General features: G+C 40.6%; 2 long non-coding RNA genes across 2 annotated transcripts in view; one reads left to right on the top strand and one right to left on the bottom strand.

Moving 5' to 3' along the window:
• The first annotated feature begins 750 nt into the window (after nucleotides 1-750).
• Nucleotides 751-74265, top strand: LOC309509375. The gene is made up of 3 exons (XR_014209873.1): nucleotides 751-805; nucleotides 73118-73445; nucleotides 73753-74265. It is a non-coding gene; the product is annotated as an uncharacterized lncRNA (long non-coding RNA).
• Nucleotides 74266-121196: 46931 nt separating this feature from the next.
• Nucleotides 121197-121896, bottom strand: part of LOC309508722 — a 1570-nt gene continuing 870 nt past the window's right edge. Inside the window, exon 3 of the long non-coding RNA XR_014209692.1 lies at nucleotides 121197-121852. This is a non-coding gene — a long non-coding RNA (uncharacterized lncRNA). The remainder of the gene's footprint in view (nucleotides 121853-121896) is intronic.

The raw sequence follows: 121896 nt of genomic DNA, 5'->3' as shown, positions 1-121896 counted from the left end.
TTAGCTGACTCAAACTGAATAACAACACTAATGTCTGTTGTAGAGCTACTTATTGCTAAATTGAAATCATTTCATAATTGATGAAATTTAGGCCCTTTTTTCACCTGGTATTAAGATGCATTTTTGTCGATCGGATCACAAGTGGACGACGCTAAATACAGGTGTAAACTAGGTCTAAAATGTTTTGATCTTGTCCACTTTCAACTATTTCAAGAAGTAGTCGAAAACACATTTGACCACACTGCTTTCGTACTGTAAACGCTCATGTGGTCGAATGTGTTTGAATAGTGGACAAAGGAGACGGATTAAAACACCAGGTGTAAATGGGTATGTGTCTCCCTTGTCTACTTGTGATCTGATCGACCAAAACGCATCTTAATACCAAGTGTAAACAGCGCCTTACAGTTATTGAACTGAACTGAATCAACACCGTACTGATTGAGCTAATTACAATGTCTTCTTTTATTATTTTGAAGCTACTTTGAAAAAATCTGTATTGTATAAAGCGTTAAATATATGAAGGTCACTTGACTGGACTTATCTTCAGTGGCGTCATGCCCATTCAAAGTGAGGGGGCACGTGCCCCCTCAGATTTTTCCTCCCTGATAATTTTTTTTGTCACAACTTTATTCCTATTATGCTCCATAATATACCAGAGCCTATAACGACTCAAATGTATTCTTCTAGATGTGTAAAAAATCGGTCAGCTATGCATCAGCCCTCCCCTTTTTCCTAATATGGTGTCTGTGTATATCAAATCTAGAGCGCTACGCGCGTAGCGCTCTAGAATCTTTGCTGCAGGGCCGTGCAGAGACCTCTGGAGGGGCAGGTGCTCAAAGTATAAAAGGGGGCACATGGAACAAGGCTATATGGGGCTGTGCTCAAAATATCAATACAGCAATATATAAATATGGATGATTCTGTATCGATACGGCAGCAAATGCATTGATGCAGTTTTGAAAAAGAAACAGAACAGGAAAGACAAATTTTAAGTTTAAAAGTTAAAAAATTTAAATAATTATGTGTACATATTAATAACTCTGGGATTAGAAACTGAAGTATCTTAAGTTGCCCCAACCTGATGGCTTTTCCTTCTCTGTTATAGCCTACAGAATAATAAAGAACAGCTGTTATAGTAAACTGTGTAGGACAAAATCAACGTGGCCCACGTTTCGTACAGTACAGTATAGTTTTATTTAATGCCATGTCAGCATCTGTGGCTATTTTCATGGCATAAACAGATTTACAAAAATACAAGAGTTACATTTATACAATGAAAATAAAAACAAAGCAAACAGAAAAAAAATACAGCAATTAATACTTTACAATATTTTTAACATTAATGTGATACCTGTTTCTGGTAAATTCTTACTAAAGTTTAGTGACTTTGCTGCCTTTGCTGTTGTTACTGCTGCTGCTGATGATGATGATGATGATGATGATGATGATGATACTGCTGGAGTTGATCTGAGACTGTAGACATTAAAACAAACATATAGGAGATATATTAGCTGATTAAACAATTTTTATGTGACCATGACAAGATGTAAAGATAGCTGACAGTGTTTGGAACTGGCTCACTAGCTCACGGATCTGCTGTAAAGCTGCAGATTCTGCCCAGGCTGCTAGAGGAGATGTTCACAGAGGCTGCTGCACACAAAACATAAGATACTGGTAAGTCTTACCAGTGTTGTGATCATTTTTAAGGCACTCTACGTTTTTAAAATAAATATTGTAATAATAATAATAGTTTAAAGTATAAATAACATAAAAAGACCAGACCCCTCGACACCCGTGAAACTTTTCTCCCTAAACAGCAAGCTAACGTAACTTCTACAGCCTACACACAGACAGCAATGTAAACAACATTTCTGCATGCTCTCTTCACGTCGTTCTTGTAAAATAATAATAATAAGTAAACAAACATCATAAGCACTTCGCTGAGAATGAAACACCACTTACCAGCAGCCACAGAGTTGAAGATATCCTCTGGTAGTGCGCGTAGCCGCGCGAATTTTAAAAATGCGCGTGCAGCGTGAGGAATCGTCCCGGTTGAGTTCGTCAGGTGAAAGGTCATCATGTGGGTCATTTTATTTACGGCTAAATTATTATTCATTCATTTTACTAATAGTTAGATTGGGCAGGCATCCACAAAAGGGCCTTTAATTACAAAAAAGGAGAGGGAATTTTGCCTTGAAAAAAAAGGGCACTTTGGGCACCAAGGGGCAAAAGGGCAGGCGCTCGACTGTTATTCACGGTTATTCACGGTTATTCACGGATCAGGCAGCTCTAAATTACTCTTTACAAGTTCCTTATTTAAAATATAATAATGAGCAGTGTAACTACAGTATTTCAATGATTTTACTAAAGTAATGTTACATATTACATTTGATTTGATTACTTTTTTACATTTCTGTCAAATATTAACCATTTTCAAATAAACGGGGTAGTGTTAACCTTATTCAGCACTGAAATCTGTCAAACTTCTTTCAAAGTCCTTCATCACATATTAATATTAAAATAGCTTAATTTCAGAGCACCACAAAGTCAGACTGTAAGATCGTTCTTAGGTCACATACCAAATTAGCATAACATAAAAACTGCAATGGTACTGTTTTTAAAATCATGTGTAGTAGGCCTAAGTGTACAGTAAGTGTGTGTGTAAACATGCTTTAATGAAGTAGACTTCAAAAGCTTTTGAATTTGAGCTTACAGTTCTTTCATCAACCTGTCTTTTACATAAACATTACAAAATAGATACTTTAACTTAGTCCTCAGATAGAGGAGGGTTGCTGCTAGCTCCATTAAGGTAGGCTATTTCTGTCCCTCCCAAACTGCATTGAAATGGTATGTTTAGCAGCCAGAATTAAAAAAAATTCAGGGGGATAAACCCCCTGACCCCTCCTAACATGATCCATATCACCCGTCAAAACAATTGCAACGTCTCAGATTGTGCCCCCCCAGAATTTTGGCTTGCATGACGCCCCTGCTTATCTTGGTAGTATTACCTTCCCACATAGCAAATTTTTTCTGGCCCAGCTCCGGGCCACACAATCACTTTTCCCTCGGCCCAAGTACCGCAAAGAATGACGGCCCTGAAGTGGCCCAGTCACACAATGGCCATAACTGGCCCGAATCTCAGCCAGTTAGTCACCTTTAACTGGCCCTGAACTGGGCCAAAACAGGTTTTATTATTGGTACCAATTCTCAGCCATAAGTTAACCATATCGACACCACCCTTTAACCAGAAACCCCAAAACTGAGCCATAACCCAGCCTAATCTTACCCAAACCATGTGAACAAATAAGGCACAAGAAAATTCAATTCTCAAAAATTGTTTATTTAACAATTATAGGCACAAGCCAATAATAATAAATTATTATTATTTTCATTTTTTTTAGTACATTCAAAGCTTAACATCTTATTACCACCTCAAACTGCATTTAATTTCAAAATGTTCTGGTCTGTCTTAAACAGTAGTTTACTTATTGTAGTAATGCACAAACCAAACAACAACAACAACAACAACAAAAAACAGCTAGAATTTGTGAACACTAGTTGCCTGACCAGCCAACTATATGTACAACATTTTTCAATTCTAACTAAATGAATCTATCAATGAATCTAGCACTGAAATTTAAACATATTATAATGTAATTTTAATCTCAACAAACATAGAGAAAATTAAAAAAATTACTTAAAACAAATTTGCACATAAGAATGTTTGTATGTGTGAGGGAGAAAGTGATGCTATTTAGGACTGTCCTCAGGAAGTGTATGGCGGGCCGGAAGGTCCAAAAATAGGACTAATGATTTGTCGTGGGAAGTCACTATACTATAGCCCCTAGCTACTCACTTTCCCACTGATATGCCAGCGTTGGATCTGTATACGTACTAGCCTACTCTCCTCACACAGCGAGCGACTCGCTCTCCTCAGCGAGCGACTCACTTTCCTCACACAGCGAGCGACTCACTCTCCTCACACAGCGAGCGACTCACTTTCCTCAGCGAGCGACTCACCCTCCTCAGCGAGCGACTCACTTTCCTCAGCGAGCGACTCACCCTCCTCGGTCCGGGTATCGTTCGTTCATTTGTTTTTGCTCTCACATACGAAAAAGAAAAAACGAGAAAACAGCTCCTTTTTCCGTTTTTTCGTTTTTTTTTGAAAAACGAAAAAACGAAATTATGACTTGATTTTTGGTTTTCCCGTTCTTGCACGGAAATCAGAAAAACAACTTGATATTGGTCCGTGTGCGTTTTGATAGTTTGTTTTCCAATTTGAAATGAAATAAGCAGAAACGAGAAAACGGCCCCTTTATTCGTTTTTTCGTTTTTTTAAAAAAAAACGAAAAAACGAGATTTCGGCTTGAGTTTTCGTTTTTTAGTTCACAGGCAAAAAACGAATAAATGACTTCAAAATTCGTTTTCCACATGTGGGCGGCCTGACACGCCCCCTTCCGCCGATTGGTCAAGCAAATCTGAGCATGTGACGTCATCAGTTGTCGCTCCGGTCAGGTCTGCTCAACAAAATAATAGTCCTCTACTATGGCTACAGATTCTTAAACTGTACAGGGCAGGTCCTACTGGGCTTTCTTCTGTGCAACTTTACACGTTTCACAGAAATATTTACATCAGAAATATTAATTATTAGTCTGCCACCAGCCCGTTTTATGTAGCTGTGCGGAGTTAAATCTGCTGACAGCGCCGAGCGGGAGACGCTCACTGACCAATGTTCTGTCAGCAGTCAGAACTTTTCTTTTAGACGCTCCGTTTTGCCACGGGATGGTGATTGCAAATACTGTAATGCCAATCGGCTGAGGGTGGGTACCAATGATGGTGAAATACAGTTTTACTGAAGCTGTAATCATAGCCGCGACCCGCGAGAATGAGACAGATGATTGACAGGACGATAGCGAAGGCAATTAAAGGCGCAAGATAACTTCTGTTAACAAAAACATAAATAAAAAAAAAGTTTAATATAAGTGACTTTGTCTTTGTTTTATTGTTTTTGTTGGTTTTAATCAAATCATTGTGAACCACAAACTGAGCCTTCGTTTTAAAGGGCAATTTCCAAATATATTTAATTTTTTTGTTATAATATGGGTATTTTATAATACAGCATAAATAAAAACAAACACACGTAATATGTATGCCTATAGGCAAAACACCACAGTTTTTTGGTTTTGTTTGTGTGAACTTTTATCCCCAACCATATTTCTTCATGGGCTCCACGCCAGGGGTCACGCTCAGCACCCCTACTTCCCATGGTACTAACTGTAATTATGCTGACCCAGTTTATATGTAAAATCTTTGGTATATGTAATATCTAAAAACACTTTACAGTGTGATGGAAATAAACTTTTCTTAAAGCGTGTTGTATATCACCACAGATTTATTGACACCCTTCTATCTGTGTTGTATACTGAAATAGACAATTGTCCTGCAGAATGATGAGGTTTTTTGTAATAACACAATTATACCATAAAAAAAATATATATATATATATATATATATATATATATATATATATATATATATATATATATATACAGTGCATAATTTGTAAAGTGGGAGGTCCCGGAGCGCAGAGGGGGTGTGGATCCGGCCACTCAAAACGGGGGTTGGAGGTAACAGAAAAAAAAAAAAAAAAAAAAAAAAATACACTGCCTACGTAGCTTCTCTGCAGGGACAGCGCCAGAGAATTGTTAACGCATGTGCTGAGTGGGTGCTAGATCATTGACGGGGAGCTGCGCAAAACTTGGCCACTAAATATTTAATATTCAGTTATGTTAATGATCACAATTACAGTTTTAATTTGATTAAATTGAACAAGCGCAACATTCAGCATTCAATCAAATAGGCCTATTCTAAAAGATGTAGGCTATTATTAATAATAATGTTATTTCAACACAATATCTCGTTATTTCGAAATAATATGTGTGCGTGCATCCGGTGACGCGTGTATTGATTTTTATTAATAAACAAGTGTTTTCTCTAAAAGTGTCGACTCGGCTGCAAAGATGAAGTTGACGATCGCCATCTCCGTGTGAACGCGCTTATAGAGAGAAATGCACATAAATAAGCCTAATGGATTACATAATCAGAAAGTAGCCTTTTTCTTTTTTCGTTTTGAATTATTTCGTTTAAAGACATTTCAAGCTTTGTGTATTTGATGTATTTGTCATGTCTGTGTGAGGCATACGCTGAGTTTCGTTAAGTTAGGATCGCGCGGGCGCCTCCGTTATATTTGTTTCATAGGCCTATTCATTAAATACAGGCAATTGGTTGATGAAAAATTGATTAAAATTAAGATACAATTTATACAAAACGAAATTCACTTTAAAGAAAGGCTTTCTACAAAACAACTTCAACTTCAACGGTCAAAATCATGTCTGACCCGCTCCATGTCTCATATTGCGCATCCTATCTTACTCGGTCGTGCTGTTCACTTTTCATAAATCAACATAAATGGAAGAAAAAATAAAAATAACATTATAATATTTTAACAAATATGAAACTAAATGCGCTTTTTTAATGGCTACAATAGTACGCCTACATACTCTCTATTTGTACAAATTTCTGCACATTCATTTAATTCTGAATTTTGCAAACACAAGTTGAAAGGCATTTGTTCAAATCAAGTTCACGGATAATTGTGCGTGCATTTATTAATCATTATGATACTAAAATCCTAACAAATAGGCTATGCTATGTACAAAAAATCAGATGAGCCCATAATATGAACGCATTTACACGTTAAGCATTTTCCTCCCATAGAAAAACATTATCGCTTAATGTGGCTTAATGCAGATTAGAATGTCCCCTTATTATGTCGAAATAACAAGATATTATGTCGATACTAGGCTACTGTGTCCACCGTGGTCTCCTTTTTGATCAGCGGGAACGATTTTTGCTTTTTTGGGATCTGACTGTCCAGCGTATTTGAAAAAGTTAAGCAAACTTTCCTGTCTTTTTGACATTTTTCCCCTGAGTGAAACGATCGAGGCTAACAGCAATCTCAACTCGTACAACAAGCGCGCAAGTCATGTGTCACAAACATTGAACACTACACAAACAGGAAAATTATTATTTATTTTTTTCATTTAGGCAATTCATTTTAGTGACACAGGAGGTGCCGGATCCAATAAAAAAGGTTCCGGATCCAATGTCGGAGGTGACGGAACATGTTCCGGCGTGTTCCGGCTCAAATTAAGCCCTATATATATATATATATATATATGTGTGTGTGTGTGTGTGTGTATGTATATATGTGTAAAGGCAGGATCACCTACTGGTGGAACCTAAACGGAAGTCCAGTCCTGGCTGTATAATCAAACAATAAAAACGAGAAACAATGCATGCCATCAAGAACATTTATTGATTCCACAGGAACTTGATCCAGTTTCCCCCATTTTTACTAATAACTACTTTGTGTTAATTAACTACTTTCCGTTTGGGTTTCACCAGTAGGTGATCCTGCCTTTACACATATACATATACATATACATATACATATACACACACACACACACACACACACACACACACACACACACATATATATATATATATTTTCATGGTATAATTATGTAATCTGCTTATTGTGAGCCTAAATGAGTAAATTGGTATTCAATCATTATCAGGCTGACTTGCCACCAACTACTGGTGTTTTTTTATATATTGAAAGTAGTGTTTCATGTTGTCACTTCACATTTAATAGCCTCTTAGAATGAAATTGCTATGCAAATTCACAGTGCCTCCTTTGAGCTGCATTAGACAGTGTGTAATGTACATCTAAATGCAGGGTCAGATTCTGCTTCTGTGCCACCTATACTGCAAAGCTGGGTGTTTGTTCATACAGAGTTCATCAGAGAGCCTAAAGCCTCTTATGTTGTTGATTTATATTTCAAACAACAATTCAACATTTGCTCACAATGTTTTTCTTACAAAAAACCTCATCATTCTGCAGGACAATTGTCTATTTCAGTATACAACACAGATAGAAGGGTGTCAATAAATCTGTGGTGATATACAACACGCTTTAAGAAAAGTTTATTTCCATCACACTGTAAAGTGTTTTTAGATATTACATATACCAAAGATTTTACATATAAACTGGGTCAGCATAATTACAGTTAGTACCATGGGAAGTAGGGGTGCTGAGCGTGACCCCTGGCGTGGAGCCCATGAAGAAATATGGTTGGGGATAAAAGTTCACACAAACAAAACCAAAAAACTGTGGTGTTTTGCCTATAGGCATACATATTACGTGTGTTTGTTTTTATTTATGCTGTATTATAAAATACCCATATTATAACAAAAAAATTAAATATATTTGGAAATTGCCCTTTAAAACGAAGGCTCAGTTTGTGGTTCACAATGATTTGATTAAAACCAACAAAAACAATAAAACAAAGACAAAGTCACTTATATTAAACTTTTATTTTATTTATGTTTTTGTTAACAGAAGTTATCTTGCGCCTTTAATTGCCTTCGCTATCGTCCTGTCAATCATCTGTCTCATTCTCGCGGGTCGCGGCTATGATTACAGCTTCAGTAAAACTGTATTTCACCATCATTGGTACCCACCCTCAGCCGATTGGCATTACAGTATTTGCAATCACCATCCCGTGGCAAAACGGAGCGTCTAAAAGAAAAGTTCTGACTGCTGACTGAACATTGGTCAGTGAGCGTCTCCCGCTCGGCGCTGTCAGCAGATTTAACTCCGCACAGCTACATAAAACGGGCTGGTGGCAGACTAATAATTAATATTTCTGCTGTAAATATTTCTGTGAAACGTGTAAAGTTGCACAGAAGAAAGCCCAGTAGGACCTGCCCTGTACAGTTTAAGAATCTGTAGCCATAGTAGAGGACTATTATTTTGTTGAGCAGACCTGACCGGGGGTGCGTTTCCCGAAAGCATCGTTGGCCAACTATGGTCGCAAGTTCCGTCGTTACCAATAGAGTTCAATGGACATTGCGATGAACTTGCGACCATAGTTGGCCAACGATGCTTTCGGGAAACGCACCCCAGAGCGACAACTGATGACGTCACATGCTCAGATTTGCTTGACCAATCGGCGGAAGGGGGCGTGTCAGGCCGCCCACATGTGGAAAACGAATTTTGAAGTCATTTATTCGTTTTTTGCCTGTGAACTAAAAAACGAAAACTCAAGCCGAAATCTCGTTTTTTCGTTTTTTTTTAAAAAACGAAAAAACGAATAAAGGGGCCGTTTTCTCGTTTCTGCTTATTTCATTTCAAATTGGAAAACAAACTATCAAAACGTACACGGACCATATCAAGTTGTTTTTCTGATTTCCGTGCAAGGACGGGAAAACCAAAAATCAAGTCATAATTTCGTTTTTTCGTTTTTCTAAAAAAACGAAAAAACGGAAAAAGGAGCTGTTTTCTCGTTTTTTCTTTTTCGTATGTGAGAGCAAAAACAAATGAACGAACGATACCCGGACCCTCCTCACACAGCGAGCGACTCACTTAGCGACTCACTTTCCTCAGCGAGCGACTCACTCTCCTCACACAGCGAGCGACTCTCCTCACACAGCGAGCGACTCACTTTCCTCAGCGAGCGACTCACTCTCCTCACACAGCGAGCGACTCACTTTCCTCACGCAGCGAGCTACATGTACATTGGCCTAATATTATAATAAAATCTCTACCCTTTCAAGTACTGTATTGGTGCAATAACTACTACTTCAGTAAAGTGTTCCATTTTTGTGTTGTAAAAGTCATTTATTCTGAACCAATAATCTTAAATTGATTCTCATTGCATTTTTTAAAACATTTATAAAGGCAATTTCCCCCTAACTGTCATCTTTCAAGTCAAATTCTATACATTTTAAGTCACTATATTGCTTTTACCAATCAAATTGACTAGTATCAACAAAAACATTTTTCCCACTGCAGAGAAAACAGAATCTGCATCAGAGGTGGCATTTATAAAAAGTTTAATATGCAAAACAAGCATAAAAAAACAAAACATCATTCAACATGAATGCATGGGGTTTGTTTAAGGACTGCTGCTGGCCAATAAAAAAGCCAATAAAACTTATGGATACAATTGGAGTTCAAAAACAAAAAAATTATCATAAAACATAATGGGGCATTCATGTTGAATATTCTTTTGAATGGTGTCATCAAATAATAATCTGGTATAATCTGATAGAGAAAAACAACATGCAAGTAATTTATAGGCCTACAGTTAGTTAACTAATGTGATCTTTACAAAAACATAATGGTGTATTTAACTTTGAAATGTGTTTTACCTATTTTGATACCAATGTGAATCAGCAAAAATGGAAATGTCACTTTTTCAGAATATTCTATTTTAAAGATAATTTATAAAATCAACAAAAGCTTTACAGGTGTTTATTTTAAAGTGGTTAAACAGTGTTTTTTTATGCTTGTTTTGCATATTAAACTTTTTATAAATATAAGTTTTCTCTGCAGTGGGAAAAAAGGTTTTTGTTGATACTAGTCAATTTGATTGGTAAAAGCAATATAGTGACTTAAAATGTATAGAATTTGACTAAGTTGAAAGATGACAGTTAGGGGGAAATTGCCTTTATAAATGAAAAAAAAAAAAATATGCAATGAGAATCAATTTAAGATTATTGGTTCAGAATAAATGACTTTTACAACACAAAAATTGAACACTTTACTGAAGTAGTTAGTTATTGCACCAATACAGTACTTGAAAGGGTAGAGATTTTATTATAATATTAGGCCAATGTACATGACTGAGTAGCTCGCTGCGTGAGGAAAGTGAGTCGCTCGCTGTGTGAGGAGACTGAGTCGCCAGCTGAGGAAAGTGAGTCGCTCGCTGTGTGAGGAGAGTGAGTCGCAAGCTGAGGAAAGTGAGTCGCTCGCTGTGTGAGGAGGGTGAGTCGCTCGCTGAGGAAAGTGAGTCGCTCGCTGTGTGAGGAGCGTGAGTCGCTCGCTGAGGAAAGTGAGTCGCTCGCTGGGAAAGTGAGTCGCTCGCTGAGGAGAGTGAGTTGCTCGCTGAGGAAAGCGAGTCGCTCGCTGTGTGAGGAGAGTACGTATACAGATCCACCGCTGGCATATCAGTGGGAAAGTGAGTAGCTATAGGGGCTTTAGTATAGTGACTTCCCACGACAAATCATTAGTCCTATTTTTGGACCTTGCGGCCCGCCATAGTGAATCAGCTACCGTATATAGGCAAAAGTTCACTTCAATAAAGAACAAGGTGGCATCCGAGTTTGAATTCAGGTATTTAAAAAAGCTCCAAAAAAGAGATGTTCTTCTATTTTTTAAAGATTGCCATTACATAACCTGCCAAAATAACCTTCGTACCCGCCACGGTCGATTTTTAATCGAGGTTAAGGTTAAATAAAAATACAAAAAAAATAAGAGAGCAGTAAACACATCGCAGGCTTGATCTGTTTCGGCAAGAGTGCAAAAGAGAACCCATGTGGTTGCATATCTGCTGTATGTATTACATCTAATGTTAGGTCGTACACAATATATAGACTGTAAAAAAAAATAGGGTCGTGCACAAAATAGCTTCACTTACCTGAACAGCGGTTCGGTTGTCTGACAGACGTCTTCTTCACCCTTCAGCGGGAGAAATTTCAAACGACGCATCACGCGAACCTCATCCACCAACCAGAAAGCTGCTGTTACCGTGGAGATCGCACCAAAATAAACAATAGTTCACTGCACAGTTAACTGTACATATTTTTAAATAAACAGTTATTTAGAATATATAAGTAAGTTTTAACATGATTGTGTGGTGCTTAAACTAAAGAGTATGGAAAACGTCTCCGGTTACTATCGTAACCTCGGTTCCCTGAGAGGCGGGAACGAGACATTACGTCACTGACGTATATGGGAACTCCCTTCCTCCTCATTTTCACTGAAATCTTATTGGCTAACGCCAGCTGGAGACAGCTGGCCAATTGACGCGAAACATGCAAATGCTGACCGGTCCGCGGGCAGTATAAATAGCATGGGCGCGACAATTACGTCAGAATCAAGACTGAACGCTAGCACAGCTGATCAAACGGCGAGCACGGCGGCTGACGTAATGTCTCGTTCCCGCCTCTCAGGGAACCGAGGTTACGATGGTAACCGGAGACGTTCCCTTTCAAGGCGGTCACTTCGACATTACGTCACTGACGTATATGGGAACTGTATAGAATCCCGCCGTGAGCGCAGTGAAGATAAGCCCTGAACGGGGTCAAGCTACACTCCCACGAGAGACAACAGTTCTAAGCCGGCAGCGCCGCTAGAAGCACTCGAACCGATAGGCGAAACTTGACCAAGAAACGTCTGTTCCAACCTTACCAAGTTGCATATCCAATGCAATGAAGCGAAGGCTGCACTGGAGGGCAGCACAACACCATAAACACTCAAGCACAAGAGTTAACACAGTGTCGACGGCAATAGCGGTGACAGCTGCATAACCTATAGCCATACACAGAGTTAACAGCACATTGAAAACTACTGCGTAATGCGGAAACCGCTATGTAACATTATAGTCATAACACAGAGTTAGCAGCAATGGTAACTCTGCATAATGCAGACTAGGCCTACTGCACAGCTGGTGGTAACAGTTCATGCAGTACATAAATAAAACTCACCGAACCCACGACACTATAGGCAGTGCATAAAACTTGAAACCCTGGCAAACGTGTTCTGAGAAGACAGCCAGCATACCTAATTCCGTAGGCATTAAACCACATTGAAAAGCGTCGAATTCAGTGAGAAGTCTCAGTATAAAACAGCACGTCCCTAGTACCATCCACCAAGCACACAAACAGCTAGTCAGACTGCTGCCTAGTGATCCACGTACATCCGCAAAGCCCTTACAGGGCCAACAGCACTCTGAGCATCGGCATCATGCGAGGCTGACGGCTCAGCAGATAAGGCGGGCAGGGATCAATCTGTGCTCTGAACAGTGTAAGCGACTTCGGAACGCAGCTTGGTATCAGACGGAGAGTGACGCTGCAGTAACTAGGTCCGAGACAATGCAACATCATTCACGTAGAATGAGCGTAGGTCTCCAAGTGCTTGCTGGGGCGAGAGCAGGTGGAAAGGGCATCTCAAAGAGAGCTCTCAGCACTTATTAGTGTGAAGTATCTTGCTCAACTCAGGACCCAGCAGCGGACACACAAGAAGGTTCCACAGCCTGGGGCTGGGGGCCAATCGTCTGTAGAAGCAGGACCTTCCTGAGGGGGATTGTCATGGGGGAGCCCCATAACTCTCTCAGGTCCGTGAACCGGGGATGATAGGCCAGTAAGGGGGTCACGAGGAAACTGACACTCCCTTGTAGAACATAGTCCGATGTTCTATAGCCGATTTACAGAAGTGCAAATTAACACATAGCTGAATGTACATAAACACAGTGCCAGTGGCCGTAGCGACAACAACTGTGAATATACGCAGTTAGATAATAGCCCCATTATAGCATAGCACCTCAGAAGTACACAAACACAGTCGTAGCCGTAGCTAGAACTGTGAGTATACGAGTTAGTACAGAATAGCCAGTTGCACTGAAGGAAACGGGGCAACATAACAGCGTAGCACATGTACGTAACAGCATCGCTCGCTGTAGTGCCAACTATACGCAGTAGCTCAGTATAGGCACTGAAGGATACGGGGCAACACCGCAGCATGAACACATCCATGTGCAAATAAATGCAGCGCAGGTCGCCGTATCGACAGAGACTGTGAATATGCACAGTTCGACTGGGATAGCTAGTTGCACTAGATACAGGGCAACATGACAGCATAACACAAGCGCATAAGAATAGCGAATCCATGTATGTACATAAACGCAGCGTAAGTCACCATAGCTGAGATGCACAGTTAGATCAGGATGGCTAGCTGCACTGAAGGAAACAGGGCAGCATTACAGCATAACTAGGGGTGCGCCGATCCGATATTCGGTATCGGTATTAGTCCGATACTGGCCAAAATCACTGGATCGGATATTGCATGAATCGCGGGAGTATAACCCGATCCGATACGATCACGTCCCTTAGTCCTAAATTGTCATACAAATGCTTAACAACACCTGAGAGACATGCCGTAAAGAGAGATGAGCAACACGCGTCACGCAGCGTTGCCAGATTTTCACATACAAATCCCGTCCAATTGCTTCTTAAAAATAGCCAATCGCGTTTCGGGGTGGGAGAGACCGCGGACTTGGCAACACTGGCATCACGTGAACGGTAGCTAGAGGTGAGTGAGGTAAGCCCTCTCAGCAATTAAGTTATCATGTCAGCTGTGTGGAGTTATTTAAAATAAGACGCGATACGTTCATAATTAATAAACTACAGAACAGCGCGAGCAGGAAGCGGCGCGCCTCACGCGGGCACGGCTTATGCTCCGAGAACGGATTACTGCACTAGTGATATAAAACGCATCTTCCCCATGAACAACACAAAGTAAATACACTCGCACGTAACACACACACACACACACACACACACACACACACAGGTCTGTTAACTTAAGCAATACTTTTAATAAGGTAGTCTAATATTTTTCTGACTAACAAATTACTGACACAGTAAAGGGTAGATTTAAATAAATAAAAACGAAATTTAAATAAAGAAAAACGAAATTTAATTAAAGAAAAAAACGAATTTAAATAAAGAAAAACGAAATTAAGTTAAATTAAAAATGAGATTAATTTAGATTGATAATAAGGGGTAAAAAGCTTAATACATTTTGTTTCTATTGTTCTATTTTCCACAATGTCAAAGCAACGCAGCTTAACCCAAAATACAAGCTCGCAGGCATGCACTTCTGTCCTTACAAACTCCGCTGTTCTGCGCTCTAGCCAGAGAATACTACCGTTGCAGGAACACTTTAGTAGGCCAACTCAAGAAGCATCAAATAACGAGGTTGGGTTCCTTCAACTGTCCATCCTATTAAAAATGGCTAGGCCTTATAAGATAGTTGTAAAAAAGAGTTCTCGGAGCATATAAGCCCTGCCCGCGTGAGGCGCGCCGCTTCCCACTGCTGTTCTGTAGTTTATTCAAAGTTTATTCATTCTGAACGTGTCTCGTCTCGTGTGTCTATCTATATTTCGTCAGATTTTATAGTGTTGAACATATTCAAGCGCGAATGAGAACCATTTCGAGGGGGATGCCAGGTGTAAAAAAAAAAAAAAAAAAAAAACGAATATTCGAATGTCAAATTCTCAAATCGAATACCAACCCACCGAACGAATATTCGAATAGTCGGGTACAGCCCTATGACTACATAAGAGTTTTGTGTTACATCCAGTTTTTGGCACTGGAATTATAATTTTTGTTTTATTTGCACAGTTGCACTTTAAATTTCATTAATTGAATGGTGCTGAATAATTAAAAATGCTGCTACAAGTTCTGTTTAAAAATTGTTTTAATAAAAATTAAGCAGCAGTATTGCACAACTGAGTCATGTTGTGGGCTACTTATATAGAACATTTATTGCACTGTTTGAGCATGATGCTTTTTAGATGGCTAGGTTAAGCAGTGCATCCTCCTGACAAATGTGTTATTAACAGCTTAATTAAGAAAAAAATATATGGTATTGTATCGGTATCGACAGATACTCAATTGTGTGTTATCGGTATCGGTATCGGACATGAAAAAGTGGTATCGAGCCACCCCTAAGCATAACACATCCGTGCACGTACATACATCCAGAAACTGTGAATATGCATGGTTAGATTAGGATAGCTAGTTTTGCACTGAAGGAACAGGGCAACAAAATAGCAAAAACACATCCTTGTACACATAAGTGCAGTGTAGTCGCCGTAGCGACAGAACTGTGAATATGCACCGTTAGATAGGACAGCTGGTTGTTGCACTGAAGGATAGAGGGCAACATAACAGCATAACACATCAGTGTGCACATTTAAAACGTCTGTGTGTACAATGCAGCGCTAGTCGTCGAAGCGACCGAAACTGCATGAATATGCGCAGTTCAAACATAATGGTCAGTTACGTTGAGGGCAACATAACAGCGTAACGCTTCAGTGTGTACACAGATGCAGCGCAAGTCGCCGTAGCGACGACTGTGACTATGCACAGTTAGATATGATAGCTAGTTGCACTGAAGGATACAGGGCAATGTGATAGCATAGTTACATTAATGTGTACAAAAACACAGCGTCAGAGGCATAGCGACATCGACTGTGAATACGTAGTTAATCAGAATAGCCGGTTGCACTGAGGATACAGGGCAATATATAACGGCATAAATCATAGACACATATCAGTGTCGTAACATATCAGTGCGTAGTGTGTACACAGCGTCAGTTGCATCGCACAACAACTGTGAATACGTAGTAATCAGAATAGCCATTTGCACTGAAGGATACAGGGCAATACATAACGGCAAAAATCATAACACATATCAGTGCGTAGTGTGTACGTAAACAGCGTCAGTTGCATCGCGCAACAACTGAATACGCACTGCGTAGTAATCAGAATAGCCATTGCACTGAATGATACAGGGCAATATATAATGGCATAAATCATTACACATAACAGAGTGCGGTGTGTACATAACACAGCGTCAGTTGCATCGCGCAACAACTGAATACGTAGTAGTCAGAATAGCCATTTGCACTGAAGGATACAGGGCAATATACAACGGCAAAATTCATAACACATATCAGTGTGTAGTGTGTACATAAACACAGCGTCAGTTGCATCGCGCAACAACTGTGAATACGCACTGCGTAGTAATCAGAATAGCCATTGCACTGAAGGATACAGGGCAATATACAACGGCAAAATTCATAACACATATCAGTGTGTAGTGTGTACGTAAACACAGCGTCAGTTGCATCGCGCAACAACTGCGAATACGTACTGTGTAGTAATCAGAATAGCCATTGCACTGAAGGATACAGGGCAATATACAACGGCAAAATTATAACACATATCAGTGTGTAGTGTGTACATAAACACAGCGTCAGATGCATCGCGCAACAACTGTGAATACGTACTGTGTAGTAATCAGAATGGCCATTTGCACTGAAAAATACAGGGCAATATATAGTGGCATAAATCCTAACACATAACAGTGTGTAGTGTGTACGTAACACAGAGTCAGTTGCATCACACAACAACTGTGACTACGTAGTAATCAGAATAGCCAGTTGCACTGAAGGATACAGGGCAATATCTTGGCATAAGCATAACACACACATATCGGTGTACATAAACACAGCGTCAGTGGCATCGCAGTGTGTAGTGTGTACGTAAACACAGCGTCAGTTGCATCGCGCAACAACTGCGAATACGTACGGTGTAGTAATCAGAATAGCCATTGCACTGAAGGATACAGGGCAATTTATAGCGGCAAAAATCATGAACACATTTAGAGTGCGGTGTGTACGTAAACACAGCATCATTTGTGTTGCACAACAACTGTGAATATGTTGTAATCAGAATAGCCATATGCACTGAAGGATACAGGGCAATATATAACGGCACAAATCATAGCACATATAGTGTGCAGTGTGTACATAAACACAGCGTCAGTGGCGTAGCGACAACAACTGTGAATACGTAGTTAAAGCAGCCTGGCCAGTTGCACTGAAGGATACAGGGCAATATACAAAGGCACAAATCATAGCACATATTAGAGTGCAGTGTGTACATAAACACAGCGTCAGTGGCGTAGCGACAACAACTGTGAATACGTAGTTAATCAGCATGGCCAGTTGCACTGAAGGATACAGGGCAATATACAACGGGACAAATCATAGCACATATTAGAGTGCAGTGTGTACATAAACACAGCGTCAGTGGCGTAGCGACAACAACTGTGAATATGTAGTTAAATCAGCATGGCCAGTTGCATTGAAGGATACAGGGCAGCCTGACAACATAAGCTGTGCACATCAAATGTAATGTTACGTAGGCCCAGCGTCGACAGCTTAAGCGGTAACAACTGCGCAACCCCGTAGTCAAGACTGACTAGAAAGGGGGGTAAACACCACTCACCGGATTGCGGCACTTTCCATTGTCAGAGCGGGGCGGCTAGAGACCTCTATGCTAGAGACTCATAGCATGGTACTTTTCCTTTTAGACACGGAGCCATGGCCTTTGCCTCGTCTCTCTAGACGCGCGTCTTGCGCACGACTACCAAAGGACGCCGTGGAAGGCGGGAGTCTTTCTTGAAGCAGCCTGGCTGAGATACCGGGCTAAAGTATCCTTATCAACAGAGCCTATCGCGTCGAGTCCTTCTAGCTAGCCCGCGAAGAGGACCGGAGTGGCGACGGGCAGCGTCAACTCGTCTTAGGGCGGGAGAGGGCCCACCAGCGGCCTGCTGGCGGCAGTGGGCCTCATCCCCGCTGATGCCCGGGTTATTCCCCTGAGGGCGCGCACTGTCCGGCACATGCCCGTCGTCGTGAGTGCGGCCTCGGTTGACCCTTGTTAGGGTAGAGCGAGTCGATAGGACCCGCACATATCTGGCATGTAAGTTAGCAGCCATCGGATGCGGGGAGGAAACATGGTGAGTAACCTCTATTGCAACTTCCACGATGACTTCAGATAAGACTTCTAGCGTGAAGAAAGAGATTCTGACGTAATTGTCGCGCCCATGCTATTTATACTGCCCGCGGACCGGTCAGCATTTGCATGTTTCGCGTCAATTGGCCAGCTGTCTCCAGCTGGCGTTAGCCAATAAGATTTCAGTGAAAATGAGGAGGAAGGGAGTTCCCATATACGTCAGTGACGTAATGTCGAAGTGACCGCCTTGAAAGGGAACTTAGACTATTTTGTATGTGAATCAAGTTTTTTTTATTAGAAATTCATAAAAACAAATTAAAATAAAGAATTAAAAAAATGTAACTCAATTGTCATGTTAGGAAAATGTATATTTTGTTCAGGTCAAATGGATTTTAGAATTTTGGAATTTTTAAATGATTATTGAATTTTGTGAACACTGCTGAAAACTAAATGCTATATTTATTAATTATTTATCATTTTTTCTGGACATAGCTTTTTTCACTGACTCATAAGTCAATTCATATTATTATTGTTATTAATTATTAAAATCATTACATCTCTTTCGTAGTGTGAGATTTTATTTTATGATTTATTTTGTATGTAAATTGGGTAATTTGATTTGCTGTTCATGTGTGATGCAATGGTTACGTTATGATTACATATGGGGAATTGGCGCGCTGACATGCGCAGTTATTGTTGTGTAAAAAGAAAGGGACATGCGCAGAATAAGTGTGTGCGCGGAGGAATAGAGAATGACTGTTGTGTGTGTTACACGAGATGAGCTCGGATAATAAAAGAAGTCAGTAAAGTCCCATATTTCCGTGTATGCCTGCATTACTACGTTGAACCCATTTATAATAGACTGGAGCTTATGTTCCACAGCCCCTCTTACATTTCTGGTGGCAGCGGGTTTGGACGACGTGCACGGCGCGTGAGTGAACTTTCTCTTCGGCGGGCATTAAATGCGTTTGGTGTGGTATCACGACGGCGGACATTGATAACGAGCTCAAAATTTTTTTTCTGTTATCCGCAACGGCTACTTTGCTTGGTGTTTCAACCATGGACAAGTTGTGGGTGCGTTTTCACAGTAGCACCCGTCACAGAGGATTATAGGCTAGTGTCAGTCTGACCGCGAACTTCAAAGAAACATGACGAGTGGAGTGGAGTTTTTTATTATTATTATTATTATTATTGGATACCGAGATAGCCCAAGTAACACACTGTTTTGTAATATGAGTGAAGCAGATTCGGCACGCGATTTGCCTGGCACAAGTAACGTTAGCTCACATGGGGTGCATCGCTTCCATGGACATTTTCCGTCCATCTTTTTGGGGGATGGGAAAGAAGATTTTCTTCACTGGTGCAGACGTTTTGAAGTGACTCTGGAGGCTAGCGTGGATTTTGATAATGCCAGATTAGCTCAATTTTTGCCAACCTGTCTCGTGGCACAGCTTTTAGCTACTGGGACAGTTTGCCTGGAGACATCAAGCAGGACTATAAACAAGTGAAAGAAAAAATGAAAGATGTTTTTGGCAAACGAGTTTATCTGTCCACATTTCAAAGTTATGAAAATGCACGCACACGCCTACCTGGCGAGGCTCTCCAGGTGTTTGCAGCAGAAATTAGCCATTTGGTGGAAGAAGCTTTTCCCACTTATAAGGCTAATGCAAGGAACGGAGAAAAATTCAGGCGTTTTGTTGCTGGTATTGAACCCTATCTACAGCTTCGCATACATGAACAAGGTGTAGACACATTGGATCCTGCTCTTACGCTGGCCCTGCAGATTGAGCAGGCACATCAGGCCAGCAAGGTACTGCTTTCGTCTCAACCACAACAGTGGACTTCTTCAACAGCAGGAGCCTTTCCAGTATCTACCTTCAACGTTTTTCCACAGACAGTACCTACCTCTTCCTGTCCTACAATATCGACTGCGGTTCACTCAGCTTCATCAGGGGACTTCAGGAAGCTTCAACAGACTCTAGAAAGTTTGACTGAGAGAGTGGATCAACTACAGCTCGAGGTCAGCAGACAGAGGTATGCCAACAGACACACTAATTCACCAGATGGTCAACGGCGCAGCCTTACCCCGGAAGATTCACGTGGGCGCACACCTGAACGTTGCAGGTATGATAGACCTTCATATACTGACTATGACTCTTTTTCTAAACAACGTAGACCTTCATACAGAGACACTAGTGGTGATAGGGACTATTATGAAGCACGCAGACAGGATGACTATCGTGATCAAAGTCCTAGGATGTCACAGGAACGCGGCCAACGCATTACAGCTCGAGACTCTCTGGATCGTTCAAACCATGGTCGGGGCGACAGGTCATCGGACGGCTACTCACCAAAGCGGCTGAGTCATCGATCTCCAAGTCCTGGACATGTGCGTTTCCAGTCTCCTTCACGTGGCCATCAGCGCCAGGGAAACTACCAGTAGTTGACAATGAGGGCCAATTGCCAACTGTTACTGACACCAGGCCCATTGGCAATGTTGTTGAACATCACGTGACTTCAGACACTGGTCAGGCTGTGACGCAAAATGTGTCACTTGTAGTCGAAGACACAGTAGTTCATGCATTTGTTGACACTGGTGCTGATGTTTCGCTTATAAGTGAAGATTTCAGGATGTCTACTCCCACTTTGCGTCAGAGACCCTTGGTGAAACAGTTCATACCTCTGACATCAATTTCTGGTGACACTTTAGATTCAGTGGGTACTTTGTTCGCTAATGTCACTTTGGGTAAACATACAGTGTCACATTAATTTCAAGTGATCAGAAATTGCTCAAAACCAGTTGTACTTGGTTGGGACTTTTTGTCTTTGCACAAAATTGTGATTAACATGTGTAGCATGTCTTTTGACCTATAGGTGATGACTCCTTATCCTTTATAAGTGTAGACCACCAGAACCATAAACTTGTGGATGTTACAGTGTCGACCACTACGGTTGTTCCTGCCTTGTCAGAAGCCATAATCTCTGCAAAACTTGCGTCACATCAAGCAGGTTTACAACCAAATGGCTACACTGGTGGTCCACACTATCGTGATGACTCAAAGGTAGGAATTGCATGGACTGTGACAAAAGCAGAGAAGGGGTCAATTTATCTGAAAGTGGTCAATCCCTCTGCAGATGACATTTCTTTGCATTGTGGCACTCCAATTGGGACATTTCATTCCATTTCTGAGGGTGATCAGGACGGATTTGTGATAATGGATAAAAGTGTGAATAATGTGAGCGTTCAAAATGTTTTTGGGGCCAGTCAAATGTCAATGCCCAAGTCACCAGTATTGCCTGATCTCTCTAACACTGAGTTATCTGTGACAGGGCACAAGAGTCTAACAGATTTGCTAACCTCTTTCTCTGATGTTTTCAGTCAGCATGCTCAGGACTATGGTAGAACCAGCTTGGTTACCCACAAAATCAGGACCATAGATGACACTCCCATTTCTCAGCGAATATACAGGACTTCTCCTGCTCTCAAGGCAGAAATTCACAGTCAGGTAGAAAAACTCAAAGCACAAGACATAGTAGAGAATAGTGATAGTCCCTGGTCAAGCCCAGTAGTGATGGTGCGGAAAAAAGACAATACTTACCGATTCTGCGTCGACTATCGCAAATTGAACTCTGTAACCATTACTGATGCACACCCGTTGCCTCGGGTGGACGATAGTCTTGATGCGTTGTCAGGGTCTCAGTATTTTTCTACCATGGACATGTCTTCGGGTTACTGGCAGGTAGAATTAGATCCAGAGGACAGGAAGAAGACAGCCTTTACCACTGGAGATGGGCTATATCATTTTAAGGTGATGCCTATGGGCCTTAAAAATAGTCCACCAACATTCCAAAGGCTAATGGAATTAGTCCTTAGAGGTTTGCATTGGACAAAGTGTGTCATTTATTTAGATGACATCATTTGTTTGGGTAAAGATTTTGAGGATCACATGAAAAACCTTAGACATTTTGACCAGGTTTCAAGAGCAGGTCTCAAGCTTAATCCTAAGAAGTGTCATTTTTGTAAGTCGTCTGTAACATACATGGCTCATGTTGTCTCAAAGGATGGTTTGGCTCTTGATCCAACTCATAGCCAGAAAGTAAGAGATTGGCCAACACCTAAATCGGCTACTGAGGTACGAGCATTTTTGGGCTTGTGTAGTTATTACAGGCGCTTTGTGCAAAACTATGCTTTTAAGGCTCTGCCCTTGCACAGACTAACCCACAAAGATGTTCGATTTGAGTGGACAGATGATTGTTCAGCAGCCTTTCTACAACTGAAAGAAGCTCTGACATCATCGCCTATCATGGCATTCCCTAACTTTGATCAGCCATTTACACTGAGTACAGATGCGTCTAATACAGCGGTTGGTTCGGTCCTGTCTCAAATCCAAGAAGGCAAAGAGCGGGTTGTTGCATACGCTAGTCATGTACTTACCTCGACAGAAAGAAAATGGTCTACTTACGACAAAGAGCTGTGGGCTATAATCTGGGCCTTCAGGCATTTTCGTCACTACTTGAGTAACTGCCCTTTTACAATTGTCACTGATCACAAACCTCTCGTTGGCTTGAGGAAACTAAACTTTGACATTGATCCCACAGGACGTAGAGGTCGGTGGGCTATGGAGCTTGATCCATATGAATGGGTGATTGTTCACAAAGACGGCAAGCGGCATACTAATGCAGATGCCATGTCTCGATTTCCTGTAGATTCATCTACGACTCCGAAACCCTTCACACAGTCTGTATCCATTCAAACAGATGACTTACCTCTCACTTCTCGGACTGCTGTTTTTGTGAGTGCCAACAGTATAGAAAGTCAGCCTAATGGGGAGTCACAAGTTTGTCTGACCGAATGTGAAATTGTGGACAGTCCTTCTGAGTCAGTTGAAAATGTGTTGTGTACGTCTTTCGGTGATGAGGGAAAAGACATTGCATACTATCAGAAAACAGATCCTCTGCTTTCACAGGTCTATAATTGGGTTGAAAATCAAAAAAGACCTAATCTTAGGCAGGTAAAAGGGAAATTGAGACAGCTTTGGTGGCAAGTTCCACGTATGGTGTTGAAGGGTGGAGTGCTGTGTCGTACGGCCTATAGTGGTCCAGGTAAACCTCCAAATTATCAGGTGGTCATTCCTGATGTTCTCATTAAGGACATTACAGTGCTGAACGTACACTTAAAAGAGCTCAGAGTATGTGTTTTTGGCCAGGAATGAGAAGTGTCATTGAACATCATTGTGAATCGTGTGAAGCTTGTGAGTCTCGGAAAAAGCCTGTTCCTCAGCGAAGGGCACAGCTGTGAGGCCTTTTCAGTTGGTATGTACTGATATCACAGAACTCCCTGTTACGTCCTGTGGTAATAGGTATGTGTTGGTAGTGCAAGATCATTTCACTAAATATGTCAACGCATTTCCTATGGTGGATCAAAAAGCCAGTACAGTGGCACAGTTGTTGTGTGAACAGTACATACCTGAACACGGTGTTCCAGAGGAATTAGTCTCCGATCAGGGACGTCAGTATGAGTCAGAGATTTTGCAGGATATTTGTAAGAGGTTGAAAATACAAAAGAAGAGAACTACGCCATACCACCCTCGTGGTAATGGCATGGTAGAGCGGTTCAATAGAACTTTGAAGGATCAGTTAGCTAAGGTGCTCTTTGATAGTGATGGCGAGTGGGACCAGTATTTATCTGCAGTTGTACTGTCATTTAATGCTACACCTCATTCTAGCACTGGGTATTCACCGTTCTTCTTGGCTCATGTTCGTGAACCTTGTTTACCAGCACATGTACGGCTTGATTCTCCTTCAGGTGCAGCCGTGGACACGCCACAGACTTATGGTTCAGCTCTAGTCAGTCGTATGGAAACAGTGTTTCAAGAAGTATTTAACACTAGTGATGATCAGAGACTCAAGCGTGAGTACTACTTTAATAGGTATGAGAAATTCAGACCTTATAAAGTTGGTGACCTGGTGTAGATGAATGATCCCACTACACAAAGAAAGAAACTTGAACCAAAATGGATAGGACCATATCGGGTGGTTACGGTGGACATGGAGGTATTATTTACACCGTGTCGGACATGAGAAATGTAAATGCAGCACCTAAGGTTGTTCACTATGAACGTTTAAAGCCTTACAGGTCCAGGTGGAAGCAACCAGCCCTCACTTCCACATGTGCCGGTCAAGAGGTGGACAAAAGGGTTCAGGGGTTGAGACCGCTATATACAGCCTTGTCTGGTTCTCTCCCTTTGTCATCAGGAGGGCCGCTGGTTGGTGAAAATGGGGCGTCTGTAATCTCCTCTGTTCCTCATGTAAGTAGGCCGTCAGGTCGCATGGTGCGAGTTCCTCATTCTGTACGGCAGCCTCTTCAATTGGTTGACCATGCATCCTCAGTAGTTGGGGAGCAGGCAACTGAAGGTGTGGTCACTCGTTCAGGACGTGTTGTTAAAAGGCCTAGGAAGTTTTATAGTTAAAAAAGAAAAGAAAAAAAAAGAAAATGGTCATAGCACTTTTGTTATGGTTTTCAAGTTTTTTTTATGTAAGTAAGCTTCCATTTTCACATTTCGTAATTCTGCACAATATCTGTGACTGTTATTGGCATGATGTGTTTAAGAAAAAAACAAACAAAAAACAAGGTAATAACTTTCATTTTGTACAATTGTTCAGAACCATTTAATAGGATCCGCTATGTGATATCCCTTATATTTCCTATTCAATGGGGGGAAAAAAGTGAGATTTTATTTGTTCTTTGTATATTTGAAATGAGGACATTTATTTTTCTAAGGGGTGAAAAATGTGAGATTTTATTTTATGATTTATTTTGTATGTAAATTGGGTAATTTGATTTGCTGTTCATGTGTGATGCAATGGTTACGTTATGATTACGTATGGGGAATTGGCGCGCTGACATGCGCAGTTATTGTTGTGTAAAAAGAAAGGGACATGGCAGAATAAGTGTGTGCGGAGGAATAGAGAATGACTGTTGTGTGTGTTACACGAGATGAGCTCGGATAATAAAAGAAGTCAGTAAAGTCCCATATTTCTGTGTATGCCTGCATTACTACGTTGAACCCATTTACAAGAGACTGGAGCTTCCTCTTATGTTCCACAGCCCCTCTTCCAGTAGTTTTGATAACTGCACCATCCATGGACAACACTTTAAACTGTTTTATTTCTCCCGTGAAAAATTGTGGTGGTGGGGGGGGACAATCCTTGAATATATAGTAGCGGCCTAAATACTTATAATTGTCCAGTACACAAAGTATGGCCCATAATCGCTACACTGATCTGGGCCACACACCTCCCATGCACAATCGGCCCAAATGTTGTCTGCTGTCATGCATGCAGTGCCATCATTGCCACACATGGCCCACAGTTGGCTGACATGATGCATGCCAGTGCCGGCAACACGCCAGCAGTGCCATGATGAGGCCACATTTGGGCCAAGTCTGTTTGCTATGTGGGTTGGTATTTCAACCATCATACACTACTGCTAGTTGAGCTACAATAATGGTTTACACTTTATGAATGTCTGGAACCACTATGTACTTACGTCAAAAAAATTTGTTAGGAACAATGCACTTATTGTGTTCATGTTCTATTACAAAACAATTTTGCTGCTATCAAGGTGGAATATGGGTAAGTTTATGGCAAGTTTTATGGTAAGGGTATGGCTAACGTTGGGTGGGTTAGGAGTTGGGTCAACAGTGTAATTATAGATGTAATTACAGAAATGAATTACATATGTAATAACATGCAGATATGTTTTAAATATAAGTACTGTAGCGGACCCCGCCCGAATGATGGCCAAAACTTTACTGATGTTAATGAAGTTTATTGAGTCCGTTTTCACTCCATAAATCACCGTAAGACTCCAAAAATCACCGTAAGAGCTAAACAAACAAAGTACAAGAAGCGCGAATTAGCGACTAGTTCAAAGCTCTATCATTAACATTAACATACAGCGAATTACACAAAACAGTCATTACAACAAACAGTTACCAAATATACAAACCTTATGCCTTTTCGGGGGGTGCTTAACAAAGTTGCAAACGTTATAGCTGCGAAACAACTCTGAGCAACTTGAACTGCGTGCTCTCCCTTTCCTTCCCGTAGACTACAATACCCGTCAAAATAAAAGTCCCTCCTTAGTAAGACAGATAATGCATTTCTTAAACCCATTTAAACTCACAGAAATATAAAAAATGTGCTAAAAACTAATTAGAATATTTATCAAAGCAAAGTCTGTTACACTCCCACCAAATTATAAATGTTATTTCAACATGCATAATTTTCAAACATAAGTAATTTTCACTTATAATAACCATTTTGTGTGTATATGTGTAAAGCAAAGTCCTTTTGAAGATTTGTTCACTCCGCTTCCAATAATAAGACCAACTTCTGAGCTGGTCTCTCTACGACTGAGACCTTGTTTAACCGTTCTCCTTTCTTGTTTAGTTTTTTGTCACCAAGTGCTATTGTGACCTTCCTTACTAGTCCATCTTGGCTAGTTACAGTGTCTACGATCCGTCCTAGTCTCCACTCATTTCTTGGAAGGTTCTCATCTGTATCCATGACCACATCACCAATCTGAAAATTCCTTTTTGGAGCATGCCAGCATTGTCTAGCCGTAATGTTGTGGAGATACTCTTTTTTCCATCTACTCCAAAACTGTTCAGTAAGGTACTGCACCCGTCTCCATCTCTTTCTCCCATAAATGTCTTCTCTTATGAACTTTCCTGGTGGTGGTAGGACTGTGGTGGCTTTCATGGTAATCAGATGGTTAGGTGTGAGCGGTTCTAAGCTCTTGGGGTCGTTCAGGTTATCCACTGTAAGTGGGCGACTGTTGACTATTGCCATGGCTTCATAAAATAAAGTGCGCAGTGAAGCATCGTTGAGCCTGCCTGATGAGAGGGAAACTGTAGCATTAAGAACACTCCGTACAGTTTTGATTTGACGCTCCCATACACCACCTGCATGACTGGAATGAGGGGGATTCATTACAAAATCACACTGTTTATCTGCAAGGAAAGCAGTGAGCCTTTCTGGGTCAAGTTGCTGTAATGCCGAGTTCAGTTCTTTTTTTGCACCAACGAAATTGGTACCTTGGTCACATCTGATCTGCCGTACTGTGCCTCGAATTGCAATAAAGCATCGTAAACTGTTGATGAAAGCATCTGTGGACATATCTTCTAACATTTCTATATGAATGGCTCTTGAACAAAAGCAAGTTAGAAGCAGACCATACCTTTTGTGCTGTTTTCTTCCTTCTTTAGTCATGAATGGACCAAAGCAATCCATACCACAATACACAAACGGTGGGGAAGGCTCTACACGTTCTGTGGGAAGATCACTCATCCGCTGGCCCTCCACAGGTACTTGCATCAGAGAAATGATGTATTTCCGTTTTTACAATTTTGCCGAAATCAGCAGGCACATAGCATCGTGGTATGTCCACCTTTTCCAGATTGACAAAGTCATTCTGCCATTTCTCCCACCATGGGCTAAGAGCCAGGGAAAGTGGATCATCCCAGCCTGTACCCTGGCGACACATTTCTTGTAGGATCCTCTTACCATTGAGAACATAGGGAGCTACAAAGCCCAAAGGATCATATATGGAGGCAACCGTTGACAATATGCCACGACGTGTTGTAGGTTGACCTTTTAGTGGGATATGGAATTGGAAGCTATCACTCTGTATGTTCCAATGAATTCCCAGCGCTCTTTCAAGTGGCATGTCATTGAAGGTAAGATCCTTTGTTTCAAAGTTTACAGCACGTTCTGATGCTGGTATGCTCTGCAGAACAGTGTTGTCATTTGACACAAACTTGTGAAGTCGAAGACCTCCCTTTATGCACAACTCCCGTGCTTCCTTTGCCAGCTGAATGGCCTTTTCCACCGTCTCTACACTTGTGACTCCATCATCAACATAGAAGTCTCTTAAGATGAACTGAGCGGCTAATGAGTGTGATTGACTATGCTCACTGGCTAGATATCTTAGTCCATAGTTTGCGCAACCAGGCGAAGAAACCGCACCGAAAAGATGCACTTTCATCCGGTAATCTTGAAGCAATGAATTTGTGTCTCCGTTTTTCCACCATAAGAAGCGCAGGTAATCTCTGTCATTTTCCTGGACATGAAACTGGTGAAACATTTTTTCGATGTCACATATTATAGCTATAGGATGCCTTCTGAACCTAACAAGTACTCCGGTGAGATTGTTTATCATGTCTGGTCCTGGTAACAAATGTTCATTGAGACTTGTGCCTTTGAATTTTGCGGAACAATCAAAAACGACACGTAGCTTGTCTGGCTTTTTTGGATGGTAGATGCCATGATGAGGTATGTACCACTTTTCACCATCAGTTCCATCATCATTCACTGATTCTACATCACCTCTCTCAATGATGTCATTCATGTAAGTAATGTAGTCTGTCTTATATTTCTCGTTTCTACAGAATTTCTTGTTCAAATGATTGAGTCTGACCTTGGCAAGCTCTCTGTTATCAGGTAAGCATGGCCGTTGTTTGAACGGAAGAGGCATTTCATAATGTCCTTGAGCATTTTTCTTTATACCTTCTTTGAGTTTGTCTAGGAACACAATATCATCCTGAGAAATTGTCCTTTCATCTGCTGTGACATCCTTAAAGTCCGACTCGAGTACACGGATGGCATCCATAGGTGTCAAAGCTGGAATCTCCTTTGTGGCTATTCTGTGACAAAGACTGACTGATGTTGATCCGTTGATACCTGGTGTGGAGCAGCCCACAACACTCCATCCTAAGTCAGTTAGAATAGCATAAGGTTCATCATCTTTACCTAATATGACTTGCCTGGGAGCTAGCACTCTGTGGCAGTTGTAGCCAATAAGTAAACCTACTTCACAGCTGAGAAGAGGTGACATTTCGTCTGTGATTACCTTCAAGTGACTCCAGTTCTTTGCCGTTTCCTGCGTTGGTATGTGATCACGATTGACAGGAATACACTCCTTGGTATATACTGGAGGCAGATTGATATGTACTGATGAATTGTACCGTCTCACACGAAGCTCAGACACTCTTTTACTTTTAATTATCATACTGTCTCCCATCATGGTGGTAAGTTTGAGTTTTATTGGCTGAGTATCCACTTGCAGTGCATTACTCACTTCTTCATCAATGAAAGTGGTGTCACTCTGAGTGTCTAACAAAGCATAGACAAGCTGTTCATTGGATGGATTTTTGATGGACGACACCCATACAGGTACAATCATGGATGTAATGACTGAACGACCTTCTCTTGTGATATTAAGCGACATGGCATCTGTAATCTCACTCTCACGTGCACGCTCATTGCTTACAGTTGGTTGCTTTCTGTTTCTGTTATTCTCATAGTTGTAATCATGAAGACATGTGGGATGTCGCAGTTTGCATACATCACATGTGTGGCGACACCGACAATCCTTAGCACAGTGACCTGTTTTCATACACCCAAAACAGAGTTTGTTGTCTTTGACATAGGACCTTCTGTCTTTCAGAGACTTTACCATGAATTCTGGGCACTTACAGAGTTGATGGCTGTCAACTTGACACAACATGCATGGTGTTTTTAACTGTCCTTTAGCCATTGTCTGTTTATCACGGTTTACTGTTGTTTGTGTTTTGAAGACAATTGCCTTGTTTCTTTTGGTTTCATTTGAGATTCTTCTCTCATGAGGTGACTCACGTGAATGAAGAGCATGTAGAGAAGTGATAGGATTACACACTATTTCTGCTTCAGTTGACATGAATTTTACAAAGTCTTGAAAGCTTGGAAATTCTTTGCCGTCCATAAGTGATGTTGTGACTTGGCGGTTCCACCTGGAGGCTGCCCAGTCAGGAAGTTTCTGTACCAGCTTTTGATTCTCTTCACAGTCGTTTAATATTTCTAGGCCTTTAACATGAGGTATGGCTTGCAGGCAGGCATTTAAGAAGTCTGAAAATGTTCTCAGGCCTTCTGCATCTTTGGATGGTATTCTAGGCCACTTTGACAGCTTTTCACGGAATGCTCTTTGAATGACAAATGGCTGCCCGTATCTTTGGTTAAGCTTGTTCCAAGCATCTTTGTACGCTTCTTCATCATTACGATAAAAGGTGCCTTCAAGATATTTGTGTGCTGAGCCACTGACATACTTTTTCAGATAATAGAGTTTATCAGCTGCAGAGATGCCTTTTCTATCTATAAGTGACACAAATGAGGCTTTCCAGTCCACAAACTCAATTGGGTCTCCACTGAACACTGAAGGCTCGGGTATGGGTAACCTGTTGATGGCTATGCTGTCCTGAACTGCCTGAGCAAGATGAGACACTTCACTAAGAGAAGTTGGCTGGACAACATTGTATTGCTGCTGTGTCGATGGGAAGATTTTGTTTTTCCGACTTTCACGTTCATTCTGTATAGACTGACTCTTTGTCTCTTGTTTTATTCCTTCATCATATGATTTTACTCTGGCCCGAGCAACCTCTAAATCCTTTTCTATCTGCAGCTGTTCTAATTCAAACCTTTGTGTTTCTAGCTCTTGTCTGAGCTGCTCTTCTAGAGTTCTTATTTTTTCCTTTTGTTGTCTTTCCTTTTGCATTATCTTGTATTCGGCCTCTTTTGCAGCCAGCTCTGCCGCCGCATCTGCTCGCTTGCTTGATGTACAAGAAGATCTAGAATGGTTGCTGACTGTTTGTGAAGCACTGGAACCATATATGGAACGAGCATAACTATGAGCTAAAAGTTCATGTAGACGGCCCTTTTCCTGTTCTGCATCAAACTCACCATCTACTGTTGTCAACCTTTCCAGCACAATTTTGACGATGTCATTGGTCACGGCTTCACATGCATCAATTTTACGTCTTAAATCAGCAGCAGGTGTGATATGTTCCCTTATTTCACTGAAGATTTTTATGATACAGTTCTTTTTATCATCAAGAGAGTCAGCAATGTCAGCAAGCTGCTTATCAGAGATGTCTGATTTTAATTCATGTCTTGCTTTACGAGCATCTAATTTCCATTGATCATACAAAGCCATTAACCTTCTTTCTTTCTTACAGCACTCATCTTTCTGGTAAGCAAGCATTCTCTCAGTAAGAATATGTGGACGTTCTGAACGTCGAGGGAGTTCTGCACTGTCTTGTACATGACACTGAAGTTCAGATGCATTTTTATCTTTACATTTAACTGCTTCTTTTCCATCCTTTTCCTTTTTACCTTCTGATTCCATCTGCAGCAGGCTTTCAGATTCTGGATCGTCAGTATCAATTTCCATAGTCAACTCACTTTTATGGCGTTCCAGCTCTTTAAGACCATCACGCTGATTCCATCGTGTTGCAATCCGTTAACGATCGTCACGTTGCTCCAGTGAACAAGCACGTGCAGCGGGGATGTGAACCAGCGAAGGTGAAGCTCTTACTGTAGCGGACCCCGCCCGAATGATGGCCAAAACTTTACTGATGTTAATGAAGTTTATTGAGTCCGTTTTCACTCCATAAATCACCGTAAGACTCCAAAAATCACCGTAAGAGCTAAACAAACAAAGTACAAGAAGCGCGAATTAGCGACTAGTTCAAAGCTCTATCATTAACATTAACATACAGCGAATTACACAAAACAGTCATTACAACAAACAGTTACCAAATATACAAACCTTATGCCTTTTCGGGGGGTGCTTAACAAAGTTGCAAACGTTATAGCTGCGAAACAACTCTGAGCAACTTGAACTGCGTGCTCTCCCTTTCCTTCCCGTAGACTACAATACCCGTCAAAATAAAAGTCCCTCCTTAGTAAGACAGATAATGCATTTCTTAAACCCATTTAAACTCACAGAAATATAAAAAATGTGTTCAAAAACTAATTAGAATATTTATCAAAGCAAAGTCTGTTACAAGTACAATGTAAAAACACGTATTTACACAATAATTGCATTGTGTCCAATGATTCCTTTAAATGTTAGTATATAGTAGTTAAAAACACTTAATTATAAAGTGGGTCCCAATGAAGTGGGTCCTCTCATGCTTTCTAAATACACACAAAAATCTCCCAGAAAGGCATTGATTCAAGCTGAAAGAAATCTGCAAAATCACGCAATATTTGCCACACAAGTTAACATTAGTGACTTAGAAAGAGTGGCTTAGCATACATGCTATAAAAATATTATAGAAATCTTTTACATAATCCTTCCTATGCTGCTTTGAAACAAACTGTATTGTAAAAAGTGTGTGCTTTCCTCAGTATATGTTCTGTATATAACTTGACAGCCAGGTAAACTCTTCGATAACATCAAGATTCTGAAGACAGTTGGCTCCTTGTCCATCGGTTTATTGATGTCGCAAGGAAAGGTCAAGTTAAGTCAAGTCACCTTTATTTATATAGCGCTTTTTACAATACAGATTGCATCAAAGCAGCTTCACAGTGAAAACATGAAAATAATACAACAAAGTTTGTTTCTAGAAGAAAATTGCATCATCGTCCACCCTAAGTAAGGCAGATCAATAATATTGTTGAATATTAAATGTCCCCAACTAAGCAAGCCAAAAGCCAAGGCAACAGTGGCAAGGAAACAAAACTCCATCAGGTGACAGAATGGAGAAAAAAACCTTGGGAGAACCCAGGCTCAGTCAGGGGCCAGTTCTCCTCTGGCCAATGAGCGAACAGTGTATGATTATGATCCAGGCAGCATTACAGGTCAGAAGTCAGATTGGTCATGTCGATGAGGCCTTCACAGGGCTGATGAGGCTGGCCCTTTAGGGATGCGTCATGGATGGGTCCAGGTGCAGGTCCACCATCTGATCTGGATATGGCCGGGATCCGGCTGACTTCAGTAAACAGGGAGGGACTGGTTGACACTTCAGGACTGCGTTGTCATCGTGTCCAGGTGTCCTTCATCTGATCTGGATCCGGCGGACTGCTGTAAACCTTGGATAAACAGAGAGACTAATATTAGCGTAGACGCCATTCTTCTTCTAACAAGTACATCAGGATTTATGTGTTCCTGGTTCCGGCTGACCTAAACTATGCAGCCTAATATTGAATTATAAAGTCTATAATGTGTTATGTGTATGCTAGGTCACAGAGATGTGTTTTTAGTCTAGATTTGAACTGACAGAGAGTGTCTGCTTTATTTTTGGAGGTTGGTTGATAATGTTACATATTTTTTCTTTGTGCTATCTTATCAGCATGCTAATGCCCATCAGTTGTGCATGTGCTGGAATAGTACTCTATATGATAATAATAGTTTTCAACTTTTTTTGAAAGGAATGATGTAGGTTGCTCACTCTCACCTCTCACTGCAACTCGCACTAAGAGGGCACGCAGCAACACAGACAGAAATCAGAAAGAGTAAGTACATATTTACCCACTATTTTACAGATGTTAGACCAATTTTGTTTATATATTTAGTGATGCTACAAATGTACATGTGCCTGTGTTGATTGCAAAACACAATTACCAGACACAATTGCAAAAATTGTGGTGTTATGTATGCACAATATTACAATTAGTGATTGGTAATGTTAGTATAAAAGAGCTTATTTTTGTTGTTTTATCAACATGCTGACTGTCCATCAGTTATGCATGTGCTGGCATAGTACTTTGTTCAACCTTTATTAATATTAATATTATTATTTTTATAGGAATGTGGTAGCATCACTCTCACCCTCACCTGCAACTCGCACTGGGAGGTCACGCGACAGGTGTCGTTCAGTTTTGAGAACAACTGAAAAGTAAGTACACTTATTCCCTTTCTTTCAAATATTAGTATAATTCTGTTTACATATTCTGGTTTTACATAGTCCATACAAACATTATGTGTCTGTATGGCTTTGCATCTGGCCAATGTTACTTATAATAATCTTTTTTTTCATATATGTTTATCTGTTCATATGTTATGTGTGTTTGTATTGGTTGTAAAGGACTGCAAAGCAGAATATAAACTTAAGTTAGAAAACTTTTTTAAAAATGATGCTAGGAGAGCTTGGCAGGGACTTCAATCTATTACAGGATACAAGCCCAAGAAGCACCCGATGGTAGTAGAGAATAATTTTAATATGGCAAATGAATTAAATGATTTTTATTGTAGATTTGATACATATGATTTTATAGCTGAGCAAAATGAGACCATCACAGTAGTAAGAGACATGAAGGGTATAGATATTGACATCCCTATGGATGAGGTCAAATCGTATTTTAGACGTGTAAACCCCCGCAAAGCTTGTGGACCTGATGGTATAAGCTGCAGGACGCTAAAGGTGTGTGCTGATCAGCTGGCAAAGCCGTTTCATAGGTTGTTCCAGCTGTCATTGGATACAGGTGTTATTCCCAGTCTATGGAAACAATCACTAATAGTGCCTGTACCTAAAAACAACAGACCTAAAGAACTAAATGATCTGCGCCCTGTTGCCCTTACCTCGGCAGTTATGAAATGTTTTGAAAAAATAATTTTAAAACAACTTCTCCAAGAGGTTTCACCTCTTTTAGACCCAAATCAGTTTGCTTATCGTGCAGAGAGAGGTGTTGAGGATGCTTTGCTATCTCTGATTAATAGCACTTATGAGCATTTGGAGAATGCTCAAAGCCTGGTCAGAATTGTGTTCATTGATTTTAGTAGCGCTTTTAATACAATCCAACCCCACCTGCTGGTTAAAAAATTAGTGCACTTAGGAGTAAATCCCAATCTGATTTTATGGATTTATAATTTCTTGACAGATCGCAGTCAGCGAGTCAGATTTAATTCATGTACATCTTTTTCAAAAAAGACAAATACAGGGGCACCACAAGGGTGTGTCCTGTCGCCTATCTTATACACACTATATACAAATAGCTGTCAAGCTTCCTCTCCAGCTCACACTTATTTTAAATACGCTGACGATACAGCATTGGTTGGTTTTTTAAAGTCAGACAGTACTTCTGTGAGTAGTTTTCAGAGGGAATTACAGGGTTTCACTCAGTGGTGTTCAGAACATTTCCTGGAAATCAATGTTAAGAAAACAAAAGAAATGGTCATAAATTTTAGTAAAAATAGAATAACAGTTCCCCCCTCTAAGATCAATGGAGAACTAGTGGAGAGGGTCTCAATGTATAAATACCTGGGAGTTGAAATTGATTCGAAATTAACTTTTAATGAATGTGCACTGAACAAAACTAAGAAAATGCATCAGCGGATGTACTTCCTTAGGAAGTTATATAACTTTAGATTAGAAAAACATATTCTTGCAATGTTTTATAAAAGCTTTCTTCAGAGTGTTCTGTCCTTTGGCCTTATCTGTGTGTTTGGTAACATGCATGTTAAGTACCAAATGAAACTGCAGCGTATGATCAAGATGGCCAGCAGAATCATCGGAATTGACCAGGTGTTGGCAGCTCAGTTGTACAATGAACTTATTTAAAAAAAGACTGACCAAATCCTCAATGACTCTACTCACCCTCTACACCAAAAATTTAAGAGAAGTAATAGGTCAACTGGTAGAATTTTACAAAATAGAATTAGAACCGAAAGGTACAATAAATCTTTTGTCCCTACGGCAATTAGATTTTATAATGACCAAGCACATCGTGTTTTTAGATAACTGATAGTATTAGACATTTTTTATGTCAAATGTCGGACTGTGTCTGTTACAATTTCCAATTTGTGCTTTTTTATGTGTTGTTCTCTGTTTTGTTTGATGATATATGTTGTGACAAGGGCGCGTATAATGAATGACCACATGAATTTCCCGTTGTGGGATAATAAAGTTTACCTTGACCTTGACCTTGACCTTGTTACTTATAATAATCTTTTTTTTCATATATGTTTATCTGTTCATATGTTATGTGTGTTTGTATTGGTATTATGTACGCACCTATGGTGGAAACAAATTTCCTCTCGAGGACAAATAAAGGAAAAATCTAAATCTATCTGCCTTTATTTTAGTTTATTTTGCTCATTTTGCATTATTTTGCTTTATTTTGCTTAGAGCCCGCATCAACGGGGCATAAGCATTTACTGTGAGATACCTGCAAATTTAAAACATTTTGTTCCTCCTCATAGAGGAATTACAATAAAACAAATTGAAAAACAAAACCTTTCTTTGTCCAGGCTGCCTCTCTTGATGGCACATTAGTCATTGGGGGAGTGTCTATGTCACACCCCTGGTCTGAATCTCATTAATATTGATGGGCGATTACCCCTCCCACGCATAAACCTCTTCTGACAAAAAAAACTGTTTTACAAAGTTTAAATCAATGTATTGTTTTAAGAGAACGATCAGGCAGGATGAATTTCACATCATTTTGAAGCCAGAACTCGAAGCGACAACATACATTAGTCAAGAGTCTTGTGGGCACATATTTAGTATGTGTTTTGTGGTCTTATTTCAGCAACTTTCTTTCTTTTCTTTTTTTTTATAACCACGCATAAACATTATTCTCTTAAAAATACAAAGATTTACAAGCATGTTGATCAGATATTATGCTAGCCCTGTTTGTGTTATATAGAGTGAATTTACACCTTTGCCATTAACATGTTTATAAATAACTGAAAAACAAAACAAATGTCAGAGCATGTCAGAACACCTCCAGGGCCCAGAAAACCCTCAGACCCCAGAGGGTTAACAAGAGGATCTATGACCTCTGGAAGCATCTCTTTCAGTTGCTTAGTAGGTATAGGGTCTAACATACATGTTGTCGATTTAGATGATTTAATGAGTTTAGCCAATTCTTCCTCTTCTATAGCAATGAATGAATCGAATTTATCCTTAAGGAGATTACAATGCACTCCCTGATGCGATACTGTAGTAGACGGTTGCATATGTATAATTAAGTGTGCTTGCTGAAAGCAGCACACTTATTGTTCTTCTTAAGTTTTCTTATTATTATTATTATTAAGTGTGCTTGCTGAAAGCAGCACACTTATTGTTCTTCTTAAGTTTTCTTATTCTTAATCTTATTATTAAGTGTGCTTGCTGAAAGCAGCACACTTATTGTTCTTCTTAAGTTTTCTTATTATTATTATTATTCCCGGGAGAGAAATTTTGGCCAGCTCCTGCGCCTAGGCCCTTTGAGACAGAGACACCGTTCCAACTTTAAAACGTTCGGTCAGTACCGGTGTAAGTTGCTCGCGAAGATGACATCACAAGTCCATGTCGTTCGTCTGCCATATTGGATTGAACAGAAAGCGAAACTAAATTTTCACATGTCACAAATTTGGTCCGAACTTCACGAAACTGGATGTACATGATCCTTGGACCAAGCCTCACAAAAGTTACTAGAAGGATTTTTGATTTTCGGAAGCGTTTGCCCGTCACAGCCAAACGAAATCGGCGGCGTAGTCGCCAAAACAGGAAGTAGTTCATATTTCAGGAACGCTGTCACGTATCGAAACCAAACTTTGTACATTAACTCGAGACTCGTTACTGGCAGGTAGAATTAGATCCAGAGGACAGGAAGAAGACAGCCTTTACCACTGGAGATGGGCTATATCATTTTAAGGTGATGCCTATGGGCCTTAAAAATAGTCCACCAACATTCCAAAGGCTAATGGAATTAGTCCTTAGAGGTTTGCATTGGACAAAGTGTGTCATTTATTTAGATGGCATCATTTGTATGGGTAAAGATTTTGAGGATCACATGAAAAACCTTAGACATTTTGACCAGGTTTCAAGAGCAGGTCTCAAGCTTAATCCTAAGAAGTGTCATTTTTGTAAGTCGTCTGTAACATACATGGCTCATGTTGTCTCAAAGGATGGTTTGGCTCTTGATCCAGCTCATAGCCAGAAAGTAAGAGATTGGCCAACACCTAAATCGGCTACTGAGGTACGAGCATTTTTGGGCTTGTGTAGTTATTACAGGCGCTTTGTGCAAAACTATGCTTTTAAGGCTCTGCCCTTGCACAGACTAACCCACAAAGATGTTCGATTTGAGTGGACAGATGATTGTTCAGCAGCCCTTCTACAACTGAAAGAAGCTCTGACATCATCGCCTATCATGGCATTCTATGGCAAGCCGTTTTAACATTTAATCATTTAAACCGACTAGTCTCTATTTTCATGCTACTAGTACTTATTTTTTAGATACTAGTATCTATTCCATTAAGTACTAGTACTTATTCATTAGCTACTAGTGCTTATTCTTTAGGTACTAGTGCCTATTCTTTAGATACTAGTGCTTATTCTTTAGGTACTAGTACTTATTCAATAGATACTAGTACTTATTCATTAGATACTAGTACTTATTCATTAGATACTAGTACCTATTAAATAGATACTAGTACTTATTCATTAGATACTAGTACTTATTCATTAGATACTAGTACCTATTAAATAGATACTAGTACTTATTCATTAGATACTAGTACCTATTAAATAGATACTGGTACTTATTCATTAGATACTAGTACTTATTCCAACAGTGACTAGTAACTATTATTTTGTTACTAGTAACAAATAAATTTTTTTGCCATTGACTTCTATGGGGATCTGTCATTCAGATATCAACTATTCAGTTCTGACTAGTATGTATTCCAATTGTGACTAGTACATATATATTAGATACTAGTACTTATTTATTAGGTACTAGTACTTATTTTTTAGATACTAGTACCTATTACTAGATACTAGTATGTATTCAATAAATACTAGTACTAAATCATTAGATACTAGTACCTATTAAATAGATACTAGTACTTATTCATTAGATACTAGTACTTATTCAATAGATACTAGTACTTATTCATTAGATACTAGTACTTATTCATTAGATACTAGTACCTATTAATTAGATACTAGTACTTATAAATTAGCTACTAGTACTTATTCAATAGATACTAGTAACTATTTATTAGATACTAGTATTTATTCCAAATGTTACTAGTAAGATTTTTTATTTTACTAGTAAGATTTTTAATTGAACTATCCAGTGGCCGTTCTGACTAGTCATAACATAAGACGAGTAAAAAAGCAGTTGTGACTAGTAAAATAAAAAATCTTACTAGTAACATTCTGAATAAATACTAGTATCTAATAAATAGGTACTAGTATCTATTGAATAAGTACTAGTAGCTAATTTATAAGTACTAGTATCTAATTAATAGGTACTAGTATCTAATGAATAAGTACTAGTATCTAATGAATAAGTACTAGTATCTTTTATGGCAAGCCGTTTTAACATTTAATCATTTAAACCGACTAGTCTCTATTTTCATGCTACTAGTACTTATTTTTTAGATACTAGTATCTATTCCATTAAGTACTAGTACTTATTCATTAGCTACTAGTGCTTATTCTTTAGGTACTAGTGCCTATTCTTTAGATACTAGTGCTTATTCTTTAGGTACTAGTACTTATTCAATAGATACTAGTACTTATTCATTAGATACTAGTACTTATTCATTAGATACTAGTTCCTATTAAATAGATACTAGTACTTATTCATTAGATACTAGTACTTATTCATTAGATACTAGTACTTATTCATTAGATACTAGTTCTTATTTATTAGATACTAGTACTTATTCATTAGTTACTAGTACTTATTATTAGATACTAGTACTTATTCATTAGATACTAGTACCTATTAAATAGATACTAGTACTTATTCATTAGATACTAGTACTTATTCCAATAGTGACTAGTAACTATTCTTTTGTTACTAGTAACAAATATTTTTTTTTGCCATTGACTTCTATGGGGATCTGTCATTCAGATATCAACTATTCAGTTCTGACTAGTATGTATTCCAATTGTGACTAGTACATATATATTAGATACTAGTAGTTATTTATTAGGTACTAGTACTTATTTTTTAGATACTAGTACCTATTACTAGATACTAGTATGTATTCAATAAATACTAGTACTAAGTCATTAGATACTAGTACCTCTTAAATAGATACTAGTACCTATTAAATAGATACTAGTACTTATTCATTAGATACTAGTACTTATTCAATAGATACTAGTACTTATTCATTAGATACTAGTACTTATTCATTAGATACTAGTACTTATTCATTAGATACTAGTACCTATTAATTAGATACTAGTACTTATAAATTAGCTACTAGTACTTATTGAATAGATACTAGTAACTATTTATTAGATACTAGTATTTATTCCAAATGTTACTAGTAAGATTTTGGATTTTACTAGTAAAATTTTTTAATTGAACTATCCAGTGGCCGTTCTGACTAGTCATAACATAAGACGAGTAAAAAAGCAGTTGTGACTAGTAAAATAAAAAATCTTACTAGTAACATTCGGAATAAATACTAGTATCTAATAAATAGGTACTAGTATCTATTGAATAAGTACTAGTAGCTAATTTATAAGTACTAGTATCTAATTAATAGGTACTAGTATCTAATGAATAAGTACTAGTATCTAATGAATAAGTACTAGTATCTATTGAATAAGTACTAGTATCTAATGAATAAGTACTAGTATCTATTTAATAGGTACTAGTATCTATTGAATAAGTACTAGTAGCTAATTTATAAGTACTAGTATCTAATTAATAGGTACTAGTATCTAATGAATATGTACTAGTATCTAAAAAATAAGTACTAGTACCTAATAAATAACTACTAGTATCTAATATATATGTACTAGTCACAATTGGAATACATACTAGTCAGAACTGAATAGTTGATATCTGAATGACAGATCCCCATAGAAGTCAATGGCAAAAAAATGTATTTGTTACTAGTAACAAAAGAATAGTTACTAGTCACTATTGGAATAAGTACTAGTATCTAATGAATAAGTACTAGTATCTATTTAATAGGTACTAGTATCTAATGAATAAGTACTAGTATCTAATAATAAGTACTAGTATCTAATGAATAAGTACTAGTATCTAATAATAAGTACTAGTATCTAATGAATAAGTACTAGTATCTAATGAATAAGTACTAGTATCTATTTAATAGGTACTAGTATCTAATGAATAAGTACTAGTATCTAATGAATAAGTACTAGTATCTATTGAATAAGTACTAGTACCTAACGAATAAGCACTAGTATCTAAAGAATAGGCACTAGTACCTAAAGAATAAGCACTAGTAGCTAATGAATAAGTACTAGTACTTAATGGAATAGATACTAGTATCTAAAAAATAAGTACTAGTAGCATGAAAATAGAGACTAGTCGGTTTAAATGATTAAATGTTAAAACGGCTTGCCATAATCTTTTGAATAAGTACTAGTATCTAATGAATAAGTACTAGTATCTATTTAATAGGTACTAGTATCTATTTAATAGGTACTAGTATCTAATGACTTAGTACTAGTGTTTATTGAATACATACTAGTATCTAGTAATAGTTACTAGTATCTAAAAAATAAGTACTAGTACCTAATAAATAACTACTAGTATCTAATATATATGTACTAGTCACAATTGGAATACATACTAGTCAGAACTGAATAGTTGATATCTGAATGACAGATCCCCATAGAAGTCAATGGCAAAAAAAATTATTTGTTACTAGTAACAAAAGAATAGTTACTAGTCACTATTGGAATAAGTACTAGTATCTAATGAATAAGTACTAGTATCTATTTAATAGGTACTAGTATCTAATTAATAAGTACTAGTATCTAATAATAAGTACTAGTAACTAATGAATAAGTACTAGTATCTAATAAATAAGAACTAGTATCTAATGAATAAGTACTAGTATCTAATGAATAAGTACTAGTATCTATTTAATAGGTACTAGTATCTAATGAATAAGTACTAGTATCTAATGAATAAGTACTAGTATCTATTGAATAAGTACTAGTACCTAAAGAATAAGCACTAGTATCTAAAGAATAGGCACTAGTACCTAAAGAATAAGCACTAGTAGCTAATGAATAAGTACTAGTACTTAATGGAATAGATACTAGTATCTAAAAAATAAGTACTAGTAGCATGAAAATAGAGACTAGTCGGTTTAAATGATTAAATGTTAAAACGGCTTGCCATAGGCATTCCCTAACTTTGATCAGCCATTTACACTGAGTACAGATGCGTCTAATACAGCGGTTGGTTCGGTCCTGTCTCAAATCCAAGATGGCAAAGAGCGGGTTGTTGCATACGCTAGTCATGTAATTACCTCGACAGAAAGAAAATGGTCTACTTACGACAAAGAGCTGTGGGCTATAATCTGGGCCTTCAGGCATTTCCGTCACTACTTAAGTAACTGCCCTTTTACAATTGTCACCGATCACAAACCTCTCGTTGGCTTGAGGAAACTAAACTTTGACATTGATCCCACAGGACGTAGAGGTCGGTGGGCTATGGAGCTTGATCCATATGAATGGGTGATTGTTCACAAAGACGGCAAGCGGCTTACTAATGCAGATGCCATGTCTCGATTTCCTGTAGATTCATCTACGACTCCGAAACCCTTCACACAGTCTGTATCCATTCAAACAGATGACTTACCTCTCACTTCTCGGACTGCTGTATTTGTGAGTGCCAACAGTATAGAAAGTTTTGGTGGCAAGTTCCACGTATGGTGTTGAAGGGTGGAGTGCTGTGTCGTACGGCCTATAGTGGTCCAGGTAAACCTCCAAATTATCAGGCGGTCATTCCTGATGTTCTCATTAAAGGGATACTTCACCTTTGGGAACATGATTGTGTATTTAAAATAGGTCATTTAAGTAGAAGAAATGTGAAGAAATTTTTGAATTTGGAGCTTTCTAGACTGAGAAAAGCCAGAAAATGTATTTTTGGCTTATGTGGATGAAAGACAACAACTCCCAGAATGCACTTGCTTCGCTGCCTTAGGAGGCCACGCCTACCGGTAAGAGTGCGCAGTTGAAAACAACAAGGCTAGTCTCCGTGATGAGTTTGCCAGGGATTTAGAGATGTCCGGGATTCGGCTTTTGCGTTCTACAGTCGCCATTCATTCATTATGTTTACTGTGGCGAGCAGGACGAGGCTGACGGCCGCGGGAGAACGGCGCGAGGCCGGTGGCGTCATTACTGAGACGCGCCGGGTCTCGCCATAGACAATATATAAGGGTCTCGCATCTCTCACGGAGGAGCGGGAATTTTCTTAGCAATGGTAAAACGCACATCAACCGAGCGTTCATGTAAACACTACATTCAGATTCACCAATCGGAATGAATTCAGTTAGATTGAAACAAAAGGTGTGCATTTAATCAATGAATGGTGACTGCAGAAAGCAAAAGCTGAATCCCGTACATTCTGAACGATCTCGCCCGCCGGACAAGTCCGGGAAAAGGAGGATGGTAATCCCTACTTACTCAGCTTTCTCCTACTATTCAGCTTTCTTCACAGAACAAGAGCCTGCTAGCTTAGCTTCCAAAGAAAGACGTCTGACACTGTGTACATTCTGTGAGTGAGATCCCTCTATGGGCGGGTTGAAAACATGCGGAACAGCTCCTCCTACTGGCTGTAGTCTTTAGACTCTGGCCAGAAAATCCTCCGATGACGCAAAATGACGATTTTTGCGTCATCGGAGGATTTTTTCCAGACAAAAAATACATAAATCTCTTGTCTCAGGGGGATATGAGGGTGGAAAGCATGGTAATTCGAAAATACTACAGGTTTTCTACTAATACAAAGCTTAATGCTAAATCCTGAAGTATCCCTTTAAGGACACTTTATATGATTTGCACGGTGACCCCTGTGCTGGACATTACAGTGCTGAACGTACACTTAAAAGAGCTCAGAGTATGTGTTTTTGGCCAGGAATGAGAAGTGTCATTGAACATCATTGTGAATCGTGTGAAGCTTGTGAGTCTCGGAAAAAGCCTGTTCCTCAGCGAAGGGCACAGCTGTGAGGCCTTTTCAGTTGGTATGTACTGATATCACAGAACTCCCTGTTACGTCCAGTGGTAATACAGGTAATACGTCCACAGCCAAACGAAATCGGCGGCGTAGTCGCCAAAACAGGAAGTAGTTCATATTTCAGGAACGCTGTCACGTATCGAAACCAAACTTTGTACATTAACTCGAGACTCCAATGTGAGGATGCACAAGATCGGAATTTTTTTTTTTTTTTTTTTTTTTTTTTTTCAGGCTAATTGACAAACCCATTTACTTATGTCTATGCAAAAGAGTTTCACCTCACACTTTTAATGTTAATGCATTTAGACAGTAGGTGGCACTGTTGTATTACATTTCACAGAGCTGCCAAGTCAGTGTATAGACTGCATTCGTTTTTACTAGTTTGTCTTAATAAATGCAGGGTGTAGCAACAATGACATCTGCTTTTCACATTAAGTGAATCATGTGATGTCGAACACATCGTCTTTGTCCAAACAGCGCTGGTTAATAATTCCCCACGGGGCAATTTACCAGCACCCGGGTGTCTGTTGCCCCCCAGTTCAGCGTGGACTCCCTGTGACTTTTACAGCCTCATGACACACACACACATACACACACACACACACACACACAAACATCCGTTGTGTTTAACTTAACATTCTTTTAAATGTGTGTAACTCAGACTTGTATCTGAACTTCCTGTATGTATGTGTGATTAATGTTGTTTTGATCATATAGTTATGATCTTCGAGTGTTTGGATCTGAAATGTATTTTTGAAGAATGTTCTCCCAGTAGAATCGCATCCCGTAACCCGAGCTCATTGGCAGGTCATAAAATTTGACCACCAAGCTCAGCCAGCCCTATGCATGAGATAACAGGGTCGCAACATTCCAACACACACACACAAACACACTCTGGACTTTGAAACAGAAAGCCCCTACAGAAAAGGACTTTTACCCATAAAGTCACTCTTAAATGTAATAAATATATATATTTGTGTGTTAAGAGGTGTGTGTAAACCATAGGAAAGCATACATGTCCTATTTGTAACATTAATAGAACTGCAAATGCCTATACAAATGCATAATAATGTATCTTTGCATGGCTACAACGCCTATATTCTATTTTTTATATCTCTGTAATCCTCTCCAGCTAACGGAGTTGAATTCCGATAGCAGAATTCAGTGATGCGCATTGTTTTATAAGTTCATATGTCTGGAGAAAATCCTCTCAAGTTAAAGTCAATCATGACTCATTCGAGTGGGCGTGTCTAACCGGACAAAGGAATCTTCCCGCTCGAAAAATCTTGACAGCTGATTCGTCCTACACGAAGGAGGGGACGGCACATGGGACACTGATAAAAGTCCAAACCTTCAGTTTCCTCGCTCTCATCCAACTCTTCTCTCTCATCCAACTCAACTTCTCTTGACCCTCTTCCTCGGCGCAGCGCTTCTCCAAAGGAACATCTGGAGGAGGCCCTGGCCTTCTCCATCGAGCGAGCACATGTTCGAGTCGTAGCTCCGTCCCTTGCAACAAAGACCTTAAACCTCTCCCATCCCGGGAGATGAACCTTATTTTCCGGTAACATTACATTCAGTGAGCCTTTCAAGCTTCCCGCGACACCGGAAGACGCAGCAGAAACAGGACACCATCCTCGCTTCCTGCATCAGCTTCAGCCTGACCAGAAAGAGCACTCGCAAGTATATTGATTCCTATAAAAGCTGTTCCAGGTGTCTCGTGAACTTAGGTTTCTGTATGTAATAATTACTAGCTTTTCCCTTCTCTCTATATCTTTCTTTCTCTCATTTCATTTCATTCTGATCACGCTATGTTTTATGTTTGTTTCGGTTAAATGTTTATTTGTTTGTTTGCATTTTTACGTACGTTTATATTTGTAGTTTATATAATCTCTAGGGTGTGCCATTTTATTAATAAACCCATTTATACTTTTAATTGTCTCTTTGTTTGAAGACCCGCCTTATAAAGTCAATGAAACTTCAAGATCTAAGCTACAAGCTCGATATAAACTACATTTAGTAGTTCTTAATTCAGAAACTCAGTAAGTTTGATATTCGTGGCCAGAAGATAAAACTTTCTCGGAGTTTGTAAATCTTACATTTATTCGCTGGACGAGTTAAATGTTGGTCAAGACAGTTACAGAACAAGGCAATCTCGATAATTGATCAAATAAATGTACATGCGACTTATGAATTATGACCATGAGTCATAATATTAATATTTCCAAAATTCCCTATATTCTTGAGCTAATTCACATTTACCCCGAGTCGTTATTGTTACAAGGGCCTGAATTTCGTTTTTTAACTGTGTTTGTGCGCGCGGGAAATATGCTGCGCATAACAATAGAAAACAAGGAGAAACGCGCAGTCACATGCTCAAACAATCAACAACATCGCTCTAGAGGTGCGTTCCATTTGACCGTAAATGGACTGCGAAGTGGACTTCACAGGGTATTCCGCCATCTTAAGTGAGATTCCAATCCGAAGGGAGCGAACATGTTCAGTTCGAAGGGCACTGCGCACGGCATAGGGAAGAAGGGAACATCGACACATCACTTCACAGGAAGTGTGATGTGGAAAGATAAGACCCAAAAGCGAAGTAGAGGAACAGTCTCTTTAATTGAGAGAGAAAAGTCAGTACAACAGAAATATGCTTCCTCTTCTTAGAAAAATAACAGAAATGTTGCCATCAAGGCTGTCGCTCAAAAACATGAAACAGAAAGTCTCGTTCCGAGTAGGCAACGGCAAACAGTCAGAGAAGGGAATCCAGCGGGCGCTGTCCTCTGATCTCTTATGAGAAATAGCGGCAAGCAGTTGGAGAGGAGAATGCTCTGGGTGTTCGTCAGCAACCGGCAGGCTGGACAGAGTGCAGAACAAAAGGTTACAATCGAACAGATAGAAATAGACCTGTGCCTGGCTGGACGAATGATCGGTCTTGCATTAGAGTAGACTCGGACAGCACTCAGACAGGACACGAACAGGACTCGGACAGGACTCGGACAGCAGGTAAAGTGAAGCCTCTTGCATGAGTTGAATACGAAATAATCTGGCAAAGAAGCAGGGAAAAAGGGAAGCTAGAAGTAGCAAACACAATTAGAGAAAACAGAGAACAGGTGTGAAGGAATTAGCGTGATGACAAGTAGTAACTAGAAACAGCTGAGGATGAGGAAAGGAGAGCTGAGGTTATGTGTGTGTGTGACCAGAAGAGGGAGACAGAGAAAGATACCAGAATGATGACAGGAAGTGGAGAGCGATGATCACCCAACTGTCATTTCGCGCACCACGTCATCACCAGTCAGAACGGTCATAACTAACGTGTGTGTAAGTATTCATACATTTCGCCATTGTTATACAAATGACAGTATTTGTAACGGTTATTGTTGTGAATCTTACATATACTATTTTTGATGATTATAATTTACCTCAGTGAATGCAGCCAGCTTAGCAAGTTTGTGAAGTAAAGTGATTTTATTTTAGGTAGTTGTAAAATAGTGCAATATAATTGTAAATATATAATATAATAATAAATATTTAAATATGAATGTAGTCCTATATATATTTATGTTATATCATATCATATATATCACAGATATATCATATCTGCGCGACCCCGTCGTTGACTTTCTTTGATGACGTTTGCAGGGCGTTTCAAATGAGCGGTTATTGTCAGTGAAGTCCACTTCAACTGATATACCGTGCTCAGGGAGTAGAGGAGCAGTGAACACTGCGTATGGACCCTGTCGAATGGAACGCACCTTAGATGTGTAAAAACAAGTGGAAAGCGCAGGCGCGCCGCTGTCTCCTTTCCACAAGCGCTTGCTCTCCCGTGGCGTCTGTCGTTGCTATGCAACCATGAACTGCGCTCTCCATGATGACAAGGAAGTATCAGCAAAAGATTAATTGATTTCTAGCCCGTGCATTAGCTTTACTACTAGATATATTTATGGAGCTGAAAAATAATAAGGCGCTCAGCTGTTCGGCCGAGCATTCAATGTTGTTACGCTGCAAGCTGATCAGTTGGTTCGTTGCTGCCGCGCTCTATCACTTGCACACCATAAAGAGCAAATTGTTTTTTAATGTTTCAATTTCGTGATTAAAATGACATAATTTGGAAGCAGATCATTTCTTCACAAACAGCTCATTATGACTCAATGTTAGAATGCTGCACCTACACTCGAAAGTGTGAATAAGATCAGCGCAACGCAGACCACTGCATTGACAGCGTGAAAAATATGATCTGTCTACCGCCTGGGCTCAGCGGAAGACAGAAAATGCCGGTCCAGCTCTGATTGAGGAATTAAATTCGAAAATAATAGACAGTTTGACATCTTTTTTCTCGCATCTGTGAATTTATTTTTTAATCATTTGTTCTGAGATGAAGCGAATATATTTGTGCGGGAATTTCTCGCACTATAAAAGGTAACCTTGCGGGAATGGTTTAAATTATGCGCAATCCCCACATTCCCGCACCAAAATTCAAGCCCTGAAATGGCAGCGGGATGTGTAACTCTAGCAATATGGCGCATATGTCATATAAAGTTAGGCAAGGCCAAACAGCGTTATCCATGTTGTTGCGATTGCATCGCTAGAGTAAGCTAATAGTGAAACTGATAGCGTTTTTCATTTAATTACAATATGAGGACTGACGGTAGGCTATAAAAATCAGCGTTTCTGTGTAGGTGATGACAACCATCTTGACAGCAGCAATCAAAGCATCGCTAATTACGGTAGATATTACGGTTATATTCATAACCAATTATTTCAAAACCAACAACCAAGCCACATAAACAATGCCATTGGCACTAGTCTATATTGCAGACATGTCTCTTAATGCACATAACTTTTCACCTTTTTGCACAATCTTGAAAAAAGTACTATTGTTGAAATTCTCAGATCAAGCAAACTTCAACGCACCCTTATCCACTACCTGCTAACGTTAGTGAACCGCACCCGAGCAAGCACACTTCGCAGTTCCTCCGGAAATGCATTTTTCTAGTTTTCTCCCTGATATTATAAATCTTATAAGTGAAGAAGTTCATAAAGTCATTACTGCTGTGCTGCTTGGAAAATTCTGGGCTTGAAGCTTTATTTTTTGTTAGTTTAGCCACTGTTTCAAATAAATATCTAGGGTTTTGTTTATTTTCTTCAAATAGGATTGAAAAATAAGCAGATCTAGCAGCTTTTAATGCCTCTCTGTATGCAATCGAGCTCTCTTTCCATGAAATGCAAAATACCTGTAGTTTTGTTTTCTTCCAGTTGCGCTCCATTTTTCTGGCTGCTCTCTTAAGGGCCCGAGTGTGCTCGTTGCACCACGGCGTTGGACTATTTTCTCTAATCTTCTTTTAAGCGCAACTGTGTCTAAAGTGCAGGAAAAGAGAGAGTTAAAAGTTTCTGTCCCAATATCGAGTTCTTCTAAGCTATCTGGGATGCTGAGATTATGAAACTGATCAGGAAGATTATTAATAAAGCAATCTTTAGTGGCAGAAGTGATAGGTCTAACATATTTGTAACACGGAGTCGGCTTTGCAGCCTTGGCTAAATGAAGTTTACACAAGACTAGATAATGATCTGAGATGTCATCGCTCTGCTGCAGAATTTCAACGGCATCAACATTGATTCCGTGTGATAATATTAGATCTAGAGAATGATTAAGACAATGAGTAGGGTCCTGACACGTGTTGTCTAACTCCAATAGAGTTAAGAATGTCTTTAAATGCCAATCCCAATGCATCGTTTTTGTTATCTATGTATATTAAAATCACCAACAATTAGGACTTTATCTGCAGCCAGTACTAACTCTGATAGAAAGTCAGCAAATTCTTTGATTAAGTCTGTATGGTGCCCTGGTGGCCTGTATACAGTAGCCAGCACAAATCTCAAACGTGATTTATCATTTAAACTATATATTGCTACATTAAGCACCAACACTTCAAAAGAATTATATTTTAAACTAGACTTCTTAGTAATTCTGAAAATATTACTATAGATTACAGCAACACCTCCCCCTTTGCCTTTATACTAGGTTCATGCTTATAACAGTAATCTTGCGGGGTGGACTCATTTAAAGTAATGTAATCGTTTGGTTTTAGTCAGGTTTCTGTCAAACACAGGACATATAGGTTATAGTCTATAATCATAACATTAACAATAAGTGCTTTTGAAGTAAGGGATCGAATATTCAGCAACCCAAGCTTTATCATTTGTATTATATCTGTTTTTTATTTGTGGAACATCAATAAAAAATTTACCCTAATGGGTATGGAAGTTTTTTGTATGTCCTAATTCGGGGAATAGACACAGTCTCTATATAAGGTGAAAGAGAGGATCTATGTGATGGGATTTATCTGACCTTGGTTACGTGAGACAGCTGGCAGACGGTCGGTTTAGCCAGTCTGTCTGCTTCCTGACCTGAAACATCATTAGTGCGAACGTGAATAATAATCTTAGAGAATTTACGATTAGAATTAGCCAGCACTTTTAAATTTGCTTTGATGTCAGGCGCTCTGGCTCCCGGCAAACTTGTGACTATGTGGCCGGTGCCTCTATTTTCACGTTCCATGTAATAGAATCGCCAATAACTAGGGCACATTCAACAGGATTCTCAGTGGGTGTTTCACTCAGTGGTGTAGTCTAGTTTTTTGTAGTGAGTATACTCTAATATAACAGGAAGAAATGGTGTTTTTGAAAAAAATGTTATTTTAAAATACATTTTACTGTGCAATTCCTTTCTAATTAATTTGAGTTAGACCGAACTTTTATTTTGGTGGGTTGTAGACATTTGAGTTTCTGTGTGTTTTAATAAACTATTATTATTATTATTATTATTAGGCCTGAAGTATACTCTGTGCAATAGTAATATATTTCTGTTATAATTTCTTCAAGTTATACAGAACTTTTATTTTGACAGGTTGTCGTAAAGACATAACAGTTTCTGTGTGTATATGAAACGAATGAATGACGATAGTTTTATCAAATGAAATGGTGAAATTCTCATCAAGTGACTCTCATAGCAGCTCTGCGATGAAATGCACATGTGTAGCCGACATCATGTCTCAATACAGTGAAACGCTGAAAACACCACGAGCGTGAGTCACGCGTGCTTCTCTGTGTGTGTGTGTGTGTGTGTGTGTGTGTGTGTGTGTGTAGTGGAGCATACACTGAGCGCTCATTACCAGAGACGCGTAGAACAATTGCAGTCTCTTTTAGCTTTAATATTCATAGACACTAGTCCATATCGAGATTTGATTCATTGTACAGCAGCTACTTTTGATTTATTCATTCAAAAATAGCCTAATTCCGTGACGTTCTGCTTTATATAGCAAGTTCCATTTGTGACTGGATTCCGCGATTCGATCCGTCGCTTCGCAAACACAGACGAGGTGAATTTATGAATGAAAGTGTGAAAGTTCTGACACAAAACGAAGTTGATACGTATCCTCACGCTTTTTTTAAGTGGGTATACGCAAATCCTTGGCCTTTTCTAGTGGGTATACGGCGTATACCTGCGTATCACGTAGACTACACCACTGGTTTCACTGATTGGGGAGAATCTATTTGAACTTGTAATCGGAACGCAAGAGCGGTGTTTTGTCCTGCGACTGCAGCGCCTTACCGTTACCCAATTGCCCTGCTGCACAGGCTCTACTACAGCTGGAACCGAACAATGTACATAGTTCACTAAGCTAATCGCATCCAAAGCAGTATCTAAAGCACTTGCACTCTTATAATTAACCTTGATTAAAGTTTGGATGCGTGTTTCTAGTTCTGAAATCTTCCCCGTCAGCTTGACCATCTATGCATTTATCACATGTAAATCCTGTGCTGACAGAGAAGGCTATGCTAAACATGTTACATGAGGTGCAAGTAACAATAAGAGAAGATGACATGACTCACCCGTGTTTGTTGACTGATCCTATTCACCTAAGTTGTTTGATGAATTCGTAAAAGGCGTGAGCGCACACGAGAAAAAAATAAAATAAAAAAATGAATATAAAGAGCAGATGGATGGCACACTAACAGGCTAGCGAATTACTAGCGTGTTGTGCTAGCAATAACGATTTAGATTGAAGTCAGCGATGTCAGGTTAATGTGTGATGTTGAGTAAGCTATATTTAGCAGTATAAAAAACAAGGAATGATAGTAAATAATGATTCAAAACAGAAAGATATACGAAGCTTACAGACGCAAACTGTAAGGAGCAACGAGGCAGACCCTCGAGAAAGGTGAAACTGAAACATACATAGGCATAATCTGTCACGGTTCATGAATTCACTGTCTCATTCTCTCTCCGTGTGTGTGTGTGTGTGTGTGTGTGTGTGTGTTGGAGGCATGGCCACTGATTGTTGCTGATCTGATGATCAGCGCCAGCTGCTGCTGATTTGGTTGTCTATTTAATGTCATGCCATCCACCTTGTGTTTGTCAGATCGTTTTGGAGTTTCCTGTGTTCATGTCCTGGTCCTGGCTGTCTCAGTGTTCCTTCGTCTTGTATCTGGATCCAGTGTTTGTCTTCCTGATCGTCTTGTTTGTCGTGTTCCCTGGAAGGCTGGGTGCCCATTTGTGTCCCTGCGCTGCCAAGGAGGGACTTCCGTGCACCTTGTTTCATCCGACCCACTGCTACTACTCTTGTTGGACATTTTCAAATAAATATACTGTTTATTCACTCGCAACTGAATCCTGCTTTATTGAACCCGACATAAAGATCTGACCATCGATGGATTCAGCGAGTGCTGCGGATATTTGGGAGTTCCTGGTAAGCAACAGAGCTCGTATGGAACATCAAGAGGAACAAATGGCAGTGACGGGTCGAGCGGTGCAAGCCTTGGTAGCGCAGGTGTCCGAGCTCACCAATCAACTACAACAACTGAGAGCTCCCACTGCGCCACCCCCACCGTCTGTTCCCCACAATCCTCCTAGTGTTGACCATCAGCATGAGCCACGTCTACCCACTCCAGAGACTTATGCTGGTGAGCCTAATTTGTGTAGAGCATTTTTAACCAAATGTTCGCTATTCCTTTCTCTTCAGCCGTTGACGTACTCCACGGAACGAACGAAAGTGGCCTTGGTGATCACGTTGTTATCTGGACGTGCGACTCAGTGGGGGACGCCGGTGTGGGAGAACCAAGATCCCTGCTGTTCCTCGTTCCAAGCACTCTTCCGAGGAGATGAGGCGGGTCTTTGATCAAGCGGTAGTGGGGCGCGAGGCGGCTCGCTTACTTGCCGATCTTCGCCAGAACGACAGACCCGTCTCGGACTATTCCAACGAGTTCCGGACATTGGCGGCAGAGTGCAAATGGAACGAGGAGGCGCAGTGGGACATGTTCCTGCATGGGTTGGCTGACCGTATTCAGAAGGAGATCTTTACGCTGGAACTTCCTAAGGATCTTAATGGACTTATCGATCTGTCATTACGAGTGGACGCACAGTTACAGCGACTGGAGAGGCGAACTCACCAGGCGATGGTTTCCGAGAACCCGGAGTATTCCAGAGCCAGCGGTAAGATTACGGTCAGCCCAGCTTTAGATCATGAACCCATGCAGGTGGTTAGAGCTCGGCTTTCCTGGGAGGAGAGAGAACGCGGAGGATGAGGGGCCTCTGCATGTACTGCAGGGAGGTCGGGCACTTTTTAAGAGACTGTCCAGTAAAAGATCAAGCCCGGCAGTAGGGCTGAGGTTACTGTCGGGTGGACTCTCCGTGGAGAAATCCTCATCAACTCTCCTCCCGGTAAGACTGCAATGGGCAACCAAGTTTCACCAATGCCAGGCCTTATTGGACTCGGGAGCTGAAGGTAATTTTCTGGATAGAACTTTGGCACTTAACCTTCAGCTTCCTATCATTCCCCTCACTCACAAGATTTCCGTCAGTGCACTTAATGCACAGAAACTTCCAGACATCTCATCCACTACCGACATCACTCTCATCACGTCAGGGAACCACACGGAGAGGATAACCTTTATGATCACGGACTCTCCGTTGGTTCCCGTAGTCCTTGGTCATCCCTGGTTGGTGCGACACAACCCCAGGGTTGATTGGAGTCACAGCTCCATCTCTGAGTGGAGTAATCAGTGCTGTGCCTCTTGTCTTGTGTCTGCCTGTTCGTCTGTGTCTAGTTCTGTGTTGCAGGATGAGCCGGTGAATTTGTCAAACATGCCCCAGGAGTACCTCGACCTGAAGGAAGTGTTCAGTAAGTCCCGGGCTGCTTCTCTACCTCGCATCGTCCCTATGACTGTGCTATAGAGTTACTGCCAGGTACGTCTCACGTTATACTCACTTTCTGTTCCAGAAAGGGAAGCCATGGAGAAATACATTTCTGATTCTCTAGCAACCTGGTTCATCCACCACTCTTCTCCAGCGGGGGCGGGGTTCTTTTTTGTGGGTAAGAAGGATGGTTCTCTGCGACCTTGTATTGATTACCGAGGGTTGAACAACATCACGGTAAAGAATACTTATCCTTTGCCGTTGATGTCTTCAGCCTTCGAGAGGTTGCAGGGTGCATCCGTCTTCACAAAATTGGATTTACGTAATGCTTATCATTTGGTTCGCATAAGAGAGGGGGATGAGTGGAAGATGGCGTTTAACACCCCCAGGGGTCATTTTGAATATTTGGTCATGCCTTTTGGGCTGTCTAATACTGATATTTTCTTCGTCTCTCCAGGAGCATGTTCAGCACGTCAGACGAGTGCTCCAAAGGTTGTTAGAGAATGGGCTTTTTGTCAAGGCGGAGAAATGCGAATTTCATGCACAGTCTGTTCCTTTCCTAGGGTATATCATCTCAACCGAGGGAATACGCATGGATCCTGACAAGGTTAAGGCTGTGGTGGATTGGCCAAGTCCAGATTCCGTAAGGCCCTACAGAGGTTTCTGGGGTTCGCCAATTTTTACCGACGTTTCATTCGTAACTTCAGCCAATTAGCCGCTCCTCTGACAGCCTTGACCTCCCCCGGAACAATGTTCAGGTGGTCTGGTGTAGCCGAAGCTGCATTTTCCAAACTCAAGAGCCGCTTTGTTTCGGCTCCCATTCTGATTGCCCCTGATCCTTCACGTCAGTTCGTGGTGGAGGTCAATGCGTCAGAGGTGGGGGTAGGTGCAGTTCTCTCCCAGCGCTCTTCCTCGGATGACAAGATGCATCCTTGCGCGTTTTTCTCCCATCGCTTATCGCCAGCCGAACGTAACTACGACATTGGTAACAGAGAATTGTTGGCAGTCAAGTTAGCATTGGAAGAGTGGCGTCATTGGTTAGAAGGGTCGGGGGTACCTTTTATCGTCTGGACCGATCAAAAGAATTTGGAATATATCAAATCCGCCAAAAGACTCAACTCCAGGCAAGCTTGGTGGGCTGTTTTTTTCGGTCGTTTTGATTTTTCTCTTTCGTACCGCCCGGGTTCTAAAAACATCAAACCCGATGCTTTGTCTCGTGTTTTTGACCGATCCGAACGCCCGTCCACTCCTGAGTGCATTTTACCAGAGAGACTCATTATCTCCACACTCTCATATGGGAGATCGAGTTGAAGGTCAAGTCGGCCTTAAAAGGGGTAACGCCTCTGCCTGGTGGCCCACCGAGTCGGTTATTCGTGCCAGAGGGATTGCGGTCCGACATAATTCGATGGGGTCATTGTTCCAATGTAGCATGTCATCCAGGAGTTAATCGTACCAGTTTTTTGGTAAAGCAAACATTCTGGTGGCTGGGGATGGCTCGTGACATTCAGAGTTTTGTTTTGGCCTGTTCGGTTTGTGCTTGTGGTAAGACTTCCAATCGACCTCCAGATGAGTTACTCCAACCGCTGTCTGTCTCTTCGAGACCCTGGTCCCACATTGCGCTCGATTTTGTCACCGCCCTCTCAGGGCAAGACGGTTGTTTTGACCGTAGTGGACCGGTTCTCGTAGGCGGCTCATTTTATTCCCTTGCCCAAATTACCCTCTGCCAAGGAGACAGCGGTGGTTGTTATAGATCACGTCTTTCGTATACATGGCCTCCCGATGGACGTGGTCTCTGACAGGGGGCCCCAATTTGTGTCCAAATTTTGGAGGGAGTTTTGTAGATTACTGGGGGCGAATGTAAGTCTGTCTTCGGGTTTCCACCCCCAGAGCAATGGCCAAACTGAGCGGGCCAACCAAGACTTAGAGAGAGTGTTGCAATGTTTGGTTTCCAAGAATCCTTCCTCCTGGAGCCAGCAACTTTCATGGGTTGAGTACGCACATAACTCGTTACCAGTGTCGTCTACGGGTCTCTCTCCGTTTGAATGTAGCTTAGGTTACCAGCCACCAATTTTTCCTAGTCTGGAATCCGAAGTCGCGGTCCCCTCCACTCACGCCTTTGTCCAGAGGTGCCGCCGCACATGGAACAGAGCCCGTGACACTCTGCTCCAGGTGGGAGCGCGCACCAAGGCTCAGGCCGATCACCACCGGTCGAAGCCTCCCATCTACGTCGTTGGTCAAAAAGTGTGGCTTTCTTCCAAGAACATTCCTCTCCGCTCCGTTTGTAACAAGCTCTCTCCCAAATTCATTGGCCTGGGAGGGTTACGGTCCGGAGGAGAGAAGTTGGGTTCCTGCGTGGGACATTCTGGATCACTCCCTTATCGATGATTACAATCAACGGGTAAGTTCTGCTCTGAGCGCCAGGAGGCTCTCCTAGGGGGAGGGGTACTGTCACGGTTCATGAATTCACTGTCTCATTCTCTCTCTCTCTCTCTGTGTGTGTGTGTGTGTTGGAGGCGTGGCCACTGATTGCTGCTGATCTGATGATCAGCGCCAGCTGCTGCTGATTTGGTTGTCTATTTAATGTCATGCCATCCACCTTGTGTTTGTCAGATCGTTTTGGAGTTTCCTGTGTTCATGTCCTGGTCCTGGTTGTCTCAGTGTTCCTTCGTCTTGTATCTGGATCCAGTGTTTGTCTTCCTGATCGTCTGGTTCCTCGTGTTCCCTGGAAGGCTGGTTGCCCATTTGCGTCCCTGCGCTGTCAAGGAGGGACTTCCATGCACCTTGTTTCAGCCGACCCACTGCTACTACTCTTGTTGGACATTTTCAAATAAATATACTGTTTATTCACTCGCAACTGAATCCTGCTTTATTGAACCCGACATAATCAGCACAATAATCAGCTTGCCCTTTAACATGTACAGATATACCAACTCAAATTATATGAATTAAATCCCTGTGTTTTTACTGTTATTAAATGTATGTATTTAGTAGGCATTTCTGAATGTTATATATGGCATCATATTTTAACCTGTAGTCAATCACTTATTTATCTGTAATATGGACTTTCAACAGTACTGCAGTCTAGGAACAGTACAACCATGAGCATATAATATTACATCAGCACAATAGTAATGTAGATAGTAAATTACAGAATTCTAACTGTCAACTTTATAGAATGTAACACAGTTCCTAAATCATTATCTGCGATCGTAGATATTGTAAAAAACAATCAAACATACCCACGATGCTACAAAAGGCATAAGATGTATGCAGATGTCACAGGATTAGCTCAGATACAATAAACATACTGCTCTCTTTGCCATGCTCGATTACTTTCTGATTAATGGTCACATGACATGACTTCTTATTGAAACCTAAGATTCTTAAAGGGACCATGGCCAAATGAAAGAGAAAACAAAGGATCACATTACATTTATTTACATTTACATTTATTCATTTAGCAGACGCTTTTATCCAAAGCGACTTACAAATGAGAACAATAGAAGCAGTTAAACTAACAGTAGGACAACAATATGCAAGTGCTATGACCCTTTTCAGTTAAATCTAATGCAGTAAATGTAAATTTCTTTCTTTTTTAATTATTATTATTATTATTATAGAACAGAATAGAATAGAATAGAATAGAATAGAATAGTAGAGAAAGTGTTAGTATTACTGGATCAAGTGCTGTTTGTTACGATTCTTCTCAAAGATCGCAACAAAGTAAGGGAGACGCCACACAACCGCTACGTAAACAAATAGATTTATTTAAATAAAGTAATAAACATGAAATGTCAAGAGATCAGTATAGTGTTAGTCAGTGTGTCAGTATGTAACTGTAAGTAGCAAGCTCAAGTGATATCAGTTCAACCAAACATAACGAGAAGTCCAAATCAAAATATCGTCATCAGGGAAGTATATCACATCAGATCTCCGAAGCGGTTGTGATCTCCCATAGCCCACACCTCCCGTCAGCTCTCCGGAAGCCTCCAGAGCCGCAACAACACCAGCGAGCCATCGTCTACCTCTCTGTTTGACCCAGTGTCTTTTAAAGTACCATGATCTGGTTCAGGTGTAAAGCCACGCCCTCCAGCAATCAGCCTGTAACTTAGGGACAAACACACAAGCACTCACTGCTCAAGGACTCATTGAACCGTCACACACCCCCCTTTAAAAGATCCGATATCTTATAAGGATCCTCAAAACCTCTCAAAAAGAAAGTAAATAAAAATAATTTAACAAATCATACTTTCCTTTCAAAAGCACTCTTTATGAAATCCGATTCCCGTATAACAAGTGTTTTCACCGTCACCTCCATTCTCCCAGACTACTCAATTTATCCCCAGCAATCTGGATCCTGAAAGCATATTAAGGCAACAAACAGAGAGCACAGAAAAATAGTAACAACTGTCCAAACACTTACAGTACACTATTCGATCTAATCAGGAACATGAGATAACGCATCTTCCACTACGTTATCAGTCCCCTTGATGTGTTTTACAGTTAAACTGTAAGGCTGCAAAAAGAGAATCCAGCGCATTAACCGCTGACTCGGGGACTGTAGAGAGTGTAAAAACGTTAGAGGGTTATGATCAGAATAAACCTCCACAGGTAATCCGCCCCCTACGTACACATCAAAATGTTGAAGAGCCCAAATTAAGGATAATGCTTCCTTCTCTATTACAGAATAGTTCCTTTGGTAAGTATTAAACTTACGAGAAAAGAAACTTACAGGATGGTCAAGTCCACTCTCACCAGTCTGTAATAGAACAGCTCCAGCACCAATCTGGCTTGCATCTACTTGTATCTTAAATAGCTTATCCAGCATAGGGGCAGCTAACACAGGAGCAACAGTTAATAACAGTTTAACATGTTCAAAAGCCTTCTGACAGTTTGCACTCCAAACGAGGACTCCAGCACATCCCGCTTATTGATAGGAACCCTGTAAAAACGCTGCCGAATAGGTCGCGCATCTCCCACATCCACATCATGCTGGATCAGATGCGTACGGGTGGGCACATCTGCAAACAAACTAGGAAAATCAAACAACAACTCTATCAATTCTGACCTTTTTAACTCTGACAAATGTGAAAGCAAAGCATCTAGATTCTGAAGGGTCTCTGAATTCTTTAACCGTGGAAGCAAGACACAGTCTCCTGGTACAATCACATCCTCCCCTCCTTCTACAAAAAAAGGTTGAGAATTATCCAGAGGGACAGCAGCAACAGTAACAGCTGGCTTAACCAGTTGAGTGTCAGAATTACGAGAATGATAAGGCTTAAGTAAATTTACGTGAAAACACTGTTTAGCCTTTCGCCGATTTGGAGTTGCAATTTGATCATTTTGGTCAGTCATTTTTCGAAAAACAGTATACGGACCAGTAAACCGTGCGCAAAAAGGAGAGCCAGATGAAGGTAATAAAACCAACACCTGATCACCCGGTATAAAAACACGGCATTCGGTATGTTTGTCAAAGTGTTTCTTCATCTTATCTTGTGCTCCGACAAGATTTTTCTGAGCACTCATTCCAGCTAAAAATAAACGTCTACGGAAACCATCTACATATTCCAACAAATTTTGAGGAGGATCCTTTTCACCCAATCCCTCCCTCAAAACAGAAAGAGGACCACGTACACTGTGACCAAACACAAGATCATTCGGGCTAAAACCCAAACTCTCTTGTTGTACCTCTCTAGCTGCAAGTAACAACCAGGGTAAACCCTCCTCCCAGTCGCGGTTCAACTCCACACAGTAAGCACGTAATAACGCTTTCAAAGTTTGGTGAAACCGTTCGAGCGCACCTTGACTTTGGGCGTGATATGGGCTTGATTGATTGTGCTTGACCTTAATCACTCTCAAAATCTCAGCAAACATACGTGAAGTGAAATTAGACCCTTTATCGCTCTGAATAATCTTCGGTATCCCAAAAATAGAGATGAATTGGGTTAATGCTTTCACAACTGCTTTAGTAGTAATTCTTCTGATCGGATAAGCTGCCGGGTATCGAGTTGCCTGACACATCACATCTCAGCAAATATACATTACCTGATTTAGATTTAGGTAATGGACCCACGCAGTCAATTATTAGATGCTCAAAGGGTTTACTTGTAACCGCAATCGGACACAGAGGCACTGGTCTCAAAGATTGATTTGGTTTCCCTGTTAACTGACAGGTATGGCACGTTTTAATAAAGGCCGAAATATCCTTTTTCAAACATGGCCAATAAAACTGTCTCAAAACTCTGTTATACGTTTTATTTACTCCGAAATGACCAGCAACTTCACCATGCGAAATTCGCATTACCACCTCTCGAAATTGCTTTGGCACCACTACTTGAATTACAGATTCCTCCAACAAACCTTTCTTACAGGGAATACATTTCCTTAAGAGTATCTCATCCTGGATAAAATATCCACTGGCAGCACTTCTTACCTCCTGTGATGGAATAACATTCTCAAACAGTTGTTGTAACCCAGGATCATTCTGTTGTGCAGTCATCAACTCCCTATGAGTAATAGGAAAAAGAGTAGACAAACCAGGCACAACACAGTTAAACACTTCTTTTTCTTCACAAGATGCCTCACGACTCCTCGAACGAGTTACTGCACACGTTACAAATACCTCAGGGAATTCTTGGTTTAGTACATCAGACTTTTCAATCAATGGAGTGGACACTACCACAGGTGGTGGAATTACCTCTCGCCATACCCTATCTCCAGCTAAATTATTCCCCAGTATAACCATGACACCCTCCACTGGCAATGATGGACGCACTCCCAGGGTTACTTCTCCACAGACCAATCCGAAGTCAAGTTTATCCTGTGCAAAGGGACAGAAAGAGTTTGTAATCCAATTCCCCTGATTAAAACATTCTTCCCTTCACTTGATGCATCAGAAAAAGGCAGGACCGATTCAAGAATAAAGGATTCTGAAGCTCCGGTATCTCTCAAAATCTTAACTTGAACTTTTTTATCAGAATTAATCAAAGAAACAAAACCCTCCGTAATGAATGGTGCAAAGTGTTTTGTGCTGTCACTCTTTGACTCAGACACTGCATTACCTACTTCCATTGAAGCACTACCCGCAAAATCATTAAATCCTGTAGTCTCCGTCATCAACACTGGACTAACATTTGCATTTGTCCTATTCTTTGGACTAAATTTCAACTTTGAGGCCAAAATAGGACACTTATTTTTCCAATAACCAACATTGAAACAGTAATTGCATACTAAGTCTCGGTCACTCCTCCCACGACCCTTTTTCTCAAAATTTTAAACATAGGTTTGTTCAAATCTCTTTGATGCCACCCTATTTTCACTAAAGTTACCATACTGACGCCCTGGTCGATCCTCTTGATACACATTTTTATGCGTCAATATGTAATCATCTGCCAAGACTGCAGCTTCACTCGCGTCATTTGGCTTCTTTTCGTTTATATATGTAGCAATATAGTCAGGTACAATGTTCTTAAATTGTTCTAAAATAACCAAGTTACGCAACCTCTCGAAATGATCAACATCGGAAGCAATACACCAACGATCAAAATGTGAAACAAGTTCTCTTACCACCTCAGAATGTGTTTGGTGGTCACCTTTTCTCCAATTCCTAAAACGCTGGCGGTATGCCTCAGGAACTAACTCATAAGCTTTTAGGATAGTCACTTTTACCTTATCATAGTTTCTTCTGTCCTCCAACGTAAGCGCTGCGTATGCCTCCTGTGCTTTACCTGTAATGACAGTTTGAAGCATAATAACTCGGACCGCACTTGGCCATTTCTGCTCCTCCGCTATGGTCTCAAATAAAGAGAAAAAAACATCAGGGTCACGTTCGTTAAATTTAGGGAGCAGTCTTAAATTACCGGCAAAGTCAAAACTGCCAGACGAATGTAACTTTTCACCACCCTCTGGGGATAATATACCCTCCTTTATTAATTGCAAACGTTCCGCCTGCAGCTCAAACTCCCGTTCTGATTTTTCAAACTCAATTTTTTTCTGTGCAAATTCAATTTCGCGTTGTTTGAGTAAATTATCTGTTCTTAATTTTTCAATCTCCAACTCATACCGTTTAGTTTCCATGACCAAATCTCTATCGTGAATCTGTTGCATGTGCAAAATCTCTTTTTTCTGTTCGAAAGACAACCCTGAAAAAATATCTAACGAAGAAGTTTTTATTTCAACGTCATGTTTTTTCTTTGCAGAAACGATCAAAAGATTATTTTCGATTAAACAATCTCTCACAATAGAACGAAGTTCATTCTTCTTTATTTTTTTATCCACATCACCAATTTTAAACAGCTCTACAAGTTCCCACAATTGTTGCTTCACAAACGAATTTAACACGTCCTCCGACGGAGCTTTAACAAATTCTTCAACGGATGTCATTTTAACCTTTAACTTGTTAATTACACTCTCAACTTAAAGTAAGTGCATTAAAAACCCTAATAAGCAACGGACAAAAACACTCATTCAACTTCTCCCCTTCTACCCTACCTAACAACCCACTAACCTATTCTATGCCTAATCTTCATGCAGCTTTCAAGAGTAAAGCGACTTTAACAGGGTATATGCAGGAATCATAGAGATGAATTTACTACCTTTTACTACCTTTTTTACCACCTCCACAATATTTTTTACTACCATCACGACATCAAGCAGCAGCCCTTTTTTTGGGGGTGTGGTGGGGTGGGTGGGGTATGTAAAGCACCACTTACTACTTACTATAAGGTATAAGTGTGACACTGTCACACCCATCATACATATTAGGTACACTAATGTTTAATTGTTATCATTAAGTAGGCCTATTGTCATTGTCAATTATGTTTTTTTTGTAGTGTCGAGTTGAGTTTCAGTTGTCCTTATCTTAACCCTAGCCCTTGAGTTATCCTAACCATAGCCCTTAGCCCTAATAAGGTGAATAATAACCTTGGCACTTTGTCATTGCTATCAACTCCGACTCACTCAGGGCTCGACATTAAGCCTTTTCATGTGCTTGTCCTCTGGACAAGTAAATCTGTCATTCACTTGTCCGAGTAAAAAAGTTGCTTGTCCGGAATGTTTTTGGTGTGTGTGTGCTGTAAATATAATTTATTCTGAAGAAATATCCTCATCTGTGTTAAATCAGCTCTGATATATTTAAATCTGCATATTGTCATATCTGCACCTTTAAAGGGCCTGAATCTGAATGTAGTGTTTACATGAACGCTAAACAAGTGATCGGTTGATGTGCGTTTTAACATTGCTAAGAAAATTCCCGCTCCTCCGTGAGAGATACGAGACCGGTGCGTCTCACACGCTCATCAGTAATCACGCCACTGGCCTGCGCCGTTTTCCCACGCCCCTCAGTCGCGTCCTGCTCGCCACAGTAAACATAATGAATGGCGACTGTAGAACGCAAAAAGCCGAATCCCGGACATTTTGGGAGATCTCGAAATCCCGGGAAGACTCGTCACGGAGACTCACTAGTAGCCTAGTCTTGTTGTTTAACTGCGCGCTTTTACCGGTAGGCGTGGCTTGGGAGTGGCCTCGTAGATCAGCGAAGCAAGTGCATTCTGGGAGTTGTTGTCTTTCATCCACATAAGCCAAAAATACATTTTCTGGCTTTTCTCAGTCTAGAAAGCTCCAAATTCAAAAATAATTTCTTCTACATAAATGACCCATTTTAAAAACACATTAATCTTTCCAGAGGTGAAGTATCCCTTTAAGTAAAAGAGAGCAGACAACCAGTGGTTGTTCTGTAGGCAAACGTCAGTGACTTGAATTTGATGCGAGCAGCAACTGGCAACCAGTGCAATTTTGTGAGGAGAGGAATGACGTGCTCTCTTCAGCTCGTTAAAGACCACTCTAGCTGCGGCATTCTGGATCAGTTGCAGAGGTTTGACCGTGCAAGCTGGAAGACCAGCCAGGAGAGCGTTACAATTGTCCAGTCTGGATAAAACTAGCGCTTGGACAAGGAGTTGTGTAGCATGTTCTGATAGGAAGGGCCTGATCCTCCTAATGTTGTACAAGGCAAATCTACATGACCGGGCAGTTCTAGCAATGTGGTCTGTGAAGTTCAATTGATCATCAATTACCACACCAAGGTTCCTGGCTGACCTTGATGGAGTTATGGATGACGAGTCTAGCTGAATGGAGAGGGCTCCGAGCTTGGTATTTGGCCCGAACCCAGAGTACTCCCCCCGTATTCCTGGTTGTGGTAGGAACAAACCAAAAATGAGGAGTGGTGATCGGCTCGAACCCAGAGTAATCCTTTGTATTCCTGAAAGGAACAAGCCAAAAGTGAGGAATCGGGGCGGTGGAGGGATGCTGAGAAACTGTAGAGGAATGTAGGTGAGTCGAAAGTGTATATATATAGGCTTCCTCTCATGCTGATGGGACAGACGTGGTAACTGCTGATGACAAGTTGATTGGATTGATCATTTGAACGTGCTCCTCCCGAATTTTGTTAAAGAAACATAATTTCACGAGTTCACACTTACAAATAAGTCAGATGGAAAATGAAATGCGGATTTGGCGTGCTGTCCGAGGAGAGGGCTCTGATAATTTGAGAGTACTCCCCAAGGAGATGCAAACTAATGCTGACAGCAGGCGGAAAATGATGTTGCTCTCCCCCCCAAAAAAATGGCAGAGCGCAAAGCTGAAGGTGTGCCAATCGTAGTGAGAGGGTAAGTTATTGGATTGGAGAGGTCTTCTCACTGCTGCGGCAGTTGAGAAATTTTCAAAGAACTGGGCTCCTGCGGGAGCATGAAGGAACATCACTGCTGCGCCAGTGGAGAAATTGTTTTCTTGTTTTTTTTCAAAGAAACTGAACTCCTGTGGGAGCAGAGGGAAACGTCACAGATGTGTCATTGAAGAATTTTGCTGGAGAACTGAGCTTCTGTGGGAGTGTAAAGGAACAATCACTGCTGTGGCAGTGGAGATCAGATGTAACTCCTGAAAGCTTCTAATGACCCATCTTCCGAGTTTGGATCTTTTGCTGGGAAAGTCCTTTTTGGGCAGCTGTGGTTGCTGCACCTATGCAAAATAAATGCCTAGAAATGTGCTCCGCTGGACACGATGACAACGAAGTCCTGAAGTGTCAACCAGTCCCTCTCCTGTGAAGGCCTCCTTGCCTTCCCTTTACCTCAGTACAGATAAAATGTTGTCAGGATAATTCCGGTTCGCGTGGCTACGCAGACGTGACAAAAAAATTCTGTATTATACATTTTTAAGGCCAGACAAGTGGTTTATTGAGGATTGATTTGTAAATAAGGACTAGACGCCTGCACACATATATATTCAAACGCGCATACCTTTGGACTGAACACGTAATGCGTATGTGCGCGACGTCTGCGTTTTCACAGGTTTGCGTTTTTGAGGTTTGCGCAGAGATAACGGATAATCGCTTGCACCTTCGAACCTACTTCAGGGAGTGCGTTCTCGAGACTGTCTTGCTTTGTTTTATGAAGTATGAGATGGTTTTGTTGTCACGCACAGATAGATCTGAGATTCTGGTGTGGATTTTTTGATTGAAGCTGGATTTGATGGTGAGTTCTGAGCATCTGAGGAAACCGAAAAAAGCCAAAATGAACATTGCGTCAGGGTTGTGGGTGGTGTTGATGGAGTGGTAATCTCGGCGGAGGGTGGAAATACATTTAGTGAGTATTTCTAAAGTTATTGGTTGTCTGGCGTCTGAGCGGGTGGGTTGAGTTCTTTGGATTCCTTTAATAAGCATGGACGTCTGTGAATTTGCTATTTCTGGGGAGGGTGAACTGAAAATAAGTTTGTAGAAAAATTGGATTCTGTTTAGGTAACCCTTGATGGAGCTGACTTGGAATTTCTTGGTGCTGTTGAGATGGGAAATGAATGAAGTGATGGTGAGCAGGGAACAATCAGGAAAACGCAGGTTGTAGGTGGAGTGGAAAGACTTAAAACTCTTCCATGCTGTTAGATAGGTTTGTAGGGTTCTGAGGGAAACGGCTTAGAGAATTGTATTGAGATCAAAGAGGAGTTTCAGTGGATGATTTATGGGAATATCAGCTCTGAATAGTGAGGTACTGTTGTTGGGAATGGGTCCGCCTCTGGTGCCAGCAGCCTGAATTTCTGGAACGCAAAATGAGAGAGGGAGATTTGATTTTTTGACCCTGGGATAAGTTTTGCAATTATGATGAATTGGTTGCAGGCTGAAATCCAGATCAAGCGTCTTAGGAGAGGCATTAGTGCGGAGGAATGTGAACGGCCTTTGTTTATGCAATGCACGGTTGCTTCATTGTCACAATGCACTAAAATGCTGTTGGTGGACCATTCTTTCCCCCACAGGAAGGCAATTATGACCTGAGGGTACAACTCAAACAACGCTGAGGATGTTAGTGACTGCGATGGGTCTAACAGCTGTGGGGGCCAAGTGGACGTGAACCAACGTCCTTGGTAGAATCCCCTGAAAGAGATAGAGGGAGCTGCCTCTGTAAACAGTCCTAGGGGAGAGAAACCAGATTATTATTTAAAAAAACATAGACCGTTCCATTGTTTGAGAAAGGTTATCCACAGACTGAGCTTGTTGCAGCACAAACTAGTTAGGGATATTTTATCCTCTAGTGCGTAAACTGATGACACAAGGGAGAGGAGATACGAGATGAAAGGGCGGCCTTGCGGAATTATTCGCATTGCAAAGTTTAAGTGGCCGAGCAAAGATAGCAGCTCGCGCTTGGAACAATCTGGGCTGTTTATGAGGGTGGATGTGACCAGGATTATCCTGTCGATTTTCTCCTTGGGTAGTGAGGCTTGGAAATTGACTGTGTCTAAGTTGATGCCATAAGATTCGATGGACGTGGCTGGACCCATGGTTTTATCTTGGGCTATTGGGATCCCGAGCTCGGCAAAAACTTTTTGGACTGTGGAAAGATGCAATGGCATGGCATGGCTGGAATGGCATCGGGAGGCGAGATGATTAAGAAATCATCAAGCAGGTGAATAACATAAGGAATTGCATGACTGTTAGAGAGAATCCAGCAAATAGCTTCCGATAACATGTTGAAAATCATGGGGCTGCTTTTACAGCCGAACGTTAGGCGGACAGCGAAGTAAAAATGTTCATGCCAGCGTACGACGAATAAGTGCCATGAATCTTGGTGGACGGGCTTCACTTTGAATGCACCAGTGATATCAATTTTTGCGAGCCAAGCGCCTTGCCCCGCGTTTTTAATCAAGGTTATAGTTTGATCGATGTTGTGGTAATTCTTTGAGGGAGATGAGGCTGTTTATGCTTGGAAACGGTGAATTGTGGGGTTGAGAGATCGATCATCAATCGTTTTTTTTACGTGTACATTTTCTGGTAGCTACTCCAATGGGGCTGATGTGGAAACACTCGAAAGGTGGAGTGTTAAACGGGATGATCATAAATCTTGATTCGATTTCTTTTTTAATTAGGTTGTCTACTGTTGTCAGGCTTGGCGAGAGTCTTTACTGCAAGTAAAACTCTGTGTGGGGAAGCTTTCCACACCAGGTTCGAAACCGTGCTCGAGACCGGACAGTAAATAATTAGTAAAGTTAGTGTCAGGGTGGTGAGAAAATTCTGCAGACAAACGATAAATATTCACAGGAGTCGACAAGTAATTTAAAAAAAAATCTTTATTTTGGGAACTTTTGACAGGGCATATTGTGCGGGCATGAGCAACTCCAAACTCGCCTGCAGGTGCAGCAGCAAAGTTCACTTTTTGTATGAGAAAAAACGCTGGAGTGAGTATAAATGACTCATCAGGGTCTGTTGTCACGGAAATAAGAGGTCTGGGATTGATAATGGCTGCTGCCTCTGCCATGAAGGTCCCCAGCACTTTGTGGGTAATTTTGTCTTTCAGCTGGAGGAACACGGAGTCAAGAATTCTTCCTGCAATCCCAATCATTCTTTCCCAAGTTCCACCACAATGGGTGGAATTGGGTCATTCAGGTTTCATTCATATCTCGACTGTCTGTTGAGATATGTCCCGAATTGTAGTTTAAGATCCTCTAGTGCTAGCCTTCTGCCACAATATACAGTAAAGCATAAACGATCTGGTGGTACTTCTTTTAGCCACTATGCTCCAAAAATTTGGAAATGTCTACCAGATGAAGTAAAAGAAGCTCCTAGCATTCATATAAAAAGCGGGTTAAGACATATCTTTTTAAAGTTGCTTATCAATATAACAATATGGTGTTGTAATATAACAAAGCTGTGTGTAAGTCAGTTTTATGTTCTATTTTACCTTCTAATTTTTTCTCGTTGTTTTATTTATTTTATTTTATATCGATATTGAGGTCAAACTATATTCCCAATTTACTTTATTTGACATGCTGAACCTTTATAGTTGTTTTCGAATATTTTTATATTTACATTGTGTGATTGTATTATTTGATTTTATGCATATGAAGCACTTTGAGTTGCATTCTATGTATGAAAAGTGCTATACAAATAAATGTATATTATTATTACTATTATTATTATTATTGTTTCCCAGACATACATTGCCGACAATGATCCATCCCGGATCCAACTTGAGGTTGTGTGAGACATTCACCTTACAGACCTTATTAACTCTTATGATGTCCTGACCTAAGATAAGCATAATTGGGGCTTGTGGGTCCTGTTCTGGAATGAGGTGTGATACAGACTTTAGGTGTGCGTGACAGCGAGCCACGTCAGGGGTTGGAATCTTGTCTCTGTTATTGGGAATGTTGTTACATTCTATAAGGCTTGGTAGTAGGATGCAGACAGTTCCATCCAGAGATTCTACTTCATAGCCACTGACCCTTCTTCCATCTGACTTCTTAGATTCCTCATCCGATCCTCCTTTGAAGCTTGTCTGCCTTCCTATGTTCTGACAGACATTGCCAGTTCCGCAAAGGACTGTGGGTTAGTCTTCCTCCTTTCCAGCTGGAGACTGGCAATTAAGCCATTAAGCAGCGGTCACAATCACTCTCTGCAGTGCCACCTCTCCTGGCCGTTGCTCTTAACATCACCTGTGATCGATGCAGGTAGCTGGAAGGCTTTTCTCCATGATTTTGCAGCATAGTCATAAACTTTGCCAACAACTCTTCCCCATCCTCCACTGATCCATACATTGACTCCAGCAATTCTAAATACACTGAGAGTGACGACTGTGGACTAACGTGTTTGATTACATCAGCAGCAGGTGGAAGCAAGCTGTCTAGGATTCTTCTTGTACGAGACAAGTCTGGATCATCCAGTAGGACTTCCACACTTGCTCGCCATGTCTCGAAGTCTGGTGGGCGTGGAATAAAAAATAAAAAAAAACAGCAAAGGGGAAACGTCTGGCGAGAACGTCAAATCTCTGCTCTCTCCCATTCTTGGTGACATGACGGGTGACCCACGGTCATTGAGTGAGCTGGTGGTGCAGAGTCCCAGAGTCTGGGAGTGAATATCATCTGCATCTGACGTGCTAACAATACTTAAAGGCAACAGAGGCTCCAGGTTTTTCATTGCAGAGCAATGTGCAAACTCATAGCCTGCCAATGAAATTCAGATGTTGGGTCATCAGTATGCAGAGTACGTCTAATACTGCCATACCGCACCAGCCATGCTTCTAAGTTTTGGTCAGATTCACTCTGTGTTATGCCACCAACTATGACAGCATTGGAAACATTGACGTTTTCCATTATATCCATATTATTAGATAGCTTGTTTCACAATAATAATTATCTTTGTTTTGGCGTACTGAGAGGTCACTGTTGTTGTTAGGCAATCAATCTCCTGGCTGGCTTGCCAACTTTTTGTAGCACTTACTCTCTGGCTAATAACTTGTCTAATGTTATAATGCCAATCTATGGACCAGCGTCTCAGAAGAATAGATTTGCTGTTGAGAAAGATGCCACAATAACAGTGAAAAGACTCAGGCACTGGAAATTTGTTTGAACTCACAACTTTTTTTCTTTTTTTTTAACAGCACACAACAGGTAAGTTGCATCAACTAAAGCCGCGTTTCCACCGAAATTACCCGGAACAATTTGTCCCAGGAACTTTTTTCCCAGGAACTTTTTTTGCCCCAGACCGGTTGCTTTTTTTACACCGCGGTCTAAAGTACCGGGAAGGTAAACTGCGCGCAACTGCTCCTCCCAGTCTGCGACGGACAGTAATCAGTTTTGAGCGCCACATTTATAATAAGTATAGAGGAGATTCAAACTGTGCTGCAGTTATGTATTGGTTTACTAACGAGGTAATTAACAAAACAAAATAGACGAGCACTGATACTAAAGCGTGTTCAGAAAGCTCGTATGCGTATAAAATTAGACAACGTATGTTATCAGTTATTGTGAGATGCCTGGGACGAACGCGCAAAAATTTCCTCTTTCGCAAATACGCTTAAAAAAAGCCTGAACCCCGTCTATCAATCATAAATAGTGACAGTCTTGTAAATAGTTGTTTGTTACTAACCTCAAAGCGCTATTTCAATCCTGTTATAGTAAATTTGTAACATGGTTTGGAGTGCCTTGCAATAGATGACAATGTGTAAACATAATGACTTAATAATAAAAGCTGTGGCAGAAAAGAGACGAGCACTGATAAAGCATGTTCAGTAAGCTCGTAATGCTAACGTTAGATATAAAATTTGTATGTTATCAGCTATTGCAGACATTGACCGTGAGATGGCTGGGACGAACACGCAGAAAGTTTCCTCTTCCGCAAATACCCTTAATAAAGCCTGAAACTCGTCGCCAGTCCACCAGTTTTTTTATTAAATTTCATATTTGCAGACAGACAACTCTTACTGCATGAAGCCACAACACGAACCGCAATAGATTTTTTTAAAAAGGGAGGTTAAAAATAAATAAAATGCTGCGTGGAATCATCCAACCAAAATGCGGCGTGAACACAACAAATCAGCTTGTGCAGCGCACAAGTCCCACCCCTGAAAGTTCCTGAACTTTGAAAAAGTACTACCTCATGAGCAGGGACTATCGGAGGGGGAAATATTTACCCGGAACTTAATTTAGACCCTGGTTCCTGCGGTGTAAACACATCGAGTACCAGCCCAAAGTTCCTAGTTCCTGGGGAAAGTTCCTGCGGTGGAAACGCGGCTTAAGCAATGAAGACAGGAAAAAAAAATCCACAGATGAAATTGTTGTTTTCTAAATTTTGTTATCACTCTTTTTTTCTTTTCTTTTTTTTAGATCTCATAAAACTTTTCCCTTGGTTTTCAACAAGGTAAGTTCATATACTTTTCTTTGTTCTTTCACTTTAACAATGAGTATTTGATTCACTCTAATGAGATGAAATGTGAACACTTATAGCTAGTAACTTTGATTGATTTAAAGAAAAAGTTAACAGTGTTCAAGTATCAAAACCCAAATAATATACAACCACATTTGTCAACACAACAGAAAATCAACACGTTTCACTGAAATACAATGGATATCCTGTGATCTCAAAACCCTCAAATGCTCAGTCTTTCAAGAAAACAGTTATTTAAATTGTCCGTAGAGATATTTAAATGTCTTTCTCTGTCGACAAGGAAAAACCATCTGAAAGGAAACTGTTCCTACTGTTCGCAGAGCTCAGAAAACTTGTCTTTTTCAAACAGAAAATCCAAGAACAGACTCAATGGGGGCTCGCCAGTCCAAACCCTCCTCAAGACCACTGGAAGGCCGGGACAAATCCAGAATACAGGCACCAGAACATATATATATTTATACTACAGGGCCGTTGAATGCTTGAATCTGATTGGTTGACAAACGTTCTAAGGTGTGCATTATTTTCAGGGAAACGCACGGCTAAAGTAGTTCCAGGCAGGTCTTAACCGCATTACAGTTCCATATCACTTCGCGTAGTCAACTGTAATAACGGAAAATAGGATACAATTCATAACAAGAAAAAGCATTTAGCCCCATGCGCTTGATCTGCAATTTTCAATATCTAGCTTCACAATCAATAGAAACATGCAGTTTAATTTGAATAAATAAAGTATATAGTCCTATCTATAATCAATAGAAAATTTAACTGAATATAGGCTAAATAAATGGATAGTCCTGCAGCACGGATTTTTATTGCAGATAATATAACAAATAAATAATTATTGATAGGCCTACTTGTTAAAAGGGCTCTGTGTTTCATTTATTTGGCTATAGTCTACTGTCATCTGTCAATAATGAAAAAAAAAAAAGAATGAACGAATTAATTAAAACGAATTGAATTAATAAATAAATAATAATATTGACGCACATGCTTTTCTGTCTCATTATTGCAACATCTCTCTCTAATAACTGCATTAATAACTGCATAATGAATGTAATTTGATACTTATGACTGATCATGCCCAAACTCAGTCTGTGTTCAAAGTTGGTGTTTAAAATCTGCTGCAGTCGATGAAAACAGTCAGAGAATGTGTCAGCTAGTCGTGTGTCCCCAGCATTAGTCTGCTATCAGTGGCTCAAACCTCCGTTACTAACTCTAAAATGACGTTTTGGAATTAGCAACGGAGGCATGGGATTAGATGCGTAAGAAATTAGTCCTACATACAAGAGCATTTTAATGACAAAAACTTTACAAACGTCTTGAAATACATAATCTGAACAATGTTTCGAGGTGTGGTAACTGTAGTATAAGCGGAATAATTGACTTCAGACACGCGCGTAGCGCTCTAGAATCTTTGCTGTGTATGTTCAAGCAACTCACTCGTCTCGCACGTTGAGCTGGCAATGTTTTACAGATGGTCTTGAAGTGGTAAGTGGGCAAAGCAACAAATCGGCATTGAATTAGTTATCGGATGATATTAAAAGGTAGTGGGATTATTTGTGGTTGACCTGGAAATTTTAACTTGATCAAAAAGTTATGGATTTGATATTAGCTGCGAATTCAGAGCATTAACTTAAGTTGTGTCAGTGTAACATTATCGATAGCTAGCCTAGTCTAACCGTAAACTAGTTGGCTAACGTTACTGCCATACAAAGCCATAGTAACGTTATCTGATCGGTTTTGAAACATCTGTTCTGTTTTGTCTTGTGTCAAAGTCTCCAGCTGGTTCAATTGTTTTCAGTTTCATAGAAACGAGGGTGTTAAATTTGTTGTAGGCTAACCTCAAAATCCAACCTAACGTTATCAAGGCATCGACTTGATGTTTCTCCCATAGACTGTTATTCACGGTTCTTAACGGATCAGGCAGCTCTAAATTACTCTTTACAAGTTCCTTATTTAAAATATAATGAGCAGTGTAACTACAGTATTTCAATGATTTTACTAAAGTAATGTTACATATTATATTACATTTGATTTGATTACTTTTTTAAATTTCTGTCAAATATTAACCATTTTCAAATAAACGGGGTAGTGTTAACCTTATTCAGCACTGAAATCTGTCAAACTTCTTTCAAAGTCCTTCATCACATATTAATATTAAAATAACTTAATTTCAGAGCACCACAAAGTCAGACCTCAGCACCTTTATGTACCTTTAATGTAAGATCGTTCTTAGGTCACATACCAATTATCATAACATAAAAACTGCAATGGTACTGTTTTTAAAATCATGTGTAGTAGGCCTAAGTGTACAGTAAGTGTGTGTGTAAACATGCTTTAATGAAGTAGACTTCAAAAGCTTTTGAATTTGAGCTTACAGTTCTTTCATCAACCTGTCTTTTACATAAACTTACAAAATAGATACTTTAACTTAGTCCTCAGATAGAGGAGGGTTGCTGCTAGCTCCGTTAAGGTATTTCTGTCCCTCCCAAACTGCATTGAAATGGTATGTTTAGCAGCCAGAATTAAAAAAAATTCAGGGGGAGAAACCCCCTGACCCCTCCTAACATGATCCATATCACCCGTCAGAAAACAATTGCAACGTCTCAGATTGTATGATGCCCCTGTAAATGTCACTCATAACTAATGCAAAATAAAGTTTGTCATTTCACTCACACAAATCCATCGATAGAATTCATATAGGAGGTCGTTTCTTTCTTTCTGTTTCCCGGAGCGTCAACGAACACCACGCTCATCAGACAAACGTGCATGAGAGAGAGCTGCATCTAACTCCACACCTAAACCTCGTGCAAAACCTGGAAATATTTTTTTCCGCTGCGCCACATTCTACGCTCACATTGGCTCGTCTCAAGTTCAATACTCATCACCATTGGTCACACTAATACCCAAATGAAAATATACGTTTGTATAACATTTTTATTTTCTTTTATGAAGTTACTTCTTTTGAATAGTTTTCAATAATTCTCACATTGTTATATTAATAACAATCTTTTTTTTTCTCTATTACTCCCTGGTAACTATGGTTACACTGGGCACACGCTGAGTGCTTTATGGTAAGTGCACGTGCTGAGCACTTCGTGTACTTTATAAAATCCATGTTTATGGTAAAAGTTATGCGCTGAGGGCTTTGTACCATTTCTATGTGCCTCACACCCCGGTTCCTCACCTTGGGTTCCACTCTAGGTGCGTGTTGTCTTCGCAGGATGCTAATGATGGGCTGAAGTCATGAAGTTTCGAGAAGTCGTAGAGCCTCTTCTTAATATCATTAATTCATCTTTGTCACTAGGATATGTACCAAAAACTTGTAAGCTGGCTATTAATCCTCATATTTAAAAAACGCAACTTGACTAAGAATTAGTCAATTACAGGCTGATCTCAAATCTACCCTTTTTGTCAAAGATACTAGAAAAGGCAGTATCCTCACAACTATGTTCCTTTTTAGAAAGAAATGGTATCTGCGAGGATTTCCAGTCAGGATTTAGACCGTACCATAGTACTGAGACTGCTCTCATTAGAGTTACAAATGATTTGCTCTTATCATCCGCTCGTGGTTGTATCTTTCTATTAGTGTTACTCGATCTTAGTGCTGCTTTTGATACCATTGACCACAATATTCTTTTAAATAGACTCGAAAATTATGTTGGCATTAGTGGAATAGCATTAGCATGGTTTAAATCATACTTATCTGACCGTTATCTGTTTGTAGCAGTAAATGAAGAGATGTCTTATCGATCACAAGTTCAGTATGGAGTACCACAAGGTTCAGTGCTAGGACCGTTGCTGTTCATTCTGTACATGCTACGCTTGGGAGATATCATTAGGAAGCATGGGATTAGTTTTCACTGTTATGCCAATGATACTCAGCTCTAAATCTCTTTGAGCCCAGACGAAACTTGCCAATTCAAGAAATTAACGGAATCCATAGCTCATTTAAAAATTTGGATGACTAGTCATTTCCTATTACTTAATTCTGAAAAAACAGAGTTTCTACTGATTGGACCAAAAACCTCTGCACGTACTAATCTAGAATACTGTCTAACAATCGATGGCTGCTCTGTCAAGTCTTCGTAGTTGGTTAGGAACCTGGGTGTGCTCTTTGATACCAAACTTTCATTTGAATGCCACGTTTCTAGCATCGGTAAAACAGCATTCTTCCATTTTGAAAAATATATCTAAATTACGACGTATGCTTTCAATGAAAAATGCGGAACAGTTAGTTAATGCGTTCATGACCTCAAGGCTAGATTATTGTAATGCTCTTATGGGTGGTTGCCCTGCACGCATAATAAACCAACTACAGCTGGTCCAAAATGCAGCAGCTAGAGTTCTTACTAGAACCAGGAAGTATGACCATATTAGCCCGGTTCTGTCAACACTGCATTGGGTCCCTATTAAACATTGTATACATTTTTAAATATTGCTGATTACTTACAAAGTACTAAATGGTTTAGCTCCCCAGTACTTGAGCGAGCTCTTAACGCATTATAGTCCTTCATGTCTATTGCGATCTCAAAATTCTGGCCAGTTGATAATACCTAGAATATCAAAATCGACTGCTGGCGGTAGATCCTTTTCCTGTTTAGTACCTAAACTCTGGAACAGTCTCCCTAACTTTGTCCGGGAAGCAGACACACTCTGAATCCAGGCCGTACAGATCAGATGCAGGACCTGCGCCTAGACATGACCACAACACATCCCTGAAGTGTCAGCAGAGATTTTGTCAACTAGACTCTCCCCTATGAAGGCCTCATCGACACGACAGCCATCGGCACTGATCCTCAACAAACCCATCTCCATACTGGCGTGATGACTCCGATCTTCAACCAGATGGAACTGGATAATATTTAGGGCTGAACGATTAATCGCAATAAAACCGCACGCGATTTGGCAAAGGCTGCAATTATTTCATGTGCAGCTTGTCAGTGGAGTGTGGCTGATTGGTAGTAAATACTGCCCCATTTGAACAAGAGGGGTTGCTGGACAATAGGTTCATAAATGCTTCTCATGTTTTGGAAAGATGTTTGACGCGTGTTGTTTTTTTCAAATGCACGTTATAAGTGACTCAAACTCACAGTGCTTTCAGATAGAGCAGCGTTTACAGAGCCGTACATCAATGACAAGCTGCGCATAAAAAATAATCGCAGCCTTTGATTTTAGGCTTAGATTTAGATTTTAAAATAGCGACAAGCCATCTCGATTTAAGTGCGATTACATGTAAAGTGCGATTAATCGTTCAGCCCTAATAATATTCTGATTGTTCCAATCCAATCTTACTTCTGACCTATTATGCTGCCTGAATCATAATCATACACTGTTCGTTCGTTGGCCAGAGGAGAACTGGCCCCCCAAAAGAGCCTGGTTTCTCCCAAGGTTTTTTTCTCTATTCTGCCACCTGATGGAGTTTTGTTTCCTTGCCACTGTCGCCTTTTTCGCCTTTGTTGCCTTTTTCCACCTTTGTTGCCATTGGCTTTTAGCTTGCTTAGTTGGGGACATTAAATTTAACTTTTAATTTAATATTCAACAACAATATTGATCTGCCTGCATTCACACAATTAAATGAGAACTGAACTGAGCTGGATGATGACATCACGTTTTTCTCCAGAGCAGCTATATATATAAATGAACTAAATTAATAACTTTTTTACAACAAATATGAAACACCACTGAACTTACTTAAACTGGACTGTGATGCTATTTTCTTCTGGAAACAATCTTTGTTGCATTATTTTCCTGTTTTATCTGTAAAGCTGCTTTGAAACAATCTGTATTGTAAAAAGCGCTATATAAATAAATGTGACTTGACTTGACTTGGCTGAACAGCCCAAGGGTTCTGGAGAGGCTGTCATCTCGATTGGCACATCAATTGCCTTAAATTGATGGCTGTATGTTTGACCCTGAAATACTTCCTCCAACAGTTAAGGGGCTACCTGATCCTAGTGTGGGTGGACAACACTACAGTAGCCGCCAACATAAATCGCCAGGGCGGACTGTGTTTGCGCTGTCTGAACAGGCTAGCACAGCAGGTTCTGCTTTGGACTCATGACAAGTTCCCGTCCCTCAGGGGGCGTGTTCCAACAACCCTGGAAATTTGTATGTGGGAGCAGACTCTCTGTCAGGGGAATGGAAACGCCACACATGAAGCCTTCTTTAAGCCTTCTGTCCTCTGCCATTCACTACACCGGAGCAGAAGAAACTTCACCTACTGTGTCCAGTTCATGCTTTTCAGACTTACGTCCACCTCACTAGACAGTGGTGTAAGTCAGAGCAACTTTTTTAATTTGCTGTGGGCCGCAACCTGGGGATGGCCGCCACCAAGCAAACGATGTCACACTGGGTGAGGGATGCTATTGTTCTAGCCTATGAAGCACGCGGCCAATCTTCACCTCTAGGAGTTAGGGCTCATTCCACCAAGTTGTTTACATCCTCCAGCAAAAGGCACCCCCTTGCAAAATGAATGTGATACGGCAGGCTGGTCCTCTTCGCACATATTCATTAGATTCTATAGTTTGGAAGTTCATGTTACTATGAGCTCACACATCCTTGAGTCAACATCCAAAACTCATGTCTGAGGCCTTTCTCGTGTTTGTGCGCACACACTACACAAACTTGAGGGACTCAGACACTTCCAGTATGGCGGCGTTGGTATTCTCGTTCCCAAAGTACTGAACCAGCTCAGCATTGAGAGTAGCTTTTAAAAAGGAACGTCTCGGGTTACCAAAGGAAAAAAGTTTAAATATGTCATTTTGGTGATAAAAGATGAGATTTAAAGGATAAAAAGCGTCAGTACAATTTCTTGTAGGTATTTTTGCTTCAATTTCCCTTATGAACTATTAATTAAATGTATACCTTTTTTAAACTTATTTATGCATTATGAAATATATTTATTGTATCTCATATTACAATATTACGAATTATTGCATTTACGTATTTATGAATGCTCATTTATACCATATTTTAATGTGGGTTACATTATGAACATTTATTACACGTCATGTCACTTACATTTTTTTTTTTTTTTTTTTTTTTTTCAGATTTCACCAGTCTTGCCATTCATGAATTGGTAGTCAGCTATTTAACTTGTGCTCTTGCATGTTTGCTTTGCTTTTTGTTGAAAAGATTGAGTGGGGATTACCAGCTGGTTCGCAGACTGAGGTTTCTCATCTTGAAGTGTTTAGTCTTGAGCTCAGTAAACACTTCACAAAGGAGAGATTATCGAGTACTAATCCACTGTATGCTCAAAGGCTAAAGAGGAGAAGGCCTCGCGCTCGTACAGCCTAAAACAGCCAGCGCGTGTCAAATACACGCCCTTTTGGAGTTGGTTGCTTTCTTTATTGTGTTTCATTTTATACGCTTCTCACAAAACTGGGATCTCTCTGTCTCACTGCTGGAGGTATATCTGGTGTCTGCGAATATAAGCCATTAGTGTGTTGGGCTGATAACAGGCGCACTCTCTGCCCCTCACCCTGCCCTAAAATCGGAATGGGATATTTGTGAGATTATTTTGAGGCTGTCAAAAATAATAAACGCAAAACTGTATCCACTTCAACTTGTTAAGTTATTTTCTGTCTGATAGTATCCCGAGGGGGATTCCATGTCGGTTCTGAAATGACAGTATAATGAAACTGGTATGCGAGTTGTGTCTTATCGACAAGGATTATAGGGGAGTAATGAAAAGGAGGGGTTGCCCAGCCTTGTGTGGCATGAATTTGATTATCTAATGGACGGCGGTGGAAAAGCGTGCTAATTTTCGCTAAAGCATGAGACCTTTATGCGCCCCTGGCTTTACTCAACTTCTCCCACTTATTCATGTGTTTCAGTCTCAGACTCACTTTTGTTTCATCTTTCTTTCTGGTCACAATGATGCCCCACAGAGGTTATTATGCACATTAGCATATCTATGTATAAACGCAGTGCATATAAGCGTGCACAACTTAATCCCTCTGTTTTCCCTTTTTGTCATTTCTCCTTTTGTAATGATAGGAGTGCATTGCCTAAAGTACTGTCCTACAGACAAATATAAAAAACAAAAATACTCAAGGCAGTTATCAATATTCATATTTTATAGAAGTGTTTTTCATGCCTGGACTTTTTCTTTGTCGCCATAAAAATGTGGGTCACTTCTACCACCAACTCGAATCAAAGTTTTTGAGCCACAACTGGAAATCTTATTTCACGCTCATACTGATAGGAAGTTTTTGAATATTGGGTCAAAAAGTGCTCATTTCATTCTCACTAGCGTCTTTTGCCACTTTAGTAGAGAATATATAATTAGGAACATTATGGAATTGGTCATGGAAGTGTTATTATGGAACATAATGCAAAATTATTGCCATAAAACTACTTTTCAGATGACAACTACTTTGTTCCTTTATATAGGGATGCACCAATATGATAATTCTGACTGGTTCTGGTAAGCCAACAATTAATTGAAATGTTAAGTCCCTCCCTTTTCCGGTAGACCACCATGGGACCTTATTTCGGAAAAATATTGTATAGTAGTCAGTGGCGAGAGACAACAAATATTTTGATCTCGTTTGAATTGTGCCCTGAATTACACATATGATGTTTGTCAATTTAAAATATACATTTTAAAGTCAAGAAAGTCGCAGTTTGATGTAAAACTGTTGAGGTATACGACTGTGAAAATACGTAATTACAAAGACTACAAACCCAAAAGGCGCACATGTGACGTCATACCTTTTCTCACAATGAATGAAGCTAACTTTACTGAAGCTAACGTCTGTCATTTTTTCTATAGTCTTACGTTATAATCGTAACGTTACGCCGTCATGCCTGAGTGTTTTGTACCAGACTGCACACATACGTACATAGTGCGAGACGAGAGATGTTCATTGAGCGATTTTCACATAAAACTAAATGTTACTCTTCTGTTTTATGACAAACTGTGACTTTCTTGACTTTCATAATTATCTTTTAAATTGACAAACATCATATGTGTAATTCAGGGCACAGTTCAGACGGAATAAAAAGATAAGTTGTCTCTCACCATTGACTACCATACATATTTTTTCCGAAATAAGGTCCCATGAGCCGGAAGCGGAGGGGAGGGACTTAGGCTACTTATCCTACTTCTAAAAGCTAAGACATGGAACGAAACAATGAAATGTCAGATATTTGTCACATATTACAAACATAATAGCATAAAAAGCACAAAGCAAGGAAAGAATCATCCCAGCTTACAGGGAAGGTTCCCATGACTTTCACTTACGTTATGTAAATGTTAGTTAAAAACGTTCCTGAAATAATATTTCAGGAACAGTCATATTATGTTTTCATATTTAAAATACATTCTCGTAACGTTGAGAGGAAACATTCTTATAACAAAGTTCTTGGAACGTCCATTTTTACTTGACTGATGTTCTCATAATGTTGAGAGAAAACGTTCTTAAAACAACATTATAGGAATGTCTTTGTGACATTTTTTGTACATAACTGATGTTCTCATAATGTTGAGTGAAAACGCTCTTACAACGTACGGTGACCAGGAGTGGATGTGTTCGGTTCACTTAGTTTTGTCATGGCCATGAGATTGTTTATGAATGACATCTATTTCTCATGGCCACAAGTTAAATCCATAAACATACAATAGCAGTCTGGAATTATCAGAAATTGATAGCCCTCTAATATTTCTCACGAATTAACATGTCGTGGCCATGACAAAACTAAGTGAACCGAACATGTCCCCTCCACTGTAACAAAGTTTTTGGAACGTCCTTACAATGTTATTTTTACTTGATGAACATTTTCATAACATTGAGAGAAATGTTCTTAGAGCAACATTCTCTGGACGTCTTTATGATGTTATTAATATTTGCTAAATGATTTTTTAAATGGTTTAGTTGGACGTCCATCGAACATGTTTTAAACGTTACTACTTGTTTGATCAATAAAGAGAATTAAAGTGAACATGAAGTCACAAGACACATGCATAAGGAATCAACAATGAATGCAAGTTGTATATAAAATAACAGGCAAGCAGAAATAATACTTTGACATCTCAGCTAAAAATATGTTCTTAGAATGTTTTGCTAACATTCCCATTAAGTTATGAAAACGTTATTTCTGAATGTTTTTTAAACATTCAAAACATCCAATTTAAAAAAAAAATTAAGAACATTTTGATCTAATATTTACATAACTTTTAAAGAACGTTAGTGAAAGTTATGGGAATGTTCCTTTTTAGCTGGGATTTAACCTCATGCCATAACCTTACACTTCTGTAACATCATGTCATCAGATTATGAACAAAATTCTCTCATTGTCTTTCTATTACTCACAACTCTGCGATGGCGCTCCATTTCACACCATTTTTAAACCAAACTTCCAGGTTCTGCAGACAACCGTTACACTCTAAGGTCTCTCTTCAGCCTAGCTGAAGCATCTGTAAATTGACAATGTATGAAGCTCCATACGAAACTGTTCATATACACAGAACACAATTTAGTGTTCTTTTCTTTTTCTATTGTGTTGTTTTTCACATGTCTTGTTAGATTTGACTTGTGTGCTGTCTAGTTGTATGTTTGAGTTTGTATTCTTTTTTCCCTTGTTTAATTTGGTGGGGTTGTGTTTTTGGTTTAGAAAATGTAAGCTTTGCTATTTATGATTCCATGTTTTGGACTGTGTACTTCCCAGAGACTCTTGCACAGTTTAGTGTACTACTACAGTAAAATGTGAATCTTGAAGTAAAGTCTTATGTGCTATTTTTGTATTCAAATATTTAATGCACTTACTTAATACTCTGGAAAAATATAAACACTTATGTGTCTTATAATTTACACTTACATTTACACTTAAATGTCTTTGGTACCCCAAAATAACGACATTTCACGTTATTTTCGGGGGGTGGGGGGGTAAATAACATTAAGGTTGAACTGCTGCAGTCACATAGACTATTTTAACGATGTTTTTACTACCTTTCTGGGCCTTGCAATGACGTTGCTGTCAATGGAGGGCCAGAAAGGTCACAGATTTCATCAAAAATATCTTCATTTGTGTTCCAAAGATGAACGAAGGACTTACAGGTTTGGAACGACATGAGGGTGAGTAATTAATGACAGAATAAATTTTTTGGGGTGAACTAACCCTTTAATTGCTTACATTTTATCTATGGCCTCTTTTACAATGCAGGTCTTGATGCCCAATTCTGATTTGTTACCTTTATCCGATTTTTTCGATCGTCCGTTTGCACGTTCTTTCAATTGTGACCCATATCCGATTCATGTGTTTACACTTGCCATACAATCTGAAACATCGTGCATGCTTAAAGCTACAAGCTATGCGATGTAGCCTATGCAAAGTTCGGCAAACATCACCATGATTTTGAGGTGGAGGAGGATGAAAAGGGCCATCATCATTACGGAATTGGGTCACATTTCACTGACAGTGTAAGAGGCCTATTTGTATGACTTGAATTCAATTAAATTTAAATATAAACAGGGCAGCACAATGGCTCAGTGGGATCGGTTCGAGTCCTGGCTGAGCCAGGAGAAAGCAGGTTCTCTGTGTATCAGTGTGGGTGTCCTCCAGGTACTCCAGTTTCCACCACAGTTCACAGGACACTCAACTGAGACTGCCCTGCTCTTGGTTATTGAATCTCTGAGACTGGCAAGAGCAGCTTCCTGCTTCCTACTGCGTTTGACACAGTTAACCACCAAATCCTCCTCTCAATCCTAAAGACGAAGGGCATCTCGGGAACCATACTCCAATGGTTCAAGTCAAGTCTTCTCCATCTACATGTGATGACAGTTATTGAGGGTTGATTTGTAAAGAAGGACTACACGCCAGCGCACATATATATTCAAACGCGCATACCTTTGGACTGAACACGTAATGCGCATATGCGCAACGTCTGTGTTTTCGCGGGTTTGCCTTTTTGAGGTTTGCGCAGAGATAACGGATAATCGTTTGCACCTTCGAACCTATTTCAGGGAGTGTGTTCTCGAGACACCAGGCACTGTTTTGTGTGGATAGGCGGCCGGAGTGCGTTAAGGGTTTTCCTGTTAGAACAGTGTTGTGTTAGCGTTCCCTAAGCTAATAACTAATGATCTTTGCAACGGATCAACCCTCAACCCTCAATAAACTACACTAGCAGAGGTGTAACGTCCAGGTTCAGAAAGTAAAAGTCTTCCTCCATATTTTGTTCCAATCACCTGGATTTGCTAATTACCACAGTTTTTCAGCCAGGACATAGAACTAATTAGTGAAATCAGCTGGCTGAGTTCATGGGTGGAATAAACATATGGCAGGACTTTTACTTTCTGACCCCTGGACTTTACACCTCTGATCACTAGGACCTGTCATTCAGAAACATGTTTTTTTTTTTTATGACACACAACTCTACCTCTCATTCCAACCAGAGGATCCGACGGTAGCTGCCCGCATCTCAGCCTGCCTGACAGACATTTCTTGCAGGATGAAGGACCACCACCTTCAATTAAACCTTGCGAAAACAGAGCTGCTTGTGGTCCCGGTCATCCCAACATTACACCACAACTTCTCCATTCAGCTAGGTTCGTCACCCATAACTCCATCAAGGTCAGCCAGGAACCTTGGAGTTGTGATTGATGATCAACTGAACTTAACAAAGATATACCTTTTACAACATTAGGAGGATCAGGCCCTCATCATAAACTCATTACTCCAGTCTTAGGCTATGTTCACACTTAGCGTCTTTTTTCAAACTGCCAGCGTCTGTTCTACATTATAACCCTATGGAGTAAACCGTTTTTTCAAAAAAGTCCTGAGCGCTTTTTTAGACGCCACCGCCGGCGTCTTTTTCTGCAGCTCAGAGCGTCTTTTTAAGTTGAAAAAAGTTCAACTTTTCTGAAAAGAACGCCCTACGTCAAGCGCCTTTTTGACAGCTGACCAATGACAAGCGAGTAGCGAGACCTGTCGTTTCCATAACAACAAGAACAACTGTCTGTCGTGCACCCACAAACGTCTTTGTGAACCGACATTCTCCTCCCCGGTAACTTCAAAAGCCAACGCAAGAGCCAACTTTCTCTTTCTCGACATTTTTTGCATCACACAGCACTAGGCTACTGTTGCAGCTCTTGTTCAGTCTCACCCCAAAACGTCATATACTGACGCGTCTTGACCATGCGTCAACATACGACGAAAAGGGTACCCCCATAACGTCCATATGTGACGATTCGGGTTATGGGTAGGTTTAGGCATAGATGGGTTTAGGTATGCGTTAGGGTACCGCTAGGAGGCGCTGCTGGTGCGCTTCTGTCTGCGTCTCATATTGACGTTAAAGGGGTACCCTTTTCGTCGTATGTTGACGCATGGTCAAGACGCGTCAGTATATGACGTTTTGGGGTGAGACTGTGTTACAGCCGTGTTAGTTATAGCAACAAAAGACGCGCTCGGCTGCTATTTGTAACCGAACGCTGCCAGCGTTTTTTTTTTTGCTAAAAAAACGCCGTTGTCAACTTTTTCTTGTCAAAAAAGACGCTAAGTGTGAACATAGCCTTACGTGCCATCCAGAACTTTTTATCTGTACAGAGGTAAAGGGAAGGGAAGGAGGCCTTCACAGGGGAGGGACTGGTTGACACTTCAGGACTGTGTTGTCATCGTGTCCAGGCGCAGGCCCTTCATCAGATCTGGATATGGCCTGGATCCGGCGGACTGTGGTAGAATGGAATGTTCCTCTAACGTTCACATAAACCAAGAAAAACATTCTAAATATGTTAAAAACGGATGTTTGGAACGTTCAGAAAACTTTCAGAAATAACGTTTTCATAACATTTTCAAAATTATAGAATGGAATGTTCCTTTAACGTTCAAATTAACCAAGAAAAAAAAAACCCTTCTAAATACATTATAAAAAACTGGATGTTTTCAACGTTTAAAAAAAACATTCAGAAATAATGTTTTCATAATTTAATGGGAATGTTAGCAAAACATTCTAAGAACATATTTTTCTTAGCTGGGATAGACCTCTAATAGGTTCATTTGTGTTTGTCCAAACAGGCAAAAAAAAATCAAACGTTTACTATGTGTGGGTTTGATTTGTGGGTAGTGTCTTCTGTTTGATCACAATAGCCAGTACTATATTGTGTTGATCAGTTGAGTGATTAGGTCCAATAACAGACACCCATTCTGATGCTGTGATACTTGATGAATCACATATCTCATACTGTAGTGTGCAGGTCCACTACACGGACTCCTCTTGCTGAAAGGCAAACTAACGTCCCTCTGGAGCTGCTATCAATTGGAGAATTGCTATCAATATTTCATCAAACTGCTGCCTGCACGGTCAACATCAAAGACATAACTCTTGTTTAAAGCACACATGGTGTTTTTTTTTTGGTGTTTTTTTTTTTGTATTGGATCCTAAACTATTGTGTTTGCCTTAAAAACATAAGGAGAAGTTTAAAAAATAAAAAAAAACTCTAAAACATCAGTCTGTCTTTTGGACAGAGAGGAGAGGGTGGTCTGAAGAGGCAGGGTTATGACCTCTCAAGCACATATTACTCTGATACATGACTGTAAATGCAGGCAACAAATAAATTAACATCTTATCAAAGTCAATTTAGTTTCCAAATCATGATATGGATTCATTTTATTGCTCAGAAATTGCTCTATCACAGCTCAATTTGACCTGCACACTTTCACGATAAAAGACAGCAGCACATACCCAACATAAAAACACTTTTTATGCACTTTATGTCAGTTTCTCAACTTCCTCTGAGGGTTTTTATTATTACATGTGTTTAAATTGTTTAAAACAGTTACAGTTGTAAAAAATACAGTTTTAAAAATAATGGGGGTTTTTTTATGCATATTTTTATTTTGGCAAATCTGTGCATATAGCCTTGAGAGAAACAACGATGAGCTCTCTTCTGAAACTGCAGGAGATGCATCTTTCAGGAGACAGTCCTACAGTGTTTTTCTCAGAAGAAAAAAAATATAAGATCTACACAAACATCTCAATTTATGCTCCATTTAATCTGCCTAGAATATACAATGAAGATCATATTTGGGATTTTTCCCCCACCCTTACAAAAAGTTCATTTTCATAACTGTAAATTTCAAATGTATTTTTAAGTATATGTCATTTTTTCAAGTATACAAAACTGGATCACAGCAGAACAGATGTAGAAGAATCACGATATTCAGAGAGCACATCAGCCTTTCACAGCATGAAAAGAGAGGCCATCCAAGAGTACAGTTCTGAAGTGTTTGTAAGGAAGAATGAGTTCTCACCTACATCATACAATAGTCTGGAGTGGGTACCCCACAATTCATTGTTGTTTGTGGTCCCCAGTATGCTGGACCACAGGAATCTCACACTCATCATCACATCGGCCTGTGTGTGTGTGTGTGTGTGTGTGTGTGTGTGTGTGTGTGTGTGTGTGTGTGTGTGTGTGTGTGTGTGTGTGTGTGTGTGTGTGTGTGTGTGTGTGTGTGTGTGTGTGTGTGTGTGTGTGTGTGTGTGTGTGTGTGTGTGTGTGTGTGTGTGTGTGTGTGTAACTCTGAGGAGAACAGAGACAAATGACACCGGTCGTCCATCACAAACTTATCACAGTGCAGGTAATACAGACACAGGCGGCAGCATGACTGAGATGAAATAGTTTGAGAGAAATGTGAGGGAAAGATTCTATAAATTGAGAGGATGAGTAGATAAGGGCGTATAGAAACAGCACTGCAGTTTGGAATGACAAGGTGCCTGGGTGTCAAACCAGTTGAGAGCTTATGTAAAGGTTGGGGAACATAATATCACTCTACCCTAAGAATAAAGAGAGAGAGAGAGAGAGAGAGAGAGAGAGAGAGAGAGAGAGAGAGAGAGAGAGAGAGAGAGAGAGAGAGAGAATGGAACAAAATAAGGGAGAGTAAAAGACAGAATTTCCATTTTTGGCTGAACTATCCCTTTAAGCCACAGGCACATACGAAATTAGACAAACATACAAATCCCACACATAAACAATCGTGCATGCTCACACACATACTCTAGGGAGTTATGTAATGAATGGGATGCTCTGAGGCACAGGTGCTGCTCCACTTTTGAAATACACTCTCGTTGCATAGCTCTTGGGCTGCCCTCTGTGCCGCTTCCCTCTCCTGTGTAATAGACCAGATACAGAGAGAAAGAGAGCAAGACAGTTAAAGGCAGAGAAATATGCTTTGAGAGTAAAAAACTAAACCCTTATTAGCCCCTACACCTATACTATGTTGCGTTGTTGTCTTTTGTTTTATTCTGGTTTTCCGTTTTTCTGAGCTTTAGCACAGACTCAAACCCAACCTAAATACTGTATATACCACTAGGTGGAGCTATTATGATTGAAATTTGCTGTGATTTCATTCATACTTATGGAGTACAATGCCACCTATCGGTGAATAATGTGAATTACAAGTATTTACATTTTTGTGTAGATTGTAGATAACTTGTATTATTAAAAGCAATATGTTGATTTTCATATTAATTATATTGATTTTATAGAACAGTTCTATAAACAAGTCTTTTAAATATTAAACGATTATTCAAAACTTTTCCATTTCCATAAAACAAGAAAATGAATGCTTAATGCAACAAAAATGCAATTACAAGGTGAGACTTTAATATAGATTTTAATGAGGGTAACCTCTTAGGTTTTACTACCACCTACAGATATCACACACATTATATATGCAGAGGAGGCCCGATGTTGCTTGCACTTTTCACAGTGCATGCATATAAGCACGAGCAGTATGGTTAAAAAGGACCACATTAAGGACTTATGTGGCTCCAACAGAGCTAGGAAACTTGAGAAGTGTGCGTCATTTGATTTTTTTTTTTTTTTTTTTTTTCATCTCAGTTTACAGAAAACAAAACAGTTGCTGGGCGGTGAAAAAAAATATGTGTCATTTGCACAAAATGGTTTCATTAGAGCTTCAATGTTATTTCATAATTGTGGCTCCCTTAAGTTGTTTGTGTTCATTTTTAAAGAATGTTATCTAATAAGCAGACTTAAAAGTAAAATAATTGCTATGTGCATAGTTTGACTTTGGAAGAATAGAAGTAGACCTATGCCAATCAAAACTTACTGAAGTCAACATACACTCACCTAAAGGATTATTAGGAACACCATACTAATACTGTGTTTGACCCCCTTTCGCCTTCAGAACTGCCTTAATTCTACGTGGCATTGATTCAACAAGGTGCTGAAAGCATTCTTTAGAAATGTTGGCCCATATTGATAGGATAGCATCTTGCAGTTGATGGAGATTTGTGGGATGCACATCCAGGGCACGAAGCTCCCGTTCCACCACATCCCAAAGATGCTCTATTGGGTTGAGATCTGGTGACTGTGGGGGCCATTTTAGTACAGTGAACTCATTGTCATGTTCAAGAAACCAATTTGAAATGATTCGAGCTTTGTGACATGGTGCATTATCCTGCTGGAAGTAGCCATCAGAGGATGGGTACATGGTGGTCATAAAGGGATGGACATGGTCAGAAACAATGCTCAGGTAGGCCGTGGCATTTAAACGATACCCAATTGGCACTAAGGAGCCTAAAGTGTGCCAAGAAAACATCCCCCACACAATTACACCACCACCACCAGCCTGCACAGTGGTAACAAGGCATGTTCTCATTCTGTTTACGCCAAATTCTGACTCTACCATCTGAATGTCTCAACAGAAATCGAGACTCATCAGACCAGGCAACATTTTTCCAGTCTTCAACTATCCAATTTTGGTGAGCTTGTGCAAATTGTAGCCTCTTTTTCCTATTTGTAGTGGAGATGAGTGGTACCCGATGGGGTCTTCTGCTGTTGTAGCCCATCCGCCTCAAGGTTGTGCGTGTTGTGACTTCACAAATGCTTTGCTGCATACCTCGGTTGTAATGAGTGGTTATTTCAGTCAAAGTTGCTCTTCTATCAGCTTGAATCAGTCGGCCCATTCTCCTCTGACCTCGAGCATCAACAAGGCATTTTCGCCCACAGGACTGCCGCATACTGGATGTTTTTCCCTTTTCACACCATTATTTGTAAACCCTAGAAATGGTTGTGCGTGAAAATCCCAGTAACTGAGCAGATTGTGAAATACTCAGACCGGCCCGTCTGGCACCAACAACCATGCCACGCTCAAAATTGCTTAAATCACCTTTCTTTCCCATTCTGACATTCAGTTTGGAGTTCAAGAGATTGTCTTGACCAGGACCACACCCCTAAATGCATTGAAGCAACTGCCATGTGATTGGTTGATTAGATAATTGCATTAATGAGAAATTGAACCGGTGTTCCTAATAATCCTTTTGGTGAGTGTACATCAAAATCACCCCCATTTACTTTCTTAATACATATTCCTGGGGCTGTATTCACAAAACATCTTAAAGCTAAAAGTCGCTCCTAACTTTCCGATTTAGGAGAAACTCTTAAAAATAATAGATGTGCCAGTCCTAATTTTAGGACTGCTCTAAGAGTATTTCACAAATTATTTTAGTGCTAAAACCAGCTCCTAAATCTGTGAAAAGTTAGGGGTAATCAAAAAGACTCCTAAGTCACTAAGACCAGATCACAAACAATCCTAAAATGGCTGTTGCTGGCAATCCGCCTCAGCAATCCACCCAAAGACACTGTATCCCTTTGAGGCAATAGGCGAAAGAGCCTTGGGTGCTAAGCCTTCTCCCCTTATAAATGCAAAATAAATATCTTGATTTACAGATTTTAATCTGCGATGACATAACATAACGGTTCATGTATGTACAGACAATATGCATTGAATGATGGGGAATAAAACATTGCAGTCAAGTTAAAAAATAATGTCCCATCGTCTGCACACATAGCCTTGTGGGCAGCTTACGTGACACGAGTTTGCGTTCTGGCTCATCGTCATGGACCTTTTCTGAACCTATGCCCCCTTTCTCTCTTCCACTTCGCTTCCTGTCTTCTCACTTTCCTATCATAATAATTTGCTGTTCTGTCCGAGGGGAGGCTCCAAGCTTGGAATTTAGCCCAAATCCAGAGTACTCCCCCGTATCTCCACAATTCACCAGTGCATGTTATTGCAAAGTCACCTTTATATATTATATATATATATATATATATATATATATATATATACTGTATATCGCTTTTTACCATACAGATTGTTTAAAAGCACCTTTACAGTGATAACAGGAAATGAATGCAACAAAGATTGTTTTGGCTGTACAGCAGCTTGAAGAAAGTCAAGTAAGTTCAGCGTTGATTCATTTCCGATGTAAAAATCATTAGTTATCTGGAGAAAACAGTGATGTCATCGTCCAGCTCAGTTCAGTTCAGTTCTCATGCAATGTTGTCAAAGCAGGCTGATCAAAATATTAAGAATAATAAGTGTCTCCAACTAAGCAAGCAAGAGGCGACAGTGGGAAGGAACCCAAATTCCATCAGGTGACAGAATGGAGAGAAAAAAAGAAAAACCTTGGCTCAGTCAGTGGGCCAGTTCTCCTCTGGCCAACAAATGAACAGTGTATGATTATGATTCAGGCCAGAAGTCAGAATATTCGGAATATTCAAAATATTTAATCTAGTTCTATCTGGTTAAAGATCGGATTCATTACACCAGTATGGAGACAGGTTTGTTGAGGAACTGTGCCACTGGCTGTCGTGTCGATGAGGCCTTCACAGGGGAGAATCTAGTTGACACAATCTCTGCTGACACTTCAGGGCTGCATTGTCGTCGTGTCTAGGTGCAGGTCCTCCATCTGATCTGGATTCGGCCTGGATCCGGCTGACTACTGTAAACCTCGAAATAAACAGAAAGACTAACATTAGCGTAGATGCCATTCTTCTTATGATGTAATGAGAACATCGGGTGTTATAGGAAGTGTTTCCAGTTCCAGCTGGCCTAATTTATGCAGCCTAACAATCATTTTATATGATTTTAATTATAGAAATTGATAATGTGCTGCAAGTATGCCAGGTTAAAGAGATGTGTTTGAGGTCTAAATTTAAAGCAAAGAAAAATGAAGAAAAAAAGGGGGGGGGGGGGGGGTTGTTGCAAAGAAAAAAAAATTTGTTTCATTTCTTGTAATCAAAATCTAATAACTTTTTATGCTACTGAAACAACTTTCCTTTTCAGATAGGCTGATGTTTTGGGTAATGCATCCTTTTAAAAACTGATAAGGGATACCAGTAATCTAATGCAAACATTAATAATTTTAAGGAGGGTTTCCTGTGGAATATGGCGAGATGCTCTTGAACTTTAGCCTCCCTGTCCTGGTCAAAATGTCTCCTCAATAGTAGCTGTTGGCAGGGTTTCAAGGAGGAAAGTAGTTCAAAAACTTTTTATGACCAAATCAGGTCTAGATGAATCAAATAAAGTCACAACCTTTTTCTCTATGAGTGTTGTTTCATTTTAAAATGTAATTAGTCTAGCTAGTTAATGTAGGCTAATGAATGTAACTATCTCAGAAAAAAAATCGTACTGACATTCAGTAACAGAAAATTGCATGCCTTTTTGGGAGGGGGCATTACATGTATGGTCTGCCTTCCATGTTTCATAGTGTTTTTGGTTTAGTCCTGTGTCCCAGTTTTCCCCAGTCTGTCTAATTAGTCATCTAGTTAGTTTTTTTTTTTTTTAAATCTTTTGCGTTCCCTCGCAAAACTTTTGCGTTCCCCCGAGAAACTTTGCGTTCCCACGCAAAACTTTTGCGTTCCCTCGCAAAGTTATTTGCGTTCCCACGCAAAGATATTTGCGTTCCCACGCAAAGATATTTGCGTTCCCACACAAAAGTTTTGCGTTCCCTCGCAAAGATATTTGCGTTCCCTCGCAAAGATATTTGCGTTCCCACGCAAAACCTGTTTTGAGCTCGGACAGACACTTCCTGTTGTAATGTCCCGCTGGCAGTGTTTCAGAGCTCCGTACGTTAATGGAGCGTTTATAGTGTTTGAACTTGGACTCAAATATAAAGAAATGCGGTCAGTGCTTAACTAAAGGAGTTCAGTGAAGTTGGCAATATTCACATAGGCTATTCGAACTTCCCTATTCTTGAACTTAACGTTGTTAAAACACAAACGACAACTATTTACAATCACAGTAACCTAGACAACGAGCTATAACCCAATTCTCAAGTCCAAATAAGGGGCCGTCTGTAAAGTGCAAATCTCAAAACCCTTCTGCACATTTTATATCATTAAACATATTCAATAGCTTCACTGTGACACACTGTACAGTGTGTCACAGTGAAGCTATTGAATATGTTTAATAATATAAAAGGTGCAGAATTGTAACCAAATTCAGTTCACACATCACTGCTCTCCTGCTGGTTATACTACATTACTTAGTTTGATAAAAAATGCAGAATTTTTATGATTATTTATTATGAAATAAAAGCAATTTTAGACATTTTTAGAAATAAATATTAAATAACTTCACACTCTGTGAAGTGTAGGCTTACATACAGTGTAGGCTACAGTGTAATGCCATCAAATTCAGTAAGCAAATATAATGCAAAAGCTGCGTATAGCCTACCAATATAATTTGTGTAAAGAATAGGCCTACTTATTTTTTATGTGCAATTATTTCCCAAACTATTTGTTGTAGGCCTATAACCAACATTAGAGCAGTGATGTGTCATGTGTGAACTAAATTTGTTGTGTTACAGTGAAGTTATTGAATATTTTTCATAATATAAAATGTGCAAAAGCAGTGTAGTATGACCAGTGGGTCACCACTGAAACTGAATTGGGTGGCACTACAGTTTGTAACATTGAAGTTAATGATTCTACTGTGAGTTGATGCTGTAGTCGTTTTTGGGTTATATTGCACTTTGCAGACGGTCCCTTCTAACTTGTCTCTCAGCCGCCTGCTCATAGAGATCAATATTATAAAGCTTGTTTTGATGACAATCGGGTTGTAGCTCGTTGTCTAGGTTACTGTGATTATAAATAGGTGTTGTTTGTGTTTCAACAACGTTTAGCTCAAGAATAGGGAAATTCGAATAGCCTATGTGAATATTGCCAACTTCACTGAACTCCTTTAGTTAAAGGTACAATATGTAAGAATTTTGCATTAAAATATCCCAAAATCTCAAGGCCAGTGTTATATATTTTGTTAAGTTGATTACTTACAATATCCCAAATGTTTCCAACTATTTTTAAATCGTGAGAAAATTGCGATTTTAACCAAGGAAACGGGGCGTTAGAGCAGGGGGGAGCTGGGAGTCGCCAGTCAATTGCGTCATATCCGCGTCACCCTCGGTTTCCGCTCGTACTGCGTGGAGTCCTGGACAAATGCGGAAGTTGTAGGCCTAGTTGTAGCGTCTATCAAGCTACAAACTTTAGCTTGTTTCTTGCAGTCGTTATGGTACACAATTATTCTTTACCGATTGCTGCTGGTTCTGTCGACAAAGCATGCTTAATTTTATATTTTCCAAATGTAGCATTCGGTAATAGTTATGTTTATGTAAGGAAAGTATTATTGCTTTAGATTTGTGTTTAGTTTATTGACATTGTTTATCACGTCTGGTGTTTATGGCCATGTAAATAAACATAGCATGTGTTATACATAAAGATTAATCAGTATTTTGGCAAATGATGTGGGCATGTTCGAATGTACTTTTACAACAATTGTTTAGAACATGTAAAACTGCGCAGCGTTATCACAACAATGAATTCAACAAATACAGTAACATCTATGAAGTATTAAACCTTACTTTTCTTGCGGTTAATTCATTTTAATGAAATAAAAGTGTGATGAGGTTTAAGAGTCAGGAAGGAAGAAGACGCGTCGTCGTGACTGGGACTCGTACTTTATTAAAATAAAGCAAAACAAACAAAAGCCGCGCACAACGCGCATTCACTGTGGCGACGGCACAAAACAGTTCAAAAATGAGAGCTCGGATCCACCGGTTTTCTTCCTCTGCGTCCAATTTTCTCCCCAGTCTCTCTCTCGTTCCAGCGCGGCTTATAAGCGGTCTCTCCACGCCGATCACTGCAATAAGACACAGGTGCATTTGCACTTGACCTACTTGCTCGTCTCTTTTCTCTCCCATCACAGACCGCGCTGAACCACGCCCCCCTCGCCACAAAAAGCATGTCATTAAACGCAACATTTATAAAAATAGAACTTAGCCTCATCCATGAACATGATTTTTCGATTCCCGTATGACTGATTTACATCCACGGTGGAGTTTAAAACGACAGTTCCCATCATTCCACGCTCCTTCACATCGTCATCAAGCTACGCCGTTGTTGTTGTTTGGAATGTAGCGCCCTCTAGCGGCAAAAATTCTTGCATATTGTACCTTTAAGCACTGACCGCATTTCTTTATATTTGAGTCCAAGTTCAAACACTATAAACGCTCCATTAACGTACGGAGCTCTGAAACACTGCCAGCGGGACATTAAACAGGACGTGTCTGTCCGAGCTCAAAACAGGTTTTGCGTGGGAACGCAAATATCTCTGCGAGGGAACGCAAATATCTTTGCGAGGGAACGCAAAACTTTTGCGTGGGAACGCAAATAACTTTGCGAGGGAACGCAAAGTTTCTCGGGGGAACGCAAAAGTTTTGCGAGGGAACGCAAAAGATTTAAAAAAATAATAATCTCCCAACCTAAAAAAAATTCCACCACCACGTCCCTTTAGGGGGTCCGTAGTCATCTCCTTCACCTGTGTCCTGTTAATTATCTAATTTAGTTCCTTTTGTTTGCTCTGTGAATTTAGACCCTGTGTTCTCCCTCAGTCGTCGTCTGTTCTCGTTAATGTTAAGTGTGGTTCCCTTTCGAGGGAACTCGCGCTGCGTCGAGAATCGACACATTGGGGAACGCCTTCGGCATGACGCATCTTAAGTCTGTATAGAACTAGTCCAATCTTAGCTGTTTCTCAATTCCAAGAACGCAAAGAACAGACTTGCGTTCTCTTTGAGACTGGTCTTGCCAGGCGACCTTGAAAGAACGAATTTGGAAGGACGCGAGAACACAGAACGCATCTTTATGAGAATTGAGATGTGCTGCGATCTTGCTGCTTAACTGACCATCTCGGCAAATAGCGATTCACGACCAAAGCGCAATAAATACAACACAACATCACAAACAAATGTCACAACCTATTAAACATTTATTTCATATTATTATAGACATTGTTTTCATAGTTTATATCTTTTTTATTTTACCGTGTGTATTTATAAGTAGCCTATGTGTTACCTATGTTTTGTCAATGTTAAGATTCTTTTTAATATGCCAATAAAAATACTGCCGCTTTCTTAAGGTCTTTATCACTTTATTAAAATGAAGCAAAAGAGATCGACAAATGTAAACTTTCACGAGCTGTCACGACTCACGTATTTCGAGCTTGCAGCGGGAATCTCTTAAGTGAGAACGAGAAGTTTAAAGCTTACAGCCTTCCGTACGTCGACTGCCCGCAGCGTCTTCTGGGATTTTTAGCGGTTCGATTCTCTCAAGTCTGCATTTGATGCATCCTCGATATCAAGGACACATCCGGGCACTTCATGCGTCCTCTGTACTTGCGTTCTTTGCTGCGTTCCAGTCCAAAATTGTCATGCCCTTCACTTGCTAACTTCCCTCCGTCTCGTTCACTCGGATGTACGTCATTGCGAGTGCCCACTACTGGCGGAAACTGCAATAGGCTGAATTGGAACGTCCTAAGCCCTTGATCACTTGGAATCAGCTGTGGAGTTGATTTATTATTTACATTTTTTTCCCTTTAAGAATTTGTTTAATGCAGCATCCAAATGTTTATAGGTGTGTTTGGGTTGTTTTAAATATAAAAAAATATATAATTAATATATCATAGAGTTGACTGTGTGGTGGTGATTAGACGAGATATACGGTGACGTCACAATCGTGTTGCATTGTGGGACATATAGGTGCCTGAAGTGTACATTTGAAGCAGACTCGCTCCCTCGGTCAAGATCGAGGGAACGAGGGTCTGTCCATATAAACTTCCCTCGTCCACTTCACGAAGTGGAACGCACTTCAAAATGGCGGCAGGGATTCCCCCGAGGGGAAGTGCTTAGGGAAGTTCGCAAGTGCGTGTCTAAAAGTGGACTGGAACACAGCACTTGAGTATTGGAATTGAACTTCGACGGTTGATGATGACGTAGTACGAGAACACAAGGACACAATAGGCTTGTTTGAGATGCGCCTTGCCTCGCCTGAAATGTATGCGAGAGTAGGCGGCTGCAGTGAGGGGAGGAGTGAAAAAAGCGCAGGCAAGCCGGACAGATCTCTCTTCTCGTAGTGGATCTGACCATTGCGAGATCAAAGATGGATATCGCGGGATTCACGCTCGTGCAGTGTTGCTAATAAACTGGATGTAATTCAAGTTCTGTTGCTTTTATATGAAAATAAATAAAATGAACAAGACACCCAAAGTACTTGTTATTTAATTACATTCCAAATACATGTTTATCAATATTTTTTTTCTTTAATACAGACATATGTGTTTTAATTTATTTTCTTTTTTTATAAAAATTAAATTGCATAACCCAAAGAGATCGCACTGTCAGATAGTTTGGGAATATTCACACATAACATATACACATAAAACCTGATATTAGAGTTTTAAAATCAAACATTTTAAAAGAGAACAATACATCACAGTTGTTTAAACCAATGAGCATTAAGCTGTGTCGTCAGCAAGTCGTTTCCCATCGTGCTTTTGATCAGCGCAGTCGGTGGAGAGCAACTGCGCTCGACTGCAAAATCCGACACATGCGCCTTGCGCTCGCGAGAGATTTTTGACATACGTCAGCATGACATCAGAGCCAGGCGGACCGCACTCGGACACATTTCTAACCAGCATGCATCTCGCGCTGATCACCGGTGATCGGTTCTGCGCAGATTTTGCTCATCTCAAACAAGCCTAAGATCACTGAAGAACGCATATTGAGAAACAGCCCTTGATTGGTGTTGCGTTATGACGTCACTCATGACGTCGCATGTGACGGTGATGCGGAAGCTATAAAAGGACGCTGGAACATAACAGCATCAGCTTTCTGGTCTTCAGCAAGCGTTCTGTGTCTGCTGTATGTCTTATTTGGTGTTGTTTGTCCCTCATTATTAGTATGGCGAGCAAAAACAAACAGTTCAGGCAGTGTGCGTCCCCTTGCCCGCGCTATTTGAGCGAGGGTGATTCACACTCGCTCTGTGTAGTTTGTTTGGGAGTGGAGCATTAAGCTGCAGCGTTTATACGCCCATGTATAAATCTAATTAATTATTATTCATAACGAATTATGATCAATAATTAATCATTTAATTATTTTTAATTATCTTCAGAATTTACTGTAGCAGAATCAATAGTATGATCATTTTATCAGTTCATCCAATGAACAGAAAGCATAAACAAGTATTAACTCTAGGAAATATAATATCTTCCTGGCCAAGAAAGAATTAATCCCCAGCTAACAATAAATTAAGAAATAATCACGGGTAAAAGCATCGGTAACTTAGATCGAAGTTCAAGACAATAAAATGTGTAAGCATAACACAAGTAATCTCTTTGTTCAAATGCAAACAATACTTTATTGATTATATACTAACACATAAAACTAATATCTAACACAAACACACACACACACATACACATTCATACGAGTTGCAGAAGGAAAACGAGTAAGGAAAGATTAAGTTTTAAGAGTGAGTTTAAGAGTGAGATGATGAAATCCCAAGTTTATGCACTTATAAGACATGACCTGGAACAAACCATCAATCATTAATTTAACCCTTCTATCGTTTCTTAGACAGGTTATTCAATTTATATCCGTACACCAGTTCAGCTCTTAGTCTGGAGATACTTGCTTGTCTTTGCTTTTGGGGATTCCCTTTTGTTGCGTGAAAGGGGTTTTCCCGGTCCGTTCGTTGGCTGGTGTCCTTGTGCCTGGGTCTGGGGCGGCCAGTCACGTGGTGTGCTGGCGGAATGAAAGTCTTTGTTTGAAGCTGGCTTTACAGAAGAAACGTGGCTCGAAATCTTGTCGCAAAACTTAACTTAGAACCGAGACTCACAACGGAAAATAAAGGAAAACTTAGAAAAGAAAAGACAACTTAGACGAGAGTAGTAAGATGGCTTGAATAAAGCTGTTAAACCCGTTCTTCTGATCTTAATTTGGGTTCTTTGTCTCTGCGTTTACATGGTTGCTAGTCTGATTGAGATCTTCATCTTTTTCTGCCCATCTCTCTTGAGAGTGGTAGCAGAACGTTTCTTGGGGGTGAACCCAGAGATAGAGAGCAGAGTGCAGAGAGCAGAGAGCGAGCTCTTCTCTATCAGAACATTTTGAACGAGCAGAGTTAGAGAGCAGAGAGAGCAGAGTTTTGGGTCTAAGATTTTAAACTCAAAGTTGTCCAACCTCCAGGATGAGTTCTGGCCAATTAGACACTGGCTAAATTTAGGAGGTGGCATTCTTCTCAGTTCTGATCGTAAATTATCTTATCTGGGGGGTTTCCTTACTAACAGAGAGAACAGATGCCACAGTTTAGACATGATCAGTATTATAAGAATATGAAACATTTTACACAGATTTCAATCCAGCCAACTTACTAGTGGTGTTCGTAAGATAGCATTGATATGAAACAGTACACACTTTCAGTCACACACCTATAATAATTATAACAATTACATGAATTATATGGGATCAAGGCATATTAAATGGACACATATATCGTAGAAACACATAGAATGATGTATGATGTTTATAAGTCCATTGAAAATTGTTACTGAATGAGTTTTATGTATACTGTAGGAAAAATCTCAGTTTTCTGGTTTAGAGGGAAAAGGACTCTGTTTGTTCGTTCAGAGGTCCCAACGGGGAAGGGGTCAGGAATGTTGTGGGGGAAAACAACATCTGCTGGTATCGATCCGTCTTGCACACTATCGAAGTTGACCAGTTCTTCAGTTAACCAATAAAAGTCTTTGGTTACAGACTCTCTGGAGCCTGGGTGAGTTATGGCTCTGGGATGTGAAGACTCTTGTGTCAGACCTTGGTCTCTGTCTTTCTCTTAATCAATCAGTAATTTGGCAACAAAGCTAGCATTTGACCAGTTATGTGTTAGTGCTGGGGGCTCTTTTAAATAGCCCGACTGGTTGGCGCCTGGCCCCATGACAAGATTGATGAGGATACGAAGTCCTGACCAAATCTTCCTCTTTGTTCGGCAGGAAGTGGAAAGTTTGAATTAATCTTCTGGAAGAAGATTAGTCTGTGTTTGGTTCATACTCGCAGTCGTTACAAAGCCTTCGTTCTTTGACGATGTGGAAGAAACTATGGTTCCTGTCCCAAGGCCCTGTGCTGGGAGCACCGTGTCAGAGAAAAATAGTGACCACGGATTTGTGGGCCTCACAGGCTGGGGACCTCACAGGTTGGGGAGTGGTCATGGAAGGCCGCTACACCAGGGGTTTGTGGAGGAACCACCATCTCTCTTGGCACATCAATTGCCTGGAGATGCTGGCTGTATTTCTGGCACTCAGATATTTCCTTCCGGACCTCAGAGGCCATCATGTTCTAGTACGAACAGACAATACGTCGGTGGTCTCATACAGTATATAAATCGACAGGGGGGCCTGAGATCGTGCCCTCTATGCAGACTGGCACATCAGGTTCTTCTGTGGTCCCAGGGAAAACTTCTTTCAGTCAGAGCCATGTTTATCCCTGGGGACGAAAATGTGGGAGCAGACATCCTGTCGAGGCAGTGGCTGAGGCCCGGGGAATGGAGACTCCACCCCGAGACGGTGGAGTTAATATGGAGGAAGTTCGGTCAAGCTGAAGTGGATCTGTTCGCCTCTCACGAGAACACCCACTGCCCGCTCTGGTTCTCCCTCACTCATCCAGCTCCCTTAGGACTGGATGTCATGGTACAGATGTGGCCGAGGCAATGTCTGTACGCATTTCCCCTGATCGCTCTGCTCCCAGGGGTTCTAGAGAGGGTCCAGAGATACGGAATCAGTTTGCTCCTAGTAGCCCCGTACTGGCTGGCCCGAGTATGGTTTTCGGACATCATGTCTCTTCTAGCAGGCCCTCCGTGGCAAATCCCAATCAGGCGGGACCTTCATTCTGAGGCCGAGGGCACAATCTTCCACCCTCGGCCGGAGCTGTGGAAACTATGGGTCTGGCCCCTGAGGGGGACCCAACTCTTAAATGCTGGTCTCTAAACTGAGGTTGCTGAGACCATCTTAAACTCTAGAGCCCCCTCCACAAGGAAACTGTATGCATTAAAATGGAATGTATTCAATTTATGTTGCAGAGAACATCAGTTGAACCCAGTTTAACTGCCCAGTGGCTTCAGTGCTGGAGTTCCTCCAGAGTCGTTTCTCTGATGGGCTCTCCCTGTCCACGCTTAAGGTCTATGTGGCGGCCATAGCTGCCTTCCACATGCCGTTAGGGGTTGACACCTTGGGAAGACACCCATTTATTGTACGTTTCCTTCGTGGAGCTAGGAGGATGAGGCCTGTCGTCCAGTCCAGGGTCCCCACGTGGGACCTGGCTGTGGTTCTTGAGGGGTTATCCCTGGCACCCTTCGAACCACTGGACGAGGTGTCTGAGAAATTTGTATCTTTTAAGATAGCCTTCCTGCTCGCTATTACTTCACTAAAAAGAGTGGGTGACCTGCAGGCACTATCTGTTGCTCCCTCTTGCCTCGAGTTCGCTCCCGGCAGAGTGAGAGCTATTCTCCACCCCAGACCTGGCTATGTACCTAAGGTGCCCACAAATGTGGCACGGTCTGTAATTCTTCAGGCATTCCATCCTCCACCGCATGTGTCGGATGAGCAAGAGAGGCTACACCTATTATGCCCGGTCCGAGCCCTGGAGGTCTATGTTCGAAGAACCTCGGGCTGGAGAAAGTCGGATCAGTTACTTGTGTGTTTTGGGTCACCTAAGAAGGGTTCCCCTGTTTCTAAACAAACTATCAGCAGGTGGATAGTAGAGGCTATTTCTTCAGCTTACGAGGCACGCGGTTTGCCTTTGCCTCTGCTAATAAGAGCCCACTCAACCAGAGGAGTGGCATCCTCTAAAGCCCTGCTAGCAGGGGCTTGCCTTCAAGAGGTCTGTGATGCTGCCGGCTGGGCCTCCCCACACACCTTCATAAGACATTACAGTCTGGATCTACCCTCTACACCGGGTTCACAAGTGCTCTTGTCTTGAGTGTGCCAGATTGCTTCACACCAGGGGGTTTATCTCTCAGTGTGGCGCAGTGGGCATTTCATTCCCCAATGTGTCGATTCTCGACGCAGCGCGAGTTCCCTCGAAAGGGAACGTCTCGGGTTACGGCTGTAACCCTTGTTCCCTGAGAAGGGAACGAGACGCTGCGTCCCTCGGCCACACTTTGCGTGCTCCTGAGAACGACTTGCTTCGACCAATCAGAAGCTGACGCTGTTATGTGCTGGCGTCCTTTTACAGCTTCCGCATCACCATCACATGCGACGTCACGAGTGAAGTCATGACGCAACACCAATCAAGATTGGACTAGTTCTATACAGACTTCAGACGCGTCATGCCGAAGGCGTTCCCCAATGTGTCAATTCTCGACGCAGCGTCTCGTTCCCTTCTCAGGTTACTGTTACAGTTACTGTCGTGACCCGAGACGTTTTCTCCTGGTTCTTGTGTTTTGTCATTAAAGATCATCATCATCATCATCATCATCATCCTTTGTGCTATTTCCACTACCACGTTACGTAACAGAAGAACGGACCAATACAGATTATGGAACCTGCAGTTCAGCTACTGTGCCTGGAGCAGGGAGACCGTCTGTGCATTTTACCAAGCCAGCCTGAGCTAGCGGTCGAAGGCACGCTTTCCAGCAGGACGGACCAGCCTGGAAGATTTTGCCACTTTCGTGGAGTGGGTAAATAACAACTTGCCACTTACCATCGGCCCCGCTGAGGATGACAGCATTACCAGTCCCACTCCGCCGGCAGAGACCAGCCAACCACCACCAGCGAACGACGTGACGGAGATGTTGCTTGAGCCCACCGCAGACAGTGGAGACTGACCACCTGTGAGTGACAGGACCGTACTGAGGATAAGGACAGAGAGCGTCATCGCCACAGAGACAGACGACCACCGACAGAGTCTGACCAGGTGCATGAGCCGACAACACCGTGCATCGAGGGAGTGATTGTGGAGCTTGAGGGCTGGGGAGGATAGCCCTACCCACAACCCTACCATGATGAAAGTGTGTATGTTGAACTCTAGCATATATTTTGAGGAACTAAAGGACTTTCCTTTTCTTTCTTTTTTTTTTCTTCTTATTGACTTTTGTGGGGAGGTTACACCCTGTATTTCCAGCGCCGCCTTGTATCTTCAGCGTCCCTTGAATCTTCAGTGCCCCCTGTTTCTCCAGCACCCCCTGTGTCTCCAGAATTCCCGCCCAGCCTCTCTCTCCCACCTCCTCATTCAGCCAGTTCCTCCACTGATGTCCTTCAGTACCTCGCCAGCTCCCTCCTGCTGTGAAGATCTGCCAAATGTCTTAAGGCCACCAGCTCCATCAAGCACAGAGGATACCCTGTCTCCGCCTCCAGCCTCTGTGCCCATCGCTCCACCTCGGCCTGTCGACACATCAGCTCCACCCTGGCTCCTCCTTCCCTCGGCTCAACTGGAAACCATCGGCCATACGGCTTCTCCGGGCTCCCTCGTCCCTCCGGCTGCGCCTTGGTCAGCCGTCACCCTGACTGCACCTTCGGCTCCGTCTGGCTCCGTCTTCCCCCCGCCTCCGTCCTCTGTCCTCGGTCCCACCGGCTCAGCCTCTGTCCTCTGGATTTCCGGTTCCCCCTCAGACACTCATAGCCATGGCTCCACCTCGGTCTCCAGTGCCATCAGCGTCGCGTGGGCTCATCGGCTGGTCAGCTCCACCAGGGTCCCTATCATCTGTGGTGCCATCTCCGTCAGTCGTCCCCAGGGTGTATTCCAATAAGTCGTCTCCACCATGGATCCTCCCGCCCTGGGGCCTCGTCCTGGCTTGTATCTGGCCTAACATCTGGCTCCCGGCTCTTCACTGGCTCCTCCCACCATCCACTCCTCCATGGACTCCTTTTGTTTTTACCCCGAACTCTGTTTGTTTGTTTTTCAGTCTTCGTCCGTTCTCGTTAATGTTAAGTGTGGTTTTCTCCTGGTTTCTGAGTTTTGTCATTAAAGACCATTATTATCATCCACCTTCGTCTTTGTGCTAATTTCACTACCACGTTACGTAACAGTTATGACATGGTTAAGAAATACCTTCCACATCCTTGGCAAACGATAGAACATTTTTCAAGGTTTGCGTCCAAGTATTGCGTTAATGTTTACGCTGTGAGAGCGTATTCCAAACTATTTCAATGCACTAGTGATCTGTCCAAATAATTCAAACTGAATTGTGAACCGAGTCAGACAGTTTTACCAACTCTTTGATCTATTTAATTGTCTTGGGCGCCACCAGCTGGAGGGGGCCCTAATGAGTGCCTCAACGTCTCCCTTAACACGTTAACATACCGACACTGCATGTTAGCAAAAATGGACCATAACTAGCTGAATGGGAAATATAATTTTTAAAATGTTGTTAGAAAGACGGCGATCAGAAATCCAAATATTTTGTGTAGCCTATATTGTAAGCTATATTGGGTTGGTTGGGACCAAATATAATACAAAAATAAAAACTAGAAAGTGTTCCATTCAGACTTGGAAATAAAATCTAAAGGGCAGTATTATCACAAACATTTATCTCATATGAAATATTTCAAATACTCGTATTGTCCTAATCAAATGCACCAATAACTATCTTAGCTATATCCCATAAATTGAATATAGCCCTAACTCTAAAAAAGTTTAAAACCTAGTAGAAATGTCATAATAGCTTTTGTTTTGTTCACAGAATTATAGGGCAAGGGTAAAAAATTCATATTTGTGGAACAAAAAGGTATTAATATGTGATAGGAAAGTGCAAGAAGATGCGTAAGAGAACACAATACTGTAGTGTGTTTTCTGTGCAGTGTGCACACACACCCAAAGGGAACACAATACTGTAGGCTACTAGTGTGAACACAATACTGTAGGCTACTAGTCTGCTGTTTTCTGTGCAGTGTGCACACACACCCAAAGGGCACTCACACTCTTTCATGTCTTCTTGCGCTTGAACAGATAAATACACACACCTCAAAAAAATCGTTCTTGTTGAGTCTCCTCATCACAATCGGGTAGTCTTAAGTGAACTTAAACGGTTGAGAAAGTAATCAGATGTATTGTATTGCATTATGTCTTAAAATGATAGTAGCCTATACCTGCTGCTGTCTGTGTTCTCAATGTTAATCAAATAACAAAGAAACGTCTCTCAATGCTCTTGACTGAAAAACACATATTTAGATATAAGTTTATATAACATTTGCGCAATTGTATTTTGACAATTTAATTGATAATAATTGCATAACCGATGACGGGCAAAGCAGAATACCAGTAAAAGAGATTCATCTGAAAGGTGAAACTATTCTATGACAGGCATATGAATATTTACTTTCATAATTGCCCATATTTTAATTGATTTATCATAATAGCAACAAATCCCATAATAGCAACAAGCCCCGTCCGTAGCTCGCAATCCGAGGGTAACGAAATCTGCATTTCCTGCCTGAAGATGAAGGCAGGGGCACAGCCGACCCCCTGGGGGTATAGACAGGGACCATCCTGGTGGTGGTGGGGAGGATGGAGGTAATTGATGGCGTCAGCATCTGCGAACTCAGACATGAATAAGTACCGATCTTTTATACTGCAAGTATTAGAACACGATTGGTTAGATGTGAAGGTAATAATTGACGTAGCATTTGAGTCTTCCTGGCAGAACTACATTACAGATTTGCGCAAAACTGATGTTATGCGACTAAAAATCATAGCAACGGACATTGCTAGGTTTATGTATCTCAGCCAACGCACTGGCCATTATTATTAATCAAAGGAGACGTATGTGTATTATCCAATCATTAATGGCAAGGAAAGACCCTTAGCCTATACTTGAGAGCGGCACATATGAGGTGTTTCTCACTCATTTCTGCTTCGAGGTCTTGATTGTGGCATTTCTTTGAGGTTTAGAATCCAGTATTCCTGTAATTCTTCTGTCTTTTATGAATTTAATAAAGAACTCGTAAAGTCTCGTATTCAGTCCAAACATACCGCGTCATGTCAGGTGACCTGTAAACGCGCAAAAACTGTTTCCATTGCAGTTTTGCGAAATATTTCTTTTTCGAATTGCCTGAAAAACCACCTCATGCGAGTGTAAAAACTTTTTTGTGATAAATGGGAGTTTTTGCGAAATTGGGCGTAATTTCAATTTGCACAATTTCCATTTGAAGGGTAATGGAAACGCGGCTACTGAGATATGTCGTCTTCTATTTTTGTCACTTGCACTCTGTGCCACATGTATAGCATATATTACGCCCTGTGTCTAGGGGAATAGAGAAAGAGAACACAGCACAATAGAACAGATCAAAGAACGCAGGTCGTAACACCCTCACACACAAAGAATCTACATAGGCTACAGTAGTTTTACTCAGAATTAAACTACCATGACAGTGCATCAACCAACACATTGTCTTTGCCTTTCTTAAATCGAATTTCCAGGTTAAAATCCTGGACAAAAAGAGATCATAATTCGTTGATTTGAGATTTTCATACGAGACAAGAAAACAAATGGGTTGTGATCAATATATACATGACCACCGGAAGAGAACTAGAGCCAATATACACCTCAAAATGTTGTAAAGCCATTAGGAAAGCTAACACCTCCTTCTCAATGGTACTTTAGTTTTACTGATGTTTCAAGAATTTCTTTGAAAAGTACCCAACAGGATTCTCAACCCCGTTTTCACAATCCTGCAGAAGGACAGCAGGTGGTGACCTGTACCATCACCGAACGCCATCACCCTATAATTAAGGAATTCATCCAGTGTAACAAAAGCAGATATTTCGGCTGCTTGCTTCGTCAAGGGAACTTGCCAGTACCCCTTTAGCAGATCGACCTTCGTGACGAAGCGTGCAGGGCCTACTTTTCAATGCAATCCTCCATGAGCGGGAGGGGAAACGAATCTGGTTTCGTCATGGCATTTACTCTTCTATAATCCGTGCTGAACCGTTGTGTGCCGTCAGATTTCGGAACTAATAAACTGTTAACTCCAGGCGCTAAAACTGCGAATCTATTCTCAACTAGGTATTTTACCTCAACCTCCATAACTCTACATTTAACAGGGTTCACTTTATAAGCACTTAATAGGTGGATGATCACCTACTTCAACATCATGTTTCTGCACTTAAGTGCGGGTGGTGTCTTGATTTGTGAGGGGGGTCCACCTGAGAGTGGCATTTCCTTCGCTTCAGTTACCCCTCAAACTCGACGCCAACGCAGAAAGGGCCACAATAAGAAGTCTGTAAATGAGAATGCCACCAATGTACTGTCTGGCTTACTAAAACATATAACCATCTAAAAATATTGTTCTGAATAAAGAGGTTTCTGTCATCTCTGTCTCTCTCTCAAGTCAAGTGAGAGAGCAGTGACAAGGGTCCTTGTCCACAAATACAAAGGAACTGTTGTATCATCGGAGAACAAGCCACTGACTGGACAAAGTTATGCTTGTACAGGAATAGCAGGACTACAATTGCTGGGACCAGCAGTTGTACACGTGATATTGAGCTAACAGTCATGTGCCTTACAGTAACTATGATGACGACCTCTGAATTCAAACTATAAAGGAAGAAACCTGGACAGTACTCACTTGCTCGTCCTTGCAATCTCCAATCCGGAACGCCAGCAGTTTTCGGATGCAAGAAGCTTTAAGCCTAGCTAATATTTCTCTGTTAGTTTAGTACTCCTTTTGAATCTGTAACAAGTATTCTTTTTCATTTTGATTCTTTTAATAAATATTGTTAAACATTTATTTTAAATCATCTTGACTGGACCTTGGATTCTTGAGTACGTGTCACCTTCTTTTCTCTGGATCAGGGAGATCCTAACTGGAGGACACGACAGGAGGGTAAGCATGATTTCTGATGAGATTAATCACTGTGAGATTTGATTGATTAAATAGCCTAGCCAAAGAGGCAGTTTACGACAGGGTTATTGTTGTATAGCGAACACGGTTGAAGAGTACCTTAACAGGTAGACTTATACTACAAAGGGGAAATCTATTATTTTTATAATTTATTATCTTCATAATAGAATACGAATTTGTAGAGACTGATCGCCTAACTCTTAAAGCACGACTAAAGGATAGGCTCTTTAGTTACCGCGGGATTATCCATATATCCTGAATAGGATGTAGGATAATTTGGAACGGTATTAATCGTGAAAACTTCTACAGTGGGAACGTCTGAGAACAAACTCATGAAAAAGTGAATCATCTTTACGATATCAGTTTGCTGAGGGTCAGATAGATGCACCAATTGAGAATTTAAATTCTCCAAAACCTTGGAATTATTCAATCTGCCAGCCGAGACTAGGGAACTCTGCAGATTCAACCCATCTGCATCAATGTCACTGTCAGAAGCAACCACGATCGAAGCTACAGGAGTGGTAACAGAGCATTTTGACTCAATATCTTCCCCACGATTCACATAAAGCTTCAGCATGTTTACGACACACGCAGGTTTTTCTTTGTCGACAAGAACAATATAATTTTTCTTTGAACAATATAATTTGTTTCACTCAGCTTCCTGTCAATGACATATGGTCCAGATAAGCTAGCCTGCAATGCAGCACCCTGGATTGGCAATAAAACCAAGATCTAGTCCCCCACAGAGAACGAACGAGAAACAGCATTCATGTCAAAACGCTTTTTTATTTTCGTTTGTGTACTCTCCAGAGCAGTCTGTGTTCAAGCATTATGCAGTCACGCTCGAAAGGAACTGATATATTCCAGCAGATTACAAAACGATCATTGCTCAGCCAGCCACTTTTCTCCCAACATTTTGAGTGGGCCCCTTACCATGTGTCCAAAAATCAATTCCGCTGGGTTAAATTCCAGGGACTCCTGAACACTCTCAAGGACAGCAAACATATAAGAAAAGGCAACCCCTCATCCCAGTCTTTCCCTGACTCGGCACAATATTTACCCAGCATGAACTTCGAGAGCACCTTGGGACTCGGGATGGTAAGCACAGATCAAATGTGAGGTTGCACAAGATTGCCTCAAATAGGAGAGAGGTCATGGGTCCTTTCCATTACAAGATTACATAAGCGATCTAAAAGATCTGTGCCCGGTTGCATAAAGCACCTTAAGTATAATTTTCCCTTAAGTTCGCCCTTATGTTTCCCTTAAACCTAAGGGTGTTGCAGAAAAAAACCCTTAAGTGTTACTTAAGGGTTTCTTTAAGTGAAACATCATAGACACTTAGAATTTCCCTTAAACGCTGTTTTTTCACTTAAGTAATCCCTTAAAAAGTGTTGCATAAAACCCCTTAACGGTCATTTCCCTAAGTATAATTTAAGGTTTGAGAATCGTAACCTTAAGAGTAACGCGGACAAAAATAAGACGACATGGCTGAATTTATAGAACCAGCTGAAGATTATTATGTGCCAAGAAGAATTTTTAGGGATAGGGAGAACCCTTTGGACCATCTTAGCGATGAAAAATTGCTGCTAGAATATCGATTTGATCGACGCGCAATATTTGACATCGCTAACAAGATAGACGACCTTGAACCTGTCACACATCGCAACCACTCTTTGCCTGCGGTGTTACAACTGCTTATAGCACTGCGTTTTTTTGCAACTGGGAGTTTTCAGACGGTAGTGGGAGATATTTTCCACGTGCATAAATCGACTGTCAGCAGAGTGGTTCACCGGGTTGCGGGGGCTCAATTTTCCATCCCGTCATGACCAGCAAGAGGTCATTCAAACCAGTTTTTTTCGGAAAGCAGGTTTTCCTCGCATATGTGGTGTTATTGACGGCACACATCTCAGAATACAGGCGCCCCAAACACACGAAGACCAGTATGTAAACAGAAAAGGCTACCATTCAATAAATGTACAATTAGTGTGTGACCATCTCTGCAAAATCACAAATGTTGTTGCATCATGGCCCGTGTGGCAGAACGAAATTCGTTAGCCACTTTATTTTTATTTTTTTTGCTTTTTTTTTCTCTTTAACCAATTAGAAGAGGATGATCAGTGTGACGAACTATTTAAGGAGGGGAATTGTGAGCGGAAGGGAACTGGTAATGGGGAAGTGAAGTGTGCAGTTTGTTCGAGGAGCGTGCAGTGTGTTCGAGGAGCGAGCAGTTTGTTCGAGGAGCGTGCAGTTTGTTCGAGGAACGTGCAGAAGTATCCTGCTTCGGTACGAGAAATTGACCGGCCTGGGAGAGAAGTATGACGGAAGTTTGCAGTATCCTGGAGGTGTGATTTATCTGGGTGCGGATGACGTGGCGGTGGGAATGAAAGTGAAACTGTGAGCGGCTTGGATGCTCTCTATCTCGGCTGTCGGTAGAGGTACGTTGCCTTGGACTAATCTTCAACGCGTTTTCCTGGATTGTGCTGAAAAACGAAGTTCCTGTACTTACCAAAGGCCCAAAACGAAGACCAGCAGCATCGGGTACAGACTTGACGCACCCACAGTAAATGCACACGCCCCACAACACACACACACACACAATTAATCGAACTTTTTCTTTGACTGTCGGAGAGTATAAAAAAGAGTGTGAATCGAAACTAAGTTGTGAATTTATCAGTTGATGGGTTGCTTGGACAGACTTTCTTTTACCTCTTATATTGTGACTGTCTGAGAAAGTTCATAAAATTTGCCAGTGTCAACATCATCGCTGTTTCCGTGCAAATCATGTGTTTTTCCCTCTTTTAAAGAGAAATGTATATGTCTTTGTAGTTTATACTGATCGTTTTTTTTCTTTCTTTTTTCTTGTTTTCCATGGAAGTGTGTTACTGTCACAACAGTGATGTTGGAATGTTTTTTGCTTTGTGTGGAATTTAATTGGGGCTGAATTCCTAAAATAAATGGTTAAACGACTCTGTTGATTACTATAAGTTTGATTTGAGTTTCCCTTTTTCAATGTCTTCATATGTAGCTGGTGGGTCGTGAGAATTTATTTATTGCCAGGATTATATGCCTGGCTGGCGCCCGAACAAACCAAATTAAATATAAAAGTAACATAAATGTTTAATAATGGGCCACTATCTGTCAGGCTCCTGGGTGGATGAAGTAGGAGGCAAACTCGAAGATGAAGTATTCCAAGGTTTTAATTCTCAAATATAACAAAAACAAGGAAGTGCTCAGGCAAAGAAAGCCTAACATAAAACATTGACCGACACTGAACAAGGCAAAACTCAGGGTTTAAATACAAGGGAGAACAGATCAGGGAAACAAGACACAGCTGACAAGACTAACGAGAAACCAGGTGATACAAATTAACTAATGAGGGTAACCATGGAAACCAAGGAGTGGCGGGAAAACAGAACAAAGGAAAACATGTGACCAGTGACAAAAACACTCAGACAGAACAGAACTGTGACACTATCGCTACAGAAATGGCGCCCGAACAGGGACTGAAATGTTGGAAGTAGTAATCTGAAACTTAAATGGGAACCAAATTGAACTGAACCAACAGAGTCAAAATTAAGTGTAACAGACATTTAATATGGGTCATTTAATTCAAGAAGTGACTATTGATTGATTATTAATTTGAAGGAAATTAATTGAATGAAACTGTGTGTGAAGAGAACTGAACTCGAGCTTTGGGAAAATTGAGTTTTTTTTTCCTTTTTGCCTTTTGCTTGTGATTTTGAATGCAAAGTGTGGACTCTATTGTGAACTTGAATTCCCGTCAGTGTGAACTTAAGCGCTTTGTATTATTTATATTTGAAGAGTTCAGATGCAAAAGCCTCTAAGTGCCATCTGAAATTTTCTTCTAAAATTATCATCTTTATCAAGCTCGTATATTTAAGTTCAGTAATTTCACTTAAATGGGAATGAAAATTACCTATTAATTGTCATTTAAGTAAATTTACTGACCTTAAATATATGAGCTTGATAAAAATGATCATTCTAGAAGAAAATTTCAGATGGCACTTAGAGGCTTTTGCATCTGAACTCTTCATTTGCATTTTGGCATTTGTGAACTGAACTGCTGAATTTTGAGGGTTGGTTTATTTGACCTAGGTTTATTGTCAGTTAACGTGTTTGGTTTATAATTTGAATATTGTCAGTTTGTTATGTTGCCCTGAATCAATTAACATATGTTATTTTTGGTCAAGTTTGTTGTTTTGTCCTGTTTGTTATTTTTCCCTTCCAACAAAAGACACACAGACTTTTATTTATTTTTACATACTGACATGACTACCACTCCACCATCCCCCTCAACTTTTGTTGAGATGGAAGTACCAGAAGTGGAAACCCCCCACTGGCAGCCACAAATCCCTATCACTTCATATCCCTATATTCCCAATTTTACCCATATGGATCAACATGGATCACGAGGGCAGTTTGTATCCTCCACTTTGACTGGCAGGCCTCCAGTGCAACACCTCACCTGGGAACCACAATCAGATCCTATGCAGATTTGCACAACCCCTGAAACTTCATCTTCTGTGGGACGGCAGGAGTTACCACGTGAACTTCAAACACCTGGCAGAGGAATTCAGCTACTGACCAGACAAATACAAGAAGACTTGGACACTTTAAAGCGATTCATCAAGCAACAGGAGACTGCAGTTTCAGAACTTAACCAGGTGGTGAAAGCTCAGTTTGTAACACATTCAACTCATCTTTCAACAACAGTGGTCAAAATGGAGGACAATCAACAACAATTACTGAAGTGTATCACTGATAACCAACAAAAAATGAAAACTGAGATGGAGCAATGGTCTAAAACCACTAAGCGACTGATCTCCGAAGATTTAAGTAAAGTGGAGGCTTCTGTCGTGTCTGAAGTACGGTTCCTGGTTCAACAGCTTCAAGCGGAAGTGCAGCAGGACTTTAAAGCCACATTCCAGAGTCTGAAAAACAGTCAAGAACAGTTCAACACAGAATTTCATCAACACAAAAACCAAATGGATGCCTTTTGCAGTGATTCTCAAAAATTTCAGTCAGACATGTCTGAACAATTACAAACCCAGGTTGAAAAGATGAAATAAATGACTACTAACCAACAGGAAGTATCACCAGCCAATGTATATTCCTCACCAAGTGGTATACCAATTACTACTACCACTACATCTGTACCTATAGCTAAAAGTGATCATCTACGACTTACCTTTCCCACTTTCGGAAAACCACATGAGGATCCAGATCCGTTGAACTACTTAACTCGATGTCAAGATTTTCTGGCATTGCATCCTTTGTCAGATGTGGATCTACTAGCTACATTCCGTACAGTCTTGTATGGAACTGCCCGCGACTGGTGGGAGGTTGCACGTACCTCTGTAGTCACTTGGACTGAATTTGAGGCAGCTTTCCTCTCTGCATTTCTTTCCGAAGATTATGAGGACGAGTTGGCAGAACGAGTTAGAGTAAGAACTCAAGGCGAGAAAGAATCCATCAGAGACTTTGCTTTTTCATACAGAGCCTTATGCAAGAAATGGAAGTCAACATTAACAGAGAATGAAATTGTAAAACTGATTTTGAAAAATATTAAACCTTACCTTGCCAGCCAGCTCCGTAGTCGAGTATCTACAGTGGAGGAATTGGTGAAGCTAGGGCACCAACTGGAGAAGGATAATGAACAGCAACTCCAATATGAGAGCAACTTTCAACACAAACAACAGTCTATGTCACCCCGAGCCCCTGGGGTTCGACAGATAGACAAGATACCAGTTCAGTGCTGGCGGTGTAAAGGACATCATCCTCCAGGAAACTGTCCTGGTTATGCCTCTTCTAATCAATCATTTCAACAGTCACAGCCATCTCAAAGTAAGAGACCCCATCAAAGTCCAAAACAAGGTGGTCAACCCTCCAATAATGCTGTCTCGGTCGTAAAAACCGAACCAACAATGACCCATGTTGCTAACAACCCACAATGCACAATACCGCAACAACTAGTTGTTCCTATTAATATTGGTGCCTGGAAAGGTAAGGCTATTTTAGACACCGGAGCCAGCTACACCCTCATTCATGAGAGTTTGTGGAGGGAACTTACACCCCAAGAGAGTCTTCATCCATGGACCTCCGGACCCCTCTATTTAGCGAACGGTGAGGCCGAAGTTCCGCTGGGATGGGTAAATGTACAGATTCTCCTACATAATAGTTTTTCTTTGAGGGCTGCAGTCCTTACCTCAACCTCTTTGACATATGCAGCAGTCTTAGGGCTGGATTTCATCTTTTTAAGTGGACTGAATTCAACTCAACATTGTTGATAGGAAATATTTTTTTAAATGTGCACCTGAAGTGGGATACTTTTTCCAACCGGGACAAGCAAGCATACCTATGAGCAGTAAAGGCAGTGCTGAAGAACATTCGTACGTCCTGGTCGGCGAGTACACACACCCTGATAGATCTGCAAAATGTGACGCAATTGGCCTTCCTCATCGTGTGGTAAAGTCACTTCTTTTAATGCACGGTCAATTAAGACTTGATCCTCTGTATGTGTAGGATCTGCATCTCGAGAGGCCAATAGAGGTTGGGGAGGAGGGACAGAACTCATTAAAGAAAGATTTTGCTGGAAACTTTTAGATTTCTTTGTTTTTTGTTGACCTGGAACTCTGCTCATAGGTATGCTTGCTTGTCCCGGTTGGAAAAAGTATCCCACTTCAGGTGCACATTTAAAAAAATATTTCCTATCAACAATGTTGAGTTGAATTCAGTCCACTTAAAAAGATGAAATCCAGCCCTAAGACTGCTGCATATGTCAAAGAGGTTGAGGTAAGGACTGCAGCCCTCAAAGAAAAACTCTGATTATGTAGGAGAATCTGTACATTTACCCATCCCAGCGGAACTTCTGCCTCACCGTTCGCTAAATAGAGGGGTCCTGAGGTCCATGGATGAAGACTCTCTTGGGGTGTAAGTTCCCTCCACAAACTCTCATGAATGAGGGTGTAGCTGGCTCCGGTGTCTAAAATAGCCTTACCTTTCCAGGCACCAATATTAATAGGAACAACTAGTTGTTGCGGTATTGTGTATTGTGGGTTGTTAGCAACATGGGTCATTGTTGGTTCGGTTTTTACGACCGAGACAGCATTATTGGAGGGTTGACCACCTTGTTTTGGACTTTAACCTGTTAAGCTGCAACGCCACTTTTGAAAAATCCCCAGAAATGACATACCCAAACTGAAACAGATACAGTTCATGAACCCTTTGCACTAAAAGCACAAGTATGATCTCATTTGAAAGCTGACACCTGGTAGTTTATTGTAAATGTAGAATTAATAATTGTCATAATGAAAAAACATTTTTTAAATAGCTTCAAAGTTTTGTAAAGTTATTAGAAATTTATTTTTATGAAACATATTCATGAAAATAAAATTGAAGTGGGCCCTGGAGCAATCTAGAAATGCACTGCAGCTAAAGCCATATGTGTGACCATGTTATATTTAAAATCTGAAAATGATAAGTCTAAAACTCTGTATTTAGTTAAATGTTTTTCAAGATCATGTCAAATTGCTTTATTTTGGGCCTAGCTAGCATGTTAGCTTAGCACACCATCAATACACGACCATTTATGAGATTAAAACCATGTTTGTGCTACAAACGTACTTTATAACGCAATTCGAGTGTTTTAAATAATCTTCTGTGATCTAATTTGGCTTCAGATAAAAAAAAATCAGACAGAAAATATATTTATAGAATTATGTACAATGATAAAGTCTATATCGATTAGCATTACATTATAAATATAATCTATTATTATAAAAATACCTGGCATTGCTTGAAGAACACAGGCAAATCAAATATCATTGCAATAATTTTTATTGTCTTCAAAACGTCTGTATCTGCATATTACAGCGATCTCTGTGTTAGCTTTGTGTGTAGCTGCTGCTATCAGTGACGTCCTTGAAGGTCACATGATTATGGCTCTTCTTCATGTTCCATATATGGAGTATTATTGTGCATATAGCGCCCTCAGGCTATTGGTATGAATTGAAAACACAGCACATCTCAGTAAGAAGCGCTCATAATGATTACATCGACGCATTTGGGTATAAATTCAATAAATATTATTCCTGTCTATAGAAATATGATGTGAATCTATGAGAATATATCAATATTTCTCCAAGTCTGCACATTTTTTAGCTAAAAGTCCTGAGGAACGTTGTTTTGTATAGCACTGTCATGACAACAGCACGGAGTTTTTTTTTATGAATGGACCAGCTGACGGTCATAATTCATATTAAAGGGATCGATGCATTTTTTCATTTCATAACTCCTGACACAAATTAAGACATAACTGTCACTATAAGTTTCTCAGAATACAATAGTGGTCAAATACTGAAACTTGAGTCTTATATCTTTTTAATGATGTATAGTTTGTCAAAGTATAACATTTAATCTGATAGTAACTTTGAACTAAATAAATAAAAAAACGCTTCAGTGCGCCGACGCACTGGTGAGGGTTAACAGGTTAATGGGGTCTCTTACTTTGAGATGGCTGTGACTGTTGAAATGATTGATTAGAAGAGGCATAACCAGGACAGTTTCCTGGAGGATGATGTCCTTTACACGCGTCATCAAGTACCTGTTAAACAGCGGCCTTATCGGCTCACACCCGCAAAGCAAACGATTGTAAAAGAACAGATTGAAGATATGTTACAGGCTGGCATCATAGAACCATCTTATTCAGCATGGGCATCACCTGTGGTTTTGGTTCCCAAAAAAGATGGGAGTCTCAGGTTCTGTGTTGACTACAGAAAGATCAATGCTCTCACTGAAAGTGATGCATATCCAATTCCCATCATCCTGGAGTCGCTCTCTGGTGCAGCCATTTTTTCAACTTTAGATCTTAATAGCGGATATTGGCAGGTACCCATGGAACCTGAGAGCAAGACAAAAACCGCCTTCATCACGTCAGGAGGGTTGTACCATTTCAATGTCATGCCGTTTGGTCTAAAAAATGCACCAGCAACCTTTCAAAGGCTGATGGAGATCGTCCTGAGAGGGTTACTTGGAACCATATGTTTCGTCTATATCGACGATATCATCGTTTACTCCCCATCAATGGGCCAGCACTTTCTAGACATCCAGACCATCCTTCAGCAGTTACAAACAGCTGGACTGACATTGAATCTAAAAAAATGCAAGTTCTGCCTTCAGGAGATTACTTTCCTCGGTCATGTTGTGAATGGACAAGGTGTTACCGCAGATCCAAGCAAGGTCGAAGCAATTCGCACTTATCCAGTTCCCCTTAACCTTAAAGAGGTCCAGCGCTTCTTGGGTTTGGCGGGGTGGTACCATCGATTCGTGGCAGATTTCTCTAGGATTGCAGAGCCTCTCAACGCCCTAAAAAAGAAAGGACAATCATTTATTTGGACATCACAATGCCAACAAGCTTTTGAGTATTTAAAAGCATGCCTCACATCACCACCTATTCTTGGACATCCCAATTTCCAACTACCTTTTTCAGTGTACACTGATGCCAGCGACACCGGCCTGGGCGCGGTGTTGACCCAGCGAAAGGAGCAGGGCAGTGAAGAAGTCATCGCTTATGCCAGCCGAACCTTAAATAAAGCAGAGATTAACTACTCCACCACAGAGAAGGAGTGCCTAGCAGTGGTGTGGGCACTTGATAAGTGGCAACACTATCTGGAACATCGTTTGTTCACCGTGGTTACGGATAATTCTTCCTTGCAATGGGTAATGAATTCCACTAAGACAACTAGTCGACTCATTCGATGGGCTCTTCGACTACAAAGATTTGATTTTGTGTTGGAATATCGGAAAGGAAAGTTGAACGTTGCTCCTGATGCTCTGTCACGGATGTATCATTTACCTGAGTGTAATGTGTACACAAGCAAAAAGGAAGATCCAGAATTTCCCATCACTGTTGAGCGCATCTGGGACGAACAACACCGTGATCCTGAATGTACAAAAATATTTCAAGTTTTGGCCAAAGATGAACTTACGGAGAAGGAACAGTATGCTGTGGTAGAAGACAAGTTATATCACGTTACTCACCTGACTGACGGTCAAATTCAATACCGTGTTATTGTACCTCGCATCCTTATTCCCACCATTCTCCAATTCTATCATTCAAGCCCCCTCAGTGGACACCTTGGAATCTTTAAAACTTATAAGAGAGTACAAGATGTTGCCTACTGGCATGGTATGTGGACTGATGTTAAGAAGTATGTCAAGAGTTGTGTGAAATGTCAAACACTCAAGAGTGACAATAGAAAACCAGCAGGAAAACTTCAACCAATCATCACGTCAAGACCTAATGAAATGCTTGGAGTAGACATAATGGGTCCACTACCAAAAAGCTCCAAACAACACGCATACTTACTCGTCTTTGTTGATTATTTCTCACGATGGGTAGAGTTATTCCCCATGCGACATGCTACTGCTCCAGCTATTGTTGAAATCCTGCGGAAAGAAGTACTTACCCGATGGGGGGTGCCGGACTATGTTTTGTCAGACAGAGGGTCACAGTTTGTCTCAGCTTTGTTCACTGAACTGTGTGAAAAATGGAGTGTGACACACAAGTTAACCACAGCTTACCATCCGCAGACTAATATGACGGAAAGAGTCAACCGTACTCTGAAGTCCATGATATCTGCTTTTGTGGAAGACAATCACAAAGGTTGGGATATCTACCTACCAGAACTCCGTTTCGCACTCAATACTGCAGTGCAGGAATCCATCGGAATGTCTCCTGCTGAGCTTCATCTGGGTAGAAAACTTCATAGCCCATTGGATAAACTGTTGCATGGACGTAACCTGTCTCCTTCTGGTCCTTCCTACGACATAGTCCATCAGTTGTCTCAACTCCAAAAGAAGGCCAAGGAAAACTGTAAAAAAGCACAAATAAGGCAATTGAGAAATTACAACAAAAACAGACGAGATGTAGCCTTCCAAGAGAAAGACAGAGTATGGATCCGAAATTTTCCGCAATCTAATGCCCAGCGCAATTTCAGTGCCAAGTTGGCACCTAAGTGGAAAGGGCCATACCGCATTATCCAACAGTTGGGTCCAATAAATTACAGAGTGGCTCTAGAGTCCACAGGAGAGGATGTGCGTAATGTCCATGTGTGCAATTTGAAACCCTGTTTTCCTACTGCGGAGGAATTAGAGTTTCGCAACAGGGAGAGACTACAAGAGATTTTTCAGGAAACCTCGGATGAGGAAGAAGATTTCCTGGGATTTTAAGGTATCTCTTAGTCCAACAACTAGGAGTTGTTTTTCCCTGGGGGAGGGAGTGTGGCAGAACGAAATTCGTTAGCCACTTTATTTTTTAGCTTTTTTTTTCTCTTTAACCAATTAGAAGAGGATGATCAGTGTGACGAACTATTTAAGGAGGGGAATTGTGAGCGGAAGGGAACTGGTAATGGGGAAGTGAAGTGTGCAGTTTGTTCGAGGAGCGTGCAGTTTGTTCGAGGAGCGTGCAGTTTGTTCGAGGAGCGTGCAGTTTGTTCGAGGAACGTGCAGAAGTATCCTGCTTCGGTACGAGAAATTGACCGGCCTGGGAGAGAAGTATGACGGAAGTTTTCAGTATCCTGGAGGTGTGATTTATCTGGGTGCGGATGACGTGACGGTGGGAATGAAAGTGAAACTGTGAGCGGCTTGGACGCTCTCTATCTCGGCTGTCGGTAGAGGTACGTTGCCTTGGACTAATCTTCAACGCGTTTTCCTGGATTGTGCTGAAAAACGAAGTTCCTGTACTTACCAAAGGCCCAAAACGAAGACCAGCAGCATCGGGTACAGACTTGACACACCCACAGTAAATGCACATGCCCCACAACACACACACACACACACAATTAATCGAACTTTTTCTTTGACTGTCGGAGAGTATAAAAAAGAGTGTGAATCGAAACTAAGTTGTGAATTCATCAGTTGATGGGTTGCTTGGACAGACTTTCTTTTACCTCTTATATTGTGACTGTCTGAGAAAGTTCATAAAATTTGCCAGTGTCAACATCATCGCTGTTTCCGTGCAAATCATGTGTTTTTCCCTCTTTTATAGAGAAATGTATATGTCTTTGTAGTTTATACTGATCGTTTTTTTTTCTTTCTTTTTCTTTTTTCTTGTTTTCCATGGAAGTGTGTTACTGTCACAACAGTGATGTTGGAATGTTTTTTGCTTTGTGTGGAATTTAATTGGGGCTGAATTCCTAAAATAAATGGTTAAACGACTCTGTTGGTTACTATAAGTTTGATTTGAGTTTCCCTTTTTCAATGTCTTCATATGTAGCTGGTGGGTCGTGAGAATTTATTTATTGCCAGGATTATATGCCTGGCTGGCGCCCGAACAAACCAAATTAAATATAAAAGTAACATAAATGTTTAATAATGGGCCACTATCGCTACACCCGGGAGTACACATGACTCCAGGATTTTGACGGAGAGCAAACTAGGGAGAGATTTTGAAGCTGGAGAGCACACTGGTCTCCTGCTCGGGGACAGTGGTTACCCCTGCCATCCATGGCTCATGACGCCCTTCATGAATCCCCGTAATGCTGCACAGGCATGTACAGTAATTAATTAATACGTATGAATATTCCTATGAAGGTAGAATTTGGTGCCTAAAATATTTGCATGGAAAATGGTAATCAAATTGTGTGCATTAAAGAAATATTAGCAGTAGTTTACTGAATTATAGGTATATTAAAATATTTCATGCAATAAATTACCTTCATAGTATCTTAAAGCACTGTTGATACTATAGTAGCCTAAACATCTTTATTTTTTCTATTCGAATAGGAAAGGTACAATAATGCGCTGACCCACACAAGGTCGATTATTGAGAGGACCATCGGACAGCTGAAGCGCAGGTTTCACTGCCTCCACAGCGAAATGCGTGTTGAGCCTTCAAGGGCATGCAGAATTATTGTAGCCTGTGTTGTGCTCTTCAACCTTTCCAAGACGTATTCTGCTATCGAAGAAGAGGATGAGCACGGGAATGAAGAGGGCTATGAAGAACTGCATCTGATTCAAAATCAAGATTTCCAACAGGCTGGATATGCTGCTAGAGATGCCATTGTCAATGCTTTCTTTAATTGATTTGTAGTAATAGTAGTAATCTTAATAAGTAGTAGTAGTAGTAGTTTTATTATTATAACATACACACAAAAATAATTTACATACATTAACAAATATTTAAAGTCGGCATGAAACGGAAGTTGAGATTGTCATTTTTTCCTTGTTGTGACGTATATCCGAGTGAAACGGCTTCTGAAATTAGAAAAAAAATGTAGGGCGGGGCTTGATTTCGTCCTTCGGGAATTGATTGGATCGTTGGAGGTTGGGCGTTGCAAACAAAATGGAGGCAGATTTGAATGCCAGTTTACATTCAGTTGTGTAGGATTTCTCTCCACCGGACTCCCCACCATTACCCTCCCATGAAGGATTTTTTATTGAGGAGCCCGGCGACGAGAACGAGGACGAGCAGCTAAATTTGCAGGAAGGAATCAGCCCATATTTATATGAGCCTCCCGCGAACCAAGATGAGTCAAGTCAAGTTATCAGTCAAGTTCACCATCGAGAGTATCTCGACGTGTCCGATAAGTAAATAACTAGATTTAGATAAGATAGATAGCCTACCATTCGGACACTTCGAGATGCTCTCGAGGGTGAACTTGACTGATAACTTGACTTGACTCAAAACGAGACAGACACCGATAGCCGCACCCTCATCGGCTCTGGCCGCACCCTTTCGCCATGGCACGTGACCGAAAGAGAAGAGAGGTCGTTTCGAGGGGGGAGGGAAGGGTAATGTATTTGATTAAAGATTATAAGGGTAAATGAATTTTTTAAAAATAATGAAGTGCACAGATAAATCATTTATAATAAACACTACAATATTACATATAAAAAGAAGATTTGTCAAATTTGATTTCATGCCGACTTTAATTATTATAACATAGCCTACACACACAAATAATTTAATTTAATTAACAAATATTTCAAAAAAAAATCACTCAATTTCAGTTATTGTTATTTTTCCTTCATCCTTTAGCTGTAACAGTTTGTTATTAAGAATAAAATGATAGAGCTCCTGATTTTCCATCTCCTTCTTCAGTTTTTGAATCTCCAGCTGCAATTTCTCCTTTTGTAGCTGTAGAACCTCTCTCTGCAGTTCCAGCACACCTTCTCTTGTTGTGGCTGCAGGTGATGTTTGCGGTGTTCTGAAATACGCAAGTGATGGGGAAAATTAAGAAAATCTTAAAAA

The sequence above is a fragment of the Leuciscus leuciscus genome, assembly GCF_965113295.1.
Source record: "Leuciscus leuciscus genome assembly, chromosome: 11".
NCBI classification, from domain to species: domain Eukaryota; kingdom Metazoa; phylum Chordata; class Actinopteri; order Cypriniformes; family Leuciscidae; genus Leuciscus; species Leuciscus leuciscus.
This window is presented reverse-complemented; position numbering and strand designations above follow the sequence as displayed.